Here is a 144179-nt window from a genome sequence, read left to right on the forward strand (position 1 = left end):
AAAGCCACAGTTATTACATGGAAGACAGTTAATTTGACTTTTTAAAATCTTTAATCTAATCTTGATCTCCAGGGAGGCCTCTCAGTATCCCCAGCTGGGAATCACTGTTATTACTGAGGATCCCTGAGGGGGTTCCCTCCATTTTAAATAAAGACAAGCTAAACATGGTTTGTCTGAACAAGAACATTAGTTTTCAGGCACGTTGGTGCTCCTGTATTTTCTCACGACTTTGTGGGTTTGAGTTTGGCTCACAACCTGTGCCATACGTCATATTCCACCACCACCACTACCATCATCATCACCACCACCATACCTGGTTAAATTGGTAATTGTAAACAATGGAGCTAAACAGAAATATATGAGTTGAAAGGGATTCACTTAAATAAATAAATTATATATAAATAAATACAAATAAATTAAAAAATACTTTTTTTATAAAGCTGATCAAAATAAATGTTTTTTTTTTTTTTAATAAAGCAGTCTTACCTCTATGTAAAGTAATCTACTAGTAAACTAGCGACGACTGCTGTCCCTGTTAATACCACCATTCCTCCCAGATATCATTAACTTCCATTCATTTTGAAGACCATGTTTAAATATCATACTTCTGAATTCTAAAAATACAGTATTATTATTCTGTGCATTATATTTGTTGTGTCAATGGTACTTGTTTTTCTTTTTAACTAATGTTGCCATTTCATATTATGACTATAGGAACTATTTCTCACTGGAGGTATAGTTTGACCAACTCTCAATTCTCATAGAATGTTTAGAATCTTTCCTCCAGCAGGGCAGCAGGTAACCATGGCAACCACTCCCCAAAATTCCATGCAGGAAAAAGATATACAACACACCCAAACCTACAACATTTATATAAAATATATATATATATATATATTTTTTATAAATAAATAATAAATCTATAAACACACATCAAATACCAAAACAAACACATTTGACTCAGAATTGTCTGTTTCATTGAAATCTGCACTGCAGTAATGTGTTTGTTGTTTGTTTATACTTCAGAAGTATGATATGTAGACTTGGTCCTCAAAATTAATGGAAGTGAATGAGGAGCCTGACACCTGGGAGGAATGTTGACAGCAGACCACAGGGACAGCAATGGTCGCTACTTCACTTGTACCATCATCATCAAACCTTCATTTATAGCTCGTAGACCATAACCATTCCTCTATAACCTATAGAGGTAAGACTGCTGAACCTTGCCAAGAAAGTGAAATATCCCGTTAGAGAAAGTTCCAAAAGGCGTCTTCCATCTACAAAACCCCACTCAATCCCAGACTGGGGCTTTAAAAGTAGACTGATTCAGAACAATACTCTTTGATACTAAACATGATTTATTTCCCCCATCCTGTGGTGTCTCAGCCTTGTGTCAGAGGGCTGATGTTGATTGGTGCGCAGGCTGCTCCTAGCTCCTCCCCCCTACAGCGGTACCGCACTGCAGTTGGTATCCGCGACAAGGTCATCTCCACTTAGAGGCCTCCAAGCCAAGAGGTGCCCTTCAATTAAGACCACAGTGGCAGCCGGCACAAGACGACAAACATCACCCTGCCAGAAGCAGATGCTAGGATAAAAAAAAATACTTCTCTTGGTTCTTCAGTGTCCGTTTCCCCCATTTCTACAGTATTTATTTAATTTCTACAGTAAGCTATTTGTAACTAATTATTAATTGTATTTTTATTAATTATTCTTAGGCTAGCGTCTTGTCTATTGGCCCTTGTTACTCTTATTTTGGTTACTTGCTATGGTAGTAATAGAAGCATTAGAGTTCATTCTACTGTAAGCTACTCTGGATGAGCACACTGAAAACCCGAAACTGACTGCGTTAGCAATCAACTGCTTAAATATCAGGAATGTCAATTTCAATTGTAAATAAAAATAGTTTTCGTTAGCCTAGCTTACTCTTTCTGTATGTTATCAAAATCTTTTTAAATATATCATCAATATGCACCAACATTTTTACAAAAATCCATTAAAAAGAAAGATCCACTGAATGACATTCCGAGTTTAAAATGTCAATGTTTCTAGGACTCTAAAAATTACAAATCCGTTGCTCAATCAAATAAGCCTCCTCTACTTTTTCTGTTCTACTTTTTATTAATGTATGCATGTATGTTAATTTAAAGGTGCTATACATAATATTTTATAATATTTTTTTTTTTACAAATACATACATAGAGCTTTTGGAAAGGTGCAGAATAAAAGTATTGCCCGCCCCCCCCCCCCCCCCCCCCGCCCCCCAATTTATAATAAAAATTATTCCCTACTTCCCATTTGCCCACGTCGAATGTACCCCATTGGATAATGACGTGCTGGTGCTCTAGTGCGACATCTAGAGGCTGAATGTTTTCTATAACGCCTTTAAATGTTTGATATGAAATATAAATTCTGGGTAACAAAAGATAAATCAGTTGGTTTTATTCACATCAGTAAACCGTTCACATCAAAAGACAAGGGCAGCAGTAAGTCATCACAATGTTAGTGAAACATTTTGTCTATATACAAGTTAATTAACACAATACCTCAGTAGTGGCTGCTAGCAATGTGTTTTCTTTACAACTAATCTTCATCCATGTTCCTTCAAAGTAGCAGAACATTTCAGGAGTTTCGTCATCACCAGTTTAAATACAGTAACATTTGACATGCTTATTGAAGATACAAAGTGTTCAGTCCAGATTCACTGCCTACAAGATGTTATTTCAGTGGAGATGACATGATGCTAAAAATACTAGTAGAGAAAATACTACCAAAATTACTTTTCTTTCCTCCTCTTCATGCCGAGAAAGAGGTCCTTAGCTCCTGGCTTCCCCACAGAACAGTCCACAAGTCCACAGACTGATGGACTGTAAACATACAGTACAATGAAAATCCTTGTTGCATTTTTTTTTAACAGAAGGTATGTTGGTGTAAAATTACCTCAAATGTTAGAACTGTTGTTGTTGTGAAAATTATGACTAAAGATATTTGATCTCCATCCCCCTGGATATCAACAGACTCCAACCATTTCAGATATCCAATGTGCTTCCATTGAAATATCCCATAATACACAGGTTACTCCGATACATCTGACCAGCACATCTGGGTACTTGGTGGAAAACACACATATTGACCTCCATTGTATTTGGCCTGTATAAAAACTGTGGCCTGTATAAAAACTGAGAAGGCCACGCCCCCTCCCCTACTGAGAGTTAAGCATCAATAGGGAGGTGTAGTCTGACGTCACTTTGGACCGCGCGGTCGGTCCACCCGTTTAGGGATTTATCATTGGGAAAATGGATCATCGACTATTGTAACAATTCTGCCTCATGTTCCCTTCTATCACTAACATTATTGTTTAAGCATTTTTGGTTGAAAAAAAGGTAGTTATAAGGTTTTAAATTTGTCAAGTAATTTTACCAGTACAGGCAGTAGAACGCCTGTCATTCAGTGCTGTCGCCTAATACACGTCACGGTCAGCTGATACCAAGCTAGCTAACTAACATTAACGTTACCTAGCTAAACGTACTAGACGTTAGCAATGTCTACTGTCGTGTCCATAAGTTTCCTGGCAGAATACTTTGTTGGTGAGGACAAATGTATACAAAGAGGAGAGAACCATTTTAAATCAGGGCATGTAGAGGAGTTTTCGTATGCGGAGGGTCAGCTTGGTCAGGGCCAGCATGAGAGACAGAGTGTATCATGTTTCGCTCTGTGGTGACGTCAGTCAGCAGCGCCAAATGGCAGTGTAGTTTCTCAGTGAACGAAAACAGAAACGTTGTTATTTTGCTACCTTTACGATTAATTGCGAATCTTTTCATGTTGAGCTATAGATTGTGGATGAATACGCACAGAAAGGTACACCATGCAAATGTTCATGCTTTATTTGTTTTAAATGAGACGATTTAGAAATGGGCAAATATATTGCGTTTTCAAGAGGGTGGACCGCGGAGAAACAGCAATGACGTAACCACTACACCTCCCTATAGTGTCTAGCGAACAGAAGGTCACGACCCCCTCAGCCTAGTGAGAGTTAAGCATCTATAGACCTGTTTGCTGTATACAAACATACCGTGTTTGAGCCAATCAGCAATACCAACTGAGTCACGTGACTAAGTTGCCCCGTACCTGCGCGAGCTGCTGTGCAAAAAAAATATGACGGGCTCTATGGAGAAACCATGACACTCCGCTGACTGTTTCAAACGAAAGCGGCTGGATGTCATTTTTCCAAATCAGCATGGCTGTGAGTGTGAGTCTTTCACCTTTTACATATCTAACTTTGGCATGGATTGATTGTGTAGATCGCTAGCATGGCTAACAAATGCAAATATATTGTAGTCTGCCCCATTGTTCTGACCAGGATTACGTTCCTTTTGCCCCCTTGATGCGCACGCACACTGAGTCTGACGTGGACAGCGAACAGGTCTATAGTGTCTAGTGAACAGAAGGTCACGCCCCCTCAGCCTACTGAGAGTTAATCATCTATAGTGTCTAGTGAACAGAAGGCCACGCCCCCTCAGCCTACTGAGAGTTTTTTTTTTAATCCACTTTTTCTCCCATTTTCTATATTTTTCTCCCATCCCAATTTCGTATCATCCAATTCAACCCTCCCCTGTCACGGACGCTGTTTCTTGCCTCCCACAAGCTGGCTGCAATGTGGACTAAGTCATACATAGCACAAGTCCCCTCCGGTACTTCAGGTAACAGCAGTCGCATCTTTTCACCTGCGCAGCTCGATCTCTCAGTGGCGAGGAGTAACGCGTGGGAGGCTCACGCTGTCCCCGACACTTCCTGATTCTACTGCGCAGGCGCACCAACCGACCTGTAGGAGTCGCTGTCCACAACACCCGATCCCCACCCATCAGTTTCCCACCCCCTAATACGGCCAATGTGTATTAGTACGGACGACCAGCTAAACTGAAAGCAAATGTGGAGCGCTGGGCTCGAACTGACGAGCCCAGCGTCTCCAGCATTTCGTGGCGAGTGCCTTGCCCACTACGCCACGTAGCCACCCAGCCTACTGAGAGTTAATAATCTATAGTGTCTAGTGAACAGAAGGCCATGCCCCCTCAGCCCACAGAGTTAATCATCTATAGTGAAGAGAAGGCCACGACCCCTCAGTCTACTGAGAGTTAATCATCTATAGTGTCTAGTGAACAGAAGGCCACGCCCCCTCAGCCTACTGAGAGTTGGCCATGTCCAGAGAGGGTAACATAAAACACATAACAATACAAATGATACATCTGAAGCTGAAAAAATTATACTCATGACATTAATATCTTACAATAAGCTTGTTATGACTGAATACAAATATTATTGTACTGGATTTTTAAGACATCTGGTGTTGACAGGCCGTTGGGAGCTCAGATCCATGTGAACCGTATATCAGTCTCAGTCCCGCGACGAAGACACAGCCTTTGTTGTCCTGCCGTTGATGAAATCAGCCTTCCTGTACCCAGCCTGTAGAGACACACGACAACTCAAGTCAACCAGATCAAACCTGAAGTTCTATCCACTGATCTCAACGTTTTTCAGTGTGTTCTTTGAAGCCATATATCATCAACCTAACCAGCCAGAGACACCATTTAGAATGCCGTTTCACTGGATTTCATCATGTGATTCTGTTAAATAGGATGAAAACCACAGGAGAAAGGCCATTGATATATCACACAATTATTGTAGAAAATGTATTCAAACTGATCATTTTGACATAAAGATATTTTAATAAAGTATGTGTGGAGAAATCCTTTTGTTTGTCCCAAGACAATAGCTTAGATCTCATACCTTGGAGAGAGCCAAGCCCCCACCCCTCTCTACTCTTGTTTCAATGTTCCCTTCTCTCCCTCAGTGTTCTCCTAATGGCCAGGATGAGAGCACTCCTCTTAGCCCAGCTCATTTAACTTACATTGTACCATGTGTTTCACCATTAAACCTACGTATATTGATCATGAAGATCCGTCTATGTACATAATTGAAGAGTCCAGTTCCACCACATATGCACATGTTTTTGTGTATGTTAAAGTCCCTGATTAGTGCAAACAGCATTTGTTTTATTCTTCCCAGTTTTGTGAACGATTAGAAAGTTGTGGATATTTAAAGTAATCGTAACGTATTAATTATTATCCAATGAAGTGTTTGTGGATATTATTTAGTCATTCAAAGGTTCTCAAACCCGTGCCGTCTGGGACCCAAAAGAGACATAGAATCTCGTGCTCGTGCTCCCGGAGGAGGATCCAGACCTGGATTACTGCTTCTGGCACGGAAACCAGACATGCCTGGATTACCGAACGCACAAATTCCACCAAATGCCCAGAGAGCCCCAGGATTCAGATTTTAAATAGTTTTAATCATTTCACTCATTTGCCCATGCAAGCATGCTTTTAGTTTGAAGTAAGTACGCCCCAGTCTGTTTAAAGTACAGAGGCCCCCATTTTGTCGATATCCTTTACCAAAAGGCCCTAGACATGAAGTATTACAGCGCTGGTTTTGGAAAATTGTTCTTCCTTAGTTGGGGGTGGGGGCCTAACACTTTCTTGGCCAGGGGCCCCCTGGTGGCATAATCTGACCATGAATGGAGTGTAGTGTAGTGTAGTGTAGTGTAGTGTAGTGTAGTGTAGTGTAGTGTAGTGTAGTGTAGTGTAGTGTAGAGTAGTGTATAGTGTAGAGTAGAGTAGATTAGTGTAGTGTAGAGTAGATTAGTGTAGTGTAGAGTAGTGTAGTGTAGTGTAGTGTAGTGTAGAGTAGTGTAGAGTAGATTAGTGTAGTGTAGTGTAGAGTAGTGTAGTGTAGTGTAGTGTAGAGTAGAGTAGAGTAGTGTAGATTAGTGTAGTGTAGATTAGTGTAGAGTAGTGTAGTGTAGAGTAGATTAGTGTAGTGTAGAGTAGTGTAGTGTAGAGTAGATTAGTGTAGTGTAGTGTAGAGTAGTGTAGTGTAGTGTAGTGTAGAGTAGTGTAGAGTAGATTAGTGTAGTGTAGAGTAGATTAGTGTAGTGTAGAGTGGTGTAGTGTAGTGTAGTGTAGTGTAGTGTAGAGTAGAGTAGAGTAGAGTAGTGTAGAGTAGTGTATAGTAGAGTAGAGTAGAGTAGAGTAGAGTAGAGTAGAGTAGAGTAGAGTAGAGTAGAGTAGAGTAGAGTAGAGTAGAGTAGAAGTGTAGGTGTGTGTGTGGGAGCCACCTTCTTGTAGGCTCCATGGAGATCAGAATGGTTCCACATGGTGTGCAGCAGGATGCAGGCAGCCTGGCCGGCTCTCGATGGGCCGTACCTAAAGACATGGAAAGTATGTTTTAAATTATTTAAAGTTGGACATTCGCTACACAGACTGACTATTGAGGCATTCAATGATCTTTTTAGCTAACGCTAAGCTTCCAATAAAGAAGACAGAAAACGATAGGTTATGTAGATAACCTAGTTATATGAGTATTGGCTGAGCGTCCCGCTCAAGCCTATTGAGATACCCCTTATCTCCTTGTACCTAGTGTACACCACCACGAACAATTTATGCACCCACACCTGACCGGGTCCCGCCTCTATGGAGGCGTAGCCTATAAGACCATGGTACTGGTCACCAAACACCCTTCCTCGCCAAAATCCCGTTCCAGTAAAAGATCCCCCCTCTGAGGACCCGTAAGCCCACATCAAGGGGTGCGGGGAGCCCTGTCACCCCATCCTTCCTAATGAAGGGGGGGCGCAGTCAACTCCACCTGAGTGCGAACAAGAGGGAACTAGAACCCCTTGAACACACAGCACAGGCGGAACCACGTATAACACACTGTGGCCCATACCCACACACTCCTGCTACCCTACCAAAGGACGGGAAGCAGGAAAGGCCACAGACCCCAGAACCGCCTGGGAGACAGAACCCCCGGTCATGTCCATGAGGTAAAACCTTACAAAGGGGCCCGGGGAGGACCATGAAGCTGCAGCACAGATGTCCTCCACCGAGGCCCCACCCAGGAGAGCGGCAGAGGCAGCCACCCCACGAGTGGAGTGCGCCCTGACGCCCCCAGGGGGATCCTGCCCAGCCAACGTGTAGCAGAGGGCAATGCCCTCGCACAACCAATGGGACAGGCGTTGTTCGATAGGCATGAGAACCACCGTGACAGACAAAAAGCTGAACGGTGACCCCGAGGTCCTGAGTACGGCTGAGGTAATTCTCAAAGCATGGACCGGACATGACAGGTGAAGGCCCGCATCTAACTCACTACCGTGAGGAGGCGGATGAAACGCCTGAACCACAATATCCCTGGAGCGGAAGAACTCCGGATATTTACAGGCACGAAGGCAGGATTAGGCCGCAGAGTGGCACCGCAATCGGACGAAAGACAGGCACTCTGGACGTACCGAGAGAGCACAAAGCACACCCACGCGTCAGCGGAGGTGACGGCCAGCAAGAACGCGGTCTTGAACGACAGCTGTTCCAACGGCGCCTGCTCGAGCGGCTCAAACGGGGCCAAGGACAACCGACGAGGACCAATTGAAGATCCCAAGTCGAAGCCAAGGAGCGTTGCACCGGCTTAACGCGTCGAGCGCCAAGCAGGAAACGCTTCACAAGAGGGTGGCTGAACAAGACATCCCCTCAAATCCCTCATGATAGGAGGATATAGCTGCTGCATATACCCTCACTGTCGAAGCCGACAGTCTATCAAGGAGAGACTGGAGGTAACTAAGGACAGCATCCAGGGAGCAGGAGACTGGGTCCCGGCCCCCCGCCTTACACCACACTTGGAACATACGTCATCTGCCCGCGTAAGCGCGACAGTGGAGGGAGCATGCGCATTCCGGATGGTAACACCATCAGGATCAAGAACCTGCGCCCCTCAACGTACCCGTCCCATAACTGACCTAACAGATGTATGGGGAAGAATCCCAGGCGGCACGGCATCGGTCCCAGACCTGCCTGGCTATGTCCGGACGTAATCCCCACCCGTCAGGATGAGGACCGCCCCGCGACAGTACACCTGTACCCACATTCTCCCTGCCGGGGATGTGGGGAGCCCTCAGGCCGCGCAGATGGAGGACGCCCATAGCCAGCCGCCTGGTGCAGACGGGGGGAGCGTACTCCTCCCTGTCTGTCGATACACGACACTGACGTCGTATCGTCCGTCCTGATCAACACCGTTTGTGGACCAGAAGGACCGCTTTCAACACCAACACATTGAACATAGCGCAGACCGGGCAGCATGGTTTGCCAGCTGCCGCCTACTGCGTTGGCCCGACACATCACCAGCGAGGGAGGCGTCGGTGAAAAACGTGACGTGAGACAGCGCCGTAACCGTCCTAGGACGGAACCTCCCGAGCGTGTTGACAACACGCTCTGAGAGGGATGCCCATAGCCCTCCAACCGTTGACTGGGAAGAGGAGTACTCTACTTCCAGTCTACAGCAACCCCAGGCTGGTAGAGACCTGCCTGGTACGAGACCTGACGATCCACCTTGACCGCGAAGGACCAGAACGTCGTCAGGGCAGAATACACTCCGTAACCCCTGACGACGCAGAGGCCCCAGTGCGGCCTCCACGCACTTGGTGAAGATGCGGGGAGCCAGAGAAAACCGAACGGCAGCCTCTGGTACTCATACGCTAACCCTGCAAAGGAAGCGTAGGTAAGCCCTAGGATGGAAGCTCGGAGATGCGCATACGTATCCTACAGGTCTATGGAGGATAACCAGACCCCCACCTGACAGTGTTCAACAGGTAGGAGACGATCCAAAAAATGCTGAACCTTCCCATGGGACAGGTCCAGCCTGGGTCTGACACCCCCCCCCCCTCCCGATTTCTCAGGCACCAGAGAACACCGGGAGGAGAACACCACGACGATGGCTTGCTTCGTCCACAGAGATTGGATCTTGTTGACCAGAGCTGTCACTGCTGGAGACCCTGACAATAGGGTCTGTACCAAACCCGAAAACGGGTGGGGTTGTGTAAACACAAGTCCCCGCCTCAGCGTTCTCTCCATCCACCTCGACATATGGTACTGCCGTAGTCACATGTGATGACACTCCCAACGCACCAGCCGCCATGTGGCGCAGGTCCGCCAGGAACTGTAGATAGTTGGCCCGGTCCCACCCGCTGTGCGTAGCCAACCCTGGAACCGTGCGAGCAGAGCGTTCCGTGTCGGGACATCTGACCCTGACACCACCCATGAGGCAATCGCACCCAAGGGGGGACCCCGACAGAAAGGGCCGGTTTGATACGGGGGGCTTTCTAGGTGAAAAAAGCCCCCCCACTGAACACCCCTCCAGAACATGCTGAGGAGTTGTTCTGCAGCCGGACATGCAAGGTGTAAGGACCCCATGGGTTCCCACACACCGTAGCCCTGCAGTGATATTACTACCACCCAAATCACGCGTGCCTGCGAGACCACTGCCAATTTTTCAGGAGTGGGAGGCACCAACATGATACCTGGCCTGGCGAAGGCGAGGCCGGGGAAGCCCGCACTGTGTGCCTCAAAAGGTTTCGAGCCCCCCTGCTGACAACACTTATAGTTGACAGACGTAACACCAGGCTCAACCAACACAGCTTATGGTGTGGGAGCCGCTTGACAGCACAACATTCTCACGGACAGACCCAGGCTCAGCCATCAACTGGGTGTCAGCCCCTGTCCCCATGAGAAGCGAAAAGTGGGGCCGCCCGCGCTTCAACGAAGGCACGCGGCCCGCAGCCAAAGGAAACAATCAGAGCCCACCTTTTCCGCTGGTGTTGGGGAAGGGAGTGATCGGAGAGCGGGCTGCTCGCGGCAGGACGGTGACGGCTTGTTGTTCAAGCCGAACCCATCCAACATGGCCGATCCCTCGGCCGCCAAGGCTGTCGGCCTTGTGGACACCTGTCGATTCAACGGCCAGGATACCTCCGGCGGGGGAAAACATGGCCGCCTGTCGAGGGCCTCGTCATCGCCGCTGACGAGGCCGTGCTCTCTCTTTTTCTGGCTGCGCGGTGTGGGGCCTAGGACAATACCGCCCGCGCTCCAGCAGAAGACCAAAATCCCCTGCGGAGAGGGGAACCCTGAGCGGTTATAGCTTGCGGCTGGGTCAAAGCTAATAACGTCAACAACCTCGCGCGATGTGTCGACGTCGGCTGGCCCTCAAGGCCCCGCCACCAGACACCATTTTTTTTATAGAAAAAACAGCAATTCGAACACAGTTCTAATCGCTGCCAATTCCATACCGTGGCGGTACAGGCTTTAGCAGCCCACCAGCCACTCGCCAGGCCGACCCACCCATGGCGTCGGCCGGGCGGGGCACTGTTTCAATATGTCAAAAACAAAGGACTGATGTTAAAACGGAGCACCATTGGTGGTTGCAAACAGCAACCTCCACTGTGGTGTGCACCATGAAAGGGTTAAATGAATAAAAGAACTAAACAACAAAATACTGTAGAATGAGCAAACCCATATACACACGTTAAGGGGAGGCGGACCAGAGCGAACTAGTCCCGCCTTCATTCAAAATATTCACAACAGCACACCAGCCCTAGCTTAGCCCATTTACCAAAAAAGGTAAACAAAGCCCCCCCCCCGCATACTCCCCCAATAGACACCGATTGACCGTCAGCATGAATGGTTGAGAGGAGAGAAAGCTGTAGCATAGACAGACCTTCTCATAGCAGAGTGACAGAACGAAACAGTAGCCCCCTACACTACTACAGCCTAGCGTGAGGCGATGTGGGACCCAGATCAACAACCGCCTGCGCACAGACACGCAACATGTTTACCATGTCGGCTGGACCCATAGCCCCACTACCCGACGCCAATGTGGATAGGAACTAGCCAGCTGAGCCATAACCCGCCGTTAAGTCCCATCCTGCAGTAGTATAGCTCTACTGCTACACCGCTGAGCTCACGCATCGGCTCCCAGATGGGGACACCGTTCCACAGACCCCGCCGGAACACAAAGGTAACGTACCTGGCTAGGCTACCTAGCCACGGCCTACCCTGTTGTCAACCCATTTACCCGTAAAAAAGGTAAATAGGACTCAGCAAAACACCCACAACAGCTACCGACTGACCTTCATTGATGAACCGGGCAAGAGGAGGGAGAAGTGACAACATCTCACGGCGGAGACATTAGAACAGCATAGCAGTAGTGTTAGCATGTAGCAGTAGTGTTAGCATGTAGCATTAGCGTTAGCATGTAGCATTAGTTGTTTAACAGCACGCCCAGGACAATTTGGAAACCGTTCACTGCAGTGAAACGTTCACCAAACCATCCTGCCCCCGGCACCGACACACAACATGGTTGTGTAACAAAACAAACCAGCATTACTAACACTAATACCCATGCCTGAAGACACAGGGCCTACCTGGGTACAAGCTGGCCCGACAGCCAACCTTGCACAGCTGATCCTTGGTCTGCTGCCATCAGACAAGGAAACATCAACATAGGCCCGTCGTGTCGCTGAAAACATGCTTCGAAGATGCCAGGGGCCAGCAACCTCCGGTAAGCTTTCAACATTACACAATTCCTCCAATCTTTTTCATACTACTAGTTACATAAGGTGCACAGCATCCAGTATGATGGAACAAAAATAGAGGAAGGGTGTTTGGTGACCAGTACCATGGTCTTATAGGCTACGCCTCCATAGAGGCGGGACCCGGTCAGGTGTGGGTGCATAAATTGTTCGTGGTGGTGTACACTAGGTACAAGGAGATAAGGGGTATCTCAATAGGCTTGAGCGGGACGCGATAGCCATGCGAAATATAACTAAAGTTTTGTCCTGGAATTTCCCCGGAGACTCCTTTGCGTCATTTAGCGATGTCAAAGAGCTTAGATGTTACCCCTAAACATGCACAGGAAGAATATATTTATTCCTACCAGAAAGAAACTATTGGATCAAGCGTTTACATGGTTATATAGGCACTTATATTTTCCTATTGAACAGATTATCAAATGTTTACACCACTTCTCTAACCCTGATTGATATGTCCTTCCAATCTCTTCTGATTGAGGTGGTTACATGAGGTATTTCATTCTGATCAGGCTGTTATTGGGATTATTAGTGGAATATTAGGGTCCATGTAAACACAGCTAATGACTATTCTTCTTTTATTTTTTTGACTTTCCTTTACATTTGAGCAAAATCTCACAGCACACCTGAACGGACTCCAAGACATGTTGCGAACCAGGACATCATATAGACGTTTATTTACAACATAAACATTCTAAATGGACCAAAGTGTATTTCCCATTGCTAATATCAATAGTAGACAAGAAAACTATAACAGAAGGAACGGTCATCACGTCACTATCTCGTGTGTAAACACACATTGGTGCAGAAGTGTAGAAACTTTCTGTTCGTCCGACATTGAGTTGAATGGGGTCAGCCATCTCCTAGTTCAGGACCTCTCATTTAAACAGGTTATTACCTCGGATGTCAAAATCATCTGCAATTTTGTTGCTATTGTTAACTAGCTTAGTTTGATATATTGGTTGATGTATATTTCCTCAGATAGCTGGTATATATTTTTTTATTTAAATACAGGCTTCACAAGAACCGGCACCAACGTCTAGCACCAAGCAGATAATAATAATAATAATAACTTTATTTGTATAGCACTTTTCATACAGAGGTTGCAGTTCAAAGTGCTTCACAGATCATAGAACGCTGGTATTCTGACGTGATGACCCTTCCTTCATTTATCGTTTCCTTGTCCGCAGCACACCCACAGTGTCAGACTGACCCGTTGTCCTTGGTGCTGATGTTGATGATCTTCGGCAGAGCACCGTGGTTGAAGACTGCTTTGACCTGCTGGGTCTGGTTCTGGCTCAGGTTGATGAGGATGTGACACAGAGACACCGTGACCTCGGTGGGAAGGTCAGCCGCCGTGTCAGAGTGAGGCAGCATGCCGACCACCTCCGGCAACACCTGCTTGACTTCAAGGAAACACAGCGGTGGCAGTTCAGTTTGACTACATTTGATTATTATTATTAATAACATATTTGACTTTTTAACTCCTTAAACACCAACTATTACACCAGCCTGCAGTTGTTTTTATAATTTTTAGGAGGTTGAATGAATGAATCTAGATTCATAAAATCACCTATTTCCGTGTGCAGCTCCCTGTAGCGCGAGATGTTCCTCAGCAGAGACACGGCCATCCTCTTCACGTCGCTCTCGCCCTCCTGAAGCATCTTCCTCACCTGCTGGAGACCGTTCTCTCTCAGTACGATGGTGTGAGCGATGGCTTCAGTCACCTGCAGGAAAACAGCTGTTGATATCACTTCACACTGCGCTCCATTTAATAACACTACGGTGTGCCGTGTCATGGATCCATTTCAAAATTGTATCTTGTTGCTACAGTTTTATTGAGATTTTGGGAGAAAAACAGGATTAAAATAGACCTGTTTGGATGAAAAAGCTCCATGATGATTCTATTTTAATTAAATCAAATACATCAAATCGATGTGAGATCACACTGTACTTAGCGATGGACAAACACAAATATCATTATACCATTAGAAATAAGAAATATGTAGTGATATGATATTTTGACTCTATTGCCCTACTTGACAGATTAAATGTCACTGCTTTGCCAGGAAGTATTTATCTTAAATGTTGCCAAATTGATACAGCAATATATTGCAATATTTTGTGTGCTGATATTATACAGTGATGCCAAGTATGGATATTTTTATTATTATTATTTTCTTTTTTAAATTCTTTCTTGACAATCCCATTTTGCAATAAACATTTCGGAGTGAGGTGAGGAACTTATTGGATAAAACAGATGAGGTAATAATATCGCAATATGATATTACAATACTGTGACTCTAGTATCATGGTAAAACTGATGATGTAATATCGCAATATGATAATATTACAATACTGTGACTAGTATCATGATGAAACAGATGTAATATCGCAATATGATATTACAATAATACTGTGACTAGTATCATGATAAAACAGATGTAATATCACAATATGATATTACAATACTGTGACTAGTATGATAAAAAAGATGATGTAATATCTCAATATGATATTACAATACTGTGACTCTAGTATCATGATAAAACAGACGATGTAATATCGCAATATGATGATATTACAATACTGTGACTAGTATCATGATAAAACAGATGATGTAATATCGCCAGTGTTTCCCACAGGATTTTGTGAGACTGCAGTGGTTGAACCTTGGCCCCTCTCAAAACACAAAATCGACTAGAGCATACATTTGAGCCATCAAAGAAATGAAGCAAAGTGGTTACCTGTGTTGAACTGGTTTATTTTTTAGAAAATAAAAAGATATACTGGATTACTATTACGACTACTACCACTGCCAATACTACTGATACATCCCTATTGGTAAACTTAATTTTTCTTTAAATTATAATACATTTATAAATAAAATATAAATATTTTTTGGTTCATTATAAAACTGTGGGGGGGGGGGGCAATTAGACTGTGGCGGCCCGCCACAGTCTAGGTAATTAATGGGAAACACTGAATATCGCAATATGATGATATTACAATACTGTGACTCTAGTATCATGATAAAATGGTATGGTGGGGCCTCTGGTCATTCCCACCCCTACACCAATACCGTCACAATCCTTACTTTGTACAAAGGTTTCAAGTTAAAGAATTATGTGGAAACCGTTTTGAAAGTATATGACCTGTAAACAATACTGAGCTTCTTATAACTTTATATAGCGCATCCAACTACACATCTATCAGAATCCCCATTAACTGTTCACAGATCAGCTATTCTATCAGGTTTTTTCTTCAAATGTAATAATGTAATGTTAATCTGGGGAATAAGGTCTTATATAAGCCGGCAGGAAAAAACCTGCCCAATAGTAGTAAATTCTAGTCAGCCAAGCTTTTTCATTGGATGTTATTTTCTGAAGTTGCTGTGTTCAGGTAGAAAGTTTATTGGCCTCAACCCAACTGATGGAAATCAGTTTATTTTATTTGATCAGCATTCTTTTTTAACATTTCAACAAGACGTCTGCTTAAAATTCGCTTTTTGAATGGAAACATTCAATGAGCTGCATCGTGGAGCCACTTGGTTTGTTTGTTTGTGAGTTGTTGTTGTTGTTGTCACTGTTGTTCCATTTTGGTTTGTTTTGATTCATTTTCTGGGGTGGCCTACACCTTTAAAACGTTTACATTTAATACTCATTATTAATAAAATGACCCAGAGCTAGAATCAAAAGAAGAGGATAGGTCAGTGTTGTCATAGCAATGTTCCAAAATGTCTGCCCTGTTACCACTGGCAGACAAGTGCATTGTAAGTAGTGTTGTCTACCAGTGCTGAATAACTAACAGAGCTGTGACTCATCCTCTAGATCCAGATCTGTGACTCAACCTCTAGATCCAGATTTGTGACTCATCCTCTAGATCCAGAGCTGTGACTCAACCTCTAGATCCAGATCTGTGACTCAACCTCTAGATCCAGAGCTGTGACTCAACCTCTAGATCCAGAGCTGTGACTCAACCTCTAGATCCAGAGCTGTGACTCAACCTCTAGATCCAGATCTGTGACTCAACCTCTAGATCCAGAGCTGTGACTCATCCTCTAGATCCAGAGCTGTGACTCATCTTCTAGATACAGATCCGTGACTCAACCTCTAGATCCAGATCTGTGACTCATCTTCTAGATCCAGAGCTGTGACTCAACCTCTAGATCCAGAGCTGTGACTCATCTTCTAGATCCAGAGCTGTGACTCAACCTCTAGATCCAGAGCTGTGACTCATCTTCTAGATCCAGAGCTGTGACTCATCCTCTAGATCCAGAGCTGTGACTCATCTTCTAGATCCAGAGCTGTGACTCATCTTCTAGATCCAGAGCTGTGACTCAACCTCTAGATCCAGAGCTGTGACTCATCTTCTAGATCCAGAGCTGTGACTCATCTTCTAGATCCAGAGCTGTGACTCAACCTCTAGATCCAGAGCTGTGACTCATCTTCTAGATCCAGAGCTGTGACTAAACCTCTAGATCCAGAGCTGTGACTCAACCTCTAGATCCAGAGCTGTGACTCATCCTCTAGATCCAGAGACGCTCCCTTCTCACCATGCCAGTCCCAGCGGTGATATTCTGCAGGGCTCCTATAGCAGCTTCCTGTGTGCAGTGTTTGACACTGCGGGCCAAGAGTGACAGGTACATCCGTACAGTGATGGCGCTCCACAGCCACTCTACACCACAGGGGTTAGCTTTCTCCTCCAGCAGGGGGCAATGTCGCTCCATTTCCTAGGACCAACAGGTTACACAGCATTAAGTTCAAGTTGTCTTGAGTTATTGGTTATTGGTATATGTGGAATGTTTAGGTTCATGAATGTTTAGGATGAATCGGCCTATAGAGCTGAAGTCGATAGCTTTGCTGTATGGTGCAAGGAGAACGACCTGCTTTTGAACATCTCTAAGACAAAGGAAATTATAGTTGACTTCCGGCGCGGGGAGGCAGTCCACCCTCCTCTGTACATAAACGGCCAGCAGGTGGAGAGGGTGGACAGTTTCAAATTCCTCGGCATCACCATATGTGATAATTTAAAATGGGAAGTTAACACCAGCCTCATAATTAGCAAAGCCCACCAGAGGTTTCACTCCCTGCGCCAGCTTAAAAAGTTTGGTGTGTCCAGGGAGGCAATGCTCAGTTTTTATAGAGCCACTGTAGAGAGTGTCCTTACCTTCTCAATGACTGTGTGGTACGGAAACACCACCGTCCATGATAGGGGACATTTAGAACGAACTGTACGCACAGCGTCAAAAATCATCGGCTGTGAGCTCCCCTCTGTGGCCTCCATTTATGCCACACAAATCCGGCGGAAAGGGGAAAAGGTGATCAGGGACCCTTCTCACCCTGCTTACGACCTCTTTAACCCCCTTCCCTCTGGCAGAAGACTCCAAAGTCTCAGGTGCAGGACATCCCGTTTTAAAAACAGTACATATCCCGAGGCTGTCCGTCACCTGAACTTGAGTACAAATGTACAGGCACTTTGCACAACAAGGGCTAGCACCAGCCAACATGCACTTTAAGGCAATATGCACTTTAAAACTGGAACACTGAGCAATTTATTTTAGGTACTGTAGCATTTTTTCTTTTTAATTGTTTGTGTAAAACTCTTTATTGTGGGGATTGTACTCTTGTGTTTTTATATTGTATTCTTGTGTTTTTATATTGTACTCTTGTGTTTTTATATTGTATTCTTGTGTTTTTATATTGTGTGTTTTTAACATTGTCTGTACTGTACGTGGCACCAAGACAAATCCCAATCAACAGTGTTGAAATGGCAATAAAGTATCTATCTATCTATCTATCTATCTATCTATCTATCTATCTATCTATCTATCTATCTATCTATCTATCAGTTGAGAAGCCTGATTGCGTGGTGGTAAAGACTGCCCTTGAATCTGATGGTACCTGCAGCCATGCTGCTGTAGCCTCTGTCAGATGGTAACAGGGAAAACCGTCTGCCACATTTCCATAAACCAGATTTCCATAAGCCAAATGTACAGTCTAGCAGGTGTGAGTGTGCCCCGTGATTCATAGTAGTTGTGTCTAGGCAACAAGGAAGCTGCTAGCTTGGCAATGAAAAATGCCAAGCCTCTTGTTCAATTTCTTTACAAATAGCTTTGTTATAAGGATACTGACTATAAACATGATGCTACGTACAGGCACTGATCTTGGATAATGGATATAGCATAATAAATGTCTCTGCCGCCAAGCGTGTTAGGGAACTCCTTAACACTTTCACTGCCCAAGTTTAATTCATTATTAGTCCCTTGAATGCCCAGGGCCACTTCAATGTTAGCGTTAATATCGCCTAATCTATGTTTTAAATGATGTGTCTAATCTGCCCGTCGTTTATCAAAGACTCATTTTCCAGTCAACATTGTCGTAGCAGATTGTTTTTTTATCGGTTCATTTCCGTTTTCTACCATTCTGAAAAGCACTCGGTTTCACGGAAAAAATAAGAGATTCCCTGATAATCGCCTTTTCCTGGAATATTCTAGAACGTTGTAATTTTTCGGCCTATTTATGAATCGTTTTCAAATAAACGCTAGATTATCGATCGTATATGTGTACGCATGCACGCTCTTGCGGCGAGCCGAAAATCAAGTCTCCTATTTCCTGACGGCGCGCACAGTCAAACAGCGATATCACATAATCACATAAAAGCTTATATATCCGTGAAAACGGGTCTGATTATCCTTAGACTGGTACCATAGATTCCTTACCTGAGATCAGATGGTATCCAAATGGATTATTCCAATTCCTGATCGCCATTCGAAAAAATCGCTCCTTTTAGTGATCCACTGTGTATACTGTAAAACACATATTCCCCGCTGCTCCGAGAGTCCAGCATGAAGCTGGTAGACGCCGGTTGCATGAGTGAGAAGTAAAATGTGGAGTGCAGGTTTTTTTTTTCTCATTCATTGTCATTGAGTTCCATGAATTACCATCTGGGAGACGATAGGGGGCGCTTTTTTCACATCCGAGCGCCTGAGGTAGCTGAATTTCCAACGGTAGACACGGTTGATGAAATATGATTTCAGATCGCAAAAAAAAAGAAAAAAAAGAGAACAAACGAATATTTTCGTGATTGGGTATTCAACCCGGGGGGTAATAACCCGAATAATCTCGGGCGTGGCATGCAAAGTGTTAAGTAGATGTTTATTACTATGTTGATGATGATGATTACAAAAATATGTTTAGTTAACACTTTAATCGCCGGGAACGCCGTAACTCGTCTTTGCTCGCCATGCTCATTCTGCCGAAGACGCCGTAACTCGTCTTTGATATCAATATTTCAAAAATCTGTGATCGAAATCATATTTCTCCTCCGGAGACATGAGATGTACTGGTGAGCTCCACTCAACTGTCTAACGGTTCAAGAGCGCCATCTGGTGGCCGATCGGCAGATCGGCCAACAGGAAGTGACGTGCCAAACAGGAAGTGCTCATCCATATTTCGTCCGGGCACTCGCGATCGTTAGCCGGACTCCATCTCAACACACTGGATAATCAATCGCTCGCCCTAACTCAATAAACAACGTTATTTGGACGTATATAGTATTATACAACCTGGAAATGGTTCATCTAGTTTCAACGTTATTTTCTAACATGTTCCATAGAAACTGCTCTGATGACCATATGACCCACACTAGACGAATGATATAACGTTGCCCAAGGAATTATAAACGACCCCCCGCCCATCCGGTCAATATCAGATGATACGTAGTAACTTCTAGAAGTACCTCCAGTTGAAATTTTTCATCTGGCACCGATCGCTACCAAACTGTATTTGATCATCAATATAATGCATTTGGGGCTATAAATCAAGTTCTGGAGAAAGCTGCAGAAAACGATAAAAACATACTTTAGACCATATTTTAGTATGAATATGTGAATGAAAAAGTATAACGTTGCTACACCCTGAACAATGGATATAGGACATTGAATGGGCCATAATAATGTCAATTTAGCAATAGAATTTAAAAGGTTATAGCCCTGCAAAGAAGGGGAACTTCTCCATAGACAAATAGAGCTGGCTAGGGATGGTAAATTATGAATTTAACCATGGCGATCAAAGTGTTAAAAGGTGCTATGGGTAAAAATGTTATGTAGAGTAAAAAATATCATCCACAAAGCTTTTAGAAAGGTGTGGAATAAAATAATTGCTCCCCCCACAATATATGTTGCTGTTTACATGTTGCATGCATGTATCGATTGATTGATTGATTGATTGAAAATTGTATTAACAGATTGCAGAATGGGTACAATACAGTACAGCTCAATACACACAATTGTTAAGGGGATGCAGACCAGAGAAAGACTTTCGTCTTGTTTACATCAGTGTCCCCCATTTTCAATTAATCATAACATATATGACATACATGACATACAGATAGACAGTACTGCTACATCTATACATTTATGACATACCAGATTTACAAATACAGTACTGTTTGTGGTATCCCCTCCCTACTTCCCATTTCCCCATGTGGAATGCACCTGCATGGGTAAATGACATGCTGGTGCTCTAGTGCAAAATCTTGTGGCTGAATGTTATCTATAGCACCTTTAACACATTCATGGCCAACCACGTATATATACGTGATTCGGCGCCATGCTTAAAGGGCCAACCACGTATATATACACGTGGTAAACTTGTTTTTGCTTTTATTGCATTTTAATAACCTACTCAATGACGCTGTGGCCGTCAAAGTGTTAAGGTAAGGGTTATGTTTATAGGTTTTTAGGTTTAACAACTTTTTTACAATTCTGTTGCTGAGAAATATTATGTTTACATGCCCCCCATTGACTCCCACTAGCATGCTTTAGTTCTAAGAAATGCTATCACATTCTGCTTCTAACATCTAAAAAACACTGTTGCAAAGTTAGATGCATTTTAGATGGAGAGAAATTACTCAGTTTGTGATTAATCAGAAAGGTGTCTTATGGGAAATGTGCTTACCAGAGTCAGACAAGAAGATAGATACCAATTTCAGTTCAGTAGAAAGCTTTCCAATAGCCTAGCTTAGCATAAATTAATGGAAGCGGATACAGACCACTAGTGTCGCTTAAAACTTTTTTGGCTAGCTGGTCCATAACCGCTTCCATTCATTGTGCTAAGCTACACTGTAAAAAATAAACTGAAATTCACTGTATTATCTTACAGATTACCTTTGTTTTTCTACTTTAAGTGTAAATACCATATAAATACAGTAAATTACCTTTTATCAAAATATTAACCATTAAATAAAGGTTATAATCTGTAAATGTATTTGAGTTTACTGTAATTTGACAGTAAGTATTTGGAAACCATTGATGCCAGACATTTACCGTTTTCTTGCAGCTTTTTTTCTTACAGTGTAGGCTACAGTAGCTTGCAGCCGGATAGCTTTCTACTGAAAGCACAGAGAGGAAATTGGTATCAATCTTCTTGTCTGACTCTGGAGAAGATGGTAAGCGTATTTCCCATAATGTTGGTGTGTTCCTTTAACTATCTACCTCATCTAAAAGACAGAGAATGTGTTTTGGGGGCCGCTACCTCTGTGAGCTTGGCACTGCGATTAGTGAAACAGCCTGGAGTCTTGTCCTTGGGGCGGAGGTTCTGCCGAGATTCATACACATTACTGACATACTTCTGGGGAAGCTCAGCCTCGATCTGATAGGACAGGTTGTGAAGAATACAAACACAGTTCTCTGTGGCCTGCATGAGGGAGGAGAGAGTGAGAGGAGAGAGGGTGAGAGAGTGAGAGAGGAGAGAGTGAGAGGTGAAGGTGAGATGAGAGTGAAAGGAGCGTGAGGAGAGGGTGAGAGGAGAGGGGGAGAGAGATGAGAGGGTGAGAGATATGAAAGGATGAGAAGAGAGGAGAGGGTGAGAGAGGAGAGGGTGAGAGTGAGAGAAGAGGAGAGTGAGATGAGAGTGAGAAAGGAAAGTGAGAGTTAGAGACATGCGGGTATGAGAGAGGAGAGAGAGAGGAGAGGGTGAGAGAGGAGAGTGAGAGGAGAGGGTGAGAGATGATATGGTGAGAAGATAGGAGAGGGTGACATAGGAGAGAAGAGGGTGAGAGGAGAGGGTGAGGTGAGATGAGAGAGAGTGAGAGGAAAAGGTGAGATAAGAGGAGAGGGGGGAGAGGGAGAGAGAGGCAAGTGAGATGAGAGTGAGCGATGAAAGGGTGAGAGAGGAGAGGGTGAGAAGAGAGGGAGAGAGTGAGAGGGGAATGAGAGAGGAGAGGATGCTGAGTGAGAGCAGATGGTGAGAGAGAAGAGAGCAGAGTGAGAGAGGAAAGAGTGAGAGGAAAAGGTGAGATGAGAGGGAGAGGAGAGGGTGAGATAGTAGAGTGAGAAATATGAGAGGGTGAGATAGTAGAGTGAGAAATATGAGAGGGTGAGATATTAGAGTGAGAGATATGAGAGGGTGAGAGTTAGAGATGAAAGAGTGAGACAAGAGTGAGAGGATAGGGGGATAGGAGAGAGATGAAAGGGTGAGATGAGAGGCAGAGGAGAGGGTGAGATAGTAGAGTGAGAGATATGAGAGGGTGAGAGTTATAGATGAAAGAGTGAGACAAGAGTGAGATGAGAGTGTGAGAGTATGAAAGGAAAGGGTATGAGGAGAGTGAGAGAGGAGAAGGTGAGGAGAGAGAAGAGGATGAGAGATGAGAGTGAAAGAGAAGAGGGAGAGAGGAGAAAGTGAGAGATGAGAGGGTGAGAGATACGAGAGAGAGGAGACGCATGAGTATGAAGTTCCGAACTGAAGGATAGGATTGTCACTGTTGACAATAAATACAGTATACACCCATGTACTGTACACACACATAAACACACACACACTTGTGTTAATTACAGCTAAATTAAATGATAAGGTAGCAGTCCCTATAAGACAAGGTATTGCTATTCTTTCATCTACATAATTTCATGGATCTCTAATTAACACAACACAATGATTCAATGTCCCTGATGACATCACTGGGGGCCATATTCAATCTAATTTACTCACAATAATTGACAAACTAAATGAATGTGTGCAAAACTGACTTGTGAAGTGTGAGATTATGTGCAAAATAAATCAGCATTTTTTTTGTGTGGTGAAGTGCCCCTTTTTAAAGATTTTTTTTGGAAATCTATCTTCTTGTCTGACTCTGGAGAAGACGTCTGTTGCCGTGTGTTCCTTTAAAGGGAAGTGTGTTTGAGTGGTACTGTCTGTCACAGACCTTGTCATCAGGCTTGTAGTCAGCGATGGTGCCTCTGATGTAATAGACCAGGCAGTCGATGAGCTTCTCACACTCTCTCATGGCCTTCCTGCCGTCTGGCCCCGCGGAGCTGAGGTTGCTGGAGATGACAACAACAACACATGACTTGAGTATTTAAGTGAGTTCAGTAAATATATAGTAATATTTGTATAGAACCGTATTACTGATGACATAATTATGATATAGTAAATCTGTATTTGTATAGAACCTTATTACTGATGACATCATTATGATGTAGTAAATCTGTATTTGTCTATTTTATCTTACTCTTTTTATTATTGTCTATTTAAAACTGAATCAAACCATAAACAAGGTGGCCTGTTGGGATGTTAGATCCTAATGTGGAAAAACTGTGATTTTATATGTCTGCACTTTATGTGCTCATTTTATGCCTGTCTTTTTTCTGTTGTGAAACACTTTGAGCTGCAGTTTCTGTATGAAAGGTGCTATACAAATACAGTTTATTATTATAGAACGTTATTACTGATGACATCATTATGATGTAGTAAATCTGTATTTGTATAGAACCTTATTACTGATGACATCATTATGATGTAGTAAATCTGTATTTGTATAGAACCTTATTACTGATGACATCATTATGATGTAGTAAATCTGTATTTGTATAGAACCTTATTACTGATGACATCATTATGATGTAGTAAATCTGTATTTGTATAGAACCTTATTACTGATGACATCATTATGATGTAGTACATCTTTATTTGTATAGAACCTTATTACTGATGACATCATTATGATATCAGTAGTAAATCCTGAAATCCCCAAATTGTAAATAATCCACTGGGAATCCACTGCAATTTCTAGTCTGTAGTGCTGCTGACATGTACAGAAAGGTTCTGTTACTTTGCATTTACATAATAACAATAATAATTATAATAAAATAGATTTATATAGTGCTTTTTAGAACTCAAAGTGTCTTTACAAGGGGCGTTGGTAGTGAGACAAAGAACATAGCACAAACACACAAGAATGGATGGGGGAGGGGTGGGCGGCTAAATTAAGTTGAGTTGAACCTTTATTAATCCCCTTGGGCTCAGTGGCCTCGTGGGTAGAGTGTCCGCCCTGAGTTTGGGAGGCTGGGAGTTCAAGCCCTGGCCGAGTCATACCAAAGACTATTTAGAAATGGTACCCATAGCCTCCCTGCTTGACACTCAGCATCAAGGGTTGGTTTGGGGGGAAGTCCTTGCGACATACTAGCGTCATGTCCAAGGGGTGTACTTGTATATCAAGCTGCCTCACACTACGGAAACAGGAGATAGGCTCCTGCCCCATGTGCCGTTACGGCTCAAGAACCATTGGTTCTCAAAGGCAAAACTTCTTGGGGAAATGTATTGCATTTAACCCATCCTAACTATGTAGGAGCAGTGGGGCAGCCACACGGTGCGACGCCCAGGGACCAACTCCAGTTGTAGTACCCTGGTCAAGAGCAATGTGTCTAACATGCATGTGTGAGGAAACCGGAGAACCCAGAGGAAACTCACACAAACACGGGAAGAGAACATGCAAACTTCACACAGAAAGGCCCCCTGCTGAGGTTTGAACCCAGGACCTTCTGGCTGTGAGGCAACAGTGCTCAGCCTTGATAACAACATTCTGGTGACTGTGTGATCACCAGTAGAACAGCCTTTTAGCCAATAGCGTCTCAGATCATGTGTCCAGTTCTTGGCCTCTTGTTGGTGGTCATTCGTTTGTTTGGACCAACCAGGGGTGTAGCAAGATGCATATCTGGGCCCTCCTCCCCTCCTCAACCACTCATACACACCTTCAAATCTTTTAGTCCAGACCCTCTGAGGGCCCTCCCCTCCCCCAGCTCGGAGCCCTGGGTCATCAGTTCAGACCCTCTCTGAGGGCCCTCCCCCAGCTCGGAGCCCTGGGTCATCAGTTCAGACCCTCTGAGGGCCTCCCCCAGGTCGGAGCCCTGGGTCATCAGTTCAGACCCTCTGAGGGCCCTCCCCTCCCTCAGGTCGGAGCCCTGGGTCATCAGTTCAGACTCTGAGGGCCCTCCCCTCCCCCAGGTCGGAGCCCTGGGTCATCAGTTCAGACTCTGAGGGCCCTCCCCTCCCCCAGGTCGGAGCCCTGGGTCATCAGTTCAGACTACGGATGTTCGATATTGGCTTTTTTACCGATATCCAATATACCGATATTGTCCAACTCTTAATTTCCGATATCGATATATGCAGGGTCCCCCCCCCCCCCCCCCCCCCCCAAAAAAACAAAACGGAATAATTTCAGGTAATTAACATTACATATCTCTTTTTTTAATTATTCTTTTAACCGATACCGATCATTTCCGATATTACATTTTAATGCCAATATCGGCCGATAATATCGGACATCCCTAGTTCAAACCCTTATCCAGCTCGGGGGCCCTGAAGTCCAGCGACAGGTAGAAAACCACAGTTCACTGTCACTAAAGAGGACGGGGAAAGCGCTGTAGGAGGGGATGTAGATGGTACTGAGACCAGCCAGTCAGTCAGAGAGAACAGCTGTAGGAGGATGTACAGTAGATGGTACTGAGACCAGCCAGTCAGTCAGAGAGAACAGCTGTAGGAGGATGTACACTAGATGGTACTGAGACCTGCCTGTCAGTCAGAGAGAACAGCTGTAGGAGGATGTACAGTAGATGGTACTGAGACCTGCCAGTCAGTCAGAGAGAACAGCTGTAGGAGGATATACAGTAGATGGTACTGAGACCTGTCAGTCAGAGAGAACAGCTGTAGGAGGATGTACAGTAGATGGTACTGAGACCAGCCTGCTGCTCAGAGAGAACAGCTGTAGGAGGATGTACAGTAGATGGTACTGAGACCAGCCTGCTGCTCAGAGAGAACAGCTGTAGGAGGATGTACAGTAGATGGTACTGAGACCTGTCAGTCAGAGAGAACAGCTGTAGGAGGATGTACAGTAGATGGTACTGAGACCAGCCTGCTGCTCAGAGAGAACAGCTGTAGGAGGATGTACAGTAGATGGTACTGAGACCTGCCTGCTGCTCAGAGAGAACAGCTGTACAATGTAGATGTACTGAGGCTTATCCCCATCATTAGGACACAACGGGCTGACCTTCGAAGCTTTTATTGGCAATCGAAGCTTCGGGGCCAAGCTTCGATTTTAACACTTTGACTGCCGGGACACGTCTTTAGACGTCTTTGCTGGCGATGCTAAAGTTGCCGGGGGACGCTGTACAGCGTCCTTATATCAATATTTCAAAAATCTGCGATCGGATCCATAATCTGCCTCCGCTGGCCTGAGAACCACCAGCAGGACCCACTGAGCTCTCTGGCGGTTCAGGAGCGCCATCTGGTGGCCGATCACGCAACTGCTTAACAGGAAGCGCTGTAGAGGTTTTGCTAAATGTCCGTATTGCTTCCGGCCACTCGGGATAGCTTCCGGCACTGTAGCTCGTCACTCTACATAGCGATCGATTGCCAATAACTCGATAAACAACATGATTTGGACGTATATACCATTATACAAGCTGGAGATGGACCGGGTAATAATATATCCCATAATGATAAAATTTCTACTCGACGATGATCGCCCAACGGCGCGCGGATACTGGGGTGAGTTTCAGCGTGTAACATTACCGTCTTCGATAATAACTGATATTATCAACATTTGACCCACATTAGATGATTGGTATAACGCTGCCCACGGAATTATAAACGCCCCCTCGCCCATCCGGTCAACATCAGATGACGTGTAGTAACTTCTAGAACCACGTCCAGTTGAAATCTTTTATCTCGCATCGATTGCTATCAAACTGTATTTCATCATCAATATAATGCATTTGGAGCTATAAATCAAGTTCTGGAGAAAGCTGCAGAAAACGATAAAAACATACTTATACTTTAGACCATATTTTACTATGAATATGTGAATGAAAAAGTTTAACGTTGCTACACAATGAACAATACATATAGGACTTTGAATGGGCCCTAATAATGGCAATGTAGCAATAGAATTTAAAAAGTTATAGCCCTGCAAAGAAGGGGACTTTCTCCATAGACAAATAGCGCTGGCAATCTATGGTATATCATGAATTTAACCTTAGGCAGCCAAAGTGTTAATTCGAAGCTTCGAGAAAAATAATAATAATAATAATTTTTTTTTATAATTATAATTTTTTTGTATCTTATGTTGTGGAACTTGTACAGCACTTTGGTAAACGTTGTTGTTTTTAAATGTGCTCTATAAATAAAGTGGATTGGATTAATTAATTAAGTAGCCCCTTTCGTGACTGTGACGCAGCCAACAAGGTTTCACTCGGCTGTGTGATTTAATTCAAGGTGGATCGCTGTTGTCGTTTGAACAACTTCAGATTTCATGGGAACTACCAATCCCCCAAATCAAGAATGTTTAAGATGAATGAAGTAAGATTTAGATTATTTGAAATATGAGGGCTTGGGACACCGAGCATGTAAGACGTGCTTCTCGCCGCTCCACAGTCGGGAGATCAAGCAACCCCCCACCTACAGGGCTTGTATTTGGTTGTCGGTATCCTATTATTATGCAAAGTCTAGGTGATAAGTGCCGGCGGCCGGGACGAGTCATTTTTGTGTGGCTGGCCGCCCGGCACTTATCACCTAGACTTTGCATAATAATAGGATGCGCGTACTTCTGCCTCAGTGAAGAAGCCCAAACGTCGTTTGACCGCGTATGCCCAGCACTGCACCCCTGCCCATCGCACTTTGCGGGCTAAACCCAAAGAGGGAGAGACGCCTCGTCCGCTCATCATCAGGGTCTACTTCTTTCATCTCCGGAACGAAATCCTACGTCGGGCCAGCGCGACCTCCCGTGATACCCCTCTACTCTTCAAAGGCAAAAGGCTCTCTATTTTCCCTGATTACACCGTCGCTGTTTCCAAGAAGAGGGCTGCGTTTGGAGGAGTGAAACGTGAACTCCATGCCTGTCCTGGTATAAAATTTGGGCTGATGTTTCCTGTGGTTCTGAAAATCACTCTGCCGAGTGGTTCAACGCACACGTTTGAAGACCCGGCCGCCGCCTCGACTTTCATAAATACTAAACTCAGAAAAGCGGTTCCCCAGACTGTAACCATCAGCTGAACGGCAAGTTCATAATTCATGTCCATATGACTGAGCATATACAGACTATTTCATTTTGGGACTACGATATTTCACAATATTAACATTTGTCACTTAACCACGGAAGGGGTGGTGTTTATCTCCCTTTCTCGTTTCTCTTAGGGGGTGTTACGGCACGGGCAGTCGGGCACACTGCTGACGAATGAATTTCACGCGCGGCTCCCTCGTGAGATTGCGCGAAAAATTACTATTCAAATCCAGATACAATTACTATGAACACAGAGATAAGGCGAATAAACTATTAGCTCATCAATTAAGACAGGCATCAGCTTCGCATCAAATACCACAAATCCAAACTCCAACAGGCAGAACTACAGATCCCAAAGAAATTAATGAACAATTTAAAAACTTCTACTCATCTCTCTATGCTGCAGAACAACCCACTGACCCATCTGCCTTTAGCAACTTTTTTGACTCTCTTGATATTCCTAAAGTTGACTCCGACTCAGCGGTGAAACTGGAGGAGCCTATCACAATAGAGGAGATTGAAGAGGCTGCTCACAACATGCAGGCAGGTAAATGCCCAGGCCCTGATGGTTACCCAATCGAATTCTATAGGACGTTTTTTGGCAAATTGGCGCCACTTCTTATTGATATGTACAATGAATCCTTCTGCTGTTTTAAATTGCCCCATATACTTACTCAGGCCACAATTTCCTTAATCTTGAAGAAGAACAGAGACCCTCTCCTATGTGGGAGCTACCGTCCTATAAGTTTGCTATCCGTGGATTTAAAGCTTCTTTCCAAACTACTATCTATGCGTTTAGAATCGGTACTACCCTCTATTATTTCCCCAGATCAGACTGGATTCATAAAAAAACAGTACTCTTCCCCATCATTAGGACACAACGGGCTGACCTTCGAAGCTTTTATTGGCAATCGAAGCTTCGGGGCCGAGCTTCGATTTTAATTCGAAGCTTCGAGAAAAATAATAATAATAATAATTTTTTTTTATAATTATAATTTTTTTGTATCTTATGTTGTGGAACTTGTACAGCACTTTGGTAAACTTTGTTGTTTTTAAATGTGCTCTATAAATAAAGTGGATTGGATTAATTAATTAAGTAGCCCCTTTCGTGACTGTGACGCAGCCAACAAGGTTTCACTCGGCTGTGTGATTTAATTCAAGGTGGATCGCTGTTGTCGTTTGAACAACTTCAGATTTCATGGGAACTACCAATCCCCCAAATCAAGAATGTTTAAGATGAATGAAGTAAGATTTAGATTATTTGAAATATGAGGGCTTGGGACACCGAGCATGTAAGACGTGCTTCTCGCCGCTCCACCGTTTTGTGACAAACTTCAATTATAAATAGTCCTTTAACAAAGTTTTTTCTTTTGGGACTTTGGACACTGGACAACGTATGTTCATTTACCAGTCAGGCAGACTTTTCGACAATTTAAATCGTCCATGGGTCCTGTTAAACCCAAATTAAGGACGACGCGTGCAGGACAACAAACAATCTTTGATCAGCCACCCGGGCCACCCCCACCGCACGCGCCAGCTGCTAACATGGCCAGCGGCAGCGCCTTTGATCTAGGGGCCCTACAAACAATCAATGCTGAACTCGCTGAAGGAAGATATTTGTGGCAGAATTGACTCATCGGCAACTAACCTGAGAGCTGAAATCCATGCAGTGCGCACGGAGCTGGTGAATATTACCGAACCATTGCTGCTGAAAATAAATGAACACGGGCAAACTATCTGCGAGTTGGAACGTGTGACGAGCGACCACAGTGACCAGCTCTCCTCGCTTGACTCCACTATTAAGGAGCTCACGTCACAGGTGAAATTACTAACAGACAAATGTGAGGACCTAGAGGGGAGATCGAGGAGGAACAACCTTCGACTCGTGGGGATACCTGAGGGCTCGGAGGGTGCGCACCCAACGGAATTCATCGGCCGCCTACTCAAGAACCTACTGGGCCTGGAGGAGGAGCCCCTACTCGACAGAGCCCATCGCCAGTGGTGCAGTCGTAATATGGGCCAAGGTCAAACGCCACGTGCACGCGCATACATGTTCCCTCGGTTGCGCACAGAACAGATGATACAACTTGTCTCATCATTCCAGTCGGGAGATCAAGCAACCCCCCACCTACAGGGCTTGTATTTGGTTGTCGGTATCCTATTATTATGCAAAGTCTAGGTGATAAGTGCCGGCGGCCGGGACGAGTCATTTTTGTGTGGCTGGCCGCCCGGCACTTATCACCTAGACTTTGCATAATAATAGGATGCGCGTACTTCTGCCTCAGTGAAGAAGCCCAAACGTCGCTTGACCGCGTATGCCCAGCACTGCACCCCTGCCCATCGCACTTTGCGGGCTAAACCCAAAGAGGGAGAGACGCCTCGTCCGCTCATCATCAGGGTCTACTTCTTTCATCTCCGGAACGAAATCCTACGTCGGGCCAGCGCGACCTCCCGTGATACCCCTCTACTCTTCAAAGGCAAAAGGCTCTCTATTTTCCCTGATTACACCGTCGCTGTTTCCAAGAAGAGGGCTGCGTTTGGAGGAGTGAAACGTGAACTCCATGCCTGTCCTGGTATAAAATTTGGGCTGATGTTTCCTGTGGTTCTGAAAATCACTCTGCCGAGTGGTTCAACGCACACGTTTGAAGACCCGGCCGCCGCCTCGACTTTCATAAATACTAAACTCAGAAAAGCGGTTCCCCAGACTGTAACCATCAGCTGAACGGCAAGTTCATAATTCATGTCCATATGACTGAGCATATACAGACTATTTCATTTTGGGACTACGATATCTCACAATATTAACATTTGTCACTTAACCACGGAAGGGGTGGTGTTTATCTCCCTTTCTCGTTTCTCTTAGGGGGTGTTACGGCACGGGCAGTCGGGCACACTGCTGACGAATGAATTTCACGCGCGGCTCCCTCGTGAGATTGCGCGAAAAATTACTATTCAAATCCAGATACAATTACTATGAACACGGAGATAAGGCAAATAAACTATTAGCTCATCAATTAAGACAGGCATCAGCTTCGCATCAAATACCACAAATCCAAACTCCAACAGGCAGAACTACAGATCCCAAAGAAATTAATGAACAATTTAAAAACTTCTACTCATCTCTCTATGCTGCAGAACAACCCACTGACCCATCTGCCTTTAGCAACTTTTTTGACTCTTGATATTCCTAAAGTTGACTCCGACTCAGCGGTGAAACTGGAGGAGCCTATCACAATAGAGGAGATTGAAGAGGCTGCTCACAACATGCAGGCAGGTAAATGCCCAGGCCCTGATGGTTACCCAATCGAATTCTATAGGACGTTTTTTGGCAAATTGGCGCCACTTCTTATTGATATGTACAATGAATCCTTCTGCTGTTTTAAATTGCCCCATATACTTACTCAGGCCACAATTTCCTTAATCTTGAAGAAGAACAGAGACCCTCTCCTATGTGGGAGCTACCGTCCTATAAGTTTGCTATCCGTGGATTTAAAGCTTCTTTCCAAACTACTATCTATGCGTTTAGAATCGGTACTACCCTCTATTATTTCCCCAGATCAGACTGGATTCATAAAAAAACAGTACTCTTCTTTTAACACTAGACGGCTTCTTAATATCATGTATAATCCCTCTTCTTCCTCAATATCAGAAGCTGTGATCTCACTAGATGCCGAGAAGGCTTTTGACCGGGTGGAGTGGAGCTACCTATTCTACACCATGGAGAGATTTGGCTTGGGTAAAACATTTATCACCTGGGTGAAACTGCTTTATACCTCCCCTATAGCCTCAGTCAGAACCAACAACACACATTCTGAATATTTCCCTCTCTTTCGCTCTACCCGGCAAGGCTGCAATTTGAGTCCCTTATTATTTAATATCGCAATAGAACAAATCCTAACATAACTGGTATTCATAGGTTTGGCATCGAACAGAAGACTTCACTTTATGCGGATGACTTGCTTTTATATGTATCGAATCTCTCTGTCTCTATTCCAGCTGCCCTTGATGTTTTCAGTTAATTCGGTGAAATATCAGGATATGAACTAAACTTAGATAAAAGTGAGCTATTCCCTCTGAATGCTGAAGGTCGAAATTACCCCTTACATACTTTGCCCTTTAAAATTTCCCCACTTGGCTTCACATATCTTGGCATTCGTTTCACAGACAAATTTAAGGATTTATTTAAATTTAACTTCTCCCCTTTGTTAAGCAAACTGCATAAAGACTTTGAACGATGGTCGCTATTACCCCTGTCCTTAACGGCACGAGTCAACTCAGTTAAAATGAACTCCCTGCCAAAATTCTCATACCTTTTTCAATATTTACCCATCTTTCTCACACAAGCATTCTTCCAGAAAATTGACAGTTTGGTGTCGCAGTTCATCTGGAATAGGAGAGTCCCTAGGCTCGGTAAAGCCCTACTACAAAGACCAAAGCCTCTGGGAGGGATGGCTCTGCCCAATTTTAAATTCTATTATTGGGCAGCCAACTTTAGAGCACTACAACATTGGGCAAGGTTCGAAGACACACCTTCATCCCCTGTATGGTTGCTTTTGGAATCCTCTTCTTCCAGCCCTGCCTCACTGGCTGCTCTGGCTCACGCACCTCTACCTTTTCCCACCTCTCCCTACTCTAAAAATATCATTGTCAAATCAACACTCAGGATATGGAATCAGTTCAGACGACATTTTGGTTTACAATCTTTTTCTTTACTAGCTCCAATTACAGCTAACCCTGTTTTCCCCCCCTCTGTGATGGATAGAGCTTTTCTCTCCTGGTCCCCTCTTGGTATTAGAACGTTCAGTGATTTATATATAGAAAATATTTTTGCATCATTTGAACAACTGTCTGACAAGTTTTCTCTTTCGAGGTCACATTTCTTCAGATACTTGCAAGTCCGCAGTTTTGTACGTAATATCAACCCACAGTTCCCCAAACTCCCAGAAGCCACTCCTATTGACACTTTACTAAAGCCTACACTGGTCACAAAGGGTATTATATCTGTCCTGTATGGCTTGATTTCCTCACTGCGTCCTACCTCATTAGAAAAGATCAGGAGGAGATGGGAGGAGGACCTGGGTGAGGACATCACAGAAGACCTGTGGGAGGATATTCTACACCGGGTCCACTCCTCTTCAATTTGTGCCAGGCACGGACTGATCCAATGTAAAATTGTTCACCGTTCACACTTTACTAAAGTCAGGCTAGCCAAGATCTATGGCAACATTGATCCCACCTGTGACAGATGCCACCGTGCCCCTGCTACACATAGTCACATGTTTTGGTCCTGCCCTTCCCTGCATAACTTTTGGTCTGAAATATTTGAAACTATCTCAAATAGTATTGAGATCCCAATCAGCCCGACTGCCATAACTGCTTGCTTTGGTGTCTCTAGCTCCCCTACTACTCTGTCTCTGCCACGATATAAAGCTGACCTGGTAGCATTTGTTACTCTCCTGGCTAGATGTTTCATTTTACTGCATTGGAAGTCACCCACTCCTCCATCTCACTCTGTGGCTCAGGGATATTTTGCACTTCCTTAAGATGGAGAAAATAAGGTGTGTCATAAGGGGTTCTACAGCTAGATTTTATAAAACATGGGGTAGTTTCTTTACCTATGTTGGGGAACAAGGTTCAATCGACCCCCCATAAATAATGCTCACTCCTAGCCTAGCACAGTCCAGTCGATTGACCTATCTACATGTGCAAATGTAACCGATGTCTACCTTCTTATTTATTAAAAAAAAAAAAAAAATGTGTTCCATTCCTCTATTCCTGCTGTACAGTGCTTGTCCTGAGTGTACATATCTGTTTAATTGACTGTATGTCCGAAACAACATCTATATTTATTTTGTGGTGTATTCTCTTTAGTCTATATATTCAACAGACCTATACTTTGACTACTTATACGTAGCCATGTGCAATATGTATATTATTTACATTCAACAGACCTATATTCTGTTTATTTATACCGGTACATAGCTTTGTGCAATAGGTATATTGTTTATCCAACAGACCTATATTTTGACTAACTATATGTAGCTTTGTGCAATATGTATATTGTCTACATTCAACAGACCTATATTTTGACTACTTATATGTAGATATGTGCAATACGTCTGGCATATATGTGTACAATTTGACCTTGTGCTCATCTCATATTGCAACGAAAAAACTTCAATAAGCAAAGTTTTGGGAAAAAAGATTATTTGAAATATGGCCTGTGTAGACTAAACTATGCACATAATTATGTCAGTCTACAAGGTCCGGATTCTACATGGTCCGGCAATGTAGATCTTGTAGACTCCACTACAGACCAATTATCAGTGAATGTTCATGCATTTTTAAGAAGGGCTACTTCCACATCTTAGCCATATCGCAAAGCCCCTAGCTTAGTGGTGCCCAACCAGTCGATCGCGATCGACAGGTAGATCGCGGGCTGGTTTCAAGTAGATCTCGATTAATAAAATTAGATACATTTTTTTTTAAATCAACTCTGCCTCTCCTTGTTAACTACAACAAGCAATGCTGTTTGTTATTTAAGATGAGGTCGGACTCGGCACTGACAGATTTGTGTTCATTATGCTGCTTTTATAAAGCCTCAAATGACGGCTTACAATATACAATTTTGGCTGGTAGCTCTCGGCTAGGTGGTAAATTAAAAAGTAGATCTTGGTTCAAAAAAGGTTGGGGACCCCTGCCCTAGCTGATTGGATCCAGACTAGTATTATGATAGGCAAACAGATCATAATGAGAGGCTGGAAGGCACCAGAAGGCCCGTCATTCCGAGAGTGGAGTGGAGAACTGGGTAGGGTAGCTGCCTATGAGAAAATATCTTTTAGTTTAGGAGAGAAAGGAGAAAAATATATTAGCAAATGGGGGAAATATCTGCAATTTCACTCACTATAAAAGGAGGGGGGGCACACTTGCCTAAGACAGCGACGTGGCACAGGAGTATATAATACCTGACAAATGCACCATGTTTATGTCGACAAGATTGGCTCTATGTTTTAATGTACCGGTAGTTTTTATTTTTTTCCGTTTAGTGTTGTTTTCTTTTTGTTTTGGCATTACTTCCCATTTTATTTTCCGGTTTAGTCTAGTTTATCAATTAATTAAATTTTTTGTAGAATTTTTCGTTTGTTTAGTCTTACTTATTCTTATGTCTTTTTATTGTTAATTTTTTTTTCTGTCTTCCCCCCCATATGGGGGTTATCATTGTAACCTAGAAGTTAGTGGTCTAGGTGTCTGTGTTGTCCTTCAGGACTGACTCATGTTGATGCAAAATATGTCATTCATTGTATTGTCCTGAAGTACTGTGTGCAAAAAGAAAAAATACTCAATAAAGTATAAGTCATAAAAAAGAAGGGCTACTTCCACAAAAAAACAAAGAACTCACCAAAACATCTCAGTAGCACCGTATCTAAATGTTCTATTTCATATATGGAGATTCATATTTATTTATGTATTGCATGCATTTCTACATTTTATTTCCTATTTTGTTTATTCATCCCAGTATCTTTCTTTCTTATGTGTGGAATTCTACAAGGCATGTAGGTGTATATGTGTTTGAGGATGATATCCTTCAAACAGGCAATAGTGATGATATAATTTGGGCAGTGCTGAGCTGGGTTACTTTCCTCCAGTGTATTTGTCCCCCGGCCCCACCCAATGGCCCCATGCCCCCCCCCCCCACACACACACACACACACACACACATCGAAGTAAAAAATAAAATAACAAATTCGAAGCTTGTGCCATCGAACGAAGCTTCGAAGCGTTGAAGTATTTAAGACAGCCCTAGACACAAGTATCTTGTGTTTTCTAAGTGGAGATACACAGTATTCAGATCAACAACCTACCATAAGCTGGCCTGAGGAAATACAATACAATAGATAACAGCAATACATAATTAGTTACCCAGTTTTATAATAAATAATACATTATTTTAAAAAAAAAAACTTTTTTTTCCTTCTGTCTATTCAATCTGTTTAAACCAATGGGGGTTTTCTTCACAGTTGCAGTTAAAGATTAGGCTACACTAATATTATAATATTATACTATAAGATAAAGAAAGTTGATTTAATAAAAGAAAAAGACTAATTTAATCAGATTAATCACTTTATTCAAATTGAGGATTTAGTTTAAAAAATATATAATAATAATTTTTCATTTTTTTATGAAATGTTTTTTTATAGACATTCGAAGCTTCGTTCGAATACGGCAATAGAAGCTTCAAATGTAAAAAAAATGACATTCGGTACAGCCCTATTAAAAATAGGAACCTTGGTTTCCCTCGGCTGAAGGAGGAAGACACGTTGAATGAAAACAGTTTAAACCTGGTTAGACTTGGCTTGACAGCACAGTGTGGACTGACTGACTGACTGACTTCAGTGCAGCTAACCAGAAAGAAGAGACAGCTCAATAAATAATTGAGTGCGTTTCCAGCGTTGGTTTGCTGCTACGTGAGCCGTCTGTCTGATGGACCCTGTGATAAAAACTCAATCTGATATCAGTGTCCAAAGAAACAAATGACCAGCAACAAGAGGCCAAGAACTGGACACATGATCTGAGACGCTATTGGCTAGAAGGCTGTTCTACTGGTGATCACACAGTCACCACAATGAGCCTTTGCTCAGATGTGATGATGTGACTAAAGTTGGAACAGTGATTATTTTATAATATCACATGTAACCCTCGTGATATCAGTGAGAATATCACACTGCTGTCCTCTACTGCTGTCCTCCACTGAAGACATTCTTAGTTGACTAATGGTAATCATCATCAAGACATCATCATCATCTTCGTTTTATGTCCCTATTTTCCCACTACAGTGAGGTTGGATGGACGATGACACCACGCGACTGGGCACGGTTTTGTGCCATGTCTTCATGTATCTCCAGATCCCTCATATCATTCTCCACACATCCCCTCCATGTCTGCTTCCCTCTCGGCCTCCGCCCATCCACATTCATCTCCTCCACCCCTCTCAACATCCCCCCCTCCTCCGATCTCCTCACATGTCCAAACCACCTGAGACGTCCATATCTCACCTTGAAATCAATTTCCCTGACACCACAGATCTCATCCACCTCGGTCTCATCCACCACCACTGGTCTTCCCATCCTGCCATCTGACTCCCGCCACATACCTCAACATCTTCCGATCACAGCTTCTTAACACCACCATATCACCCTCTTTGTCATTGCCCACGTTTCTGACCCATACAGGAGAACTGATCTCACACATGCTTCATATATCCCTCCTCTGATCTTTACATCTATGTTTCGATTCAACAGAGTAGCCTACTAATTTCCCGCCACTTCCTCCACCACTCTCGCCCTCACCACTCCCGCCTCACAGTCCAACACATCTCCCAGATAGCGAAACTGTGATGCATCTACACATCACAACAAGCCTGCTTCTCTAATCGTTAGGCCACAGCTGTCCCTGTAACCTTCTTCCTTTGTAAAGATACATCATAGTAGGACTGTGCCATGGTAGGACTAACAATAATATTGTAACATGTAATCCCGTCACAGGAGACGTATAATAGTCTCAGGAAACACATAACAGCCACAGGAGACACATAACAACCACAGGGGACACATAACATTCACAGGAGACACATAACAGTCACAGGAGACACACACCAGTCTCTGCGCCGCCCCCATGCCTCAAATAGATCCGCCATCAGCTCTATTTTCAATCTTTCAAAATGTTCAGTTGCTATTGCATGCACTTATCTGTGTTTCATTACACATATGAGTGCATGCTTACCAACTGTTTTGCCTGTTTTATTGCAACACTGCTATCACCGACATCCAAGAAGGGTGATCCCCCCTTGAACGGCCCTTCTAAGGTTTCTCTTAGAAGGGTAACCCGGGTAACTACCGCCCTGTTTCTATCCTTACATCCATCTCGAAAGTCATGGAAAAAATAGTATACGAACAGATCGAAAAGTACCTCGCGGAAAAAAATCTAATCTACGAATTCCAATCTGGCTTCAGAACATCCCACTCCACTGACACATGCCTTCTCTACTTGAACGACCACATCAAACAAGAGGTGGACGCGGGCAAATACTGCGGCATGGTCATGCTGGACCTACAAAAGGCCTTCGACACTGTCAATCACACCATTCTGATTGACAAGCTAAAAGCAATTGGTTTTGATAGTTTATCAGTGAGCTGGATACAATCCTACCTGGAGGGGAGGGAACAGATGGTGGAAGTAAACGGTACCCTATCCCCCCCCCTCACAGTGAGCTGTGGTGTTCCACAAGGAAGCATACTAGGACCGCTACTATTCCTAATTTATGCAAATGACATGTCGTCAGCTTGTGACTGCAACTTGTTCCTGTTTGCGGACGACTCAGCCCTGCTGGTCTCTGACAAGAACAAGTTACAGGTTGAAAAAGCCCTCAGCTCGGAACTAGGCAAAATCTGCATATGGCTCGCCGACAACAAACTATCATTACACATGGGCAAAACAGAGTCCATTCTCTTCGGTTCAAATAACAAACTCAGCAAGACCGACGGCTTCTCGGTTACAGTGGGTGACAATATTATCACAAGGAAAGATGAAATTACCTACCTGGGTTCCATCCTAGAGGCTAATCTTTCCTGTGACAAAATGGCATCCAATGTAATAAAAAAAGTCAACCAACGAACGCGATTCTTGTACCGGATCTCCTCTCTGGTAAACAAGAATACCCTGAAGACTCTAGCAGGAGCACTCATTCAAGGGTACTACGACTATGCTTGCACCTCATGGTACCAAAGCACCTCAAAGGCAATAAAAAACAAATTACAAACATCTCAAAACAAGCTAGTCAGACTACTACTTGACCTGACTCCTAGAACCCACCTCACCCCTGCCCACTTTGACAACCTAGGATGGCTTAGAGTAGACGACAGAGTACAGCAACTTGCAATGGGCCTGGTCTACAAGATACACTACGCGACCAAGGTACCCATGTACATGTCAAAATACTTCCCAAAGGTCAGTGAATACCACGATCACAACACCAGAGGGAGCTCCACAAATCATGTAAAACCCAGATTCGGCTCAAACAAGGGACTAAACACGTTTCGCAATTATGCCACATCAATGTGGAACGCCCTGCCTAAAGCTGTAAAGGAATGTGAATCACTACCCACCTTCAAAAACACTCTCAAAAAACACCTACGTGAGACTGCAATTCGAAACTGGCCCCTACAAATGTCCTAACCTAGTTGTACAGTAAATGACCAAGTAAGGCTTTGTCAATATTCCAATGTACAGTGTAAAATGTGTGTGTGTCCCCTACCCAACCCCCCCCCCCCCCCCCCCCACCTCCAATGTACAGCCCTCACCCAACCCCACCAACCTCCTCCAATGTACAGTTTCTACGCCAAATGTATATACACTCCTTTTCTGGACACTTTTGTATCACAAACAGTACTGTATTTGCAAATCTGATATGTCATAAATGTATAGATGTAGCAGTACTGTCTACCTGTATGTCATGTATGTCATATATGTTATGATGAATTGAAAATGGGGGACCCTGGTGTAAACAAGACGAAAGTCTTTCTCTGGTCTGCATCCCCTTAACAATTGTATGTATTGAGATGTACTGTACTGTACCCATTCTGCAATCTGTTAATAAACTTTTCAATCAATCAATCAAAACTCTCCTCCACATTGCCTGTGGTAATTTTTTTTTCCTATTGCTAGGTTTCAGTGAGTTTTTCCTTACCTTCGCTGGGGTGTATGTCTGGGAGTGTTGCATTCATTTATAAAAAAAAAAATCTTTAAATTTTATGGTGTTTTTGTTTTGTTCTTGATTTATTGTGATGTTTCTTCTTGACTTGTTTAACACATTGACGACCAGCATGTAGCGCCGATTTATAGGCCAGAGGACAGAGGTTTGTTTACAAACCGATGTACTTTCTAACAGCTATATATATAATTTATAGTATTGCTATCTGTCCATTCTCATTGTCACTTGAGTGCATAAACCGTGCCTTCATAATGGCTTAAAGAAAATAAAAATCCATCGGTTGGTTGTCATTTTATAGCGCCATGAATATAAGGTTTATCACAGTTTTCGCCTCGGTTTTTTTCTGGGGAGCTAGATAATAGGCTAAAGGCTAGTCACGTTATATCAAACGCCATTTCAGCTGTATATATACGAATGAAATAAAACAAACTGCGTAGCATCCGGACTATTACAGAGCATCTATGGATGAAATGGGGGTGGCAGGGAACGCCGATTACTATTATTGATTAGCAATACAGTGTGCGTTCAATATACCATTTTCACTGATCGATCACGTTACGTTTTAAAACAATGTCCAATCCAGCTGTAATTTGGGGGAATAGTATCCTACCGTCAGGCCATGTGATCGCCGGCAGCATTTCGTCATTAGTCATCGGAATCTGGTAGATCGATATGTCCATTGGCTAATCATAAATCCCATTATTCCAGGCTGAAATATGCGTTCGGTAACGGGATCAAAGATGGAGGGTCTTCGTTTGGAACCGAGGCTCATATGAAACGCCCACAGACAGTGAAAATAATTGTTTTTCAATCGCCCTCAATGATACTGCAGTGGAGCGATGGCGCCCCTAAGCGGATCTGGCCGGTATTGCATGTTTCGAAAATCAAATATGTGGGTAGGTCCTGCAAGTCAATCGCGGACGTTAATAGCGTTATTAATATGGAATAAAACAATAACAACTCGCCACAAGTTAACTCGTGGCTCTGGTCCTCAACGGGGTGGAATCGAAACACGTATATATATGTGGACGGTCCACATAGTGTTAAAGAAGACGTGTCAGGCCCATGGGGACATTAACGTGTGTTGTAAATTTGATTTGATTTGATTAGGAGACACATAACAGTTATAGGAGACACATAACAGTCTCAGGAAGACACATGAATAGGGTTTATTTAGGCAAAGCGGAGACATACAGTAATGTGATCTCACAACATCAGATCTTCATGATTAGATGTTTAGAAATCCCATGGAACTGATGGGTGTAACCAGATAACGTACCGCAGGCAGCCGGTAGCGTTGTGGAACACGTCCGAGTCGGCCAGGAGCTCGTCTTTAGGGTTCTCTCCCTCCGAGATGCCGGAGCAAGGCACCAGGACGCTGCTGGTGAGGACAGGGAGAGCCTGCCTGGAGAGATGCTCCTTCAGCAGGTCGTGGGAGGAGAGGTTCCACAGCACCCCTGGAACACACCGAAAACAGATAATTCTCTTGATTGAAAGGACAAATTTTTTACCCCTGAATTTTAGTTGGTTATTGTTTTTCAACAGATACTTTGTCCTTCAGTTTCCCTAAAGTGGAATGCCGGCATTTTTTATCTTTCCTCATTGCAACCAGCTAGGTCTGTGCCACCATTCATAATATACCGATTTTCTTCCCCAGATAAATGATAATACATATTTTTTCTAAAAGCAGAGATGGTTGAGGTGGTCATAGTGGTACTGTAGTTTTATAATATTGATTATTTTTGTTTCTTTGAATCAAGCATTCAGATAGTTCTGCTCCAGCAGCAGGTGAGATAGTGACAGGGAGAGATGAGAGACAGAGAGATGACCCAGGTGAGACAGAGAGAGATGACCCAGGTGAGACAGAGAGATGACCCAGGTGAGACAGAGAGAGATGACCCAGGTGAGACAGAGAGATGACCCAGGTGAGACAGAGAGAGATGACCCAGGTGAGACAGAGAGAGATGACCCAGGTGAGACAGAGAGATGACCCAGGTGAGACAGAGAGAGATGACCCAGGTGAGACAGAGAGAGATGACCCAGGTGAGACAGAGAGAGAGATGACCCAGGTGAGACAGGGAGAGATGACCCAGGTGAGACAGAGAGAGAGATGACCCAGGTGAGACAGGGAGAGATGACCCAGGTGAGACAGAGAGAGATGACCCAGGTGAGACAGAGAGATGACCCAGGTGAGACAGAGAGATGACCCAGGTGAGACAGAGAAAGAGAGATGACCCAGGTGAGACAGAGAGAGAGATGAACCAGGTGATACAGAGAGAGATTACCCAGGTGAGACAGAGAGATGACCCAGGTGAGACAGAGAGATGACCCAGGTGAGACAGAGAGAGAGAGAGATGACCCAGGTGAGACAGAGAGAGATGACCCAGGTGAGACAGAGACAGATGACCCAGGTGAGACAGAGATGACCCAGGTAAGACAGAGAGATGACCCAGGTGAGACAGAGAGAGATGACCCAGGTGAGACAGAGAGAGATGACCCAGGTGAGACATGACCCAGGTGAGACAGAGAGAGATGACCCAGGTGAGACAGAGACAGGAAGCTGGGAGTGTGCCAGACCAGTAGACATTTACATTGAGTAATTTAGCTGATGCTAAAGAGACTTACAAAATGTCAGGAGGAGTTCACCTCTGGTGGCTAAGGGCAAGTGGTATTGTTCGTCTAGCAGTGCCAAATTTGAGTGCTTCACTTTGATTACATAGTAGTATAGACATATTGGCATAGTAGATATTAGTATAGGTATAGTAGCATAGTAGGTAGTAGTATAGGCATAGTAGCATAGTAGATAGTAGTATAGGTATAGTAGCATAGTAGGTAGTAGTATAGACATAGTAGAATAGTAGTATAGACAAAGTAGCATAGTAGATAGTAGTATAGACATAGTAGCATAGTAGATTGTATTGTATATTGTATGGTAACTACGTCTACGAACATTGTACATATGTCTAAACTGAACACTGTGACCTCTTTTTTTTCTTCTAATTTTTACTATGTTTTTATTTCATACTTATCTTGTCATGCACAGTCTCTGGAGCGCAACAGTAAGAAGCATTTTGTACAAAAGTATTCTGTACTTCTGTATGACAACTATTAAAGAAACTTGAACTTGAACTAGATAGTAGTATAGACATAGTAGCATAGTAGATAGTAGTATAGACATAGTAGCATAGTAGATTGTAGTATAGACATAGTAGCATAGTAGATTGTAGTATAGACATAGTAGAATAGTAGTATAGACAAAGTAGCATAGTAGATAGTAGTATAGACATAGCAGCATAGTAGATAGTAGTATAGACATAGTAGCATAGTACATAGCAGTAGTATAGACATAATTAGATACTAGTAGTATAGACATAGTAGCATAGACATAATAGCATAGTACATAGTAGATAGTAGTATAGACATAGCAGCATAGTAGATAGTAGTATAGACATAGCAGCATAGTAGATAGTAGTATAGACATAGCAGCATAGTAGATAGTAGTATAGACATAGCAGTAGTGGTGGGAGAAAATATCGATACGTAGTAGTATCGCGATACTTTGCGTGGCGATACTGTATCGATACAGGGACGCCAAGTATCGATATAATTATATTTTTTTTATCCACTTTTTCTCCTTATTTTTCTCCCATCCCAATTTCGCCTCGCCAATTCTCCCTTCAATTCTCCCCTCCCCTGTCTCGAATGTTGCTAGACTATGCCTCCCACTGGTCGGCTGCAGTGAGGACCAAGCCTTGCATCACGTGTGCATCTTTTCACCTGTACAGTGCGATCTCTCAGTGGCGAGGAGTAACGCGTGGGAGGCTCACGCTGCCCCCGTTACTTCCTGATTCTGCTGTACAGGCGCACCAACCGACCTGTAGGAGTCGCTGTCCACAACGTCCAATCCCGATTCCCCACCCACCAGCTTTTCCACCCCTAACACTGCCAATTGTGTTAGTATGAACGACCAGCCAAGCTGGTAGCAACGCCCGAACCCAGCATCTCCTGCGTTAGTGGCGAGCGCCTTGCCCACTTGCGCCACTTAGCCGCCCAATTATTTATTTATTTATAAAAAAATAAAAAAATAATAATTTTGTATACCTCTGGTGATTCCCACCCCTACATAGCAGCATAGTAGATAGTAGTATAGACATAGTAGATAGTAGTATAGACATAGCAGCATAGTAGATTTTAGTATAGACATAGTAGATAGTAGTACATAGTAGATAGTATAGTAGCATAAGAGACAGCAGGTGAGAGTAGCTCAGCAGTGTAATGGAGACCTACTCTCTCCATAATTAAATGGACTGAAGCTGCACTAATACATTGTATGAATGTGTCTTCATCATAGCACCAGTAAAAACAAAACATTTGTCGCAGGTTTCTTCATTCATATCTTCATTCATTCACCACCACAGCTGCTCAGCTAGTGTTACATGGCCTACTTAACGACAGTAAACGAGTGTCTGGAACCAGAGCAATGTGAAACATTATCCAAACAAAGATAAGAAAAGTAGAAGCTCCTGGGCTTCTGTTTGGAATAAAGTTTACTTAAATTTGCATTAAGTGAAGAGAGCTTCAGGCGACCAGCAGGGCTGGGGAAAATAAATATCATGATATTCACAAGGACTTTTAATAATAATAATGATATTAGGGATGCTCGATATTGGCTTTTTTACCGATATACCGATATTGTCCAACTCTTAATTTCCGATACTGATATCAACCAATATCAACCGATACCGATATATGCAGGGTTTCCCCCCCAAAAAAACTGAATAATTTCAGGTAATTAACATTACATATGTCTTGTTGTGGAATTACCATAACATTATGCATACTTTTGACAATAAATAAAATCAGAATTTGTTCTTACTTGCTTGCCTGGGTAAATAAAGGTTATAGAAATGTAAAAAAATATTAAAACGATACCAATATTTTCCGATATCACATTTTAATGCCAATATCGGCTGATAATATCGGTAGGCCGATAATATCGGACATCCCTAAATGATATCCATCACTACTTCTGCTTAGATAAGGGAAATCATGTGAGATAATCCAGTAGTTTTTCATCATATTAGCTGCACGGTAATGGGAGGGACAGTATTACACTAGGCTTGCCATGGTAGTGGGTGATACTGGTGTTCCACTGAGTACATTACTTGCCCACCACCGCCACCGGTGTATGTTATCAATACTCATTCAGACAACAATATAAAGTAAACGTGTATGTGCGGACAGTAGGGGTGGAACGGTATGCATTCGAACCGTGTACTGAACAATACACACATGCCCCGAACCGTGGAAGTCGTACCGAACGGTACGCATTCGAACCATAAACCGCTCGGTACGACCTCTACGGTTGTTTGGTTATATAACGTTAGCCTCGAGCTAGGCTAATGTTACGTTAGCTACGAGCTAACTAACTTTAGCCGCAAGTAGGGTTGCCACCTTTCACTAATAGAAATAAGGGACACCTTTCCTCGAGCGTGCGCGAAGCGAGCATGATAATCTTTTTTGGTCGTTTTTTGGGCGAAAATGGCCGGATTTTATAACTATTTTTATTTCATTTTTTACTTTATTTCGGTTTTAGGGTTATGTTATTTAATTATTTAGGGGAGCCAGCCCCCCAAACTCCTGAAATGCATAGAAAACAAACAGTCAGCACTGTTGTAGCTGAGGTTGTGTTTAACCGTGTGGTATACCTGTGTCACCTCAGCTGCAGTAACCTAGAGGGGAGGAGTGGGATGATACAATTGAAATTAAATTAAATTGCACAGTATGACTTTTATATTGTTGTCTGAACACTATTTATTTATGTTTAAGTATTTATTTAAGTATTTTTGCATTTATGTATTTATGAATTCTATTATTTATGTATTTATTAACTGTTAATCCATTATGAATAATTCCGTTTTCCAGATGAGCATAACAACATAAGAGTTTAAATGGGCACACTATTTAATTATATTGATTAATATAAATACATGTTTATTTATTAGACTTTAAAAACTCAACATTAATGAACAATCAACCATATTAGTCAAGTGAAATAGCCTAGACCAGGGGTAGGCAACCCTAGGCACGCGTGCCTGCATAGGCACGCGGGGGCATTTTCATAGGCACAGGGGGCAGCATAATTGAATTACTATAGTGAAATATTTTGCACTGTTGTCGCATTTATCTTGTTTAAATCCTCCCACAGGTTCTTTTTACTACCACATATTTAATTGAGACCCGTTATTTGTTTATTATTTCAATTTAGCTGGAAATACATTGCTACACCATTCAGTAACATTTGCAGAGCCTTATAACAAAAACATTATTACGGTCACCATTGTGACCAGTGGGATTAATCAACAAATTTGATTATTTATTTTTCTATTTCATTGAAGTGAGTATTACCAAGTCAACTTGTGTTCTTAACACTTTAATCGCCGGAAACGCCGAAACTCGTCATTGCCCGCCATGCTCATTCTGCCGAAGACGCCGTAACACGTCTTTGATATCAATATTTCAAAGATCTGTGATCGAAATCATATTTCTCCTCCGGGGACCTGAGATATACTGCTGAGCTCCACTCAACTCTCTAACGGTTCAAGAGCGCCATCTGGTGGCCGCTCGGCAGATCGCCCAACAGGAAGTCATGTGGATGAAGTGGTACTCACCCATATTTCGTCCGGGCACTCGCTATCATTAGCAGGACTCCATCTTGACACAGTGAACACCGATCGGTGCAAATAACTCGACAAACAACATGATTTGGACGTATATACTATTATACAACCTGGAGATGGATCGGGTATTTCGACATCCCATAATAGAAAAAATTCTATTCCACGCTCATCCCCCAACGGCGCGAGGAAGATACTGTGAGTTTCAGCGTTATTTTCTAATGTCTGCTATACTAACTGCTCTGATGATCATATGACCCACACTAGATGAATGATATAACGTTGCCCACGGAATTATAAACGACCCCCCGCCCCATCCGGTCAACATCAGATGATCAGTAGTAACTTCTAGAAGCACGTCCATTTGAAATTTTTTATCTGGCACCGATCGCTACCAAACTGTATTTGATCATCAATATAATGCATTTGGGGCTATAAATCACGTTCTGGAGAAAGCTGCAGAAAACGATAAAAACATACTTATACTTTAGACCGTATTTTAGTATGAATATGTGAATGAAAAAGTATAACATTGCTACACCCTGAACAATAGATATAGGACGTTGAATGGGCCATAGTAATGTCAATTTAGCAATACAATTTAAAAAGTTATAGCCCTGCAAAGAAGGTAAACATCCCCATAGACAAATAGAGCTGGCGGAGGATGGTATAGAATATAAGCCTGGCGACCAAAGTGTTAAAAAGACCTGATTATGAGAAGAAGAAAAATTACGATGCATGGAATATTGTTGAGGCACACTAGTTACAACTATATTTCAAACAGGCACTCCATGTCAAAAAGGTTGCTGACCCCTGGCCTAGACGACATCAGCAGCCAATATGTAGGCTCCTGGCTGCCAGGGCAGGTAAATAGAAATACTGACATCTAGTTAAAAACACAACCAGATAAATAAGATATACCCATACCGAATCAATCTCAGGAGATGTTTCAGTCATGAAGAACTGTGAAACCTGTGCTTGGGTCCTTTGAGTTCTTATATTTCGGGAATATTTTTGTTCTCCTGATGCATGCTGTCTGACGTCAGTCAGTCCACCATGCGCCACAGAAAACACATACCTACATACTTTGCAGTTTGCTTTATAAACATCTCCACTGACGCTATCAAACCAGGCCAGTTCCCACTCAGGTCTGTACTTCTTGAGGCGTTTTGTCTTTTTAGGACGCGGTGGAGTAGTGTCTGCTGTAGACAAACAGCCCGGTGATGCAGTGACTGAGCTGAGCAGAAGACCGCACAGAACGTTTTAGCAACGTGAAAGCGCGAATTCTCATTGGTCGTGACTCGTGAGCTGCTGAGCGCACGCCCATCATACCAGAGTTGCCAAGTCTGTTTATTTCCCGCAACTTTTGGTCACAATTTTGCTTGTTTTTGTAGGTCAGCTGGCTCATTTCTCTCACAATACTGGCAACCTTAAAATACGGGACGAAGTGTGTCCCGTATCAGTTCAATACGGAACGCGTCTTTTAGTTTCCAATTACGGTACGATTCCGTATTTTACGGGACGGGTGGCAACCCTAGCCGCGAGCTAACTAATGTTAGCCGCAAGCTAACTGTGGAAACGCTCACAGAGAAGTGACTCCACGACACCAGTTTGATTAGTGGGGAAGGGGGGTATATTGACGAGGCTTGACAACAGAGGTTCAAAGATAACTGTTCAATAACGAGCCAGGAGACTAGAGCGTGTGTCAACTGCGTCTGCAACCCATAACATCCTGGTCCCTGCGGGGACGTACCAACTCCACACACCACTGTGTGGGGGGGTTTATATTCCCCATTCCCTTGTAACACCTCCTTTTTTTTTTTAAGATAACAACAGTTACAACATTCCTTATTGCAAATTATTATTAATACAAGAAACGTCCTTATTTAAAACCCTAATCATCTTTTCTGTGACTTTTACTTTTTGATAAGAAAGTCTAGTGCTGGTTGAGCATTATGCATACTTTATCTTGGCCTTTGTCTATAATGTGGCCACAAAAATGGAAAGGTTTAATAATTTTTTGTTTGCACCAAGTTAATACTTTGACAAATGTTGCCTATATTTTTCAGTCAGTTCGGTCTTTGTGTGCCAAACATTATTAAAAGGTAAACCTTTTTTTTACTAAATAAATGAGAAGCATGTTAAAAAAATCAGCAATGCCTCCCCTCTTGCTGTACCAAAATCTCTCCTAGCTCTAACCGTCACTGTCAAAATAATGTGCCTGATGTCAAATGGCCTCATTCTTTCAGTTTTTGCATGACTACAGTACGTCCTTGAGAATAACTGAAAAGTTGGATTATTCTTAGGCTATATATCTTATGTTGATGTATGGTATTTTTGGAGTGTTAAATTGTTTTAAGATAAAAAAACAATGTATACCGAACCGAACCGAAAACCGTAAACCTAAAACCGTGATACGAACCGAACCGGTGATTTTGTGAACCGTTCCACCCCTAGCGGACAGCATATATATTTTATAAGTCTGTGCAGCAGAGCGCCATTATAAAATGTTGCATGTCATCGGTAATACTGGTGTTGTCCTGAGTTTATTAGTCAAGGGAAACATCACCACTGCAACCCTATATCAAACTGAAACTGGAATTTTCAAGTGACGTCCTCAAAAGTTCCAGAAATCACTTCATGATAAATCTGACATAAAATGCACCTTCTATCATCCATTTACATTTAGTTTCATGATTCCCAACAGATGAGACAATAAATTCTGATATATTACAGTGTTTCCCACAGCTTTTAAAGGGGACATGCATTGCTATTCCTTTCACTATCTGGGCAACTTTACACAATTCCTGTGAGTCTATGGAACACATCTGTAAAGTTTATTTCAAAGAAATTCATTGTTTTATATTTTTAATCAACTACTCAAAAGCTAAATTTTTTTCGACTTCAAGATTTCAAGCTGTTTTGGTTGGGCTCCGCCCATAAGTGTTTTGAGTGACAGTCACCCACAGTCTGCGACTGGCAGACAGAGAGAGAGATAGAAATATAAATACATTTCTATAAATAGAAATTCCAGGTACAGGCAGTAACCAATCACGTGTCAGGTTAAATAATGTAGCCAATCACATCATGCATAATGATCATCCTGATCCCGCAGGAAAGCAAACATCTGCGTTCTGAATCTCCGCTCGCCGATCACTTTGAAGCGAAACACCAGCGCACTATTTTGAGTCAAATTTAAAAAAGCAAAATGGATATACGGTATTTTTCCAAGGCATATAAACAAAGTAATTTAGAAGCTGCACCGGGCTGCCCCTGGGCATAACTACGGATCACCTGAGGGCGGCTGTATGTTGCTTTATCTTGGCAAACAATGGCTTGCTCTGAGAGGACATGATGAGTCAGAGTTCATCAAATCGTGGAAACTTTTTAGAGCTACTGTATGTACATTGTTTTCAAAGCATGATGAGATCTAAATTACGAAAGACGTTCCCTTCATTGCTGTCAGCACTGCAACTTGTGATTCAAGTCGTGAACGGTCTTTCTCAACAATGAGGCACATCACATCCAAAAGAACAACAATGCGCCAGCCTGCTTCACATTGAAAGTGATCTCACAGACAAAGTTAAAGCAGAAAAGATCATTGATGCCAAGAAAGACGAAACGTCGCATTTTGCTGCATTAAGGTAAGACAATGGTTAATCTATTATTGGATGCCTTCATTTGAACACTTAATTTGCACTGTGTATTGACAAAAAAGGAAACATTTTGCGCGCTCCGCGGTATATAGCCTACCCTAATGTCCGGTTCACGCGCCGCCTATGCCTGTCCCTCTCTATCTCTCTCTCTCCCTCTCTCTCGCTCGCTCGTTCTCTGCCTCTCTCTGTCAAAACCCGATTGAGGAAGTGTCGGGTATTTCCACTCGCTCTGCTGTTGGCGAATGGTTGCGCTACAACCATAGAGGGGGCGTTACTGCAGATCAGCTCCTTGCTGGCCTAAGTGGAACATCCCTAGTCCAAACTGATCAATTAATGGATTAAGTGGGACGTCCCTAGTCCAAACAGACCCGTTAATGGCCTAAGTGGGACATCCCTAGTCCAAACTGACGGATTAATGGCCTAAGTGGGACATCCCTAGTCCAAACTGACGGATTAATGGCCTAAATGGGACATCCCTAGTCCAAACTGACGGATTAATGGCCTAAGTGCGACATCCCTAGTCCAAACTGACGGATTAATGGCCTAAGTGTGACATCCCTAGTCCAAACTGAACAGTTAATGGCCTAAGCAGAACGTCCCTAGTCTAAACTGACCGGTGAGCTCCCTCCTGGTCTCCACGTCATGGCAGCCCTTCAGGACACGCAGGATGATGGACACGCCCTCCTTCTCCTTCACCTCCATCTTGTTCTCGTTGCTCTGGAACAACACGTTCCTCAACGCCCCGGCCGCTCCACGCTCAACCTCCTCAATGTCACTCTGAAGCAGCTGCAGCAGTTTAGGAATACCATGGAGGTAGAACACCTATAGAGAGAGAGAGAGAGAGAGAGAGAGAGAGAGAGAGAGAGAGAGAGAGAGAGAGAGAGAGAGAGAGAGAGGTAGAGAGAGAGGTAGAGAGAGAGGTGTAGAGGTAGGTAGATAGATAGATAGATAGATAGATAGATAGATAGATAGATAGATAGATAGATAGATAGATAGATAGATAGATAGATAGATAGATAGATAGATAGATAGATAGATAGATAGATAGATAGATACAAACCTGACTATATAGTTATTTTTATTTATCTATTTATTTTCCTTTTTTAACTTTTATGTTTTAAATGTAACTCAACAATAAAAAACAACAATGTAATAAAGTTATCCTAATGTAATCAAATTTTATGATGATTCCTCTGAAATCAGCAATCACCTATAGGGGACGGATGAAATCACATGACTAACATTTTACATCGTTCTTTTTTATTCTGCCTGTCAAGGTTTGTAAAATCTGTACAAAAAATCTGTAATAATTAATTAAGCGACAAAATCCTATGAATATTGGTGAGATAACAAGGAGAGGAGGCAGAGACAGCCTACCATCTTCTTGGCATCTGCGCTGTTGACACATTGGTTCTGAATGAAGCTGCAGGCGGAGATCAGTGTGTCTTCGTTGTCCTGGGACAACAGGTTCACTGCCCTCTCTAAGGTCAGCTCAGGAGCCTTGACCTCTGAACTGCTGGGTGGGGAGACAGCGATGAGTAGGGTCATAGCTAGAAGGTCTCCGGACTTCATTGAAATGCATTATAACTTCAAGAATCGATGATCACACAAATAGTTATGGTTTAGGTTATGGTAGGACATATACTGATGTAATCAGTGAGGTTAAGGTTGGGGTTCAGGTAAGGGTTTAGGTTTATAAACGTCTTTTAACGTGAAAGATCAAAATGCTGATATATTCTAGCTATAAGCGATGAGGACTGAGAACATCAAATACCATCATCAAATCCACACTGACACACACACACCTATACCTTCTAACAGACCAATTAAAAGAGGATAACCTTACACAGCTGTAACCTCCTTCACATGGATCTGCTGAACAGGAGGCTCCGCCTCTCTCCTCCTTGTTGCCATGTCGACCTCCATGCTGCCCAGCGAGGGCGTGTCAGACTCCCGTCTGCCTCCGTGCGGAAAGTCCATCTCTCTCCTGAGCTGAGACAACCAGGCCAAGCCTCCCTGCCTCTGTCCCACGGCAGAAGACTGTCGTCTCGCGACACTCGTCTTGGGCCGGGGGGGGGAGCCGTTGGGGGTGCTGTGTTTAAAGGTAGCGTCTATTAATACGGGCCGAGTCCCGCCCGTCTGTCTCACCGACTGCCTGGAGCCGGAGACGGGGTGGTGGGTGGACATGTGAAGCCGCGCGTTGCTTGGTACCTCAGAGAAGGCGTGGCGGAAGGTGGGGTCCATCCCGTACGAGCCGTCCAGCAGAGTTCCGATCCGGGGAGGCTGTCTCGGACCCGGGATGGTGTAGGTGCCGAAGGAGTGGCTCCCGTAAACCGGGCGGACGCGAGGTAACGGTCGGTTGGGTGCGGGAGAAACCTCCACCCTCCTGGAAGGCCTCTGGGCGTGGTCTCTGGAGAGAGACTGATCGCTGAAGCCCAGTCCGTTGACCTAAACCCAAAAGAGTAGGACGTTGTCACAGAAAGATATTTTCAATAATAATATTAATAAATAACAGTAGTATAGGCATAGTAGCACAGTAGATAGTAGAATAGACATAATACATAGTAGATAGTAGTATAGACATTAGGGCTGTCCCCGACTAAGGATTTGGATGGTCGACTAGGATTATATATTAATACTTTTCTTTTTTTTTTTTTTTTATTCGACTAAGAGGTTGGCCGGTCGACTACGGCCCCTTTCGACCGATTAGTCTACTAATCGATTAATAGGGGTCAGCCCTAATAGACATAGTAGCATAGTACATAGTAGTATACATAATAGCATAGTACGATGTCCCAAATCATGCAATAGAACCGGCAGACCACTTCTTCGTTCTCCGCAAGGACCGGAGGGCAGAAGAGTCACAAAAGACGAAAGGAGGTGGCATTGCTTTCATGGTAAACAAGGATTGGTGTGATATAGGCAACGCAAAGGAATTGTCTAACCACTGCTCCCCAGACCTGGAGTATATCACCATCAAATGCCGACCCTTCTTTCTCCCGACTCCCGAGGGAGTTAACGTCCATCATCATGATCGGAGTGTACATCCCACCACACGCGAACACTGGGGCCGCACTTTCAAAGCTACACGATGAGGTAAACAAACTCCAGACAGCTATTGTTGACGCTGCCATTTTGGTTCTGGCCGATTTCAACAGCGTGCGTCTTAAAAAGGTGTTGCCGAATTTCTATCAGCATGTGACCTGTCCCACCAGAGGCGAGAACATATTAGACCATGTATACTCGCAATTTAAGAATGGGTACAAGTCACAGGCTCTTAGTCCATTCGGCAAATCGGACCACGCCGCCATCTTTCTTTTGCCAAAGTACAAACAAAGTCTCAAGCGAACGCCGGTAGTATCGCGAGAGGTTAAGCGTTGGACTGTGACGTCAGAGGAGACACTCCAAGCTGCACTTGAATGCACAGACTGGAGTGTATTCCGTGATAACACAGCCAATATTAACGAATACACTGAAACGGTGCTTGACTTTGTCTGTACTCTGGTAGAAGAAACAATCCCCTCTACCACAATTAGAATCTACCCAAATCAAAAGCCTTGGGTAGATAAATCCGTCCGTGAGGCTCTGAAAGTGCGCACCTCAGCCTACAACACCGGGCTGGTGACAGGCAACATGGAAGAACACAAGACGGCAAGATACAACGTCAGGAGAGCAGTAATAGAGGCAAAACGGCGTTACAGGGATAAAGTTGAACTTCAGTTTGAACAGGCTGACTCTAGAGGTATGTGGCAGGACCTCAGAACAATGACAGATTACAAAGGCACCTCCCTCAAACTGAACAGTGACATCTCCTTAGCAAATGATCTCAATACCTTCTATGCGAGGTTTGAGGCTGTGAATAACAACACCAGCCTAGCAGCCACTAGTCTGCTGATGGAGACTCAGTGTTCAGGGTAACAGAGCATGAGGTGAGGCGGACCTTTAAAAAAGTGAATATCAGGGACAGGAAGGCAGCAGGACCGGACGGCATCCCCGGCCGCGTCCTAAAAGTCTGTGCCGACCAACTGGCCCCGGTATTCACTGACATCTTTAACCTGTCCTTAGAACAGGCTGTCATCCCCACCTGTCTGAAGAAGTCCACCATCATCCCTGTACCCAAAAAATCTACGCCCGCTTGCCTCAACGACTACCGCCCTGTAGCCCTCACCTCCATAGCCATGAAGTGCTTTGAGAAGCTAGTGAAGGGCTACATCTGTTCCTCCCTCCCCATCAACCTGGACCCCCTGCAATTTGCATACCGCCCTAACAGATCCACGGAGGATGCCATAGCCCATGTGCTGCACACAGCAGCATCACACCTGGACAAGAGGCAGGGGAACTATGTGAGAATGCTGTTCATTGACTACAGCTCAGCATTCAATACCATAGTCCCCTCCAAACTCATAGCCAAGCTCAGGGACCTGGGCTTGAACTACGACCTCTGCCAGTGGGTCTTGGACTTCCTGACGGGCAGACCCCAGGTGGTAAGAGCAGGCAACTGCACCTCCTCATCCATCACGCTCAACATAGGGGCCCCCCAGGGCTGTGTTCTGAGCCCCCTCCTCTACTCCCTGTACACACATGACTGCGTGGCACAGCGGAACAACAACACAATCATCAAATTTGCTGATGACACAGTAGTGGTGGGCCTGATCTCTGCCAACGACGAGAGGGCCTACCTGGAAGAGGTAGAGAATCTGTCACAGTGGTGTCAGGAGAACTGCCTCTCCCTGAACGTCAGCAAAACAAAAGAGATGATTGTGGACTTCAGGAGGTCGGGGGTCAAGGACTACAGCCCCCTCAGCATTGACGGGGCACCGGTTGAGAGATTGAACAGTTTCAAGTACCTCGGAGCCCACATATCCGAGGACTTGACATGGACCACACACATTGACAGTGTTGTGAAGAAGGCACGACAACGCCTCTACTTCCTCAGGCGCCTAAGGAAGTTCCAAGTCAAAATTAAAAGTGAGACCGCAAGACGACTTTTGCGGTTTCTGTTCAGACTCTCTCCGTCTAAACATAGCCTTAGGTGCCTTAACGTAGCTTTAGCCTAAAGCTCGGAGCATTCCCGTCATTCATGGAGTTTAAAGGCATTGCACTTGACCTATGCACTGAATCATGTAATTGTTTTTAATCCATCATTGTAATAATTGTAATTCATTGTAATTAATAACTGTTATGATATTTGTGTCCTTTGTTAACTCGTCATCACTTTAAATGAGGGAAACCTCAGTGCTTTCACGAGTATAAATAAAGGTTTGAAATGAAATGTGATGTTCTCAGTCCTCATTGCATGTTCTATTCTATATTCTATTCTAAATAGCTTAATCTTCACTAATGATGAATTTATCTTTATAGGTAATAGTCATTTTAGCAGTAATTCTTCTCTGCATTATCATCATCAACTATCCAGTTCGTTTTTATAGTGTAATGTTTGGCTACTTAAAATCATTGAATGTACAGAGAGAGAGAGAGAGAGAGAGAGAGAGAGAGAGAGAGAGAGAGAGAGAGAGAGAGAGAGAGAGAGAGAGAGAGAGAGAGAGAGAAACAGAAGGAAAGAGAGAGGGAGGGAGAGGGGGAGAAAGAGAAAGAGAGCTCTGCTGTGAGTTGCTCCAGGGTTAGTTTAACCGTTTTAACTGGTCCAGAGGACTGCTCTGCTGCGAATTGCTCCAGGGTTAGTTAACTGTTTTGAGACCAGCTTAGATAACGTTAGCAGATAAGGTTAGTTTTTACCATGACTTGGGCATACAGGAATGGCGAGGAAGCAAAGCATGTTAGATGCATTGGACCCGTTGCTCGTGTGGCTATTGGTGGTAGTGGCAGTGGCTCATTTGGCACTATTTTAAGCCTGACCAACATCTCAGATCAGTATTTTAGCCTGGTATCTAAATATCTAAATGGAATAGTAATGTGTGTTGTTGCATCTGGCTAAACTGGCATATTTACAGTAATGTTCCTTAATATGCACTGTCTCTGTATTTTAAACCAATAAATACAAATAAAATAAAATGCCTGAAACTGTTTGAACCTAGTGACCATTAGTAATGTACTAAACTTTCCAGCCTCTGGGTAAAGAAGCACATTTGATTATAATCAAAGTACAGGAACGAACCACACAGGATATTCAAAATACACCCAGCCTGTAATGTTTTCAAACTATTATTATTAAGATGGTACTGTAAGTTTTGTGTTCATTCATAGTTAATGACAGAGTAGAGTTTGAGTAGTTTCTGGTGATGTATCACACTCACACTCAAAGTGATTTGGATTGACTTTACACGTGCAAATACATGGGCTGACGTATTTAATGTTCACACAGGGTGTGTAGTAATGTTTCCTGTTGTGTCTCTCAACCCAAAGCCGTTTTGAAGTAGAGAGGAAGGGGATATGAGGCTGATCCTAGGATCAACAAGCAGGGAGTTTCCTCTTAACTACATTCTGTTGCCAATAACCACATGGATGGACCACATGAAACACAAATCAAAGCAGAAACCTGAACGTCTGATGTCAGATCTCTCTAATGGAGACAAGTGAATTGTATGCAAATAACCTTTTGTCCAACCATTAAAGGGGACATTTTTAGCTGCTATACTTTCGTGTCTATACCTCTCTCCACACTACTAAGATATAGAAAAGTGAACTCATGTAAATGAGACCGATGTAGTAAGTGTATAGTGTAGTATGTGATTGACTATGTTTTATTTTTATTTTACCCTGTCAGATATGGGTTTTTGGGTGGAATGTGTTAAGGCCTTCAATCATTCATTGTATCTTCAATGTTGAATATAAAATATGTTATTTACTTTCTATTTATTCACATTTTAGTTGTATTACTAATCACATTCTGTATTTGTATTCTGTTGTATTATTTCCTTGTGAGGACCCCAGGAAGACTAGCGGTCAATAATTTGACAGCTAAAAGGGATCATAATAAAACATAAACTATGTTAGTGCTCAGAGAGAGGTCTGGCTGAACCTATAGTATTATCATTCCGCTATATAGGGTAAAAAACACTCTAGCTTTGTTTCTTTAGACAAATCACAATCATCCTAGGGTGTGTGTGCGTGTGCGTGTGCGTGTGTGTGTGTGTGTGTGTGTGTGTGTGTGTGTGTGTGTGTGTGTGTGTGTGTGTGTGTGTGTGTGTGTGTGTGGAAGCGTGTGTATGTGCGTGTGAGCATGTGTGTGTGTGTGTACATGTGTGTGAGCGTGTGTGTACGTGTATTACCTTCATGTTTTGTAAGAGTCCGTCTCGGGGAAGAGGGATGACTGGGAAGCTTTTGTGTGGATGGATACTTCCTGGAACATGATAGTAAAATGTATTTAAAAAAAATGTATCTTAAAAATATTCTTAATATTTCACTTTAGTAGAACATATATCAACATTCAGCAGTCTTGCCTCCACTAGTAAGTGCATCTACTAGTAAGCTAGTGACCACTGCTGTGTTGTAATCACGGCGAGAGCCTTCCTCACCCCTCCTCCTTCCTCACCATCACCATCACGTGAAGCCTCCCTCACCCCTTATCCTCTCACACCCTTATATGGGCAGCATCCGTTCCCCGGTTTCCCACGCTGCCAGCCCATCAATCAACACGGCTGTGACGGATTCCCTCATCAGCGTGAGGATACTTCAGCCCGCAGATCCTGTTCTACCCTCGTCGGAGTGTTAACCTTACTTCCTAGGTACGACGACTAGCTCTAGCCTTGCTACTCAAAACCTTGTTGAATTGCCTTGTCGCTAATCCTGTTCTCTCTGTGCCCCAGGACCACCGCCCCAGTACTCCGCTCACCTGGACGCCCCGTGCGGCACATGGAACGCACCATTCCTCATCCCGTGAACATTCTTGTACCTGTCGCACATTTCCTATTTGTGAAACTGTCTGCTTGGGGAATCATAATTAAAACCCACCTAAACCGCTCCATTCTCTCTCCTCCTGTGTTCTGCAATTGGGCTCCGCCAAACCCCTATCCTAACATGCTGTTCCTGTTTATTAAGATCGAATGGACCATGGGTCCACTTCCAGACATTGGATGATTGAGGAATCGGGAAATGGAGCGTTTTTCTAACGTTTTTGAAATGGATTTGTGCATGAGTGGACTCGGGGAGACGTTGTTTGGGTACCGGTAAGTTATGTTATGGTTAAGCGATTGGAAGATGAACGATGATGATACACTGCTGTTACACTTCTAATACACTGATGATGATACACTGCTGTTACACTTCCAATACACTGATGACACACTGCTGTTACACTTCTAATACACTGATGATACACTGCTGTTACACTTCCAATACACTGATGACACACTGCTGTTACACTTCTAATACACTGATGATGATACACTGCTGTTACACTAGAGCCATATGAAATCCATTTTATTTTTTTCCAAATTCCATTTAATTTTTTTCCAAATTCCGTTTTTTCCGTTTTAATATTTCAGAATTCTGTATTTTGCTTTGTACGCAAATTTTACCATCAGAAATAGTGTCTAATAAGTGGGAATGAATAAATGTCCACAATTTAATAAGATATAACAGTCCATTTAATAGGGCTGTCTTAAATACTTCGAAGCTTCGAAGCTTCGTTCGATGGGCATGGGATTCGAATATGAAAATAAAATTTGATTATAAAAAAAATAAAAATAATAATAATTATATATATTTTTGCAAAATCAACTCTGCCTCTCTTTGTTAACTACAACAAGCAATGCTGTTTGTTATTTAAGATGAGGTCGGACTCGGCACTGACAGATTTGTGTTCATTGTGCTGCTTTTATAAAGCCTCAAATGACGGCTTACAATATTTCATGAAAGCAAAGTGTTTTGTTTGTCTAAGATTTAAAAAGGTTTAAACTGTACAGCACTGACAAAGTTGAACAAAGTGCTGTACAAGTCCCACAACATAAAAAAAAAAATCATAAAAAAAAAAAATTAATTAATTTTTTTTTTTTTTATAGTTGATTCCATTTTTATTGCTCAATTCCGCGATTCCGTCCGCGATTCCGTGATCGCGGATTCCATATGGCTCTATGTTACACTTCCAATACACTGATGACACACTGCTGTTACACTTCTAATACACTGATGATACACTGCTGTTACACTTCCAATACACTGATGACACACTGCTGTTACACTTCTAATACACTGATGACACACTGCTGTTACACTTCCAATACACTGATGACACACTGCTGTTACACTTTCCAATACACTGATGACTAGGGATGGGTACCTTTCACATTTGAACTGATACCGGTACCGGTACCTGTGAATCGATACCGGTACCCAACGGTACCTTTTTTCGGTACTTTAGTCTCAAGAAATTTAATTTACCTACCTCAGTCGTAAAAAAAAAATCCAAACTTCAAATAACTACAATTTCGACAGTTTTCGGCTTGTCATTGCTCTGACTGCTTTGTTGTTGAATCAAGTCAAATCCTAGGTAAGCATATATTGTGCGTGTGAACGTTGACACGAAAAAAAAAAAGTAAAAAAAAAAAAAAAAAAAAGTAAAGTAAAGTAAAAAATTTATATATTTTTTCGGTATCTCACTTGATTCGATACTCGGTAGTACCGACGTGTTTGGGTTCGGTACCTCAAAAGTACCGAATTCGGTACCCATCCCTACTGATGACACACTGCTGTTACACTTCTAATACACTGATGACACACTGCTGTTACACTTTCAATACACTGCTGTTACACTTCTAATACACTGATGATACACTGCTGTTACACTTCTAATACACTGATTAGGCTTGGGCGGTATGACGGTATTACGGTATACCGGGGTATTTCAAAATACCGACGGTATTGAAAATCAATACCGTCTAAACAGAGTTTTGTTGTAGTGCACACACGCGCCAGCAGAGGGCGAGACTAGTCCTCACTAGTGGGGCGAGCCATGCAGAGCTGGTTGTCTCTACACACAGGAGGAGGAGGAGGAGGAGGGGAACCCCGCTTCAGTGAGTGAAATTAAATGAGACACGCTTACCGTTGCTGGTGCTGCGGGCTAACTGGCTATTCTGAGAGCTAACTGTAGTGTTGTCAGGGCACGAAATTAACTTTTTGACTCACCGGCCAGTGGCGGGTAGATGGGAAGAATCTACCCGCCAAGCATATTTCTTACCTGCCAACTTTTTTTTGATTAAAAAAATAATAATTATTATTTTATATAAAAACATTTTTTTTTAATAAAATATATATATTATATAATCATACTTGTAGTTGTATTATCTGCGAGACATCGCCACCTCGCTGTCTGCAAACAGCTCCACTGTCTGTGTGTATACTCGAGTGGCCTCCAGCTCCAGCAAGGATTCTCCGGCGCTGCAGCTGGACCCTAAACTCTACATTCAGCATGAAAGGATTCTCCTGCGCTGCACCTGGGCCCTATTCAGCAGCCCTCATGCGATGTAAGCCAGGGGCTCGCATGTTGTAGGACATTGATGTCAGGAGCTATCTGTAGCTACTGCTGGATGGCGTTGGGACAACGCCTCTGAACTATTTAGTTTACTGGGACATTTCGTAGTGACTAGTGAGCTAACGTGGGCTAACATGAGCTACCTAGCCAACGGAGGTATTATGCACTGGACTATTGCTGGAGCAGTTGTTGATGTCGGGAGCTATCAGTAGCTAGCCGGCTGGATAACGTTACACAATGCCTCATGTATTAAACTAAGTGAATAGTTGACTGGGTCATTTTGTAACGGTAGCTAACGTTATCTCACGAAGGTCCCACACTGACTAGACTAACGTCACGGTGACTGTCGGAGGCAATAGCCTCTGTTTACATGCAGCATACAGAAACAGGTGCGGGAGGGGTAGGAGCAGCAGTGCGCTGCGTGTCTGTGCTGAGACAGCGAGTGAGAACTCCGCTAAAGAATTGGATCATGATTTTCGGTTTTCACATGACTATTTGATTGCCCGCAGGGAACAAAATAACTGGGCGCCCATCGCCAAATGCGTGTAGATTTACCGTCTGGCGTCTAACAATAATAGTCTGCCCGCCAGCTGGCGTGTAGTTCATATCGATACTCTTATTTGGAAATCCTGTGTGGGTCTCATTCCCAAGCGCAGCTCCAGTCATAATATCTGGGCTCCGGCAGCTAGCAACGTTCAGGTTCATATGATACTCAGGGCTGTACGCTAAGCTTTTTCACTAGGGGCACACTTGCCCCTAAATGAGAAATTTAGGGGCAAAAAATATTTTTTAGGGGCACATTTTTGAATAACAATTTTACCATTATTAAAAAAATATGTTCCTCCTGCCTCATTACTGTGGTCCTTTTATTTAACATTTAAGTGCGTTTGTTTTCAGGTTTGTATCTTTTATAATGAACCAACTGAGAAAGTGTGTAAATCACTAATAGAACAAAAACAACAAACTGTGTGTGTGTGTGTGCGCGCGCTTGTGTACAGGGAGCGAAATTGGACCCCGCCACCCGCCATTTGCGGGCAGTTTTTACATTTGGCATGTGCCACTGAGAGGTCTGCCCGCCGTGTGACGGGTACCTTATAGTCATGTAAAAAAAAAAAACGCGACAGTCGCAGTGTTTGGCAACCCCGTCTCTCACGGCGCCAGGGTTTCCGTTAGAAACAATTGTTGCCGGTCTCCGTGACCGGCAAGATTTCAATCTACCGGACAAATGAGATTAATTCCGGTCATAGTTTATTGAGCTTTAAAACAATTGATAGGCAGGCTATATAAAGAATGTCATCCTCAAGGCATGTAGATTTATAATAGTATTACTTAAAACTAGGCTACTTTTGCGTATACAGTCATTAATATATTCCAAATAAAATAAGTCCCTCGATACTCCGTGCTGCTGCTGACTTGAAATAAAATAGACCGCGTATGTGGGCAGTCGGTCCGACACTAAACAGCAGTCTGTTATAATCACATTTTTATGAGCTAACGAATTCCGTTATATTGGACATTTGTATTAATTATATCAAGCGAAGAACTGAGAAAGCAGAGAGACGGCAACATTATCGTGGTTTGCGTGACGACTCTCTCCACCTCGCAACGACTTATTTGCAAAGAGTATGGCGCTGCAGAGCAGCTGATCCAGCTGTTATTGGCTCTTTTCTGGGAACCGCACAGCAGCGCCCCCCACCCAACATTGGCTGAAAATGGCTGAATTGGAGTACTGCTGGAATACTGCATTGGGCTGCTGGTGCTATGGCTCTGCAGCTTCACAAAAGTTCGCACACCCAGCACTAAGCTCTCGGTGACAACGTCGTTGTCATTATTAGAAGCAACGAGGAAACAAATGTAATGATCGTTTCGTTCATCGCATAGGCTATTTAATTTTAGCCTATTTTAATACAATTCAAATAATCAAATTGTGCTTAGACTCAGGGAATTATTTTCACCGGACATTAAGACCGGAGAGATGAAATATGTCGGACTTCAACAGATTTTGCCGGTCAAATACCGGTAATTACCGGCTAACGGAAACGCTGCACGGCGCGTCATCTCGTTGGCTTGTTTACCAACGTGACATCCGCGACACGCTCTTCTTCTGCTCTGTCTCTGCTCTCGCATGAGGGCATGCTGAATAGGGCCCAGCTGCAGCGCCGGAGAATCCATCTCGTTGGCTTGTTTACCAACGTGACATCCGCGACACGCTCTTCTTCTGCTCTGTCTCTGCTCTCGCATGAGGGCACGCTGAATAGGGCCCAGCTGCAGCGCCGGAGAATCCTTGCATGCTGAATGTAGAGTTTAAGGTCCAGCTGCAGCGCCGGAGAATCCTTGCTGGAGCTGGAGGCTACTCGAGTATACACACAGACAGTGGAGCTGTTTGCAGATAGCGAGCATTTTGACTTGTTGCGTGGTGGCGATGTTTTGCAGATAATACAACTACAAGTATGATTATATAATATATATATTTTATTAAAAAAAAATATTTGTATATAAAATACATTTATTTATTTTTTTAATCAAAAAAAATTTGGCAGGTAAGAAATATGCTTGGCGGGTAGATTCTTCCCATCTACCCGCCACTGGCCGGTGAGTCAAAAAGTTAATTTAGCTCCCTGCTTGTGTAGTGCTCCTTGAATGAGATCATCACAACACACACACCATTAATCAGGAGGACAAGAAACTCTGCATACATTTGTTTCACAATGAAAAGTGCTTTAGAAATCAAATGAATTATTATTATTGTAAATAACCCCATGAAAGGTTTATTATTTGTATGGGTAATTACCTGCTTCATATTTGTGATGTTACTGGTTTCAGTGTGTGCCTAAAGTTATCAATGTGTTGGGCCGTTTATAGCGATCTATGCCAATTAATGTTTATGTATATCCGGGACTTTTTTTTTATAAGAATTGAGAGGTATTTGTATATATGACCTTTATTTTGAAAACTGTTGCAACGCAACCTTATTTACATTTGCGCTTTTGACAGTGAAATGTTCAGTCCAACTTAGCTCGAAGGAAAGACTAATAAAAAAGGTTTAATTGACCCGTATGAGGCTCTTACGGTAGGACTTTGATTGTTTATAGAAGTGGAATGTAATACTATGCAAAACGAGAAATAAACAGTGATTTTACCAGCAGTAAAGTTGCAAGCCACTTTCATTTCATATATGGGGAACAGACAATTATTAGTGTAACTGAGGGGTACAATTCCCTGACTGTATTACTAGATATGATACTTACTACCACTACCTTTGTACTTAATATTCGGCCACCCAGTACTCGGCATAAATATATTATGATGAACACTGTCACGTAGATGAAACGGATCCAACACAAATGTACGAATTATAAATAGGTCTTTATTTCTACACAGCGATGGTGTGTAGAGCAAGCACTTAATCAAATCAATCACATTTATGAATGGGAATTAGTATGCACTTTTATGGCAAGAGTATTCGTCGGTATATCAATAGAGAATGTCCAATCTCTGAAGGCGCAGGTGGTACATATACGACCTGGAATAGTTAAGGAATAATAGCAATGATACTTTAATGATTATAGAACTGGATACACTAGGGGGGAATTCCGGTCGCTTGTAAGACAACTGGAGAAGGGGGGGGGGGGTAGAGTCTGGCTGTATCCGTCTGGCCGAGGGTATCCTGGGAGAACCCACGGTTGTGCGGCTCGGTGCCTCAGCGATCCTCGATCCACAGATGAAAGCAGTTGGACTCTCTGTGGGCCGGCTTCCTTCGGTCCACGATGGAGAGACGTGAAGCGACCTCGTCGTGTAGAGCGTCTCCTCACCTGTCGTCCTCTCCGGGGGGGGGGTCTCCAACACACGGCAGTGTTGGTCTTTATCCATAGAATAATCACTGTATACAAAGCATAATCCGTGCCTGGGAAGGCGGGCTGTCGTCGGTAGAATAATCCGGTATGCAGGTCCACTCGCTCGTCGGCTCTGGGGCTCCTCGGGTGCAGCCTCACATGGGGTCGGCCACCCTGGATAAGCAGCCAGTTCTCTGCCCGAAACGATGGGGTACTGACTACGATAGTATTCTCACCGCACGAAGCACTACATATGAATAGACTATTATTAGCTTAATAGACTACGTCCAACTCGACGATATAGTGCCAAATATGACTATTCAAATATTAATATACACGATGTCTCAATACCGATGGTAGGCCGAACTTGGCCTTACTCCCACACGTGGCGTCGCGGGGAGGCTTTACGTCTGTCACTCTATTGGAGGGTAAGAAACTGGACTAAAAAGGAAGTCCTACTTTAGTAGCGCAGTATATATACGCACTATGAACAAATAGTACCGTTAGTGGTGCGGTAGCCAGATTCCTACGCGGAACTAGGACTTGTTTGTGCATGTTGAGCGGTACGTTTGAACTGGGTCTGGGGGGTATGGCAGCCTGGCACCAAGGTCTCGACCAATAGTAGAATGGAGACTATTATGGGATGTTCAGTAGGCTAGAATGGATATTCAATGCATATTGTACAAGGAATATACAAGGGATATCAGGGAATATTAGAGAATATACAAATACAATTAAATATATATATATAAATAAATATATATATTCGGTTTAATCTGGCCCTTCACAACAATTAGTATTATCTTATTTGCATATTGTCTCATTATTAGATAGATAGATAGATAGGTTGATACTTTATTGATCCGCGGTGTCAATTTAAGTAGACAGAATTTCACGTCCTAATAGTGGGGTACTCACGTAATGCATGGCTGATCCTGAACGTTAGAAGTTTCCGTGTCCCCGTCAATCAATCATCACAATTTAGGGCTGACCTTCAAAGCTTTTTTTGGCAATCGAAGCTTCGGGGCCAAGCTTCGATTTTAATTCGAAGCTTCGAAAAAAAATAAAAAAAAATTAAATACAATTTTTTTTAAATTTTTTTTTAAATTTTTTTTTTTTTTTTTTATCTTATGTTGTGGGACTTGTACAGCACTTTCGTAAACGTTGTTGTTTTTAAATGTGCTCTATAAATAAAGTGAGTTGGATTAATTAATTAAGTAGCCCCTTTCGTGACTGACGCATCCAACAAGGTTTCACTCGGCTGTGTGATTTAATTCAAGGTGGATCGCTGTTGTCGTTTGAACAACTTCAGATTTCATGGGAACTACCAATCCCCCAAATCAAGAATGTTTAAGATGAATGAAGTAAGATTTAGATTATTTGAAATATGGCCTGTGTAGACTAAACTATGCACAGAATTATGTCAGTCTACAAGGTCCGGATTCTACATGGTCCGGCAATGTAGACCTTGTAGACTCCACTACAGACCAATTATCACTAGTGAATGTTCATGCATTTTTAAGAAGGGCAACTTCCACAAAAAAACAAAGAACTCACCAAAACATCTCAGTAGCACCTTATCTAAATGTTATATTTCATATATGGAGATTCATATTTATTTATGTATTGCATGCATTTCTACATTTTATTTCCTATTTTGTTTATTCATCCCAGTATCTTTCTTTCTTATGTGTGGAATTCTACAAGGTGCGCGCACACACACACACACCTACACACACACCTACACACACACACACACACACACTTACATTTAGTCATTTAGCTGACGCTTTTATCCAAAGCGACTTACAAGTTCTGTACGACAAGACAGCTAGAATGGTACAACTCTATCAGCTGAGTAACAATGTTCATCAAAGTGTTGCGTGTTACAGTGTAGGTTAGTTTATTAGGACAAGTGCATGACAGTAAGGTTAGTCACGGTTAGATTTTTTTTTTTTATATCATTTCAGATAATGGTTGAAGAAGTGAGTCTTTAGTCGACGGCGAAAGATTGGACGGGATTCGGCTGTCCTAACTGGGATGGGTAGTTCACACACACACACACACACACACACACACACACACACACACACACACACACACACACACACACACACACACACACACACACACACACACACACACACACACACACACACACACACACACACACACACACACACACACACACACACACACACACACACACACACACACACACACACACACACACACACACACACACACACACACACACACACACACACACACACACACACACACACACACACACACACACACACACACACACACACACACACACACACACACACACACACACACACACACACACACACACACACACACACACACACACACACACACACACACACACACACACACACACACACACACACACACACACACACACACACACACACACACACACACACACACACACACACACACACACACACACACACACACACACACACACACACACACACACACACACACACACACACACACACACACACACACACACACACACACACACACACACACACACACACACACACACACACACACACACACACACACACACACACACACACACACACACACACACACACACACACACACACACACACACACACACACACACACACACACACACACACACACACACACACACACACACACACACACACACACACACACACACACACACACACACACACACACACACACACACACACACACACACACACACACACACACACACACACTAGGGGTGGGACGATACATCGATCCAGATCGATACATCGATGTAATTATCAACAATCGAATCGGATCGATGCGATGTAATAAGATCGATTCATATCGATACTCTTATTTTGAAAATCCTGTGGCGAGTCTCATATCTGCCCAAGAACAACAGCAGTAGCTCCGTGTGTGTAGATGTTACAGCATAGCATTCTCCCTTTCTGTGTGCGTGTGTGTGTGCGCGCGTCTTTGGAAAGACAAGATGAGGTCAGAGGAGTTTGATGTTTAAATGTTATTTAAACATAAACAATATAATACATAATAAATGTAGGCCTATACATGATCATGCAACATCAACAAATTGTTGTAGGAACGGTTTGGGAGAGGGAGGTTGTGAGTTTTGAGTTCCAAAAAATGTAGCTTAAAGTTTAAAGCTCAATATATAAAAACGTGGCACTTTACAGTGAACAGGAGGTCTATTTGTATTAAAAACAATAGATTGATTTTCCTTTAAATGTCTGGAAGAGCTCAAAAATACAAATGTCAAATGATATTTTCATTACCTTTTTTTTGTTGATCTAAATGTTACCGATTGTGTTAAATGGGCATATGATATCATCTCATATCGATCGCAGGCACCTGAATCTAATCGTATCGTATTGTATCGTGAGAGACTTTGTGATATCGGCAAATATCGTATCGTTGTCCAAAGAATCGATATCATATCGTATCATGATGAAACTGGTGATTCCCACCCCTAACACACACACACACACACACACACACACACACACACACACACACACACACACACACACACACACACACACACACACACACACACACACACACACACACACACACACACACACACACACACACACACACACACACACACACAAATCGAAGTAAAAAAAAAAAAATATTGAAAAATTTTTTTTGAAAAAAAATATTTTTATTTTTTTTAAACTTCGATTTTTTTTTAATGTTCGAAGCTTGTGCCATCGAATCGAACGTTCGAAGCTTCGAAGCATTTAAGACAGCCCTACATCACATCATCACGTCAATCATCATCATCTTATCATCTCTCCACATCGGACGTGGTTGTCATAAAATGGACTGATATCCATTATCCACTCCGTTGTTCTTGCGGAGCAAGAGCCATATTATTATTTAAAGCCAAGGAAGCGGCCACATTCAGTTTCGTTTCGCTAGGAATTATGGGATTTGGTGTTGGATGTATAGACTACGCAGACAGGGACATGGTCTTTAATCGCACGATAGACTACAAGTACATATAGCGTGACCCAGATTCACTCCACAAAAATCTTTTTTTCACTCAGGCTACCGCAGTAAGTTCATTCATTGCCGACTAGGCCTGCCACGATAACACATTTTGCTGGGCGATTAATTGCCACCGAAAATATCGCGATAAGCGATATTATTGCGACCGGTTAGAGAATTTTTTTTTTGAGAAATTTATTTCCCAAAACTTTTATTTTGAAGCCCACCGCTCCGTCTTTTCCGGTGTTTTAGACTTTTATTTTGAAGCCCACCGACCGGACCGGAAGTATTGTTGTAATTATCAGGTACTTTTTTAGTCCCTGCTCTGTCGTGGTTCCAAGCGAGTGAGATGCATGCATCTTATTGGTAGAAGTGGTACCAGAAAAGTCACGTGAAACACTGCAGACCACTGATTGGTCAGAATAGAGACGCGTCGCTCGTTGGATAGTCTGAGGGAGTCTGAACCAAAACAGAACGCCGCATAGGATTTCATAATCATTATGTTTGCAGCAGGCACAAGTGCAATAAACAAAGGATACAGTCACTGTGTATTCTGCCTCATTTATTGATTAAACAAAACCGACATCAACACAATTTGCCACCGAGCGGAGAGTTTAGTCTCGCAAAAAGATCGCTGACTTGTTAAGGCTTGTTGTTAGGTTAGGTGCTAATGTTGTGCTAGCGTTTTAGCATGGCTATCGTACATAGCGTGATCAATATAACTCGCTATTGATTGTTTGTATGAGTAACGTTAATGCTAGTAGAATAGACACAATGAGGGGTAACGTTAGCCCCACGGAGCAACTGTGCTGTGCTCTGTAGTAAAGCCAGCGGCCCGCCTCCCAACACGGACAGTGACTGAGAAGGGGCACTGGTTCCGCCTCAAACAAACGCGCAAATACAGTAGCAATTAATCGCGCCCGTCAAAATCATTGCATTCATTTTAATTATCGCGGCAATTAATCGATTTATTGCTTATCGCGGCAGGCCTATTGCCGACAGATTCTTTCATAGCACCACGACATTGTGTCGCACTGTACAGCCTTGGTTGTAGGCTAATGTTTAAAAAAAATTATCCAATTTGTATGGATTAATTTAGGAGTGAAATGCGAATGAAGGGTTGAAATCTCTACTCGCAACGTTGCTACCAGATATAATATTTCAATCGCAACGGCCAAATTAAGGGGCAATTTGCGACGAGATCGTCGCAGTGTACAGCCCTGGATACTCTTATTTTGAAAAACCCTTAGCAACTCCGCGAGTCATATGATATCCGCCCACTCAGTGTTGTTTCTTGAAAACAGAGCAGCGTTGTAAACAGAGCAGCGTTAACACAGCAGTGCGCCTACAGACGCGAAATAAGTCTGTGATGTTTTTTTTCTTCTCACAACGAGTCCAATGCAGCTACATGCTTTGCACCGTCGCCATTCCTTTATGCCCACATCGCCCGAAATTAACGTTTATGTACCAATCACTACAACGTTAACGTCAGCTAACAAGCTAATCCTGATGATCAGATGAGGCAGAGCCACAGTGAACAGCACTGAGGAAAGGGAAATGGGGGGGGGGGGGCACTCTCCCCTTCCCTGTGTGTGTGTGTGTGCGTGCGTTTGGAGAGACGACGGAGTCACTAGTCAGGACTCAGGACAGGAGTATATTATAGTAAACTGAGGATTACTGAGGATGGACAGATAATGTTGATATTCAAATATAAAAAATGTTGAGAGTGGAAGTTTGAAGACAGACTACAATATGATGCGGGGGTGGTGAGTTGAAACAGTGTGTGTGTGTGTGTCCCGACCCCACTTCTATGTTTCAATAAATTATTTGCATTTAAACTATTAACGCCGACTCATTCCTTCAGTCTAGGGCTGTCTTAAATACTTCGAAGCTTCGTTCGATGGCACAAGCTTCAAACATTAAAAAATAAATCGAAGTTTAAAAAAAAAAAATTATAATAATAATATAAATAAAAATCACGTTTTTTTTTCAAAATTTTTATTTTATTTTTATTTTTACTTCGGTGTGTGTCAGGGTTTCCGTTAGAATTTTTTTTTGCAGGTCTGAGTGTCCGGTAGATTTCAATCCACCGGACAAATGGGATAAATTCCGGTCAGAGTTTATTGAGCTTAAAAACAATTGATAGGCCTATATAAAGAATGACATCATCAAGGCATTTAAAATATTTTAACTTAAAACTAGGCTACTTTTGCGTATATACAGTCATTAATATATTCCAAATAAAATAAGTCCCTCGAGACTTCGTGCTGCTGCCGACTTGAGGTGTCGGTGGGCAGTCTGCCCGACCTTAATAAACAGCAGTCTGTTATAATCACATTTTTATGAGCTAACGAATTCCGTTATATTGGACATTTGTATTAATTATATCAAGCGGAAGAACTGAGAAATTTGGCAGAGAGAGACGGCAACATTATCGTGGGTTTGCGCCGTGATGTATATCTCCACCTCCCAACGACTTGGTGCTGCTCATAATGTCCGGTGAAAATAATTCCCTCTAAGCACAATTTGATTATTTGAATTGTATTAAAATAGGCTAAAATTAAATAGCCTATGCGATGAACGAAACAATCATTACATTTGTCGTTGCTTCACCAAGCAGCCGGTCTAATAATGACATCATGTTGTCAGCGCGAGCTGGCTGCTGATATATTTACGTGAAGCATGGAGCAGGCAGAGCAGAGCAGCGGTGTCAGCAGCGCCCCCACCCAACAGCTGAATTGCCAATGGCTGAATTGGAGTACTGCACCCTGCCAAGCCATGCTTCTCGCAAATATATCAGCAGCCAGCTCGCGCTGACAAAAGGATGTCATTATTAGACCGGCTGCTTGGTGAAGCAACGACAAATGTAATGATTGTTTCGTTAATCGCATAGGCTATTTAATTTTAGCCTATTTTAATACAATTCAAATAATCTAATTGTGTTTAGAGGGAATTATTTTCACCGGACATTATGACCGGAGAGATTAAATATGTCGGACTTCAACAGATTTTGCCGGTCAAATACCGGTAATTACCGGCTAACGGAAACGCTGGTGTGTGTGTGTGTGTGTGTGTGTGTGTGTGTGTGTGTGTGTGTGTGTGTGTGTGTGTGTGTGTGTGTGTGTGTGTGTGTGTGTGTGTGTGTGTGTGTGTGTGTGTGTGTGCATGGGGCCATTGGGTGGGGCCGGGGGACAAATACACTGGAGGAAAGTAACCCAGCTCAGCACTGCCCAAATTATATCATCACTATTGCCTGTTTGAAGGATATCATCCTCAAACACATATACACCACCTAGACGCCTATTCTCAGTCCTTGACCCACAATGGTGGAATGAACTACCCACCCCAGTTAGGACAGCCGAATCCCATCCAATCTTTTGCCGTCGACTAAAGACGCACTTCTTCAACCATTATCTGAAATAAAATTAAAAAAATTAAATAAAAAAATCTAACCCTAACTAACCTTACTGTCATGCACTTGTCCTAATAAACTAACCTACACTGTAACACGCAACACTTTGATGAATATTGTTACTCAGCTGATAGAGTTGTATCCTTCCTGATGACCTGTCGTACAGAACTTGTAAGTCGCGTTGGATAAAAGCGTCAGCTAAATGACTAAATGTAAATGTGAATGTAAATGCCTTGTAGAATTCCACACATAAGAAAGAAAGATACTGGGATGAATAAGCAAAATAGGAAATAAAATGTAGAAATGCATGCAATACATAAATAAATATGAATCTCCATATATGAAATAGAACATTTAGATAAGGTGCTACTGAGATGTTTTGGTGAGTTCTTTGTTTTTTTGTGGAAGTAGCCCTTCTTATAGCCCTTCTTAAAAATGCATGAACATTCACTGATAATTGGTCTGTAGTGGAGTCTACAAGGTCTACATTGCCGGACCATGTAGAATCCGGACCTTGTAGACTGACATAATTCTGTGCATAGTTTAGTCTACACAGGCCATATTTCAAATAATCAAAATCTTACTTCATTCATCTTAAACATTCTTGATTTGGGGGATTGGTAGTTCCCATGAAATCTGAAGTTGTTCAAACGACAACAGCGATCCACCTTGAATTAAATCACACTGTGTTGGCTGCGTCACAGTCACGAAAGGGGCTACTTAATTCATTAATCCAATCCACTTTATTTATAGAGCACATTTAAAAACAACAAAGTTTACCAAAGTGCTGTACAAGTCCCACAACATAATAAAAAAAAAAAAAAAAAAAATCTCGAAGCTTCGAATTAAAATCGAAGCTCGGCCCCGAAGCTTCGATTGCCAAAAAATAATTCGAAGGTCAGCCCTACTTCAGTCCACTCAAAATTATGCTAATATTCCTTATGTTGTTTATGATATTAATTGAAAATAGCATATGAGAGTATTATATGTAATAATAACACATGGCGATATACTAAAAAGCTATTTATAATTTTTGGCTAGTAAAAAATCTGCCCGGCTGGTACTTTTAAAAATCTACCAGCCCAGGGCTGTACGCTAAGCTTTTTCACTAGGGGCACACTTGCCCCTAAATGAGAAATTTAGGGGCAAAAAATATTTTTTTAGGGGCACATTTTTAAATAACAATTTTACCATTATTTATATCGATTGTTTTTTATTTAAAAAAAAAAGAAATTTATTTTATATAATATTTCTTTTTAATAAAATATATATATTATATAATCATACTTGTAGTTGTATTATCTGCGAGACATCGCCACCACGCAACAAGTCTAAATGCTCGCTATATGCAACCAGCTCCACTGTCTGTGTGTACCGAGTAGCCTCCAGCTACGGCCAGGATTCTCCGGAGCTGCAGCTGGGCCCTATACTGTAGCCTCCAGCTACGGCCAGGATTCTCCGGCGCTGCAGCTGGTCCCTTTTGACTATATTCAGCGTGCCCTCAGCTCGAATACGCATCGACTCAGTGTTATAAGACATTGATATCAGGACGGAGCTATCTGAACTATTTAGTTTAATGGGACGTTTCGTTTTGAACAGTAAGCTAACGCAAGCTGTGTTTACAACAGCCACGGGTGCGAGAGGGCTGGAGGAGGAGCAGACGCCGCAGCTCTCTCCGTGTGTCTGAGTTCAGTTCAGTTCGGCTCACTATAGGAGGTCGAACAACGCGTCGAAAATATGAAGCAATACTAACTTTACTTTTCTTCATAGCTAAGTCAGCCAGTCTATCAGAGTGAGTGCTCAGTCGATTGTTCCCGCTGATCATACCTGCTGAGTGCTCACTGCTCAGCTCGCGTGAGTGACGTCATCGCGTCATCACACGCCTTGGATAATTTAGGAGTGAAATGCGAATCCAAGGCTTGAAAGCACTACTCGCAAGCCCGCCCCCAGATAATATTTACCAATCGCAACGGCCAATTAAAGGGGCAATTCGCAACGATATCATCGCAGTGTACAGCCCTGCAGCCAAATGGCTGGTAAGTCAAAAAGTTAAGTTTGTTCCCTGATTGCCCGCCACACGGCGGGCTGACCTCTCAGTGGGAGGCGCCAAACGTAAAAACTGAGCGCCAATGGCGGGTGGCGGGCTTTAGTTTCGCCCCCTGAGTGTTGTGTATGATCACAACGGTGTTCACGCTTTACGGTAATGTTGCGACAGTGCTGTGAAAATACCGTAAAGCGTTGTGACGATAGTGTGTGTTGTTGTTGTGTGTAGGATGCTGCGGGCTAACTGCTACCATTCTGAGAGCTTAACGTTAGCACTAGATGCTGCGGGCTAACTGCTACCATTCTGAGAGCTTAACGTTAGCACTAGATGCTGCGGGCTAACTGCTACCATTCTGAGAGCGTAACGTTAGCACTAGATGCTGCGGGCGAACTGCTACCATTCTGAGAGCTTAACGTTAGCACTAGATGCTGCGGGCTAACTGCTACCATTCTGATAGCTTAACGTTAGCACTAGATGCTGCGGGCTAACTGCTACCATTCTGAGGGCTTAACGTTAGCACTACAGTAGATGCTGCAGGAGGACTGCTACCATTCTGAGAGCTTAACGTTAGCACTAGATGCTGCGGGCGAACTGGCCATCTCCGTGATTTGTTTACTTGGTAACACGGGTTGCCACTAGGGATGGGTACCTTTCACATTTGAACCGATACCGGTACCGGTACCTGTGAATCGATACCGGTACCCAACGGTACCTTCTTTCGGTACTTTAGTCTCAAGAAATTTTATTTACCTACCTCAGTCGTAAAAAAAAATCCAAACTTCAAATAACTACAATTTCGACTGTTTTCGGCTTGTCATTGCTCCGACTGCTTTGTTGTTGAATCAAGTCAAATCCTAGGTAAGCATATATTGTGCGTGTGAACGTTGACATGAAAATAAAAAAGTAAAAAAATAAATAAATAAAGTAAAATAAAAAATAATAAAAAAAATATATATATATTTTTTCCGGTTTCTCACTTGATTCGATACTCGGTAGTACCGACGTGTTTCGGTTCGGTGCCTCAAAAGTACCGAATTCGGTACCCATCCCTAGTTGCCCCCCCCCCCCCCCCCCCCCCGCTGATGATAATGAAAGTCATACTGTCATATACCGTATACCGGGGTATTAGGTAATCAAGGTGTAACGGTATGAAAAAAGTCATACCGCCCAAGCCTAAAGGCCTCTGCATGTTACAGAAACTTCAAAGCAACTGCAACACAACATCGACAAAGCAACGGTGTTTTAGACACTCTGCCTTTATGCTTCTGCAACATCGACGCGCAAAGTTAGTTTAACTAAAGTTAGTTTAGGTTCGTGTTAACGTTAGATAATGTACAAAATGAACGTATTTCCGGTGATTTTAGACGTCGCTCTTTTATTTTGAAAACCCCCGACCGGAAGTGTTATAGTGTCTGTTGCTAGCAGCTTAACTTTCTGTGCTTTTCGAGCTAACGTTACCGTAACATTATTAGTTTCCAATGGAGAGGACCTCGGCTCACATGCAGCTCAAACTACCTATTGGAATAAATTAATTGATTGATGTTTAACTTGTCCCTGTGTGTGTCCAGTCATTTCGACTAGCAAACGTTGTATTTAACGTTACCTCAGGACGGATACCATTGTATTTACTTGGTTAGCTATGTAGCTAATGTGGATAGCATTTTGAATAGACCCAATGCTAGCTGGCTGGCTACAGCTTTATTTACTAAATTATGGAGGCTTTTTAAACGTCAAGGTAAGAGAGGATTTGTCATGATCAACTGAAGGCGTATGCTATGGAACAATTATGTGCTTGGGTTTTCAGAAAAAGGTGAGCTATGTGATGCTAATTATTTAGCGTCAACGCTGGAAACAACAATGGAGGACGATATTCTCTGCGGGACTAATATTATTCTATGACAGCCCCGCCCCCATTCGCTAACCAACCAATCACTGCTACGCAATATCAACGCAACGGTTGTTTAGGTTAGATTTGAGGGACATGTACGCAATGTCCAAGCAACACAGTCTACAAGACCCTCTAAAACAACCGCGCTGAAATCGCGCCGATGTTGTGTTGCAGTTGCTCTGAAGTTTCTGTAGCATGCAGAGGCCTTAACACTGATGACACACTGCTGTTACACTTCTAATACACTGATGATACACTGCTGTTACACTTCTAATACACTGATGACACACTGCTGTTACACTTCCAAACACTGATGACACACTGCTGTTACACTTCCAATACACTGATGACACACTGCTGTTACACTTCCAATACACTGATGACACACTGCTGTTACACTTCCAATACACTGATGACACACTGCTGTTACACTTCCAATACACTGATGACACACTGCTGTTACACTGCCAATCCTCCCAGGTGTTGGACTCCTAATTCACTTCCATTCATTTTGAGGACCAAGTCTACATAGTAGGGGTGGACGGTATAAACGGTATACGGTATAAACGGTATGAATTTGCTCTACGGTATGGATTTTGACTATACCGTATAACCGGTAGTGCAGCTCTAAAATAGCAATGACGTCATGTAACCACAGCGCGACTATTTCACTCGCATTTGCCCCTAAAAATAGATAGAATTAGTCATAGATAATAGATATGTGCGAACTAGAAAAAGTTATTTAGGAGGCTTCGCGCAGTGGGCGTGCCAGCCCCTCCCGCACGCATGTCTCTTCGGTTCAAATAACAAACTCAGCAAGACCGACGGCTTCTCAGTTACAGTGGGTGACAATATTGTCACAAGGAAAGATGAAATTACCTACCTGGGGTCCATCCTAGAGGCTAATCTCTCCTGTGACAAAATGGCATCCAATGTAATAAAAAAAGTCAACCAACGAACTCGATTCTTGTACCGGATCTCCTCTCTGGTAAACAAGAACACCCTGAAGACTCTGGCAGGAGCACTCATTCAGGGGTACTACGACTATGCTTGCACCTCATGGTACCAAAGCACCTCAAAGGCGCTAAAAACAAAATTACAAACATCTCAAAACAAACTGGTCAGACTACTGCTTGACCTTACTCCTAGAACCCACCTCACCCCTGCCCACTTCGACAACCTAGGATGGCTTAGAGTAGACGACAGAGTACAACAACTTGCAATGGGCCTGGTCTACAAGATACACTACACGACCAAGGTACCCATGTACATGTCAAAATACTTCCCAAAGGTCAGTGAATACCACGATCACAACACCAGAGGGAGCTCCACAAATCATGTCAAACCCAGATTCGGCTCAAATAAGGGACTAAACACGTTTCGCAATTATGCCACATCAATGTGGAACGCCCTACCCAAAGCTGTAAAGGAATGTGGATCACTACCCACTTTCAAAACCTCTCTCAAGGGACACCTACGGGAGACTGCAATTCAACACTGGCCCCTGTAAATATCCTAACCCAATCATTCCAACCCCCTCCAATGTACAGTCATTTACCTAGTATGGTTTTGTCAATAGTTCAATGTACAATTGTGTTTGTTTGTACAGTGTCTCCTCCCCCCCCCCCTCAATGTACAGTGTTACTTGTTTATACAGTATGCCCCCCGCCCCCCCCCCCCCCCCCAACCACCTCCAATGTAAATTACCCAGTATGGTTGTCAATATCCCAATGTACCCAACCCCCCCCACCCAACCTCCAATGTACAGCTTCTACGTCAAATGTATATACTCCCTTTTCTTGACTCCTTCTGTATCACAAACAGTACTGTATTTGCAAATCTGGTATGTCATAAATGTATAGATGTAGCAGTACTGACTATCTGTATGTCATGTATGTCATATATGTCTATATGAATTGAAAATGGGGGACCCTGATGGAAACAAGACAAACGTCTTTCTCAGGTCTGCATCCCCTTAACAATTGTATGTATTGAGCCGTACTGTATTGTACCCATTCTACAATCTGTTAAATAAAGTTTTCATTCATTCATTCATTCATGTAAACACGGGTCTACTAGTAGTCTAGTGGGACGGGACGTCTCCCTGAGCTAACGTTAGCTTAGCTACCGTTACAAAATGACCCAGTCAACTATTCACTTTTAGTTTAATACATGATGAGGCATTGTCTAACCGAACGGTATCTAGTCGGCCAGCTACCGATAGCTCCTGACATCAACAAACGCTCCATCAAGTCTAGTAGAGTAGACGTGTATGATAGCTCCGTTAGCCGTTAGCTCACGTTAACGCAAATTAGTTCACCGTTCAAAACGAAATGTCCCATTGAACTAAATAATTCACTGAGGCGTTGTATTAACGTTATATATCCGGCTAGCAGTAGCTACAGATAGCTCCTGATATCAATGTCTTATAACACTGATTCGATGCGTATTCGAGCTGAGGGCCAGCTAACGTTATAGTACCAATACAATAGGGTCCAGGTGCAGCGCCGGAGAATCCTGGCCGTAGCTCTGCTCGAGGCTACTAGAGTATAGGTCCAGGTGCAGCTCTGGAGAATCCTGGCCGTAGCTGGAGGCTACTAGAGTACACACAGACAGTGGAGCTTGTTGCGTGGTGGCGATGTCTCGCAGATAATACAAGTACAAGTCTAATTATATAATATATATATTTTATAAAAAAAAAAAAAATTATATAAAATAAAATAAAAAAATTATCAAAAACGATGATACCGTGATATATACCGTTACCGTCTATGCTTCAAATTATACCGTGATATAAATTTTAGACCATACCGTCCACCCCTACTACATAGCATAATACCTTGGTTTTCTGCCAACTTATACTGAGGGTAAGATGAATTTTTGTTGGTGCTACAATCATACAGATGACAGATCATATCTTTATCGGACCGCTGAAGGGTTCTCTGTCCTCAGACAGTTTCAAAGGAAAAAGGTTTGCGATTTCAATAAATGTTATTGTGCCACTGCCAACATGTTTGATGTTTCAGAGACTCCTTCAGGACACTCCTAGATAATATGATTACTATCATTTAGCAGACAACCCTAAAGCAAATAACAAGATATGTGTACACTTTAGTTATTACTTTTACAAATTAACATTTATTCACTTTCAGTTTCTTTTTTACTTGTATGTTGAACAGACAGAAGGCTGGCAGGTCAGGATCTCAGAACTAAGACTGTGTGTCAAAACCAAACTGGGCTTCATCGTTAGACCTCACTGACTGATGATGTAGGGCTGTCCTCATTCAAGTTCAAGTTTCTTTATTAGAAATACAGAATACTTTTGTATGAAATGCTTCTTTCTGTTTTGCTCCTGAGAGTGTGCTAGATGAAATAGATAATTAAAAATAAAATAATTATAATAAGTATAAAATAGAAAGTAAAATACGTAAACAAGTGTAAACAAAACAAAAATTTTCAATACATTAGAACTCACTGACTGAAGTAGGACTGTCCTCATTAGAACTCACTGACTGAAGTAAGTAGGACTGTCCTCATTAGAACTCACTGACTGACTGAAGTAGGACTGTCCTCATTAGAACTCACTGACTGAAGTAGGACTGTCCTCATTAGAACTCACTGACTGAAGTAGGACTGTCCTCATTAGAACTCACTGACTGATGAAGGACTGTCCTCATTAGAACTCACTGACTGATGAAGGACTGTCCTCATTAGAACTCACTGACTGAAGTAGGTATGGAAAATGTTTTTTTACAATCCCATTTTACGGCAATAAAAATGATTGGAATGAGATGAACAGACTGAAAACGTTATCTTATTAGATAAAACAGATCATACTGTATATATATATTTGTATTGCAGATGTTAACAAAGTCTTCCGTTGGGGACATAATTTGCAGTTGAAAATGGTAATAAATCGCAATATATCACAATATCGTGAAATTGTAATATTGTGTCTCTAGTATTGTGATAATATCATATCGTAGGGTCTCTCTGGTGATTCCCACCCCTAGATGTAAGGTTGTTATCCTCAACTATAGAGACATTCTTAGTCAATTAGTTGATTTAATCAGCTAATCTGTAAAATGTAACTACTGTATATTGGAACGTAGTTTGCCACCGATTGTCTATGAGCTGCATCGGCCAATACACTGATGATACACTGACAATACACTGACAATACACTGACGATACACTGACAATACACTGCTGACACACTGACAATACACTGACAATACACTGACACACTGCCGATACACTGACAATACACTGATGATACACTGACAATACACTGACAACACTGCTGACACACTGCCAATACACTGACACAATGACGATACACTGCCAATACACTGATGCGTTGCCAATAAAATAGTTGTTTTGTTTTGTTATAGCAGATGGTATAGCAGTATTATAGGTCTGTTTACATTACAGGTGGTAAAGCAGCATTATAGGTCAGTTTACATTGCAGATGATATATCAGCAGTATTATAGGTCAGTTTACATTACAGATCATGGACGGCATAGCAGTATTCTAGGTCCGTTTATATTACAGATGGTATGATAATCATACACATAATTTATATCATTGGAAAGCCCTATTGTTAGCTTCAAAATGGTACCAAATATGCAAGTTCATGTTCAGGGATTTTCGAAATGGGCCTGGGTAGGAGCAGGAGGGATTAATGTATTCTCCTATTCGGTCATAATGTTGGAGTGGTTCTCTACTTAATGAAGTATACTCTCCTCTTGTGTGTTAATGTTGGAGTGGTTCTCTACTGAACTATTCTCCTCTCCTTCCTTCTCAATGACAGAAGGAATAAAACAAGCTCAGAAAATGGACTTATCAATTGAATTGTGCGCATTGATGCAGAATCATAGCCTTCCTACTGTCTCAATAAAGAACCTTCTCTCCTGTGTCTCTCCTACTCAGTCTCCCTCTCAGCCTTCATACTGTCTCAATAAACAACCTTCTCTCCTGTGTCAGTGTGTCTCTCTCAGCCTTCCCGTTCCCTCTCTCATAATATTAATAATAATAACATTAAGAATGAACAACACATTTAAGACGTCTACATTTTAAATGAAATAATCTCATGTTATGTCAAATGTGTATGTCAAGATTAGGGGAAGTAACAACGTTTCCTATCGACTCACACAAGCCTTTGTCCTAAACACATAACCCAAAGGCCCTCAGAGATGCCTTTAGTATTTGGGGACAGTGTACTGTTACAAGAGAAGTCAAAGGAACCAGTCGAACTGGTACGGAATAAAGCCTGACCAATATGAAACATTATATGCATGAAACAACATAATTATGTCTCATCAAGTTAATACAATAAGTCTTACATCCGTCGTGTTATTCAATATTCTAAGCCAGGTATTTGTTTGAGTATAGGCTACTAGTCTAGTTGAACTGCATGTTACTATTTGGCACACAGTAGGCCTGAAATTAGATCGACATCGACTCACACTTTCTTAATAATGTATAGAGGATTGACACCTCCTTCTGAAAGGCAGGCTGGAAAAGGCGAGGTGAGAGAATTCTCAATGTGAAACTAGTTTTCTCACGGTTGAGTCAGTCACCTCAGTGTGGATGAAACAGTCAAACCCTGTCGAACAGACCAGCTGGGGACTGAGCAGCCTTCATTCCTATACAAGTTAACAAAACAGTACGTATTCAATCTAAATACAGCTTATACTGTGCCGACCTCTACCAAACTAAACAGAGACACGGTGGGACATGGTAGTCACAGCTATGGGTAGTAGGACATGTATAGCCCTTTGTTTTGGTGTTATCAGCTGTGAGCATAATGGAAAGGTTCGCATCCACTTAAAATTCCAAGCCTTTTTTTTCTCCTCAAAAATGGAGAAACTGGATAAGATAAGTGTATCCGAATAGGTGTAGATACATACACAGATAAAGCAACAGTTTCGGGCTAAGACAAGACGGGATACAGGCTAATAAAGGTGTATTATTATTATTATTTTGTTACCATTGGATGTAGTTCTCTTTCCTCTGCGAGCGAGGGTGAGTTGAACTTGTTGCTTTACGCGGAAGCTCCGGTCATTTGCGTTGCCTTTAGACGGTGATGTGATGCTCTCTTCAGGTGGCAAAGCCAGACTAGTGTCCTCCACCACGAAGAAGGAGTCCTGAGCAGGTAAAACAGACTTAAAGAACACCTCGTCCATTCTGGAGCCCCAATAACTCAACAACAACAACACGCGTCGGAACGGTTTGGAACAAACAGGCCATTCAGAGACTTCAGTCCTTAACGTTACTTTGTCATTTGAAATATCCAGAGTCTAGTAGTATCGTGTTGTTGCACCTTGCACCCAGCCTGCAGCCAGCGGACATACTGGCTACTGTGTCTGTTTGAGGGTGTGGCATCATTGTGACGTCACCTGTCGTCTCTTTTTTTACGCGCGGGGACAAGTGCTCCACCTTCTGGCTCGAGAGTACTCTAGTCTAGGGGCATCGTCAGGTTATTTTGGTGACGTGTGGTGACTCATAACCTCCTGACTACTACTACTGCTTACTGCTGCTGCTACTACAGTACTACTAGTAGTATTACTACTACTACTGCTGAATGAATGAATGAATGAATGAATGAATGAATGAATGAATGAATGAAAACTTTATTTAACAGATTGCAGAATGGGTACAGTACGGCTCAATACACACAATTGTTAAGGCTTGCAGACCAGAGAAATATGTTTGTCTTGTTTACATCAGGGTCCCTCATTTTCATTTCATATTGACATTTATGACATACACAGCATACATGACATTTATGGCATAGGGACATATTGGACATTTACGGCGGCCAGTTTCTAACTGCAGCCTCCCGTAGGTTATCTTTAAGAGTGGTTTTGAATGTGGATAGGGATTCACATTCCTTTACAGCTTTGGATAGGGTGTTCCACATTGATGTGGCATAATTGCGAAACGTGTTTAGTCCCTTGTTTGAGCCGAATCTGGGTTTAACATGATTTGTTGAGCTTCCTCTGGTGTTGTGGTCGTGGTATTCACTGACCTTTGGGAAGTATTTTGACATGTACATGGGTACCTTAGTCGTATAGTGTATCTTGTAGACCAGGCCCATTGCAAGTTGCTGTACTCTGTCATCTACTCTAAGCCATCCTAGGTTGTCAATGTCGTATTCGATTTAAAGAGAATAATCATTCAGGACGAGGAGATTACATTAAGAGGTTTATTGCAAAGGTAAGCATGAGTGGAACTCCATCCACGGGTGGCAGCCAACTGACTGTCAGGACCCCTTGTGCAGGTATACATAACAGGGAGGTGCGCCTGGCGCGCCTGTCGTAAAATTATATATTCAAGGCATGAATATTACATCCTCCTTCTTTTAAAGAAAGCTTTATAAGCTATGAACAAAATTGAAATAAAGAAAAGTTGTCACTACTCTGTAAGAATTTCTTTGTACAATAACCATGTGCGTTACACTGTGTCAGGACCAGGCAATGTAAACAGGTAAGATTAATGTTAAAATAAAAAAACAGATTCTTGTATCAAAGGTATTACAGTTCGTATTGTGTGCACTCTTATTCTGGAAAGTCTGCTTGAATATTTGAGTACTTCAGCTGTGAATAAGGTATGTATTCAAAGCTTATATGATCGTGTGTCTCACCACTCTTACCATATGCAGCTCTTATTCGTAGAATTAACTTGCTAACAAAATGGGAGCATATTGACAAGTAAGCAAGTAAGTAAGTCATAGATTCAGTATACATTAATATTCTGTTACATTTCACCACCCCTTTTTTTTTTTTTTTTTTTAATGGGGTATAGCGGTGTTATAATAGGGCAGCAATCCGCTTACATTCATAGGTCTAAGACGTCCCGAGGCTTCACTGCTCGGCCGGATCTGGTGTAGTATGAAGCTGAGTTCGCTTCTGAGTCCCCTGACAGTTCAGGGTCGTTGGTCTCCGGCGGTTGATCGACGCTCTCTGGACTTGGCATACCGTCGCTGTCCTGGAAATGTTCCTCTTTTGTGTCCCCCAGGTGCCTGCGGTTGCGGCGGTATTTGCGTCCCTCTTGGGTGCGAACGTGGTATGACCGCGCAGTGTCAGCTGGTTGTATGACTACTGCTGGCCTCCAGCGTCCATACTCTTGGAGCCTGACAGATTCACCAGAATGTAGTGGGGGCAGTGGTCTAGCTGACCTGTCATAGTATTTCTTCTGGTGCTGTTGTCTCTGCACTCGCTTGTCATGTCCATCTTTGGGGCTTACTACCCCTGGCCGCAGCTGTTGGTTGGTGCTCGGGAGGGTTGAGCGTAGCCTGCGGCTCATCAACAGCTGTGCCGGCGATTTGAAGTTGTCGACTGGGGTGTTACGATACTCCAGGAGGCATAGGTACGGGTCTCTTCCGTCTGCCTTAGCCTTGTCCATGAGTGATTTTGCCGTCTTCACAGTTCTCTCCGCTAGTCCGTTGCTCTGCGGATAATGTGGGCTTGACGTGACGTGTGTAAACTCCCACGACTTGGCGAATGCCTCGAACTCTTTAGACTTGTATTGTGGTCCATTGTCTGAGACAATAGTCTCTGGGACGCCATGCCTGGCACAGGCTGCCTTTAGCTTGTGGACTACAGCTGCCGATGTGGTGCTGTGAAGTCTGTCTAGTTCGAAGAACCTGCTGTAATAGTCGACGGTCACGACGTAGTCCTGGTTGTTCCAGTTGAAGAGATCTGTTCCTACCACCTGCGGTCTGGGATACCTGGCTGAGCAGCTTTAGCTGTGTGTCATTGTCTGTTGTTTCTCTGATCTCCTGTAACCTGTCGTCGTGTACAGGTAGGCTGTTGTACACCATGTGTACCTGAAGGTCCATCCCTTCACTGAGTCCGTCGTCGTGAGAGGTGAGTGATTTCCTGGACAGCGTGTCGGCAACTGGGATGTCTTTCCCAGGGCGGTGCACGATCGTGAAGTTGTACTTGTGTAGTTGTAGTATCATCCTCTGTAACCGCGGTGGGGCTGCGGCGATCGGCTTCTTCATGATCGACTCAAGGGGCTTATGGTCAGATTGCACCACAACATGGCGACCGTAGGCATATTGGTGGAAGCGTTTGAATCCATAAAGGACTGCGTACATCTCCTTTTCGATTTGTGCGTAGTTGACCTCGCTGTCTGTGAGTGATCTGGATGCGTAGCTAATGGGCCTTCCTTCCTGCATCAGCACAGCACCCAGACCATACTTTGATGCGTCCACTTGCAAGCTGAGCTCCTTATCTGGGTCAAAGTAAATGAGGACTGGCCCCGGTTCATTGGTAAGTATGTCTTTCATCTTTTTGAATGCAGCGTCGTGCTGCGCGTCCCACAGGAACTCATTCGATTGTTTAAGCAGCTGTCTCATGGGTGCGTTGATCTCGGAGAGGCTCGGGGCGAATTTCGCCAGGTAGTTGACCATACCTAGCACAGTCTCCAGTTCTGCACGGCTCTTTGGCGCCTCCATCTCCTTGATGGCAGCTATCTTGCCTGGGTCAGGCTTCATGCCGTCAGCTGAAAGGACGTGCCCGAAGTAGCTCACTTCGGTGGCTCCGATGGTGCACTTGTCTGCGTTGAGCCGAACGCCTCTCTCCCGTGATCTCTCCAACATTGCATGTAGATTCTTGTCGTGTTCCTCTCTGGTCGCGCCATAGACAAGGATGTCGTCTACTATAGCTGCGAGCCCAAACGGTAATCGTAGGAATCTGTATCGTCCAAACGGTGTGTTGAACGTCGTCAGCTTCGATGATTCTGTAGAGAGCTTGATGGACCAGTATCCCGACCTTGCATCCAGTACGCTGAAATAGCGTGCGCCTGTTAGTCTGGGTGTGATGTCCTCTAGTGTCGGCAGAGGGTAGTGCGGGCGCTTGATAGGCCTTGTTTAGCTCCTTAGGGTCCAAACATATTCTGAGCTTACCTGTGCGTGGTCTCTCAACAATGACCAGTGCACTGACCCACTCCGTTGGTTCGATGACTTTGGCGATGATCTGTGTGTCTTCCATATTCTGTAGCTCCTTTTTCAGTCGGCCACGCAGGGCGATCGGTGTCCTTCTCAGTGGGCAGACTACTGGCGTGGCGTCTGGGTCTATATGGATGTGACACTCTCCTGGGAATAGTCCGATCCCTTTAAACACATCGTGGTATTCTTCCATGATGGTCTGCTTATCTGTGTATGCAGTGACTGACAACACTAGTTTAATGAGGTCCATATTCAGGCATGCTTGTAAACCTAGAACTGGGGGTGCCTGAGTGTCTACTATGTAAAAGTCTAACAGCATGTCACGCTCTTTGTATTTACACTTTAACGTGCATGTGCCCTTTACTACTAGTTTCTCTCCACCATATCCTGTCAGTCTGCGTGAAGTAGGCTGTATTTTGCGTTTATCTTGCAAACTGTGATACTCTCTCAAAGGAATTACATTTACTTGTGCACCTGTGTCTAGCTTAAATTTAAGCTCTGTGCCCTGTTTTCCTATTTGTATGTCTGCGAAAGCTTGTTCTGTTTCATCAAACCGTCTGTCTGTCACGGTGTCTACATATAGTTCGTCTGATTCTTCACCTGACTCAGAGCGCATGCTAATCTCGTGTACTGAACTTTTCTTGAAACTACCGGCCCTGCAAACTTTAGCAAAGTGGTTCCATTTTCCACACTTTGTGCATTGTTTCCCTCTGGCTGCACAGTTATCTCCTTCCTTGTGAGCTCTGCTCCCACAGTATCCACAGTTCCTTCGTGTGTCTGTGTCGCTCGCTCTGTTTGCTCTCTCTGTCCACTCTGTTCTGGGGCGGTACCTCTGTGCGGTATTCTTCTGTTCATGTCTGTGCACCGCGTGCACGAGCTGCTCCTGCGCGCTGCTCGTGGCGCCAGTAAAGTTCTTTATCTGAGATTGTGCTAGCTCGTGGGCTCTAGCTATATCTATCGCTTTGTCTAATGACAAGTCTGATCCAACGTTTAATAGTTTCTCTCTTACTTTTGCTGAGTGTATGCCAAACACTATACGGTCTCTAACCATCTCATCATTGTTCGCATATGCACAGTCCTTCACGAGTAGTTTCAATGCAGTGACAAATTGTTCAAATGACTCGCTAGGTTGCTGGGTTTTTTCATGGAATTTGTACCTAGCAAAAATCGTATTCCTCCTTGGAAGTACGTATGCTTCGAAATTATCATAGTAGCTCTTCAATACCTTTGCTTCATCTGCACTGAGAGTCCATGTGTTGTGAATGTCTCTCCCTTTTTCTCCGCTCCACAGTAGCAGGTAGCTACATTTCTCGTCCTCTCCTTTCTTCTTAAGTGGGCCCGAAAACATTAGCTCTGCGTGCTGTCTGAACTTCTTCCATTCTCCCGGTAAGTCCAGAGAATCCCAATTCATCCGTGGCGACGGGACTCCGTTGATATCCATATTCATCCTGCTTCTGACACCATGTCGTATTCGATTAAAGAGAATAATCATTCAGGACGAGGAGATTACATTAAGAGGTTTATTGCAAAGGTAAGCATGAGTGGAACTCCATCCACGGCTGGCAGCCAACTGACTGTCAGACTCAGGACCCCTTGTGCAGGTATACATAACATGGAGGTGCGTCTGGCGCGCCTGTCGTAAAATGATATATTCAAGGCATGAATATTACAGTCAAAGTGTGCAGGGGTGAGGTGGGTTCTAGGGGTAAGGTCAAGTAGTAGTCTGACTAGTTTGCTACTGCTACTGCTACTGCTACTGCTGTACTGCTACTACTGTACTGCTACTGCTGCTACTACTACTACTACTACTACTACTACTACTACTACTACTACTACTACTGCTACTACTACTACTGCTGCTGCTGCTACTACTGCTACTACTACTACTACTACTACTGCTACTACTAGCCTACTGCTGCTGCTACTATGGCACGGCTTGCCATACTGCTGCTGCTACTACTACTACTGTTTACTACTGCTGCTGCTGCTACTACTATAATACTACTACTGTTTACTACTGCTTACTGCTGCTACTACTAGTACTACTGCTACTGTCACTACTGGTACTACTACTGCTATTACTACTACTACTACTACTACTACTACTACTACTACTACTACTACTACTACTACTACTACTACTGCTGCTGCTGCTACTACTAGTACTACTGATACTGCTGCTACTGCTACTACTATTACTAGGCTACTACAAATAATAATAATATAATCATGGTGTTTATTCTGTATCGTTTGAGGATTGTTTTATTGGATAGTGAGCTAGGTTTTATTTGTACTACACATACCGTTACTAAGCTGTATGTAAATGATTCAAGCTGTGTGCTTGTATTAGGCTGAACTCTGTTCTTCCTGGAACATGTGCTGACTGGCCACAACGGTGTGTTGACTGAAGAGCCACGTCCTGAAGTGATCATTATACTACATCATTATACTACAAAGAAAATATTGTTGCTGAATCATAATCATCCAACTATCAGGGTTGTGCTGTTATGAATGAGGTTACCTGAAACACAACTGAGTACCTCAGACGAAGATCTGATCTGATCTGTAAAACAAACATGCTTAATAATAATAATAATAATAATAATAATAATAATAATAATAATAATAATAATAATAATAATAATAATAATAATAATAATAATAATAAACTTGATTTGTATAGCACCTTTCATACAGAAACTGCAGCTCAAAGTGCGTCACAACAGAAAAAAGACAGGCATAAAATGAGCACATAAAGTGCAGACATATAAAATCACAGTTTTTCACATTAGGATCTAACATCCCAACAGGCCACCTTGTTTATGGTTTGATTTAGTTTTAAATATACAATAATAAAAAGAGTAAGATCGAATAGAGTAAAATAGTGCACATAAAGTGCAGACATATAAAATCCAATTTTTTTACAGTGCAATAAAATAGTTCTGGATTACTGTTTAACAGTTCAAAGTCGTCTTTACCTTCTCTGTTTGGTGTCCACAGTTTAAAACTTGACAGTCTTCCCTCCTGTTTGATACCAACTTTGACCCTTTGACCTCCCCCTCAGCGCAAACCTCCCTCTCATGGCGCAGTTCCCTCTCTCAGGGTGCAGTTCTAGGCCTGGGTCCTACACAGTTTTAAAGCCTGACAGTCTTTCTTGTTTGATACCCACACAGTTTAATAACTGACAGTTTTGAACCTGTAATAAAAAGTATTATTACTACGTTTAGAACACCTCGGCGAGGCGCCTCGGTATCCTAAACTCTGTGTCGGTCAATTATTTTGCGACAATGCCCTCGTAGCTATACATTATCCCTTTCTTATACAATGGCATGCAAATTTCTTGATTCTGATTGGCTGAAACAGTGAAGTTGCCGGTTGTTATTTAGTATAACACACTCCACGTGACCCCAGATCCCTCCCACAACCGAATTACTTTATTTTTTCTGTCTGAATCAATCCGCCATATGATAGAAAAATGGAAGTATGAATAGCTTTTGAACGAATCCTCCAAAAAAGATACTCAACTGGAATATGTTAGTTTGTTACATACACATGGATTATGTAATTAATTTGTTATGACTCATTGTGAAACAAAAGAAAAATCGCGGAGATAAAAAAAAAATAATAATGGCGGACGTTTATTTTTTTGGTCCGATTTGATTGATTGATTGATTGAACATTTTATTACCAGATTGCAGAATGGGTACAATACAGTACAGCTCAATACACACAATTGTTAAGGGAATGCAGACCAGAGAAAGACTTTCGTCTTGTTTACATCAGGGTCCCCCATTTTCAATGCATCATAATATATGACATACATAATAATAATAATAATAATACTTCGTTTTATATAGCGCCTTTCAGAGGACCCAAGGTCGCTTTACATAAGGGGGGGGGGGGGGGGGGAGATAACAAGTCAACAAACATAGTGGACAGACACAACACATACATATAAAGTGAGAAAGTTAGGGGTTGAAGGCCAGGTTGAAGAGGTGGGTTTTGAGCAGTTTTTTAAATGAGTCCAGAGTTGGGGTGGTGCGGAGTTCTGCGGGGAGGGAGTTCCAGAGGGTGGGAGCTGCCACACTGAAAGCTCTGTCCCCGAACGTCCGCAGTCTGGTTCGGGGGATGGAGAGCTGACCAGTGTCCGTGGATCGCAGGGACCGTGACTGAGTGTAGGGGTGGAGGAGGTCAGTGAGGTACTGAGGTGCCAGGGCGTGAAGGGATTTGTAGGTGAGCAGGAGGGTTTTGTAGGTGATGCAGGATTTGATGGGGAGCCAGTGGAGCTGGATGAGGATGGGGGTGATGTGCTGCCAGGGTTTGGTGCGGGTTAGAACCCTGGCAGCTGAATTTTGAACATACTGGAGCCTGTCAGGGCTCTGTACATGACATACAGATAGACAGTACTGCTACATCTATACATTTATGACATACCAGATTTACAAATACAGTACTGTTTGTGATACAAGAAGAGTCTAAAAAAGAGAGTATATACATTTGATGAAGAAACTGTACATTGGAGGAGGTTGGTAGGTAGGAGATTGGTAGGTGGGGTGGAGGGGGGGGGATTTCATATAACACACTCCACGTGACCCCAGAACCTCAATGTAAATAAACCATAATCACCCTACAAAAACAGTACTGTATTTGTAAATCTGGTATGTCATAAATGTATAGATGTAGCAGTACTGTCTATCTGGGTTTAACATGGTTTGTGGAGCTTCCTCTGGTGTCTACTAGTGGATCTACTATTGGATCTACTTTCTCTGTGGATGGTTTTGTGAATAAATCTCCATTATGCTTCAATTACTGTGTGTTTATTCTATAGCAATAAGGTTGGGTGAATTCGGCCATTGTATAAAAGACATTACACCACTGCGTGTCGGGCCTAACAACCACCCCTAGGCATGATCTAATTCCTATAACACACATGTGATGTAATGCTTAATTAAAGACAGTAGAGGTTGAGTACTTTATTATCTAAAGATGGTCAGTTAGAGTGTTGTGTTCATTCATAGTTAAAGAAAGACAGTAGGTTGAGTGCTGTCTGGTGATTTATATCACTCTGTACGACACTCTGTACTACATTCTGTTGTGGAAGGACAGCACATTCACTGAGAGACTTACACTGCATCAGGGTAAGACATTTTAAGTAATTTAGTAATATCTTTAAACTGAGACTTGATTGCTGACCTGACCAGCTGACTTGATTAAGGGGCGTGTTTAAAGCGGCCATTTTGTTTCCTTAAGTGACCCATTAAGGGCCAGGTGTTAGACAACACTAATTAGTGATAGGGATTTAAAGGCTTGCTGGCTTAGCGTCAGCGAAGCGTCAAGAAACGAAGAGGGACAAAGAGGAGTTTTCCTGGAGTTATCCGAGGGGAATCCAGGGATCCACCTAGTGCTAAGTACACCATAATCCTATTTTACACTCCACTCTGAAAAATCTCCCTTTCCCTCCCACTCTGCTATTTCTCTACTTCCTCCCTGCCACTCTTGACACCACAATGTGTCTCGTACCTATATCCACAATCTGCTCCTCCAGAACAGATTCAACCCACCCACGGCAGTTTGCTAGCAACCCGGCTAATCTCTCCTACCCTCCTACAGCCACTAATACACCTGTCACAGTACGGGGAGGCTTATGGAATTGTCAATCAGCAGTCAAGAAAGCTGACTTCATTACTGCCTACGCCCATAGTCAAAATCTGCAGCTCCTGGCTCTAACTGAGACCTGGATAACCCCCAATAACTCATCAACACCTGCAGCATTATCTACAAACTATAACTTCACTCACACACCTCGACCTTCCAGACAGGGTGGAGGCACTGGCCTCATGACATCTCCTTCATGGGCTACAAACTTAACACCACTCCCAGAACTATCACTCTCCTCTTTCGAATATCATGCAGTATCTGTCTCTAATCCTTTCAATCTCACCATTGTTACACTCTACCGCCCGCCAGGTCCGCTCGATCACTTCACAGATGAGCTGGACATGCTTCTAAGCTCCTTACCGGAAGATGGTACCCCTCTCCTTCTATTGGGCGACTTCAACCTGCCTGACTCATCTCAGTCAGTCATAGTAGTCTCCCTCCTACAATCGTTTGACCTGACTCCCACTGCCATGCCTCCCACCCACAAAGCAGGCAACTCCTTGGATCTCATATTTTCCCGTAACTCCAGCATCATTAACACCACGGTAACTCCCCTACATGTATCTGACCATTCCTTCATATCCTTCTCACTAACTCTCATGCTTAACCGAAAGGTCTTCACCCCAACTCAAACCGTCTCACTCAGACGCAACCTGGCCTCCCTATCCCCCTCCACCCTCTCCTCTGACATACTATCCGCTCTACCTTTGAGTGACACCTTCTCTGCTCTCTCCACAGAGATGGCAACCTCCACCCTCCTCTCAGCCCTTACAACCTCCTTCGACAAGCTCTGTCCCCTCGTTGAGAAACCTGCCCGCCGTTCCCCACCCAGTCCATGGCTGACAGATCCAGTGAGAGAACAAAGACAGGTCTTGAGAGCAGCTGAAAGGAAGTATAGAAAGTCACGCCTCACTGCTGACATCGACACATATCACAACCTCTTGTTAACATTCTCCAAAACCATTACTAATGCCAAAGCTTCTTTCTTTCACCATAGGATCGAGGCCTCTGCCAAGAATCTTCGCAAACTGCATGCTACCATGTCCTCCCTCCTCACTCCCCCCCCACCCCCCCCTCCCTCATCTTTCTCTGCCGAAGACTTTGCGATCTTCTTTGAGGAAAAAGTGGAGAACATCCGCAGCTCCTTCTCCCAACCCCCACCCATTCCAAATGCTGAATCGAGAACCTCATCCTTCACTCTGTCATCTTTCTCTCCCATTACAGAAGCCGAGACCCTGACACTGGTAACGTCGAACCGTCCGACTACATGCCAGCTGGACCGGCTACCCTCCCCACTCCTCCAGACCATAGCATCAGACATCCTCCCATTCCTAACTGCAACCATCAACTCCTCACTCAACTCGGGGGTGGTCCCCACCTCCCTAAAACAAGCCAGAGTCACGCCCCTTATAAAAAAAACCATCCCTGAACCCTACCGTCATAGGCAACTACCGTCCTGTCTCTCTTCTCTCCTTCCTTTCTAAAACACTTGAACGTGCTGTATCCAACCAACTTACTGCTTATCTCTTACAGAATGACCTCCTAGACCCTAATCAGTCAGGCTTCAGGACTGGTCACTCCACAGAGACAGCCCTCATTGCGGTCACAGAGGCACTTCACTTAGCAAAAGCGAAAGGCCTCTCCTCTGTCCTGATTCTCCTAGATCTATCTGCAGCCTTCGACACAGTCAACCACCAGATCCTCCTCGCGGCCCTCGCAGGAATGGGAGTGGCTGGCTCTGCGCTGACATGGCTGTCATCATACCTCAATGACAGCTCCTACCAAGTGTCATGGAGAGGGACCCTGTCGGCCACCCGCCCCCTGCGGACGGGTGTCCCCCAGGGCTCGGTTTTAGGACCCCTTCTCTTCTCCCTCTACACTAAATCACTGGGTAACATTATCACGTCTCATGGCTTCTCCTACCATTGTTATGCCGACGATACTCAACTCTTCCTCTCCTTCCCTCCCTCAGATATCCACGTCTCTGAGCGGATCTCGGCCTGTCTGTCCGACATCTCCGCCTGGATGACGACCAACCACCTCAAACTGAACCTAAGCAAAACAGAATCCTCCCCCCTGACCGACCTTTCCATCACAGTCGAGAATGCAGCTGTGACCGCGTCCCCGACCGCCAAGAACCTTGGTGTTGTCCTCGACGACCAGTTGAACTTCTCTGCTCACATCGCAGCGACAACCAGAACCTGCCGATTCCTCCTGAGCAACGTCAGAAGGATCCGCCCCTTCCTGACAAAAGAAGCCACCCAACTCCTCGTCCAATCAACAGTCATCTCCCGCCTCGACTACTGCAACGCACTGCTCGCTGGCCTCCCGGCCACTGCCACTAAGCCTCTTCAACTCATTCAGAACGCAGCGGCCCGCCTGATCTCAAACCTACCGAAGTCGGCCCATGTCACCCCACTTCTTAGGGACCTGCACTGGCTCCCCATTGCTGCACGAATCCGCTTCAAGGCCCTTGACCTAGCATACCGTGCGGCAAAGGGAACCGCTCCCGCCTACCTCCGGTCAATGGTCTCTAACTACACACCCTCAAGACCCCTACGCTCTGCATCTTCTGGCCGCCTCAGACCTACTCCTATCCAAGCTCCGGGAGGGTCATCAAAGAGAAGTCGCCTATTCTCAGTCCTTGCCCCACAATGGTGGAATGAACTACCCACCCCAGTTAGGACAGGCGAAACACGTCCAATCTTTCGCCGTCGACTAAAGACGCACTTCTTCAACCATTATCTGAATTTAAAAAAAAAAAAATATCTAACCCTAACTAACCGTACTGTCATGCACTTGTCCTAATAAACTAACCTACACTGTAGCACTCAACACTTGATGAACATTGTTGCTCAGCTGATAGAGTTGTGCCCTTCCTGATGGCTTGTCGTACAGAACTTGTAAGTCGCTTTGGATAAAAGCATCAGCTAAATGTAAATCACATATACATTTACATCACATTTACACTCCAAGTTGATTTGAGTTGACTTTACAACTACAAATACAAGAGCTGTCCAAAATAAATTGTAATTGAGTTTTATGGTTCTTCTCTGCAAGGGTTCTATTATGGACTTGTGAGCTGAAGGTTGCCGGTTCAAATCCCAAATCTGGAAAGGCCTGTGTGCCGTTGAGCAAGACATTTACACCTAAACTTCTCTAGCAGTGTCAACAGTGTTAATTAAAAAATTTAAAAGTATTTTTCTAGTGCCAAGAGCTGAAGTCTTGGCTGGAGATAGGAGTGCCAACAACCTCCTTCCATAAACCCAGCAGCCATTATATTATCTGCTCCCATACTTTTCCTTCTCTCTGTCTGTCTTTTGTTTTGTGGTGCTGCTGTATAGTCTCATTGTTTGACATTAGTGTTCTGTCTGCATGTCTGTACACTATTTTAGCTGTTTTGTCTTGCTGCTTGTATGCTATTCTCTACTCTGATATCCTCCACATTGCTTATGTTATTATCTTTTATTGGTTTTTAACATCATGTCCAGGAACTACAGTTAAACATTAAACCCCTGACTAACGCTGGCACTTTTACAAAAATGTAGATCAATGTAAGTGGCATTCTCCTATAGTTTTGTGTAAGCTGCTCTGCAGGCCTGTTTCTTGCCTTAAATGCGGTAGTTTTTTCCATTTTCTTTAATTTTTTGTATTAACCCAAAACACTATATACTGTATAATATATATATCCTGTAGGGATGTAACAAATCATCAGCTTACATTTTACCGATAGGATAACCGCAAGTGGGCGTTTCTTTAAAAATTAAAAAAAATTATACTTAAGTAGCTTACTGATTTTTTTTTTTCATTTTCAAACTTTATTTAACTTTATCTTAAATAGTTCCATTTAAATTTCAATATTGTAAGTCAGTAATTCAAGGAAAATGCAGTATCTGTCTCATTTATGTGCATTTGGGAGATGTTATAATGCAGATTCGGTAAATCCTGTACGTTTTCAGAATTTTCTTGATGTAGGGGAGCCCCAGTGTTTTCTATTTATTAGAATTTTCTGTCATTGCTGGGGTCCACTTGAGATGTTTGATTTGAATTTGTGAGAAAAAAAGATATACGTCTTTTTCACGGATCTAGCCTCTTTTCCTCTTAAAGTGCACCAGATTGATGCATTTAAATGTTAAATGCATGCCCACCATAGTTTCACAAAATAGGGGCCCCCAAACAATTCTGAATTCTGAATTCACCCACCATCTCTAGACGATGTGGCAACTGGACGGTCACACGTTTGGCCTGGGAAAAGGGGATTCGTTCAGGAATAGGCCGATTATCGCACATGCCACTCAAGAGACAGGTTCACATAAACAATATTGGAAGTGTGATCACTCAGATTCAGGGGGAGGAAACTACTAATATATAAACAATGTGCAAATGTTCCCTACAAACATCCCTGTCTTTTTAAATATGATTTCCCCTTTACCCCATAAAACCTACTTTTGTTTAGGTGCTTAGAGCAGAGAGGGTCTGTATGAGGAGCCATATATTCCTCTATGCACCAGTTATAATAAGAGATGAAGATCTGAATGCACTGCTTACCGGAACAATTTCTTTCATTTCTGTATAAAATGTTGCCCAAAATCGGCAGCCACCTACTGTAACACATTCATCATTCTCCTTACAAAGTCTTCTCTGAATCAACATTGTCACAAAGTCTTATATTCTACCTTCAGTCAGGAGTCTGTGTATTTCTTACACACATCCATCCTTGTGCTGAGCTCAACTGTGACACACAAATGTTCAAGTCAAGAAAATAGTTTTCTTGATTTTCTTTAATGCTCCCAGTATCATCTAATAGTAGACAGATGAAAAAGTTTCAACCTGTCAGATCCCAGACAAAGACTGTCACCAATCTACAGTGTTAAACTACATCCAGGTAATTAAAAGTTACAAGCCCCATTTTCTTGAAATTTTTATATTTTCACAATTAATATTTTCTTATCACCATAGATAATAATAGATCAAATTTATATAGCGCCTTTCATAGAACCCAAGGTCCATAGATTTATTTTATAATGCAAACATCTTCATTCTACATCAGAGAAAAACAACCACATTCACATTCTCAACCCTGTGGCACGTCAGTTCTCAAGAATACAAATATACATATTCAATACGTTTTTTTTCTTATTTGTACATCGTTAAAAAAAAGAAAGAAAATTATATAAAAGACCAGGAGCCGTTGTACAGGCATGTGTTCCCATTAGAAAACACATTTCAACTCCTCTTCAAAGATATTTACAAAAGGACCCGTGTAGATTTCGGTCTTCATTCAGTCAACAAGCCCAGACCAAAACCAATCACAGCAAACTACAGGATTATTGTTGTTGTCTTGCACACACCAATTACTATAGAAATACTATAGTAAATCACTATAGAAACAGCACTTTATATAGTAAAACCACAGGAATACTATAATGCCCTGCAAACAGTGAAACTGAGAAAAATTGCTTTAAACTTCTTTGACTATCCAGTGATTTTGTAGTTACTGCAATTCTTTATACCCGTTTTCTCTAAAACAGAGCACAATTGAACTCTGAAACTTTGTCACAAGATAAAACAGATATTGAGAAGTTCAAATTCACTCATAACTAAAATTTGAAAATAATTGTAGTTACTGCGGTTAGCTTCTGCAGGGCAGTATAGTGATTCACCATTAATTCCTATAATATTCCACTACAGAAACAATATGGTGAATCACTACAGTAGTTATGTGGTCAATCTATAGTGTATTATGTACAAATCAAAACACAGGAATTCTATACATCACTACAGTATTTCTGTGGTAAATCTCTATAGTGTGTATGAAAAAACAACACAGGAATACGTTATTTTTTCCTCTAGTTTGTTTTGGTGCGGGTGGGTGTGGTTCTGGATCCACCGGTATCTTTCAACACTGGTGACGATACAAGTGATATTTTAGGCTCCACTTGCGGTATGACACAAAACTGATCTCTCTGCAGGATCTGAACGGGGAAAGATAACGTTCCTTGTTTTTGCATGTTTCAAGTACGAGAAAGACGGTCACTTTATTAATAAGAAAAAAGAAAAACAGATTTGAGCTTGTAGTGCGAATTGAGCCTAAAATATGACCTCATATGTATGGCATCACATCATCTTTCATTTTCTGAGTCCCAACGATTCTTTAACCGATTTGTCCCGATAGCGAAACATGTCAATGACTCTAGTGACGAGAGGCAGAGAGAGATGACCGACTCTCTGGTACTTCCTGGGTCACGACCAATCAACGGGTCAGGTTGGATGGGTCACGACCTATCGCAGACATGTTAAATGAGGAACACCACCAATCACGATGTTCAAGGCATCCCATAACAACTTAAGGCAAAGATAGACACTTTGCACCATTAGTAGGGCTGGGCAATATATATCGATATTGAATATTGTCTAACTGTTACATTGTATTGTGGTTTATTGAGAATTGTGACACCCAATTTAGCAGTCTAAATCAATGCTTCTCACAAAATGATTTTCTGAAATGTTTGAGAATGTCAGGTGAAAATTACTTTCAACTGATTGTGTCACACTTGCCATTATCATGCAGGACCAATATGATAAACATTGATTGGATTATCCGACATGTGATTTGCCATACCTAAGGAGATAAGTGATATATATCGATATCGAATTAAGTGTTTGTGAATATTATGGTATTCTCTTGCCCAGCCCTAAACATTAGATATATTTCTAAAGCCTTAGAGGACACTCTCATGGATTGTAAAGAGCCATTCATAATAAGAGTTAAACCAGTGGGTTAAGGTGTGTTCAATCAGTCCTAATCGACTTGGAAAGTTGGAAATGTAACAAGTCGTATTCACGAGGCAATAGCGTTCGGGTCTGCTGATGATGTCCCATGTGATACTCCATGTTCATAATGAAGTACGTTTGCGCCATAAAAAGGTTAAAGGTCAGTGAAACGTCACGACTCGTAAAGATTACCACTGGTATTTACCACTCGGTTGGCTCTTTGAGTATAAACTTCCTGCTGGTAAACTGGTACATTTTCGACTTTCCATGTTGACAACAAGGACCAGTCCAACCAGTTGGTTAGTTGTTAGTTACAGTAGTTGAATTACATGGTGGGGACGTGAACCCAGTATGTTCAGAGGGAAGACGCCATGATGTGTTTATCAGTCTAGTGAGGTAGTGTCTCGACCACAGCTGCTAGCAGGGTGTGCTTCTACATGCTCGTTAATATGACCGTGTTCATCACAATATTTACCTTCTGTGAACTGGCTTGTGTAAAAGCTATATCCCGTTTACAACAGCTGGTATGAGCCGATAGTAGAAACCTCAATATAATAGCCGGGATATGCTAACATTAGCGGGAATACTGAGGCCTGTTTACTGGTGGGTTTTGTGGTGTGTTTACTGGTGGGTTTTGTGGTGCGTTTACTGGTGGGTTTTGTGGTCCGTTTACTGGTGGGTTTTGTGGTGCGTTTACTGGTGGGTTTTGCCGTCTGTGAGAGTTGTTTCCATGGTAATATAGTAATATTATGTCTCCTCGTCTATACAGGCATATAGGTAGCTGGGAATGAGATATGAACATGCATAAACACTGTATCCCATGAAAGGACATTAGCTAGTGTCCTGAAGATTAATATGAATGTAAATACTCTTTCCAAAAATGTCCTGCACATATTTCTTTCCGATTTCTGTCCAGAAGCACGAGCCGACTGCTGCATGCTAGAGACCATTACTAAACAGACAAACGACCGTTTTCTCGTGGGCAGTCCGTTCCTAAATCAAATAAAATCCCTTAAGCAGGAGATCAGTGACATGTTTCGATGAAATGTCGATCTTCAGATGTTGTCTGCAAGCGTTCAGATAGGTCTCTGTTGTGTGTTAACCAGCATCACAGGCTGATATATCATACAAGCCTGAAAAGATTTCACCCTCAAGGGTGATTTTGGGGCAAGTAATCTTTTTTTTGTAAAAAAAACTAAAATAAAAAAAAAACTAAAGAAATAACAAATATTAAATCAAGTGACCCCCATTAGAACATTCATACAAAAGTCTGTGTAAGGCATTTCCCCAAGTGAGTCACCAACAAAGTCCTGCGATGGCTTTAGTCTGTCCAGGGGGCAACCATAGGACATTTACATACGTGAGCCGTGACTCAAGATTCAAAATGCATGCAAAAAAATAAGAAAAAGTTGTCAATAATCCATCATTATGTTTCATTATGTGTCCTGGACTCAGATCAGAGGAACTTGGTCTCGACGACTCGTCTGAAGAACTATAACACCGCCAGGATTGGGGGGGGGGGCGGGGCGAAGAGGGGAGGGGCGGTCCTATCTACACGCAGAGCCCAGCACGGAGCCCGGCGATGGCGTGGTGGTGTTGAACCTAGGGAAGTTGTCGTTAGGAGGAGGAGGAGGGAGTAAGGAGTTCCCATTAGGAGGAGGACTCTGGAGTAAGGAGTTCCCGTTAGGAGGAGGACTCTGGAGTAAGGAGTTCCCGTTAGGAGGAGGACTCTGGAGTAAGGAGTTCCCATTGGTGGACGAGCAGCTCAGCTGGAGCCGTCTCAGATACTCTGCGTGAACGGGCTTGTTCCTCTGTAGCACCTTGATCGCTTCCTCCACCGTGAACCATTCTCGCTTACGGCCTGTAGGGGGAGACAGAGGACCATGTATGAGTTATGATACTGCAAGGCGCCACAAGGTGGCAATGCCTCTCTGTGTTGCCTCCCAAAAATGTGTAGAACTGGTTAATAACCAGGTTAAAAGGTAGATAGTGGAGTAGCGTCCAGCTGCAGCACCGGAGCAATCCCCTCACTAGACGCTGTGGCAGCCACAGAGAGCGTGCGCTGATTGGCGGAGAGTACGGAAGTTAGCGCTGATTGGCGGAGAGTACGGAAGTTTCTCTACCACAGAGAGCGCGCGCTGATTGGCGGAGAGGGGACGTCACTCCACATTGGGCCTAGCCCCTCCCCCTTGACCAAGCACAGTTGAGACGTGCGGTTGGAGAGAGGGTCACGGCCAGGAATTGATTGATTGAAAACTTTATTAACAGATTGCAGAATGGGTACAATACAGTAAAATACTTCCCCAACCCTAACCTCTATGGTTGAGGGCCTATGTTGCTTTGTTACATGAAGGATTACCAGCCCCGACTGTCACTCTAACCTTAACCTCTCTTAGATGAGGGCCTAAACCTAACCCTTAAGAGAAACTTCCGTACTTTCCGCCAATCAGCGCGTGCTCTCTGTGGCTGCCACACACAGCGTCTAGTGAGGGGATTGCTCCGGTGCTGCAGCTGGAGGCTATTGAGATAGTGCACCCATGCCGTGAATATGCACACACACACAAACCCCAGTGCTTTGGCTAGTGCTTAATCTCTTTATTTTATTATTACATCATTATTTTATTATCTATATTTGTGCATGATCTTATACAGTATATACACATTTAGTACACACTCACAAACACACACACAGTATATACATTGTTATTTTTATTTGATATATAATATCTACATCCCGTTATCTGTACTGCACACTTTTTTATAACTGTATATAGTCATCTTGCTGTTATTTAATTTTTATTCTATACCAATTTTATTTAATTTATATTATATTCAAGTTCAAGTTTCTTTATTAGTTGTCATACAGAAATACAGAATACTTTTGCATGAAATGCTTCTTTCTGTTTTGCTCCTGAGAGTGTGCTAGATAAAATAACAAGATAGTATAAAAAGTATAAAATAGAAAGTCAAGTACGTAAACAAGTGTAAACGAGACAAACATTTTCAATATACCTATATACACAGTATATGTACAGTCTATACAATGCAGATACAGTACAGTGTAGAAATGGTGAGATATAGCTTAGCTTGTGGTGCCACCTTGTGGTGGTGAGGTGCAATGAGGTGCATGAGATTGATGCCAATAAATATAAAGTGTGTTAGTGTCTAAAGTGGGTAAAGTGGGTGCTACAGTGTGTTGTTTATTTAAAGTGAGTGTGTGCGTGTAGATGTGTGTGCTGTGGTGTATTTGATGGTCTTTATTGTTCATTGTGCATCCTGATGGCCTGGGGATAGAAGCTCCTTCTGAGCTTGCGATGAGACTCCGGTATCGCTTGCCTGACCGCAGCAGTTCAAAGAGGCAGTTGTTTGGGTGGCTGGGGTCTTTGATTATTCTCTTAGCCTTACCCATGCAGCGCTTGTTGTAAATGTTCTGGAGAGTGGGAAGCCCCCCTCCAATTGTGCGTTCGGCTGAACGGGCCACTCTCTGTAGTATGCTACGGTCTTGTGCAGTGCTATTCCCAAACCAGGAGGTGATATTGCCAGTCAAGATGCTCTCTATTGTGCATGAGTAGAAGTTCTTGAGGATCTTCTGACTCACTTTGAACTTCCTTAGGCGCCTAAGGAAGTAGAGGCGTTGTCGTGCCTTCTTGATGACACTGTCAATGTGTGTGGTCCATGTCAAGTCCTCGGATATGTGGACTCCGAGGTACTTAAAACTGTTCACTCTCTCAACCGGTGCCCCGTCGATGCTGAGGGGGCTGTAGTCCCTGACCCCCGACCTCCTAAAGTCCACAATCATCTCTTTTGATTTGCTGACGTTCAGGGAGAGGCTGTTCTCTTGACACCATCCCGCTAGAACCTTTACCTCTTCCAGGTAGGCCCTCTCATCGTTTGCAGAGATCAGGCCCACCACTACTGTGTCATCAGCAAATTTGATGATTGTGTTGCTGTTCCGCTGTGCCACACAGTCATGTGTGTACAGGGAGTAGAGGAGGGGACTCAGAACACAGCCCTGGGGGGCCCCTATGTTGAGAGTGATGGATGAGGAGGTGCAGTTGCCTGCTCTCACCACCTGGGGTCTGCCCAGGTTGATGGGGAGGGAGGAACAGATGTAGCCCTTCACTAGCTTCTCAAAGCACTTCATGGCTATGGAGGTGAGAGCTACAGGGCGGTAGTCGTTGAGGCAAGCAGGCTTGGAATTTTGGGTACAGGGATAATGGTGGACTTCTTCAGACAGGTGGGGATGACAGCCTGTTCTAAGGACAGGTTAAATATGTCAGTGAATACCGGGGCCAGTTGGTCGGCACAGACTTTTAGGACGCAGCCGGGGATACCGTCCGGTCCTGCTGCCTTCCTGATATTCACTTTCTTAAAGGTCCTCCTCACCTCATGTTCTGTTATCCTGAAGTCTCCATCGGCAGTGGCCCCCCCGGTAAAAAATATTGGATGCTGCTATGGTCGAGGAACCACAACAAAGTGAACTGCACTCTTTTTTTGCTGTAAGGTACTGAATGACGTGACAATAAAGGAATCTGATCTGAATTGATTATACTGTGACTTGAATTGTTTATATTGTCAATTGATTATACTATGAATTGGATTGCTTATATTGTCAATTAATTATACTGTGAATTTAATTGTTTATATATTGTCAATTCTTCACAATGTGAATCTAACAGTTGATTCTGTTCAGAGTCCCAATGTGAGATTGAAAATACAAGAGCAGATACAGCAAGGTACCATTTACAGTAAGGGGGAGGCTGCTTTTGGTGCCACACAAAGTTACCGTGGCAACAACTGACTTCTGTTTTGCCCACGGGAGTAATTTACAGGCTGCTGAAAGAGGTCGTTCTGCTCAAGGCAGAGACACATTAGGCGTGTTCGAGATTGGCGAGGCAGACGCGGATCTGCGCAGGTTTTACTACGGCCTCGCCAAGAGCGTTGCATGGCGGTTAGAATGTTGTCCGACTTGCTTTGGAAATCTGACGAGGCGAGGCGCGGAAATCTCACGGGAGCGAGCCACGCACAGCCTTCAGAGCGAGGCTCCACAGTACCCCTCACCCGACTGCTCCACGCAAATCCATGATGGGGAACGACTTGCTATCGTTGCGCAAAGCACCTATTGGCTCAGAAAAGTCACCTGATTGTAACCAGCCACAAGAGGAAGTTATGAGACGTTTGATTGATTGATTGAAAACGTTATTAACCGATTGCAGAATGGGTACAATACAGTACAGGTCCTGTCTACCCGTCTATCAGATATATTTATTATTATTATAATTGGATACAGGAGTTTGGGTACCAAGAGCTTCCTCAAATAACGTTGTCATCATATCATCATGATAAACTTCAAGCTGTCAGACACCAAATTATTTTTATCAGAGTAATGAATGCTGTCTCAATAACCATATCGGCAATGGAGTTTATATCAAAATAACAATCAACCCCCCTGAACAAATAGTTTTGCGATTGCTTCTTCAAGTCGATTCTACAGACGGACTGTTTCTATCATCGGAATTAAATAATTATAATGATAATAAATACGACAATTACATTTTGCATTTATAGTCATGACTCAATGAGCAATCTGAGCATTACCGCTCGTATGTACAGTACTTCACTAAGCCGATTGGCTCACAGTTAACCCAATCGGGGATATAGTGAAATAGATATAGATTAACGAATTCCATATAAATCTATAGTTCATTAACGATGCAGCAGCTGATACTGTATACACACACACTGCTGAATAATTCTGTTTTGCTTCAATATATACTGTATATATAATTCTGTTTTGCCTCAATACATATAATATATTGATGCAAAACAGAATTATTCAGCAGTGTGTTGTGTGTGCGTTAGGGATGTGCATCTCCTCACTGAGGCCGATGCGATGTGCATCTCGATACGGTGCCAACGATACGATACATTAACGATACATTTGAAGCACCGGGCGATGCGATGCGATATGATTCACCCCCTGTTGAGATACGATACGATTCGATACGATTTGATTCAACATAATGCGATTCGGGGCGATACGATTCAACACGATGCAAAATAATAATAATAATAAATAATACAATTTTATGGTATGACAGAGGATTTGGTTGTATTCCTTATATGCAGCTTATATTATTAAAAATAAAAGAATCTACTGTAAGACAATTTATATAAAAACTCTTGGGTGCCTAAGAAGACTTTTGCATAAACTGTCTTTTCTATCCACTTTAGCTAAAAACGAGAGAGAGAGAGAGAGAGAGAGAGAGAGAGAGAGAGAGAGAGAGAGAGAGAGAGAGAGAGAGAGAGAGAGAGAGAGAGAGAGAGAGACTCCCCGTCTGAGCGGCCGGCGACAGTTGATGATGTCACACACTAGACTAGGTCACTAGGATGCGTCAGATACTTTCCGACCGTAGCATTATTGTCAACAACACGGAGCTGGATGGATTGCATGAAGCGATATAATTAAGAAATGAATAACCAATAAATGTGAAGTTATCTTTGAACCCCTGTTGTCAAGCGTCTTCAATATACCCCCCCCCTCCTCACTAATGTTACTGGTGTTGCAGAGTCACTTTAGTTAGACTGTAGACACTAGTTTAGCGTTAGCTGAACGGCTAACTGGCGTTAGCATGTTGGGCAATTCTATTCATGTCTCCTCGACTTCCACTGTTTGTTGATAACCGTGACGCGGCTCTCGCCTTATGTAGTAGCAAAGCAATAGTATCTGCTGTGTGTGTGTGCAGTCACAGTGCACTGCTGACAAGTGGATGAGAGGAAATTATATCAATGCATCGCGAGTTCAGCCTGGCATTTTGCCGACGCGGACTTATTCCACCGGTGCACTTGCATCGTCAACGTGTATGCCGGCGCACCGATGCAAATCGATGAATCGTCACATCACTAGTGTGCGTGCGCGCTGCGGTTGGCAGGAGCGCGCAACAAGATGGTATATAAATATGGTATATTAATACTGTGCTGTGCTGTGTGATGACAATACATTTGAATCGAATCTAGTTCTGCACGCGGCCCTCGAGTCGCATTATAATGAACAGGTGTGTATGTGTGTGTGGTAACGTGAACGCGTATCTGCCATGCGAGACTAGGCGAGAGGCTGTCGTCAAATCTGAAGTGTCCGACGTTCTGACTCCTCCCCTGGCTGCACTCGGCTACTCTCGTCTACTTTCGAGGCGAGCCGAAATCAATCTCGAACACGCCTACTTATAGACACCTGTTCTCACCACATACCTCTCTGCTCCTATAGACCTAAAGCTCAACACACGCACATTTGCCAAGCACTGCACCAGAGCCACACACACACACATATATATACATATATATATATATATATATATATATATATATATATATATATATATATATATAGTGCTTTAGATAGATTAAAAAAAAATTATCTCACAATTTTCTGTAATTAATCTATATTAATCTAGATATAAAATAGCATTTTACTACTTAAAACCGAAGCTTGTAACTTGAGTAAAATCATGGAATGAATGTAAAATCAACACAAAGAAAGTATATTTAGATTCAGAGACTATTTTAATAGCTTTCTTTGAATAGTTTCTCTCCTGTGAAATACAAATGTTCAACAAAACCATAAACATTGACTCTCTTATATCCGTGGCGCTAACAGAAATAAAAACAACCCAGGCCTATGTTAAAGTGCAGATTGGCTTAGAGGACGATAATGTCTTGTATGAACTACCAGTAATATAAATCATATTAACAACAAAAATGTGTTTCATCTTCATGTCAGATGATTTTCAAAAAGGTGCACGAGTCAATGCAAAAAAAGAACAAGCAAATATACTGCTGAAAGTTCAGAACGTTGAAGATTTTTCACTCCATAGATTAATCTAGATTAATTTATTTTAAAGGTCCCATGCATTATAAATGTCATTTTTCAGTCTCTAGCATTGTATTATAGTAATAGGAGTTCGTATCAATGTGTTTTAGGGTCTAAATACCATATTGGCGGATTGCTCCGTTTCAGCCCAGCCCCTCTCGTCCTCTAGTAAATCGGGTCATTTTGATTTGAAGACCCGAGTCACGTCACTGGGCGCTGTGGGTAGCGCACAGTGATGCGATTGGCTCTGTGGTTGGAGCTAATGCCCGCCCCCATTCTACCTAGAATAGAGAGGTACCTACTACCTAGAAACAGGAGTGCAGTCACTTGCATATCTTCCACGATGAGCAAACCCCGCAGAACATGTTCTGTTCCTGGCTGTAAAGCTACTAATACGTCTTTGCACGGTTTTCCCGTGGATGCCGAACTTCGCCAGCAATGGAACAAGTTCGTTTTTGGGGACCCTCCTAGTTCTGTCGCAACGTCTAATACTCGGGTTTGTACTGCACATTTTTCCACCGAAGACGTTGTCAATCAAGGTCTTTTTGATGCTGGCGTGGCATCCTGGATGGTGCTAAACAAAGGAGTTGTACCTACTATTCGGGACCCGACACAAGTAGTAAGTAGATATGTCGTAATTAGCCAGCTAACTAACTAACTGTTGCTAGCTACGTTCACTGTGTGTATGTGGGAGGGAACCTTGGGGGGTGGGGTGAGGTATGTTATCATCAATACAATCTAATGTTACTGTATATAACTGCTGCTCTTTATAAAGTAACGTTATAGCAAACTATTGAAGCAAGCTAGTCATAACTGCTCAAAAAAAAAACACAACTAGTGAGAGGTAAACAAGGTAACGTTACTTATAGCAAGCTATCGAAGCAAAAGCTGGCTGATCGATCAAGTAAGTAAGTAACGTTATTTCGGCAAGCCATTAGACTAACGGTGGAATCAACTTAGCAATCGGAAACTATTTACAAGCCTCGCTGTTGTTTGGGGGGTGGGTGAGTACAATCTAACGTTAGTGTGTGTGTGTTCGACGGGCCGCGACAGAAGTACACTGTATACAGTATAACTGCTGCTCTTTATAAAGTAACATTTTGGCAAACTATTGAAGCAAGCTAACAAGGTAACGTTACTTATAGCAAGCTATCGAAGCAAAAGCTGGCTGATCGATCAAGTAAGTAAGTAACGTTATTTTGGCAAGCCATTAGACTAACGGTGGAATCAACTTACCAATCGGAAACTATTTGTAAGCCTCGCTGTTGCAAATCGACTTCTTCTTCTTCTTCTGAATCATACTGTGGGTCGCTCTCTGGATCCCAAACATAATGTACAGCCATGATTGTTAATTGTTATTAATGCTGTTAGTTAGTAAAATCGGTATATGTTTTGCGTGTCGAAATAAAAACACCTGAGACCTGAGAGGGAAGGACGGGGAGATGGGCGGAGCTATTTGGTGGGTGGCTGTCACTCAAAGCATTCTGCTAGTATGGGTGGAGCCAAGCCAATAACAGCTTGAAATCTTGGAGATGAAAAATGCTGGTTTTGAGTACAAGATTAGAAATATAAAACAATGATTATTTTTGGAATAAACCTTACAGATGTGTTACATAGACTCACAGGAATTGTGTAAAGTTGCCCAAATAGTGCTAGGAATAGCAATGCATAGCCCCTTTAATGCTTTAAATAATTTAAATTAATCTCCAAAGTTAAAGCATTAACATTGACAGCCCTAATATATATATATTAGTGCTGTCAGGTGATTAAAACATTTTATCTAATTAATTACAGGATTTGTAATTAATTAATCAAATTAATCGCATAACCATTTTAGGCCTGATATTCTATAATCATATTTCAAATTGCATGTGTCCGGATGGCAGAATTCAGTACTGTATCTACAAAACCTTCTGTTTAATCATCTTCCATTTATTAATTTGCTTAGATTTTTCAGGTCTGGTAAATTTTAGTTATTCACAGTTAAAGATAAAAAAAAATTATTGATATTCTCATTTGGTTCATTACAATTTACTCAAGCCTAGTAACAGACACAGTATTTCTGACACTTGGAATACATTCCCTGAGATCCATAGATGTCCCTAGAATCAGATACCAAGAACATGCAAATGGACCATATTAAAATAAAGTGTGTACATGTGTATTCTACGTTATTATGGAGTGAATGAGATAAAAAAAAAAAAAATTGTAATTAATTTTGCGTTAATTTTCATAACGCGATAATTTGCTGTGTAATTAATTAATCTAATTAACGCGATAAACTAACAGCCCTAATATATATATATATATATTTACCTATGATAACAGAATGTACTATATATATACCTATGTTAACAGAATGTACCATATATTTATTGATGTTAACAGAATGTGCCATTTATTTACCATATATCATATTTGACTGTTAACACTTTGCCGCCCAAGCACGAGTTAACTCGTGATTCGATTCCACCCGTTGAGGACCAGAGCCACGAGGAGTTGTTATTGTTTTATTCCATATTAATAACGCTATTAACGTCCGCGATCGACTTGCAGGACCTACCTACATATTTGATTTTCGAAACATGCAATACCGGCCAGATCCGCTTAGGGGCGCCATCGCTCCACTGCAGTATCATTGAGGGCGATTGAAAAAAAATTCTTTTCACTGTCTGTGGGAGTTTCATATGAGCCTCGGTTCCAAACGAATACCCTCCATCTTTGATCCCGTTACCGAACGCATATTTCAGCCTGGAATAATGGGATTTATGATTAGCCAATGGACATATCGATCTACCAGCTTCCGATGACTAATGACGAAATGCTGCCGGCGATCACATGGCCTGACTGTAGGATACTATTCACCCAAATTACAGCTGGATTGGACATTGTTTTAAAACGTAACGTGATCGATCAGTGAAAATGGTATATTGAACTCACACTGTATTGCTAATCAATAATAGTAATCGGCATTCCCTGCCGCCCCCATTTCATCCATAGATGCTCTGTAATAGTCCGGATGCTACGCAGTTTGTTTTATTTCATTCGTATATATACAGCAGAAATGGCGTTTGATATAACGTGACTAGCCTTTAGCCTATTATCTAGCTCCCCAGAAAAAAACCGAGGCGAAAACTGCGATAAACCTTATATTCACGCACGGCGCTATAAAATGACAACCAACCGATGGATTTTTTTTTTCTTTAAGCCATTATGAAGGCACGGTTTATGCACTCAAGTGACAATGAGAATGGACAGATAGCAATACTATAAATTATATATATAGCTGTTAGAAAGTACATCGGTTTGTAAACAAACCTCTGTCCTCTGGCCTATAAATCGGCGCTACATGCTGGTCGTCAATGTGTTAACAGAACCACATATTGCCACCTATTGACAGAATGTAATATCATAATTATTTACCCGTTACCAGAATGTACCATATATATTTATCTATGTTATGTTAACAGAATATACCATATTTGTACCCGTTAACAGAATGTACCATATACCATAATATATATCTACCTATGTTAACAGAATGTACCATACAGTATACATGTACCCGTTAACAGAATATACAATATATATTTAACTATGTACTATATATATATAGGTCTATGTTACCAGAATGTACTAGGGCTGGGCGATATGGCCAAAAATGATATCGCGATATATTTTGGCTATATCGCAATACACGATATATATCGCGATATTTTTACATTTCCTCGAAATCACTTAAAAATGCTTAACCCTTTGATGCATACAGTCACGCCAATATGATGATTATAATAAGTCCCTGCAACATATGTTTGCATTATTAAACCATGGAGATGCTTTAAAAAATAATTTAATGAAAATGTACTAAGAGTAGTCTACTGACACACTAATAAAAAAAATTATTTACATCTAAGACAATTTATATAAAAACTCTTGGGTGCCTAAGACTTTTACACAGTACTGTGTTTTCTATCCACTTTAGCCAAACACACACACAGAATGTACCATATTTACCTATGTTAACCCTTTGGAGGCCAAACCCGAGATAAGTCGGGTTAACGCGCCATGCTCTGGGCGCCAAACCCGAGAAATCCTGGGATTTAATCGATATTTCTTTTATTAGCTATATCCATAAAATTTTCATCCATCCAGCCTGACGTTATCATTGGGAATGGGTCTGAGCTCGCAAAGGGCAAATGCCGCCACCTAACATCTCCCGGATGGCATTGCACATCATTGGAATCCCTCTGGCTGGGGCTGTGCATCAATCTAAGAAGTCCGGTCCAGGTTTTCCTTCTCGGGCATGCAGTATGGTTATAACACATTGACTGGGGACACTCGGAGCAGCGTGGATTATGTGTTTTGGACATATAACGTTGGATCAATAAACGCGATCAATATTTGGAATGGCGATCAGGAATTAGATTAATCTTTTTGCAGGACATCAGATGTGAGGTAAGGACTTTATGTTACGAATCTTGGGTTAATCCGATGTTCCTTTCACCGCCATCGGAGCGCGCGTGTGTGTTTAAGTTTCGCGCCGACCAAAGTACAGAGAAGCGATTTTTCAGACCCCGCTTCTGTTCGTCCATGATGACACATAATATCGATAATCTAGCGTTTATTTGAAAACGATTCATAAATCAAGCGACAGACTTCCGGTATGGTGAGCAGGGAGTAGGATGCGTTTTTCCCTCTCTCCCTCGTGTTTTTTTAAATTCTACGTTTTAAGACTCCAAACCCTCATAATTCTTGTTTATATGCAAGTATCGATATAGCTAACTAAATATTTATCTTCGCAAAGATGTCATCCAAGACTCCAAGACCAAAACGGGGCGATGTTCAAAATGAGGAGGAGGCTGACGACGCTGTTAGCAAGGCCTGGCTGGCCACCCTGCTTGAGAGCCACAAAGAAGCTATTACCACCGAGTTCAGAAAAGCCATTACAACTCTGGAAAATAAACTTGACCAAATGAAAACGGACGTGGCCGACAACGGACAGCGGGTCAAGTCCCTGGAGGAGAATGCGGAATCTGTAAGCGAAATAATTGCGTTGCTAGAGGCTACATGTGCTGATCTGAGGGCTAGCCAGGCTATGCTAAAGGCTAAGGCGGAGGATCTCGAGGACGACGTAACAACCTTCGGATCGTTGGACTACCAGAACAGATTGAGGGCCCGAGACCAACATCCTTCTTCGCCACCCTTTTATCCCAGGTTCTTGGGGCAGAGACCCTCCCTAACCCTCCAGAATTGGACCGCGCACACAGGTCTCTGGCAGCTAAACCGAAGCAGGGTGAAAAGACTAGGCCTGTTATCATCAGGTTCCATAACTATCAAACTAAAGAACGGGTGATCCGGGAGGCCAGAAAGAGAAGAGCGGAGATGCAGTACAATGGTCAACAAATTGCTTTTTACAAGGATTATACCCCGGCTGTGTTGGAACAGCGAGCACCGTACCGCGATGTGATGGCACTACTTTACAAGCGGGGGCTGAGGCCTAGTCTTCACTACCCGGCCAAACTGATGATTACGGAAGAGAGCGGGGACAGGCTACGCTTCATGTCTGTTGGGGATGCCGAAGCGTACCTCAAGAACCTTCTGAAACTGAACTTTATGCTTCCCAAATAGCCGACGCGGATTATATTTGCCCGTATTTCTAACTCCTTTTTGTTTTTCTTAATATTCTTTAATAGCCCTTATTTTACATGTGTCTCTCTCGCATTCAAACTGTAGACGTTCCCTCTGTTTAGAGGCTGCTAGATAAATGGAATGGACCTGTTTGACAGGATAATGAAGGTTCTATTTGTATGCTTTAGGAGTGCTCATTGTGCAGAGACTGGGCCTGAATTTACTAGGCCATCTACCTAGGTCTAACGGACACCTCGGGGCCAGCTGAAACCAACACCAACAGCAATAGGCATGATTACGACGTACTGAGTGTTCGGCTGAACTTGTGGACCTTGGTTATATTATAGTGCCCAGTCACTATAGATTGGCCACCTATGCCTCAGAAGGGGAATATTGTTATTTCAATCGGAGTGACTCCTTCAAAAGGAACCCTATGCCAACCAGGTTGCTATAGCCATGACCTTGTGAATGATTGCATGCCGTTTTCTTCTGCTCCCTATTTCGTATTTTTTTGTCTTTGCCCCCCCCCCTTTTTAAATTTTTTATATATGTATATAATCTTCCCCTTTTTTTCTTAACTTAATTTGTCTTTTCTTTTGTATGGATTTATATACATATGACTCTCTATGCAGGGTGAGCATACTCAGGGTGCACATGCTCCTCTTAATATTTGAGGGTCTAAATACAAACAAGCCGGATAGTATCTGTTGGGTAGTGGGGGTTTTGTATGCATGTTTCAGGAAGCACTCAAGGTACTGACTGGGCCAACTCAATTTGCACACGCTTTTTTTTATTGTCTTAAGGTACAGGTCTCTGACACTGCCGGATGTAACTAACCACATTACCTCTCTATACATATTTTAGGTACATTGTGAGGTCCCTGAATCGTGTAACCCCTGTAACTGCATATACCTCATGTTTATTACTATGTTACTCTTTAAATGTATGTATATTTTTTCTTTTTTTTAATATATAGACAGAAGGAGAAAGGGGGGAAAAAGAAGAGAAGAGAGTGGCACCTCTGTTTCAACTCTGTTTTGGTTTTGCAATCTTTATATCCCTAGTGGGCTTGGTAGCAGGGGCTAAAGACACTCTCCCCGAGCTGTTGTAAGCTGGAGGCGGGCTTTTCCCAGGTCCACTGAATTATAGGCTGACCTACACACACTGGAACGCCTCGGTTTACTTGTTCACTCTCAACTTTCTATGGGTCACACTCCTTATTGGGAGTCATTGGTAGCGCTTTTATGCCCATGCTCTAATGGATGAGTCTCGAGTTGTGTTGCAAATATCTTTCATTGTTATCCCAATCTTTAATTTTTGAATTTAAGCATCCGTTTTTTTGTTTTTGTTTTTATTTCTTATTTCTTTGGCTGTTCGAATGTTCTTTTAACTCAAATTTAAAGGTTTATCCGTAACAGTATTGGAGGCTGTTCGAAATTGACGGGATAGAGGGGAAAAGGGGAGTGAGGATGAAGTCTCCACCGGAAGGAATGTATCCGGAGAGGTACAGAGGCTGTTGCTATTCCCTTAGGGACCAAGGGATGTACCCCGGGTGAGTATGTTTGTGTATGGTTGTGTGGGTGTATGTGTGTGCATCAACCCCCCCCCCCCCTTTTCTCTATCCCCCTCTACCTTTCTCCTCTCTTCCAATGTTTTATCTTTTCGACTCAGGTATGTATATACTTAACAGAACATGGCAGTGACGGGCAGGAACATCCGTTTCGTCTCATGGAATGTCAAAGGGATGAACAACTCTATTAAAGGTCAACCTCCACGTTGTATTTTTGTTCAATAAACAATGTGGACTAGGCCAACAGTGGCTTTCATGAAGAAGGGGGAAAAAAAGTATTGAAATTGACCCAGTTTTAGTGTTTTTATCAAACATTTTGTCTTCCCAACACAATCACCACGCACGTGCATATTTTAATCAATGGTTCATACCGTGCGTGTGTAATCGTCACAACAGGTGCAGGACAACAGGGGGCTCACCAGGGGGCACTGAGAGTCACACAGCTAGTGGCAGGCAGAGAGCCTTGCTACCATAGATATATGCTTGCTACTACTAGCCGAATGGAAATGTATCTGTTTCACCTCACTATTGCTCCGTGATTATAGCCATCCATCCATCTCTAAAGCTAACCACTATTTGTAAAAGCCACAACCACGTTACCATATTTGTAATAATGTAAATCATTGTGTCGTTGTACACATATTGTGTTTATAACGTTAGTAGATAACATAGCTTAGCTTGGTAGCTATTGTGCTAACAACATATCCCGACATCCGGCTCGCTGGCCGGCATGAACGGCCGACCCAAAATGGTTCTCTCCTCTCTGTACACCCCGACCCGTCCCCACGGGTGCCCTGCCGGGGGGGCCCATGGACGCGACGGCGGCGGCAGCCGCAGGGCGCCCGAGCCCGCAAAGGCTAGTGTTACACGATAGCTATGAGCTAACTAGCGCTGCGGGCTCCGGCGCCCCGCGGCCGCCGTCGAGTCCACAAGCTCCTCCACCGGGACGGGGGCACACAAAGAGGAGAGAACCACCCGCAGGGACGGCGGGCTATAGGCTAACGTCAGTGAGTGTAGTGGTCCCGACTGCGTGTAGCAGGGACGGCGGAGATATAGGCTAACTGTGATGCACCGAGTGAGCCACCATTGATCTAGTACTATGACCCGGACGGACATAAGGCATACGTTTCCTGAAGTGACGTCACGGCCGTGCTAGGTGCTAGCGTCTGATAAGCTTTTAGATTCGGCTCATTAATATGCACCTGTTGTCCTGTTGACCTGTTGTGACGTCGGCGTTTGATAAGCTTTTTTGATTCGCGCGTGCATGTTATTCGTGCATGGACCTTTTTAACTCTTTCAGAGTGGCATTTCCGGTGTCAAATGGAAAAAAATAAATAATGAAATTATATACCAATGATGTAAACTACCCATAATTGATCAGTAGGGTTTAACCTGGAGGTTGGGCTTTAAGGCTAACAAGGTACTTAACCATCTACGACACCTCAAGGGTGACCTTTGTTTTTTTTACAAGAGACACACATCTGCACCTCAGATATCCCCCGCATTAAGAGAGCATGGATGGGACACGTTTTTCATTCAAAATTCTCAGCAAAAGCCAGGGGAGCTGCAATTATTATACATAGGGATGTACCCTTCGAGCCTTCCACCATTTTAACTGATCCTGACGGACGATATGTTATAGTGTCGGGCAAGCTGCAGAACATTCCGGTGGTTTTGGCCTCAATATATGCACCAAATTGGGACAACGATAAATTTGTATCTAATTTATTTTCCTCGATACCTAACCTTAACACTTTGATTGCCTAAGGCTAAATTCATGATATACCATAGGTTGCCGGCTCTATTTGTCTATGGAGAAGTACCCCTTCTTTGCATGGCTATAACTTTTTAAATTCTATTGCTACATTGCCATTATTAGGGCCCATTCAAAGTCCTATATGTATTGTTCAGGGTGTATCAATGTTAAACTTTTTCATTCACATATTCATACTAAAGTGTAGTCTAATGTATAAGTATGTTTTCATCTCTTTCTGCAGCTTTCTCCAGAACGTGATCTATAGCCCCAAATGCATTATATTGATGATGAAATACAGTTTGATGGCAATCGGGGCGATATAAAAAATTTCAATTGGACGTACTTCTAGAATGATCTACGTATGATCTGATGTTGACCGGATGGGCGGGGGATCGTTTATAATTCCGTGGGCAGCGATATATCATTCATCTAGTGTGGGTCATATGTTCATCATAACAGTTTATATGGAACACGTTCAAAAATAACGCTGAATCTTACCGGATCTTCCTCGCGCCGTTGGGCGATCAGCGTGGTGTAGACCGTTTTTGATTATGGGATGTTTATCCTGATGAACCATTTCCAGCTTGTATAATACTATATACGTCCAAATCATGTTGTTTATCGAGTTATTGGCAATGGATCGCTATATATTGTGACGAGCCAGAGTGCCGGCAGCCAAACCGAGTGCCCGGAAGTAATATGGCCGACCAGCACAACCTCCACAGCACTTCCTGTTTGGCGATTGCGCCGATCGGCCACCAGATGGCGCTCCTGAACCGCCAGAGAGCTCAGTGGGTCCTCCTGGTGGATCTCAGGCCAGCGGAGGGGAAATATGAATCCGATCACAGATTTTTGAAATATTGATATTAAAGACGCTGTAAAGCGTCCTTCGGCAACTTGAGCATGGCCGGGAATGACGCTGTAAAGCGTTTCCCGGCAGTTAAAGTGTTAATGATCATCACATAATTATTGGAGGAGACTTTAACCAGGTCCAAAACATGGAACTGGATAGGTCTTCGGATAGACTTACTACCATCTCCAAAGCGGCGAGCATCCTAAAATTTCATATGGAACAGCTTGGCCTTATAGACCCCTGGAGAGCAAAATTTCCTACCGATAAACTTTTCTCCTTCTTCTCCCATGTCCACCACACGTATTCGAGGATAGACTTCTTTTTACTAGATGAAAAACTACTAGGGGTGGGAATCACCAGTTTCATCATGATACGATACGATATTGATTCTTTGGACAACAATACGATATTTGCCGATATCACAAAGTCTCTCACGATACAATACGATACGATTAGATTCAGGTGCCTGCGATCGATATGAGATGATATCATATGCCCATTTAACACAATCAGTAACATTTAGATCAACAAAAAAAAGGTAATGAAAATATCATTTGACATTTGTATTTTTGAGCTCTTCCAGACATTTAAAGGAAAATCAATCTATTGTTTTTAATACAAATAGACCTCCTGTTCACTGTAAAGTGCCACGTTTTTATATATTGAGCTTTAAACTTTAAGCTAAATTTTTTGGAACTCAAAACTCACAACCTCCCTCTCCCAAACCGTTCCTACAACAATTTGTTGATGTTGCATGATCATGTATAGGCCTACATTTATTATGTATTATATTGTTTATGTTTAAATAACATTTAAACATCAAACTCCTCTGACCTCATCTGGTCTTTCCAAAGACGCGCGCACACACACACACACAGAAAGGGAGAATGCTATGCTGTAACATCTACACACACGGAGCTACTGCTGTTGTTCTTGGGCGGATATGAGACTCGCCACAGGATTTTCAAAATAAGAGTATCGATATGAATCGATCTTATTACATCGCATCGATCCGATTCGATTGTTGATAATTACATCGATGTATCGATCTGGATCGATGTATCGTCCCACCCCTAAAAACTACTACATAATGTAGTCTCTACTAAGTACCATAGTATAGTCATTTCCGATCATGCCCCGATATCCGTTGAAATTAACTTCCCCCAGGGTAGAACACCCTCTAAATTTTGGAGATTAAATTCCCACTTATTATCTGAACCTGAATTTAAGGATTTTATTCATGCACAAATAAAAATCTTCTTTGAGATAAACGACACACCTGAAGTTAGCAGTGACATGCTCTGGGAGGCCTTTAAGGCATATCTCCGCGGACAGGCCATCTCCTTTACCTCTCATTTTGGGAAGCAGGAACAATCCAAATTAACGGGTATATCAGATGAGATTAAACGATTGGACATCCAGTATTCATCTAAACCAACTCCTGCTCTATATAAGAAACGACTCCAGCTCCAATCACAATATGATTTGCTCTCAACTAGTAAGATCGAGAGACTACTCCTGCACACCAAGCAAAGTTTTTTCGAGCAGGGGGATAAGGCCGGAAAATTACTTGCGTACCAAGCACGAGTGGCGCGTGCCTCTAGACTGATTACCAGGATAAAATCCCAATTAGGTGTCACTACAACAGACCCTACGGAAATTTCTGAAATTTTCTGACTACTATTCCAAACTTTACACATCGGAGTCTTCCCAGCAGGACTGGGATCGCCCAAACCCCCTCAAGTCTCTCAAATACCCTCAGGCGAATAAAGCGGAAGCTGAAGAGTTAGGCACGCCTATAACCATCTCTGAAGTGACTGAGGCAATCAAATCTTTACAAAGTGGCAAATCACCCGGGCCAGATGGCTATACTACAGAATTTTATAAAACCTACTCCGTGTTGGTTGCTCCTTTTCTACTGAGAGTATATAATGACTCCCTTCTAAAGGGCCAAATGCCGCCCACGCTATCAGAGGCGTCACTGTCCCTGCTGCTCAAAAAAGTTAAAGACCCTCTCCTTTGTAGCAGTTACAGACCAATCTCCCTCCTTAATGTGGATTGTAAAATATTGGCTAAGGTCCTTTCATGCAGTCTTCAGAAGGTGGTCCCGTTCCTGATAGACCCGGATCAGACGGGTTTCATCATGGATAGGCAATCCTTCTTTAACACCAGGAGGCTGTTAAATATCCTTTTCACAACCACGACTGGCGCGCCAGAAAGGGTACTCTCCCTGGATGCTGAGAAAGCGTTTGACAGAGTGGAATGGAGGTACCTGTTCCATACACTTGAGAAATTCGGTTTGGGACCGGGTTTTATTTCATGGATAAAACTCCTATACTCGTCCCCAGTGGCCTCGGTTAATGTGAATGGTACCAAGTCGGGCCAGTTTGCGCTTTATCGCGGCACTTGTCAATGATGCCCGCTTTCTCCCTTGCTCTACGCGCTCGCCGCAGAACCTTTAGCCATATGGCTTCGCAGTGAGGACAGATTTGAGGGGATTGAGAGGTTCGGCCTGGTTCATAAACTCTCATTGTATGCCGACGATCTCCTACTTTATGTAACAACATAGGCAGCTCTCTGGATACAAACTTAAATCTCCAGAAAAGTGAATATTTACCTGTTAATGCATCTGCGGAACGGCTTCCTCAATCGCTTTTCCCCTTTAAAAAGGGCCACGGAAGGATTCACATATCTAGGGATTTTTATGGCCAAATCACCGACAGAGCTCTTCGCAAAAAATGTCCGTCCTCTGCTGGATCGCTTTAAGCTAGATCTGACGAGATGGTCCTCTCTCCCCCTCTCGCTTCTGGGAAGGGTTAACCTGATAAAGATGGTGGTCTTACCCCGATTTCTATACGCTTTTCAGCATATACCAATATTTATTAATAAAGCCTTTTTCACTTCAATTGATCAACTTATAGGTTCATTCCTGTGGGGTAACAAAAGAGCACGTATTAAGAGGACGATCATGCAACTTCCCAAATCGGAAGGGGGTTTGGCTTTGCCCAATCTTCGCTATTACTATTGGGCATGTAATATAAACAAACTCCTTTACTGGAGGACCAGGAGGGAGGAAGAAGACCAACCCCAATGGGCTAGGATGGAAGTCTCCTCTTCAAAGTACTCACTCTGGTCTGTGGCAACATCCCAACTACCCATTTCGATCCCTATTAAACAGGTGGCTCGGAACCAAATTGTGATGGATACTTTGAAAATATGGAATCAGTTTAGGAAACAATTTGGCCTACACGCTCCGTCAGGGCTAGCTCCAATCTCTCGTAATCACCTATTCTTACCGTCCTGTTCTGATCCTGTATTCAGAAGCTGGGCGAACAAAGGTTTGCTAACCATTAATGACCTCTACTCCGGAGGTGTGTTCTCGTCGTTTGCAGAACTATCAAAAAGATTTGGTCTCCCAAATTCTCACCTTTTCAGTTTTTTTCAGATCAGGCATTTTGTTCAGAACCAATTCCCACAATTCCCTGGCCGTCCTCCAGACTTTAGGACTGACCCTCTCCTATCGCTCGGTACCGGGCGGAAAGGGCTCGTCTCAATTTTATATGATAAAATATTTTGGATGAACCCAACTTGCTTAGACTCCCTAAAAGCCAAATGGGACGAAGATCTGGGAATTATCATTACAGATGAACAATGGGATCATATATTAGACCTTGTACACACTTCCTCTATATGTGCAAGACACAGTTTGCTGCAGTGTAGGATCCTGCATAGGGTTCACTACACCAATGCGAGGTTAGCAAAGATATACCCGGATAGAACGGATGCGTGTAATAGATGTAAACAATCTCCAGCCGATTATATGCACATGTTTTGGACGTGCCCCAAACTCAGAGTTTTGGACTGCAATATTTGATACACTAAGTAGGGTCTTGGGCGTGACGTTAGACCCTGATCCACTCACTGCCTTTTTTGATATCCCGAATACCCCTACGATCGCATCTAGGGCTTCAAAACGAGTTGTGGCGTTCACTACCCTCCTCGCTAGGAGACTTATTCTCTTTAAATGGATACACCCTTCCCCACCTACTCACAACAGATGGATACATGAGATACTACATTGCGTTAAGATTGAGCGAATCAGACTCTCCCTAAAGGGCTCCCTTGAAACATTCCATGTGACCTGGCAACCATTTCTGCAACACATCGATACCCTGACTATCAATAAAGAGACTTAGAAAGGATAGAGCTTTACACCTCTAACTGCACTTCCTTATCTTTTATTATTATTTTATTCCAATTTTCTAATCCCCCCCCCCCCCCCCCCCTCCCTGTCCTTGTATGTATGGGTGTGAATGAGACCGCCGGGGGCTGGGTGGGTAACTGGGGGAGGGAGAGGGGAACGGGAGACGCAGCTGCAGAAGGTCAAACTACCCAAGAGTGAAATAATCTCATTGATGACTTTCTTCCACAGCCACAGCCGTGCTAGAGTTTTCTTTCTGTGTTTTTAGTTCTTTCTTTACTTCTTTTTATCTAAATGTTTGTGCATAATACAGATGGGTCTGATTGATATTATTATTGTTTTTTGTTTTTCTTTCCCAGTAGCATCTATGCTGTGTGTTTGGATGTTTTGCAGATGTGTTTTCAACAACTCCGGTGTGGGGGGAGGGGGTGGGTATGAGGGAGGGGAAGGGGAAATGAAAGGGGAAGAAAAGAAAAAAAAGATGGAAAATGAATGATGTTGTTGTCAATTGTAAATGTACAAATTACTTTTCCTGCAATAAAGAAATTTATTAAAAAAAAATCAAGCGACAAATGGCACGATTTCTAACTACATTGAAGCTCGATTTGCTGGAGTTTATTGAGATGAGACAGAACGCTCTAGAAATATATTCATATTCATCACGGTATAAACCGGAAATATATATATATATATTTACCTATGTTAACAGAATCCTCCCAGGCCTCCAGTGTCTCCGTCACAGTCAGAACATACACGTACGTCCGGTGTTTACGGTCTTGGTTCTGCAGTGTCAGAGGTAAAATATATATATAAGCAATGAGTACATGGACAGGACATTCAGTCTACAAACCTGAAGATATCAACACATTAAAGATACAATCTGTAATGCAGTGACCTCTAGGTAAAGACCCTCGCTTGGTATTGTGCTTTGTTTACATTTTGTTTTGGTCTGATGTGTGGGTTGGAGATGAGTGGGAGGTCTGGAGAAACTCACAGTATAATACTGTATAGCTATATACTGTATATATTTTAGAATATATTTGTCCCATATTATAGCTATACAGCAACATACATAAAGTACACATTGACGGCATCACATCTATCCGCCTCTTTCTCTGTCCACATCATATCCATGCCGTTTACACTCAACCGGCCCGTGACTTGATTCTATCAATACTCCTCTCCTGGCACTCAGATGATGAAAGACAGTAACATGATGCCTCTAGGACTGACCCGTCCCAGACTAGTCGAATAGTCGACCGAAAGGAGCCGTAGTCGACTGCCAACCTAACCGGTTAGTCGAATGCAAAAAAAAAAGCAAAAGAGGTCTAGAAGCGTGGCTAACGCTAATGGCGCGCATACTGCTTAAGAAATTGGGCACAGAGGCACTGAAACAGGATTTCACAAATACCAATCATGTATCCTTCAGTGCAGGGGTTCTCAACCTTTCTGCTGCCAAGGCACCCCTGTGTTCAATAAAATATTCCAGGGCACCCCTACTCCTACATACGATAAAGACTTTTCCGGTCCCGTCTTTTTTGCTACAATGATGACAAAAGTGCTTGCTTTCAAAATAATGTTTATTTAAGAAACCGGGAAACACATTTGTGTGTATATGCAGGCTATATAATGCATTATTAACAGGTGTTTCAGGTCTAAATGGCTTAGTACTGTTGACATTACACTGCTTGTAGTAGTAAATCAAATAGCATATTTCTTTAAATAAAATTACAGAAAATTATCACTAAAGTGCTATCTGTTGCAGCAGCACACTTTTCCACAAAAATAGCATATTTGGATAAGTGTGACCATTTCTCAAAAACTGAAAATCATGTACCGGTATTTTTTTTTTTAAATACAGAAAAGGATCACTAAAGTTCTATCTGTTGCAGCTGCACTCTGTTCTCCATAAAAATAGCATATTTGGATAAGTTTGACCATTTCTCAAAAATATTTCTTAAATACAGAAAAGGATCACCAACTTACCATTTCTCAAAAAATATAAATAAATACAGAAAATAAGCACTCGTTCACTCAGTGGACATTTCTAGCTCAATGCGAGGTCTGCTGCTGCTGGCTAATAATACGGTCAATACGTGGGGAGATCTTTGACAAGGCAACACGCATGTCATCCTCAAGGCTCAACTTGGCCCTATATTTTGTTTTCAGAGCTGTCATGGATGAAAAGCCAGCTTCACACAGATATGTGGTGCTGAATGGTATCAACACCTTAACTGCTGCATCATGAGATACTTGGTACTCAGCACCACACTCTGAAACTAGCTCTCCAGGTGGTATCAGATGAGATTTCAATGAGTTCCTCCAAGAGTTTGGATGGAGATGTGTCAGGAAGCAACTTGGTGATCCTTTTCTGTGTTTTAATGATTTTCAGATTTTGAGAAATGGTCAAACTTATCCAAATATGGTATTTTCATGGAAAACAGTGCAGCTGCAACAGATAGCACTTTAGTGATAATTTTCTGTAATCCAAAAAGAAAAGAAAAAAAGAAAGAAAAGTTAAAATGTTTTATCTCAAAGCACCCCTGTTGAGAACCGCTGCTTCAGTGGACCAAATTGCATGCTTTCACAGTCGACTCCTTCAGACATTAAGCACCCCCCACAGCCCAAATGGAATGATAATTTTTGGCCAATCAAAGTCGACTATACAAATCCTTAGTCGGGGACAGGCCTAAAAGACAGTAACATGATGCCACCATAGAAATTCACCTCAAATACACCAAGTAGACGACCAAGCTTGCCTTTAACTCCAGCCTAGAGAGAGAGAGAGAGAGAGAGAGAGAGAGAGAGAGAGAGAGAGAGAGAGAGAGGAAATCATTAGAAATCATCAGACACATCCATCTTTCTGCCGCAATGTCTGATACCGTCCGACTACATGCTAGCTGGATCAGCTACCCTCCCCACTCCTCCAGACCATAGCACCAGACATCCTCCCATTCATAACTGCAACCATCAACTCCTGCCTCAACTCGGGGGTGGTCCCCACCTCCCTAAAACAAGCCAGTCACACCGCTCAAAAAAAAACATGAACCCCACCGTCATAGGCAACTATCGTCCTCTCTCTTCTCTCCTTCCTTTCTAAAACACTTGAACGTGCTGTATCCAACCAACTTACTGCTTATCTCTTACAGAATGACCTCCTACACCCTAATCAGTCAGGCTTCCGGACTGGCCATTCCACAGAAATGGCCCTCATTGCGGTCACAGAGGCACTTCACTTAGCAAAAGCAAAAGGCCTCTCCTCTGTCCTGATTCTCCTAGATCTATCTTCAGCCTTCAACACAGTCAACCATCAGATCCTCCTCGTGTCCCTCGCAGGAATGGGAGTGGCTGGCTCTGCGCTGACATGGCTGACATCATACCTCAATGACCGCTCCTACCAAGTGTCATGGAGAGGGACCCTGTCGGCCACCCGTCCCCTGCGGACGGGTGTCCCCCAGGGCTCGGTCCTAGGACCCCTTCTCTTCTCCCTCTACACTAAATCTCTGGGTAACATTATCACGTCTCATGCCTTCTCGTATCATTGCTATGCCGATGAAACTCAACTCTTCCTCTCCTTCCCTCCCTCAGATATCCACGTCTCTGAGCGGATCTCGGCCTGTCTGTCAGACATCCCCACCTGGATGACGACCAACCACCTCAAACTGAACCTAAGCGAAACAGAATTGCTCCACCTGCCGGCCAATTCTTCCCCCCTGACCGACCTTTCCATCACAGTCAAGAATGCAGCTGTGATCGCGTCCCCGACCACCAAGAACCTTGGTGTTGTCCTCGACAACCAGTTGAACTTCTCCGCTCACATCGCAGCGACAACCAGAACCTGCAGATTCCTCCTGAGCAACGTCAGAAGGATCCGCCCCTTCCTGACAAAAGAAGCCACCCAACTCCTCGTCCAATCAACAGTCATCTCCCGCCTCGACTACTGCAACGCACTGCTTGCTGGCCTCCCGGCCACTGCCACCAAGCCTCTTCAACTCATTCAGAACGCAGCGGCCCACCTGTTAGGATGGCGCTGCTACGACCGGCTGCCTTTCTGATCGCTCCGTCGAGACTGTGCTCACTTTTGTTAATTTTTATAGTTTTAAGAGTTTTATTTGCACCAACTGTTGGTGCATTATATGTGTATGACCATCAGTCAATCATTGACATTGGATTAAGGAAAACTTAACGACTGGATTACTCCCTGGATCAGCTCTCTGAACCGCAGCAATGGCCTGTGGAGATCCTGAGGACAATGGGACCAGATCCCGACCCCAGGAACAAAGGAATCATCAGGCGGCGAGGGAAGAGAGCTGGAATCCGGAACAGACTGAGAACCAGACGACACCGAACGCCACTACCCAGTATATTGCTAGCCAATGTACAATCAATTGACAATAAACTAGACGACATCCGAGCAAGGATTAAATTCCAGAGAGACGTTAGAGACTGCAATGTTCTCTGCTTCATTGAAACGTGGCTGTCGCCAGAAATCCCAGATCACGCCATCCAACCGGCCGATCACTTCTTCATTCACCGCAAGGATAGAACAGCAGAATCCGGCAAACAGCGTGGAGGAGGTATCGCCTTCATGTTGAACAACAATTGGAGCGATCCAGCCAACGTGAAGGAATTATCGAACCACTGCTGCCCCAACCTGGAATATATAACCATCAAGTGTCGACCTTTCTTCCTCCCGAGAGAGTTAACGGCGATCGTCCTGGTCGGAGTGTATATTCCACCGCAAGCCAGCACTGGTGCCGCGCTCTCGAAGCTCCACGACGAAATAAATAGAATCCAAGCAGCGAACGTTAACGCCGCCATTGTAGTAGTGGGTGATTTCAATAGCGCCAATCTGAGAAAGGTTTTGCCTGACTTCTATCAGCATGTGACTTGTAACACCAGAGGCGGTAACATTTTAGACCACTGTTACACGCAATTCAAGGGTGGATACAAGGCTCATTCTGCTAGTGGCTTCGGGAAGTCTGATCATGCGGCCATCTTTCTTTCACCAAAATATAAACAAAGAATCAAGAGCACTCCTGTAGTCTCGCGAGAGGTGCAGAAATGGGATGTGGAGTCAGAGGAGACGCTCTAAGCTGCGCTTGAGTGCACAGACTGGGGTGTGTTCCGCGACACAGATAACATTAATGTCTACACGGAGACAGTGCTGGACTTTGTTCGTACTTTGGTGGAAGAAACAATCTCCACTACCACAATTAAAGTTTACCCAAATCAAAAACCCTGGGTAGACAAATCCGTCCGTGAAGCTCTGAAAGCGCGCACCAAAGCATACAACGACGGCCTGGTGGCAGGCAACATGAATGACCACAAGGTGGCGCGATACAACGTAAGGAGGACAGTAATGGCAAAACGGCGCTACAGGGATAAAATTGAACTCCAGTTTGAACAGGCTGACTCCAGAGCTATGTGGCAGGGGCTCAAAACGATGACAGACTACAAAGGCACCTCCCTCAAACTGAACAGTGACATCTCCTTAGCAAATGACCTCAATACCTTCTATGCAAGGTTTGATGCTGGTAATAACAACACCAGCCCACAAGCCACGGCAATGGGGGGGGGGGGGGGGGGGGGGTCTGCTGCTGATGGAGACTCAGTGTTCAGGGTAACAGAGCATGAGGTGAGGCGGACCTTTAAAAAAGTTAATATCAGGAAGGCAGCAGGACCGGACGGCATCCCCGGCCGCGTCCTAAAAGTCTGTGCCGACCAACTGGCCCCGGTATTCATTGACATATTTAACCTGTCCTTAGAACAGGCTGTCATCCCCACCTGCCTGAAGAAGTCCACTATTATCCCTGTACCCAAAAAATCCAAGCCTGCTTGCCTCAACGACTACCGCCCTGTAGCTCTCACCTCCATAGCCATGAAGTGCTTTGAGAAGCTAGTAAAGGGCTACATCTGCTCCTCCCTCCCCATCAACATGGACCCCCTGCAATTTGCATACCGCCCCAACAGGTCCACGGAGGACGCCATAGCCCATGTGCTGCACACAGCAGCATCACACCTGGACAAGAGGAAGGGGAACTATGTGAGAATGCTATTCGACTACAGCTCGGCATTCAATACCATAGTCCCCTCCAAACTCATAGCCAAGCTCAGGGACCTGGGCTTGAACTATGACCTCTGCCAGTGGGTCTTGGACTTCCTGACGGGCAGACCCCAGGTGGTGAGAGCAGGCAACTGCACCTCCTCATCCATCACCCTCAACATAGGGGCCCCCCAGGGCTGTGTTCTGAGTCCCCTCCTCTACTCCCTGTACACACACGACTGTGTGGCTCAGCGGAGTAGCAACACAATCATCAAATTTGCTGACGACACAGTGGTGGTGGGCCTGATCTCTGCAAACGACGAGAGGGCCTACCTGGAAGAGGTCAAGGTCCTGGCGGGATGGTGCCAGGAAAACAGCCTCTCCCTGAACGTCAGCAAAACAAAGGAGATGATTGTGGACTTCAGGAGGTCAAGGACTACAGCATCGAAAGGGCACCGGTTGAGAGAGTGAACAGCTTTAAGTACCTCGGAGCCTACATATCCGAGGACTTGACATGGACCACACACATTGACAGTGTTGTGAAGAAGGCACGACAACGCCTCTACTTCCTCAGGCGCCTAAGGAAGTTCCAAGTCAGTCAGAAGATCCTTAAGAACTTCTACTCATGTACAATAGAGAGCATCCTGACTGGCAACATCACCTCCTGGTTTGGGAATAGCACTGCACAAGACCGAAGCAGACTACAACATTCAGCCGAACGCACAATTGGAGGGGGGCTCCCCACCCTCCAGAACATTTACAACAAGCGGTGCAGGGGCAAGGCTAAGAGAATCATTAAGGACTCCAGTCACCCGAACAACTGCCTCTTTGAACTGCTGCGGTCAGGCAAGCGATACCGGAGTCTCAAGGCGAGCACAGAAAGACTCAGAAGAAGCTTCTATCCCCAGGCCATCAGGCTGCTCAACGAACAATGAACACTACACAACAACCATCAAACGCACATAGCACACACATCCACACGCACACACTCACTTTAAACAAACACACTGTAGCACCCACTCCCCACACTTTATAGCACACACTCACTTTAAACAAACACACTAGCACCCACTCCCCACACTTTATATGTATTGATAAAGGATTGCACTACAACTCGTACACCTTACTGTAAATTGTACCTAAATTGTACCTCATCCCATTCTGCTTGCACTATATAGTATTGTATATTAGTACACTGCATAGTATTGTATATTATATGGTAACTCAGTTACGTCTATTCTGCATCGAACATTGTACATATGTCTATACTGAACACTGTGACCTCATTTTCTACTTTTTTTTTTTTTTTTTTTTTTCTCCATTTTCCTCCGATTTTCTCCCATCCCAATGTTAGTCGTATGCCAATTCCCAGTCCCTTCCTGGTCGCTGCGCACTTACCCCCCACAGTCAGATCATCTGGGAGAGTGGAGGCTACCACGTGCTTCCTCCGACACACGTCCAGCCAATCACCGCTTCTTTTCACCTGGCAGCGCGGATTCTCATCGAGAGGGCGTAGCGTGTGGGAGGATCACACTATCCCCCTCAAGTCCTATCCGCGCTTAGCAGGCGCCCCGACCGAACTGTAGGAGTCGCTGTTTACAACGACCCGGACCCACCCCGCCAGCTTCTCCCACCCTCTAATACAGCCAATTGTATTAGTGCAGACGGCCAGCCAAGCTGGTGACAACCCCGGAGCTGTGAGCTGGATTCGAACAGGCGAATCCAGCTCACAGCTCCGGGGTTGGTGACGAACGCAATCTCCGCTCGGCCACCTAACCGCCCTTCTCATTTTCTACTTCTAATTTACATGTTATACTATGTTATTTGATACTTATCTTGTCTAGCACAGTCTCTGGAGCGTAACAGTAAGAAGCATTTTGTATGAAAGTATTCTGTACTTCTGTATGACAACTATTAAAGAAACTTGAAACTTGAAAAACTGATCTCAAACCTACCGAAGTCAGCCCATGTCACCCCACTTCTTAGGGACCTGCACTGGCTCCCCATTGCTGCAAGAATCCGCTTCAACGCCCTACACCTGGCATACCGTGCGGCAAAGGAAACCGCTCCCGCCTACCTCCGGTTAATGGTCTCTAACTACACACCCTCAAGACCCCTACGCTCTGTATCTTCTGGCCGTCTCAGACCCACTCCTATCCGAGTTCCGGGAGGGTCATCAAGGAGAAGCCACCTTGTCTCAGTCCTTGCCCCACAATGGTGGAACGAACTGCCCACCACAGTTAGGACAGCCGAAACCAGTCAAAACTTTCGCCGTCGACTAAAGATGCACTTCTTCAACCATTATCTGAAATGTATCAAAAAAAGAAAAGAAAAATCGAACCCTAACTAACCTTACTGTCATGCACGTGTCCTAATATACTAACCTACACTGTAGCACTCAACACTTTGATGAACATTGTTACTCAGCTGATCGAGTTGTGCCCTTCCTGATGACTTGTCGTACGAAACTTGTAAGTCGCTTCGCTTTGGATAAAAGCGTCAGCTAAATAACTAACTGCATTTAGAGCTTTTATCCAAAGCATTTTACAACTTATGCCTCACATTCACTCAACACATTCACACAACGCCCGCGGAGGCGACCATGCAAGGTGCCAACCTGCTCATCGGGAGCAGTTAGTGGTTAAGTGTCTTGCTCAAGGCAAGGACACTTCCAACAGGCTGCCGAGAGGAGCCGAAATCAAACCGTGAACCTTCTGATTACGAGATGACCGCTTATGAGACGCTACCTTGACTACCTTATGAGACGCTCTACATCCTGAGCAAACCGCCAGGTACATTTTTACATACTTATGAAATTGAACCCATCCTAACTATTTAGGATCAGTGAGCAGCCACAGTCCAGCACCTGGGGACTGACTTTAATGCCAGAGCCTTGGTCAAGGACAATGACAGGAGTATCATGTACTGTGTGTCTTTTATGGTGTGGGAGGAAACCCACACAAAACACAAGGAGAACATGCTAACTCCACACAGAAAGGCCTTCCACTGTGGGGTGTGAACCCAGGACCTTCTTGCCGTGAGGACAGGACACACTGTGTTACAGCTGGTGGCAGTAGTGGTGGGTAGTGGGTGGGTGTGGGGTGGTTGGGAAGGAGAGTTGATGACTCCTGGTTAGTGACTCCTGGTTAGTGACTCCTGGTTAGTGACTCCAGAGGAATCCAGCAGGGAGCAAAGTTTAGCCTGCTGACGTGGTCGAGGATGTGGGGTCTCTGACCAGCTGGACCTGTGGAATACCACCACGCTCCCCTGTCTCCTCACTGCAGACAGACCCTCTCCTCTCTCCTCCCTGCAGACAGACCCTCTCCTCTCTGCAGACAGACCCTCTCCTCTGTCTCCTCACTGCAGACCCTCTCCTCTGTCTCCTTACTGCAGACCCTCTCCTCTCCTCTGTCTCCTCCCTGCAGACAGACCCTCTCCTCTGTCTCCTCACTGCAGACAGACCCTCTCCTCTGTCTCCTTACTGCAGACCCTCTCCTGTCTCCTCACTGCAGACAGACCCTCTCCTCGGTCTCCTCACTGCAGACCCTCTCCTGTCTCCTCACTGCAGACAGACCCTCTCCTCGGTCTCCTCACTGCAGACCCTCTCCTCAAGTCAAGTCAAGTCAAGTCAAGAGTTTTTATTGTCACGGCATACAGGTATACAATGAAATGCGGCTGGTCTTGCCCGCGACGATGTGCATTACAGTGGTACAACATATAATAGAGTCCAATAAAAATACAGTGGTACAACATATAATAGAATCCAATAAAAAACAACAGTGCAATAAGCAGGTACATGGTGTGCCATCTCGGTATCTGTACATAGTATTTACAGAGCATATAGGACATGCTAGGTAGCTTTAGTAGTGCAATACACTGTTCCTGATGTTATACTAATTTAAGTGGCCTTTCCTCTGGCCATAAGTGTGCGTGTGTGCGGCAGGTTAAAGTGGCTGCTAGTGTGTGAGCGTGCTCAGCGTGCGTGTCGTGTATGTGCTAGTGTGTGCTTGTGTGTGGATAGTTCAGTTTCTGTGTCTCTCAATGTTCATTGTTCAAGGCTCTGATGGCCTGGGGGAAGAAGCTTAGCCTAAGCCTCTCCGTCCTAGTAGCTGGGGTTCGCAGGCGTCTGCCTGACTTCAGCAGCTGGAACAGGCTGTTATTGGGGTGGTGGGGGTCTTTCATTATCCTGCAGGCTCTGGATTTGCACCTCTTGTTGTATAGAGCCTGCAGGGGAGGTAGCGCAATACCCGTGGTACGCTCGGCTGAGCGCACCACTCTCTGTAGGGCCTTCTTGTCCTGTGCCGTGCTGTTCCCATACCAGGCAGTGATGTTTCCGGTCAAGATGCTCTCTACAGCTCCTGAGTAGAAGGACTGGAGTATCTTCCCCGATACTCTGAACTTCCTTAACTGTCTCAGGTGGTAGAGGCGCTGCTTCGCTTTCTTTACTACTGTGTCTATGTGTGTTGACCATGTCAGATCCTCTGAGATGTGGACCCCCAGGTACTTGAAGCTGCTCACCCTGTCCACGGTAGCCCCGTTAATCATCAGTGGTGTGTGTGTCTCCTGCTGTCCTCTCCTATAATCCACGATCAGCTCCTTGGTTTTACCAATGTTCAGGAGCAGGCTGTTGTCCTGGCACCAACGTTCCAGTACCTCAACCTCCTCTCGGTAGGCCTTCTCGTCGTTGTCTGAGATCAGCCCCACCACCACTGTGTCGTCTGCGAACTTCACTATGGAGTTGGAGCTGAACTTGGCCACACAATCGTGTGTGTAGAGTGAGTACAGCAGGGGGCTTAGAACACAGCCCTGGGGGGACCCGATGCTCAGGGTGATGGTGTTGGAGGTCTGACCCCCCACCCTGACCGCCTGGGGTCTTTCACTCAGAAAGTCCAGTACCCAGGCGCTCAGGGCGGAGCTCAGACCTAGCTCGATCAGCTTGTCCACCAGTCTGGTGGGGACTATGGTGTTGAACGCTGAGCTGTAGTCAATGAACAACAGTCTCACATAGCCCCCCTTCTGACGGTCAAGGTGGGAGAGAGTGCTGTGCAGTACCTGGGAGACCGCGTCGTCAGTGGACCTGTTTGTCCTGTATGCAAATTGCATAGGGTCCATATCACTGGGGCGAGAGGCACAAATGTGGTCCTTGACCAGCCTCTCGAAACATTTCATGACCACAGAGGTGAGTGCCACCGGTCTGTAGTCATTTGGACATGTTGGGGAGGGTTTCTTCGGTACCGGGATGATGGTAGACATCTTGAAGCAGGCAGGGACTACCGACTCCGCCAGGGATTGATTAAATATGGCGGTGAACACCGGGGCAAGCTGGTTTGCACAGGACTTAAGTATGCGTCCTGTTATACCATCTGGGCCCGCAGCCTTCCTGGTGTTCACCTGCATAAATGCTCTTCTCACACTGTGTTCCGACAACGAGAGAGCGCCCCCCCCCCCCCCCCCCCCCCCCCCCCCCCCACAACAGCCGGTGTGCCAGTGACGTCACTAGCCAGAGGGCTAGCGGCGACACTGTCTACACCGAACCGAGCGTAGAAGGAGTTGAGTTTGTCCGCGAGAGAGGCGTCGTCGCTCCCCATTGAGGGGGCGCTGACTTTGTAGTCAGTTATTGTCTTCAGTCCCCTCCACAAGCCTCGTGTCGTTTTGTGCCATTTGTGTCCTCTGTCTCCTCCCTGCAGACAGACCCTCTCCTCTGTCTCCTCACTGCAGACAGACCCTCTCCTCTGTCTCCTTACTGCAGACAGACCCTCTCCTCTGTCTCCTTACTGCAGACCCTCTCCTGTCTCCTCACTGCAGACAGACCCTCTCCTCGGTCTCCTCACTGCAGACCCTCTCCTCTGTCTCCTCACTGCAGACAGACCCTCTCCTCTGTCTCCTTCCTCATTGGAGACAGACAAGAGAGCCTCTACATATGATCCGAAGCCCATAGATGCGTCCCATGCTGGCTTCAACATCCTCCTCCTCCTCCTCCTCTCACGTGACACTCTGTATAGTGAGACATTCTCTCTGAAGTTAGAAGTGACCCAGGCGTTCGAGCCAACGACACGTCTATCAGCCCTATTGCTCTACATTCTACTCTGAGAAATTAGGACTGTTCTGGGTAGTTTTAGTAGGGATAGTATAGTACCTACTAGTGCACTGCAACCTTGCCCAGGCCCGACGGGGCCCGGCCCGGCGGGTTCGGGCTGGGTAGGGCTTTTTTTTTAATAAATAATTCGGGCTCAGCCGGGCCCGGGCACCGCCGTTTTTATTTATTTTTTTTTATATTGCGTTTTTTTTTTTTTTTTTCATATACCTATGGTTATAGGATAACCTTCGTTTTAAGATTCGCTTTCTCTTTTGCGCCAGAGAAACATTTGGATGTAATTACTGCAGCGCGCAGGGAGAACTTCAACTCGATTGGTTGTGTTGGAATATAGCCAGTTGGCAAACGTTTTAATTTGTTCTTGGGATGTATGTAGCCGGTTTTGTTAACGGTGTTCAACGCGTTGCTGACGTCGTGGTGAGTGATATGTTTATTATTTGCTGGGTCGCGACTCGCTACCTGTTTTGTTGTGATTTCCATTACGTTGCTCTGCTCGAAATCTGATTTCTGTTTTCTGTTTGTTTGTTTGACTGAGTAGGCTATTGTGTGTCGTGTGTGTGTGTCAAAGAAGATTCTATAGCCTTCAATACGTTTTACGAGGCTGATGTGTGAGTCAGTCTATATAAGCGAGCACTGGGAGAGACGGCATTGCGAAACAGGCTATGTAAATGCTTCTTAGTTTTGTTTATTTATTACGTTCATATAAAACCGTGTTTTGAATATTTAAAACAAATTAAAAAAATATTATATTTTAATAATAATAATAATAATATTTTTTTTCAGGTTTTCACGCGGGCTAGGGCTTAAAATATTATTTACAGTCTGGCTTATTTTCGGGCAGGGCCTGAAGTTCACGGGCTCGGGCAGGGCTCGGGCTTTATTTCAAGGCCCTTGCAGACCACTAGTACCTACCAACACCATGGCATACTGGTGCATGGTAATGTGAGTGTCAGGTCTGTCCCAATTACCATTTTTTTAGCTTAAAAACTTCAGTAGCAATTATCAGCAAATAATCGAAGCTTTGTTCTTCCTGCGTGCAAACTTTCAATGCAGTGGGTAAATGAGAGCTAGGTTGTTGAAAGTTCTCATGACCGAATATCCTTGTCTGATTAATGTTGGATTATTATTTCTATAAGCTATTTCTAAGATTTTTGGGGCTGGTAAAAAAGACGAAACAACCAGAAACAAAGAAAACAAAGCATTCAAAAAGTAATTTAGTCATTTTTACCATGGCAGCCAAGCTTGTGAGTATTGAGGTCAGCCCCAGTGCGTGTGTGTGGATATAAGGGTATTTACCTCCTCAAACACCTCTCGTACAGCAGCCCCACAGGGCTCCTCCTCTGGCTCCATGCCTCCTCCAGGGACGATCCAGTGGTCTGTGTGTCGACTGCTGCTGACCAGCAACACCTGGCGGAGGAAGAATTAAACCTCTTAAAAAAGGAGCAATAGGCAGCCGTTTATTTTGGACAGAACTATTTTCAAATCCTTAAACCGAATTCGACAATGCCCTTCCCAATCAGAATGCATCAGGATGCCTCCAAAGCCACTCCCCACTAGGTAGCTAGCAGGCAACTAGCTATGTGTTAGCAGCAGGCTTTTGTGTATGTGCGTAACCCCGTTATGCACGTAACAAGCGCACACGTCACTAGAGGGTTTGACAGACGGCTCACTCGTTCCAATCATTTGACTCGTTGTTCCTTTGATTGCATGTCATTGGCTGCCCCTTACCGCAACAGTTTAAAAATGTGTGTCAAACGTCTTGTTTTCTTTTTGTACTATCGATTACAGTCGAGATATAATAAGAAATCTAGGCAGCCTATTAGTATTGACCCTTTAACTCTTAACACACGATCCCACCGCCCCCTATCACGCCCTCCGTCCTGCACACGTTCCGTCTCTCGGAGGCTGTAGAGGGCTTTATTTTGCTATTAAGATGAAGGGATCACATGAATCTAGAGATCTTGAGGAATCTGTAGATACCAGTCATTTACTGCTAGTTTACACGGGTCGGTGGTGTATCACTCTGAAGGAAAAATTTCTCATTTATAATTTTCATCTATATCTTCAGTTAATGTAATTTTACATATTCTATGTCACTTGAATGAGACAGTCATACCTTAGAACCACTATTGTTATGAAAGTGTCATGACATTCAAACCTATGATGGCATAGGTCCCTTGCTATCGACATATCACTGCTGGGCGATAAGCCTAAAATATCATATCTAGAGTTTTGAAGGACATCATGGATGTAAGCAAAGCCAGGCTGTACTACAGTAATTACAGTTAACACTACTGGGTCCACCCCAACAAGTGATGTTTGGCTAAAACACTGAGCGAGCTGGCTCCAGCTAGTGGCTAAAACACTGAGCGAGCTGGCTCCAGCTAGTGGCTAAAACGCTGAACGAGCTGGCTCCAACTAGTGGCTAAAACACTGAGCGAGCTGGCTCCAGCTAGTGGCTAAAACACTGAGCTAGCTGGCTCCAGCTAGTGGCTAAAACGCTGAGCGAGCTGGCTCCAGCTAGTGGCTAAAACACTGAGCGAGCTGGCTCCAGCTAGTGGCTAAAACACTGAGCGAGCTGGCTCCAGCTAGTGGCTAAAACACTGAGCGAGCTAGCTCCAGCTAGTGGCTAAAACGCTGAGCGAGCTGGCTCCAGCTAGTGGCTAAAACACTGAGCGAGCTGGCTCCAGCTAGTGGCTAAAACACTGAGCGAGCTGGCTCCAGCTAGTTGCTAAAACACTGAGCGAGCTGGCTCCAGCTAGTGGCTAAAACACTGAGCGAGCTGGCTCCAGCTAGTGGCTAAAACACTGAGCGAGCTGGCTCCAGCTAGTGGCTAAAACACTGAGCGAGCTGGCTCCAGCTAGTAGTGTTGTCACGATACTGGAATTTCGACTTCGATACGATACCTTGAAAAGTATCGATACTCCGATATTATTTCGATATCAAAATATATATATATATATATATATATATATATATATTTTTTTTTTATTATTATTATTTTTTTTAAACAAATTTAGCTTCAAATTTCGCTTCTCTCTGGTACTATAAGAGAAGATAAATATAACACTTTTAAAACCCTTTGTTTATCTTTAGATCACTGTGACGTACATGGGTACGTGGGTTGGTCATTACCATTATTACTGTATTTATGACACCATCTGAACATCAGGTTAGTATATGTAAATGTGCTGTTTTGTATGTGTGATGTTGTGTCATCTCCTAATCTTCTGTTTCTGTTCCGCAGATGCCACTCATCTCCCTGATTGGATTGGTTGCACCTGATTGGTGCATCTTCAAACAGGCAGTGGAGATGAGTGGATAACAGAGTGGGAGATGACACACGTCCTGGCGCCTCATTTGAATCACTGCCATGTTCCAGAATGGAGTGAGGAGGTTGCCCTCTCGTCTAGCTGTCTGGAAGTGATCTCTTGTGGTTTCTCTTTGTGTCCCATGACGGGCACAATTATATTTATATTATTTACTAAGTGTTTGTTTGTATATATGTATATCTTGTTTGTCCTCCCCTACCTTTTTCCCTGATCACCATGGAGGAGGTTTAAAGCCCTACCTCCATTAAACATATAATTTACTATTTGGAAAACATCTTGTGTTGTGGCTTTCTTACGTAGGGGACCTTGCTTTAAACGCATTTACTGAGAGAGGCTGTTTTTTGTTCATGTGCATCCGGCTCCAGTTATTATTCTGTGTGGTCATCAGACCTTTGTACATGACATGGGGGCTCGTTAGTTTGCACAATTGTATGGTTCCTTGGTTGTTATGCAACGTTGTAACTTGTCAATTGGAGCATGTCAGGTAAGATAGCGTTTTTTTTTCATTGGTAAGTTATATTATTGTGTTTCCATTGTCCGTGCTACACAGTTTGATTGGTGTAAACCGTTCTTGTATGTAATACTCTTGACTAACTCTTTTTTCTGCCTCATAGGTAACAGGGGGATCACCTGCCTGGTTAGTGGGAGGGGAGCACGCGTCGTAATTCCGGTGGAGCGCGCAATGAAATCGGTAAGCGACTGAAGATATGTGTAGCCTCGTCCCGCTAGGGGAGTAGTTTAGCTGGGGATATGCTAGAGTTACACAGGTGATCCTAGTTAGGTGGTTAGGACCAACGTTTATTGTTTTCATGAATGGTAGATGTGGGCATTAAATCAGATTGGTTAAATTGTATACAGCGGAATGTGGCGATTAAATGTGTTACGCACGGATATTGTGGAGTAGGTGAGTGGATGTTTCCTGGTGCCTGTTATTTGTTTGGTGGTAACGCGGGTTGCTACGGGAGCACAGGGTATTTATACATATATTATTTGTGGCATAGTCGTGTTCTGCAGGGGATATGGCAGCTTTTACTTTGGACGGTTTTTTGGCGGATCCTACGAGGGATCAATTTGATATCTGCACGAAAGCTGAATTGTGTGGTGTCGCCAAGCATTATGGCATTACGGTCCAAAGTTCAAAGAGTAAAGAGGAGGTAAAAGCAATTGTGCTCGCTGGGTTAGTAGATAAGAAAATATTCAGTTCGCCAGTTCAGTTCATAGCCGAGGGAAATGACTCGGAGGACGTCACGCACGGCGAGGCGTCTGGTGAGTCTAGTGAGTGAACCGGTGGTGCTATACAGGAACGGAGGGGTAGCAGTGCCAAGGCTGAGGAGATTGACAGTGATAATTCTGTACACTCAGGACGTGCCTCTGTTTCAGAGGAGAGAGCTGCTATGCGAGACAGGGAAGAGAGAAAGGAGGAGAGAGACAGGGAGGAAAGAAAAGAGGAAAGAGACAGGCTGGAGAGAAAGGAGGAGAGAAGCAGGGAGGAATGGAGAGAAAGGAGGAGAGAAGCAGGGAGGAAAGAGAGAGAAAGGAGGAGAGAGACAGTCTGGAGAGGAAGGAGGAGAGAGGCAGAGAGGAAAGAGAGAGAAGGGAAGAGAGAGACAGTCTGGAAAGAGAGAGAAGGGAGGAGAGGGACATGCTGAGGGAGAAGGAGGAGAAGGACAGGGAGCTCCAGTTGGCTATAAGAAGGATGGAGTTGGAGAGTGGTGGCTCTTCCCCCTCTTCAACTGAAGTCTCCCAGGCAACCTTTATTATTAGTCAGCATATTTCTTTAGTTCCCATTTTTCGGGAGTCTGAGGTGGAATCATATTTCTCTGCTTTTGAGCGTATAGCGTGGGCTTTGCATTGGCCAAAGGACATGTGGGCGATTTTGTTACAATGCAAACTCACTGGTCGGGCTCAGGAGGCGTGCCAGTCATTATCAATGGATGACAGCTTGGTATATGAGAAAGTGAAGAGTGCTGTCTTGCGTGTATATGAATTGGTGCCGGAAGCGTATAGGCAACGTTTTAGGGCACTAAGTAAATCCCCTTCTCAAACATATGTTGATTTTTCCCGTGAACAGCGGATTCTGTTTAATCGATGGTGTTCGGCGTGTGAAGTGGATGATGTAGCAGCTTTGAGTGAGTTGGTCCTCATTGAGCAATTTAAGACCTGCATGCCCGAGCGCATCGTAGTGTATTTAAATGAACGCAAAGTATCTACTCTCCAGGAAACTGCAATTTTGGCAGATGAGTTCGCATTGACCCACAAATATGTGGGAATCACACATGTTTCGGTGCGTGATGGTGTGTATGTTGGTGGCAGCTCGTTCTCTCCGTTTCGGGGAGGTGACGAGCGAGCATTCCGACCACGCTCACCGCCGTCTGAAAAGGCCACCATTGTGTGTAATTACTGTAAGAAAGAAGGGCATTTTGTGAGGGACTGTCATGCGCTAAGGGATCGACAGGAGACAAGGGAGTCAGCCCAGGAACCGAAAGGGGTGGGGTGTGGTACAGTGTCATGTCCTGACCAGAATAGCTCTTTTGAACCCTTTTTGTTTGATGGTTATGTGTCCCTGTCGGGTAAAGCTGGGGACTACCAACGGGTGAGAATACTCCGTGATACAGGAGCCTCTCAATCGTTCATCCTGGCTGATGTATTACCATTGGATGTGGACTCCTGTCAGTCGAGTGAATTGGTGAGAGGTATTGACATGGGGTGTGTGCGCGTGCCGTTGCATAAGGTGCATGTACAGTCTGCATTGATCACAGGTTGTTTTCCTGTCGCGGTTCGCCCATGTTTTCCTGTGAAGGGCGTGGATTTCGTCATGGGGATGATTTGGAATGACCCCAATGTTTCTTCTATTTGTGCTGTCACAAGGGCGGAAGCGAGACCATGGTCTAGCATTGGGTGACTCTGTCTGTGGTGAGTTTTGCAAATTGGCGGTGGAGCAGCATTTTGAGGCGGGGGATGAGGTGTTTATTGTGCTGCCCACGCCTGGTACTATGCTCACTGCCCGGTTCTCAGGACCTTATGTGGTAAAAAGAAAGGTGTCTGCCACTAAGTATATGTTGTATACGCCCGAGCGGCGGAGGAGGACATGCTGGTGTCATGTGAATAGGCTAATGAAAATTCCTGCCCGCGTCTCGTCGGAGTTGGGATGTGACAGGGCTGTTGGTTCACATGCAGTGTTGTGTTCTAATGTGCCTTACAGGACGCACAGTGTTGCTGTTGGGAGTGCGAACCCCGTTAAGCAGTTCGCATATCGGTGTCCGGTGGCGATGAGGGAGGTCATGGGGAGAGAGGCTCTGTACCCCCTGAAAAAAGAGAAGGGGGGCTAGCTACACCTGGCCATGGTCCCTGGAGCTCTCTTTGCCTTCTAGCTCCCAAGGCTAATGTGTCTCTCCGTTTTCTGTACTGCAGGATGGTGACGCGGGGCCTGTGTGGTGCTGATGTGACCCATTTGGTGGGTGATTTTGTGGAGAGAAAATGTTTTGTTGTCGTTTCTGTTCTCCCTGGTATGTGGTACTAATCTGATGTTGGGTAATAAGTAATAATGTTTTGCTAACCCTACAGGTTCGATCTTATGGGGGGAGGTGTGACGTACATGGGTACGTGGGTTGGTCATTACCATTATTACTGTATTTATGACACCATCTGAACATCAGGTTAGTATATGTAAATGTGCTGTTTTGTATGTGTGATGTTGTGTCATCTCCTAATCTTCTGTTTCTGTTCCGCAGATGCCACTCATCTCCCTGATTGGATTGGTTGCACCTGATTGGTGCATCTTCAAACAGGCAGTGGAGATGAGTGGATAACAGAGTGGGAGATGACACACGTCCTGGCGCCTCATTTGAATCACTGCCATGTTCCAGAATGGAGTGAGGAGGTTGCCCTCTCGTCTAGCTGTCTGGAAGTGATCTCTTGTGGTTTCTCTTTGTGTCCCATGACGGGCACAATTATATTTATATTATTTACTAAGTGTTTGTTTGTATATATGTATATCTTGTTTGTCCTCCCCTACCTTTTTACCTGATCACCATGGAGGAGGTTTAAAGCCCTACCTCCATTAAACATATAATTTACTATTTGGAAAACATCTTGTGTTGTGGCTTTCTTACCTACCTGGAACATTGCTTTAAACGCATTTACTGAGAGAGGCTGTTTTTTGTTCATGTGCAGCCGGCTCCAGTTATTATTCTGTGTGGTCATCAGACCTTTGTACATGACAATCACACATAACATAAAATAACTGTTCATCTCACTTCAATCATTTTTATTGCAAATGCAGAACATGGTATTTTCTCAAGCAGACAGATGTAAACACTGTAATCTGTGTTGCATGTACCTGACAAACTGAACTGTTTGTATTACAGTTAGTAACAGTTTCGATTTTTATTTAAAGATAACGAGAGAGAGAGAGAGAGAGAGAGAGAGAGAGAGAGAGAGAGAGAGAGAGAGAGAGAGAGAGAGAGAGAGAGAGAGAGAGGGGCAGGCTGGCTATGCTCGGAGCATTTTAGTAACGTTACATTTTCAACAAGATTGCTGCTATTTAAACACTTGATGGAAACGGGGTAACGTTAACCTTATGTCGACTGTAGTATTGTATGACCTCGACATAACGTTTAAACGTTAACGTTACTCCGTTTCCATGCAGTATTTATAAATGGGCAGCTAAGCTAACGGAGCTAACTGCTAGCAGTAGCTAACGTTAGCTGAAAGCTGTAACGTTACAACGAATCAGCTGTTGATATTATGCGCCATCAGTAGACAACGTATCATGTATTAAACTAGAGTTAATGGTTTAATGCTTCAGTCACAGTGACGTTGAAAGAGCAGCTGTCACGAAGGTCTCATTTCTTTATAGAGATCCGCGTTGGCACTGCTCTAACACCGCTTGCAAATAGCATTGGGGCATCATTAGCTTGTCCTTCGTTGTTTACTTCAAACCCGAAGTACCTCCAAACAGCACTTCTGCCGTTTTCTTTATCCACACGCACAAGTTGCGGAGGCTCCCCGGCCGCGTCCTAAAAGTCTGTGCCGACCAACTGGCCCCGGTATTCACTGACATCTTCAACCTGTCCTTGGAACAGGCTGTCATCCCCACCTGTCTGAAGAAGTCCACCATCATCCCTGTACCCAAAAAATCTACGCCCGCTTGCCTCAACGACTACCGCCCTGTAGCCCTCACCTCCATAGCCATGAAGTGCTTTGAGAAGCTAGTGAAGGGCTACATCTGTTCCTCCCTCCCCATCAACCTGGACCCTCTGCAATTTGCATATCGCCCCAACAGGTCCACGGAGGACGCCATAGCCCATGTGCTGCACACAGCAGCATCACACCTGGACAAGAGGCAGGGGAACTATGTGAGAATGCTGTTCATCGACTACAGCTCAGCATTCAATACCATAGTCCCCTCCAAACTCATAGCCAAGCTCAGGGACCTGGGCTTGAACTATGACCTCTGCCAGTGGGTCTTGGACTTCCTGACGGGCAGACCCCAGGTGGTAAGAGCCGGCAACTGCACCTCCTCATCCATCACGCTCAACATAGGGGCCCCCCAGGGCTGTGTTCTGAGCCCCCTCCTCTACTCCCTGTACACACATAACTGCGTAGCACAGCGGAACAACAACACCATCATCAAATTTGCTGATGACACAGTAGTGGTGGGCCTGATCTCTGCCAACGACGAAAGGGCCTACCTGGAAGAGGTAGAGAACCTGTCACAGTGGTGTCAGGAGAACTGCCTCTCCCTGAACGTCAGCTAAACAAAAGAGATGATTGTGGACTTCAGGAGATCGGGGGTCAAGGACTACAGCCCCCTCAGCATCGACGGGGCACCGGTTGAGAGAGTGAACAGTTTCAAGTACCTCGGAGCCCACATATCCGAGGACTTGACATGGACCACACACATTGACAGTGTTGTGAAGAAGGCACGACAACGCCTCTACTTCCTCAGGCGCCTAAGGAAGTTCCAAGTCAGTCAGAAGATCCTTAGGAACTTCTACTCATGTACAATAGAGAGCATCCTGACCGGCAACATCACCTCCTGGTTTGGGAATAGCACTGCACAAGACCGTAGCAGACTACAAAGAATGACACGTTCAGCCGAACGCACAATTGGAGGGGGGCTTCCCACCCTCCAGAACATTTACAACAAGCGGTGCAAGGGGAAGGCTAAGAGAATTATTAAGGACTCGAGCCACCCGAACAACTGCCTCTTTGAACTGCTGCGGTCAGGCAAGCGATACCGGAGTCTTAAGGCGAGCACAGAAAGACTCAGAAGAAGCTTCTATCCCCAGGCCATCAGGCTGCTAAACGAACAATAAACACTATGCAACAACCATCAAATGCACACAGCACACACACCCACACGCACACACTCACTCAAACAAACAACACACTGCAGCACCCACTCTCCACACTTTAGATCACACAAACACACTTTACACTTTATATTTATTGATAAAGGATTTGCACTACAACTCGTACACCTACTGTGAATTGTACCTAAATTGCACCTCGTCCCATTTCTGCCTTGCACTATATAGTATTGTATATTAGTACACTGCACAGTATTGTATGGTAACTACGTCTATTCTGCATCAAACATTGTACATATGTCTAAACTGAACACTGTGACCTCATTTTTTTACTTCTAATTTTACTATGTTATTTTATTTCATACTTATCTTGTCTTGCACAGTCTCTGGAGCGTAACCGTAAGAAGCATTTTGTATAAAAGTATTCTGTACTTCTGTATGACAAATATTAAAGAAACTTGAAACTCTGCATTTACCATCTTCTTCAGCTAAAATGTTTTGTTTACTAACTGAAGACTGCTCTCTGAGGGGGAGGGCTGGAGGAGCCGGGGGGGCAAGCGCGCTCTGAACAGCGCGTCAACAACTTGCGGTAGAACACTCGCCAGCTGGTACCGATACTGCAGAAAGTATCTGTACTTCGGGAAATGAGTATCGAAGCAGTTTTAAATATTCAGTATCGATATGTATCGATACTTCGATATTTTTGACAACACTACCAGCTAGTGGCTAAAACACTGAGCGAGCTGGCTCCAGCTAGTGGCTAAAACGCTGAGCGAGCTGGCTCCAGCTAGTGGCTAAAACACTGAGCGAGCTGGCTCCAGCTAGTGGCTAAAACGCTGAGCGAGCTGGCTCCAGCTAGTGGCTAAAACGCTGAGCGAGCTGGCTCCAGCTAGTGGCTAAAACGCTGAGCGAGCTGGCTCCAGCTAGTGGCTAAAACACTGAGCGAGCTGGCTCCAGCTAGTGGCTAAAACACTGAGCGAGCTGGCTCCAGCTAGGAGAGACTTTCACAGAAGAGAGGATTTGGTCTGGTGGAACAGTTTCCAGTTCAGGAGCGGTACCAAGACCATGTGACAAAGATAAATAAGGTGAACCAAGCGTGAAGAACCCACATCCTGGGTCCCTTATCCTCATAAACTCCCGTCCCCTCCCCTCTCCGCACCTCGCCGATCTTCAATTACACTACAGCAGTGAGTGGTGTAGTCCGATACTCGCAGATCAGATAAGTCTGCGTCTGCGGTTTCTGCCTGCTTCCGAATACCCACCAAAACATATACTGTACACACGCGCAAGCATGCACACATTATACACACACGCACAAACCTTCTGTAAACACTTGTAGAAGTGAAGCACCTCTGACCATAAATGTCACTAACTTCTCTCATGGTTAGCCACTCTGCCCCAAGTGGCGGTTCAGCGGCAATGCGCAAATTTTGTGTACCAGTGACTGTGTGTGCGTTCTTGTTAATAGTACAGAAACTCTTACAATAACCTGTTCAATGAGAAACACAAAAGCACTTTGAACAAACTGATCCCTTAGAGACGATGCAGAGGAAGTACAAGGCTCAGCAGCTTGTCAACCAGATGG

General features: G+C 43.6%; 2 protein-coding genes across 5 annotated transcripts in view; both read right to left on the reverse strand.

Annotated features, from left to right (window-relative positions):
- Positions 1–4886: 4886 nt before the first annotated feature.
- pkp2 (plakophilin 2) lies at positions 4887–82893 on the reverse strand. Of its 4 annotated transcripts, none has more exons than XM_084330901.1 (13): positions 82536–82893; positions 58116–58186; positions 52733–53334; positions 52264–52399; positions 51501–51708; positions 41833–42010; positions 23657–23774; positions 21991–22152; positions 17010–17186; positions 14028–14214; positions 13668–13860; positions 7169–7256; positions 4887–5457 (listed from the first exon to the last, which is right to left on the reverse strand). In XM_084330901.1, the coding sequence occupies exons 1-13, from the start codon at positions 82729–82731 to the stop codon at positions 5389–5391; spliced, it is 2385 nt and encodes a 794-aa protein (XP_084187027.1). In that variant the 5' UTR covers positions 82732–82893; the 3' UTR covers positions 4887–5388. The 4 variants fall into 4 exon arrangements, with proteins under 4 accessions (XP_084187027.1, XP_084187028.1, XP_084187026.1 ...); XM_084330902.1 differs by having other exon boundaries at positions 14028–14181; positions 52264–52402; XM_084330900.1 differs by having other exon boundaries at positions 52264–52402.
- A 14331-nt stretch (positions 82894–97224) lies between these two features.
- The window catches only part of nudt4b (nudix (nucleoside diphosphate linked moiety X)-type motif 4b), a 54018-nt gene continuing 7063 nt past the window's right edge, over positions 97225–144179 (reverse strand). Inside the window, exons 2-5 of the mRNA XM_084330907.1 lie at positions 134245–134355; positions 123536–123580; positions 121506–121590; positions 97225–100794 (exon numbers count right to left, since the gene is read on the reverse strand). Of these exons, the coding sequence (XP_084187033.1) occupies positions 100481–100794; positions 121506–121590; positions 123536–123580; positions 134245–134355 (555 nt within the window). The 3' untranslated portion in view covers positions 97225–100480. The remainder of the gene's footprint in view (positions 100795–121505; positions 121591–123535; positions 123581–134244; positions 134356–144179) is intronic.

This window comes from Notolepis coatsorum (assembly GCF_963971535.1).
Source record: "Notolepis coatsorum genome assembly, chromosome: 15".
Lineage (NCBI taxonomy): Eukaryota > Metazoa > Chordata > Actinopteri > Aulopiformes > Paralepididae > Notolepis > Notolepis coatsorum.

Bases quoted from the DNA above. Each gene is read 5' to 3' on its own strand.
- pkp2 (XM_084330900.1), bottom strand. From the start codon at position 82,731: ATGGACGAGGTGTTCTTTAAGTCTGTTTTACCTGCTCAGGACTCCTTC. The intron at 58,187-82,535 runs GTAACAAAATAA...ATCATGTTCCAG, and splicing joins AAAGAGAACTACATCCAATG to GAAGTATCCATCCACACAAA. The intron at 53,335-58,115 runs GTAATACACGTA...TTTTGGGTTTAG, and splicing joins GACTCTTACAAAACATGAAG to GTCAACGGACTGGGCTTCAG.